General features: G+C 36.5%; 1 protein-coding gene across 3 annotated transcripts; it reads right to left on the bottom strand.

The window, feature by feature from the left end:
• Positions 1-29,854: 29,854 nt before the first annotated feature.
• On the bottom strand, positions 29,855-108,398 carry SPOPL (speckle type BTB/POZ protein like). 3 transcript variants are annotated; one of them, XM_030323958.1, is made up of 11 exons: positions 108,169-108,398; positions 56,733-56,869; positions 56,420-56,541; positions 55,780-55,931; positions 53,394-53,521; positions 47,876-47,966; positions 47,653-47,708; positions 46,158-46,280; positions 36,025-36,167; positions 35,882-35,935; positions 29,855-32,046 (listed from the first exon to the last, which is right to left on the bottom strand). In XM_030323958.1, exons 2-11 carry the CDS (start codon positions 56,808-56,810, stop codon positions 31,902-31,904), a joined length of 1,092 nt encoding a protein of 363 aa, XP_030179818.1. In that variant the 5' UTR covers positions 56,811-56,869; positions 108,169-108,398; the 3' UTR covers positions 29,855-31,901. The 3 variants fall into 3 exon arrangements, with proteins under 3 accessions (XP_030179818.1, XP_030179815.1, XP_030179816.1); XM_030323955.1 differs by having other exon boundaries at positions 47,789-47,966; positions 108,169-108,392; XM_030323956.1 differs by lacking the exon at positions 35,882-35,935 and having other exon boundaries at positions 47,789-47,966.
• Between the last annotated feature and the right edge of the window lie 35,781 nt (positions 108,399-144,179).

Genomic DNA, 144,179 nt, shown 5'->3' with positions numbered 1-144,179 from the left:
ATCCCTTGGATAAATAACTTGTAGTGCAATTGCTGGGTTGTAGGGTAGTTCTCTTTTTAACTTTTTGAGGACCCTCCATGCTGTTTTCCAGAGTGGCTGCACCAGTTTACATTCCCACCAACAATGCAAAAGAGATCCTCTTTCTCCGCTTCCTCGCCAATATCTGTTGTTGCCTGAGTTGTTAATCTTAGCCATTCTGACGGGTGTGAGGTAGTATCTCATTGTGGTTTTGATTTGTATTTCCCTGTTGATGAGTGATGTTGAGCATTTTTTCATGTGTCTGTTAGCTATCTGGATGTCTTCTTCGGAGAAGTGTCTATTCATGTCTTTTGCTCATTTCTTCACTGGATTATTTTTCTTTTGGGTGTTGAGTTTGATAAGTTCTTTATATATTTTGAATACTAACCTTTCATCTGATATGTTGTTTGCAAATATCTTCTCCCATTCCGTCTGTTGCCTTTTTTAGTTTTGCTGATTGTTTCCTTCACTGTGCAGAAGGTTTTTATTTTGATGAGGTCCCAGTAGTTCATTTTTGCTTTTGTTTCCCTTGCCTCCAGAGAGGTGTTGAGTAAGAAGTTGCCGTGGCCAAGGTCAAAGAGATTTTTGCCTGCTTCCTCCTCAAGGGTTTTTGTGGCCTCTTGTCTTACATTTAGGTCTTTCATCCATGTTGAGTTTATTTTTTTGTATGGTGTAAGAAAGTGGTCCAGGTTCATTTTTCTGCATGTCGCTGTCAAGTTTTCCCAGCCCCATTTGCTGGAGACTGCCTTCATTCCAGTGGATATTCTTTCCTGCTTTGTCAGAGATTAGTTGGCCATGCATTTGTGGATCCATTTCTGGGTTATTTATTCTGTTCCATTGATCTGAGTGTCTGTCTTTCTGTCATAAAGAGAATTTTAGAAGGATATTATAGGGGTGTCTGGGTGGCTCAGTTGGTTAAGCGACCAACTCAGTTTCCACACAAGTCATGATCTTATGGCTTTGTGTGTTGGAGCCCCATGTCAGGCTGTGCTCTGGCAGTGCAGAGCCTGCTTGGGATTCTCTTTCCCTATCTCTCTGCCCCTTCCTCACTTGCTCTGTCTCTGTCTCTCTCAAATAAATAAATAAAGACTTAAAAAAAATTCATGTAATTCACTATGTGAAAAGAATAAAAAGAAAATTTGAACTATTACCTAAAAAGCTGCGCCAAAAATGTATTTAGCAAAGTAAATCACCGATAAATAATAATAATAATAATAATAATAATAAACAACCCTGAAAACCAGAAAGAGACATGAGCTTCCTCAATCTGATAAATAGTATTTATGAGAAGTCTACTAATATCAAACTTAATGATGAATATTGAATGCTATCCCTCTCAGATCAGGACTAAGGCAAGGATGCAACTCCCACCATTGCTATTCTACATTGTATTGGAGGTCTCTGCCAGAGCATTAGAGCAAGAGAAGTGTAATAATTGTATTAAGATGGAAAAGGAAGAAGAAAAATTGTAATTTGCAGATGATATGATTATACAGATAGAAAACCCTAAGGAGTTACAGAAACTTATTTGAATTTGTAAGTATATTTTGCAAGGTCACAGGATTTAAGGTGAAATTACAAAAATCATTTGCATTTCTAAATACAACCAACAAAAAATTCTAAATTAAGTATCATTTTTCTTAGCATCAAAAAAAAATCAACTAGGAATAAATATGAGAAAATAGAAAACACTGCTGAGAAAAATTTAAAAGCCTTAAAAAGTGAATAAATATACCATATTCATGGAATTTGAAGGCTCAGTATTGTTACGATGTCAGTGCTCCTCAAATTTATTTATAGATTCAATGAAATTTGACCCAAAATATTACCAGGCTTTATTTCAATGGAAAATGACAACTAATTCTAAAATTCATAGTAAAATAAAGGACTTAGAATAGTGAAGACAATCTCAGAATAAAGCTGGAAAATTTTCACAACGTGATTGCAAGTCTTTCTATAAAGCTAACAATAATATTAAAAAAATGGTGGTATTGGCATACAGATAGGTACATACTTCAACAGAACAGAATCAAGTCCTGGACATATTGGTCAATTTGTTGATGATTTATTTAAAAAAAAAAATATTTAGGGAATGGGGGGGCAACTGCTACATGGGTACAGGTCTCCTTTGGGGAGTGATTAAAAGGTTTTGGGATGAGATGGAAGTGATGGTTCACAACATTGTGAATGTACTAAATGCAACTGAATTATACACTTTAAAATGGTTAATTTTATGTTATGAGAATTTCACTTTAACAACAAAAAAGTACCAAGTGAATTCAGTGGGGTAATGGAAAGTCTTTTCAACACAATAACACTTGAACAACAACAGGATATTCCATTGAAATTAAAAAAAAAAAAAAAAAAAGATCCTTGACATTTACCTCATGCCATTCACAAAAATCAATTCAAAATGAATCATAAAACTGTAGAAGCCAAATTCCAAATGTTTTAGAGGAAAACGGAAAAAAAATGTTTCAGCAAACTTGAGACAGGCAAATTTTGGGGGGGGGGTGGTGGGAGGAGACAGGACACAAAAGCACTATCAATTTAAAAAAATACAAAATGGTATTTCATCTACATGTATAATTTCTTGTGCATCAAGAGTCCCCATTAAGAAAATGAAGAAAGAGGGTCTCCTGGATGGCTCAGTCTATTAAGTGTCCTACTTTGGCTCAGGTCACGATCGCATGGTTCTTGGGTTTGATCTCTGCATTCGGCTCTCTGTTGACAGCTCAGAGCCTGGAGCCTGCTTTGGATTCATTGTCTCCCTCACTCTTTGCCCCTCCCCTGCTTGCTCTCTGTCTCTCTCTGTCTCTCAAAAATAAACGTTAAAAAATATTTAAAATAAGATGTCATGGGGAGCCTGGGTGGCTCAGTCAGTTACGTGTCCGACTTCAGCTCAGGCCATGATCTTATGGTTCCTGAGTTCGAGCCCTGATCAGGGTCTGTGCTGACAGTTGAGAGCCTGGACCCTGCTACAGATTCTGTGTGTCCTTCTCTCTCTGCCCCTCCCCCGTTCATTCTCTGTCTCTCAAAAATAAACATTGAAAAAATATTAAAAAAAAAAAAGAAAATGAAGAAAGACACCATAAACTAGGATGAAAAAATACATATATTTGGAAAAGGATTTGTATCTAGAATACACAAAAAACTAAAAATCAATAACACAATTAGTGATAAATAAAAAATACATTAATTATATTGTATTAAAAATAAAATAAAAAATAAATTAAAAAATCTTAAAGTGAGCAAAACTCTTGAATACTTCACAAAAGAAGATATATGACCAACAACATTTAGTGTTCAATGTCATCCATTTAACAATTAAATCACCAAAGATACTATTTCACACACAATGGAATGGCAATAATTAGAAATGTGGGCAAGAATGTGGAGAAACTGTAACTCTCATACTTTCCTGTGGGAACATAAAAAAGTACAATCACTTTGGAAAACTGTTAGTGTCTTGTAAAGTTAAACATACACATATCCTATATTCCAGTAATTCCACTCATAGGAATTGGTCCAAGAGAAATGAAAATATTCCAAACTTACGAAGCAAAAACTTGTACAGCAATGTTCATAGCAGTGCCATTCACAATAGTTCTCAGATGGAAACAATTCAAACGTGCATCAACAGGAGAATTAATAAACAAATTGTTATATCAACATATAATAGACTACACTTAGAAATTAAAAAAAACTACTGATACATACAAATTAATAAATCTGCAAAGCATTATGTTGAGTGAAGCAGACATAAAACAGTACATACTGTATGAGTTCATTAATATGAAGTCCAAGAACAGACAAAACTAGTGTATGGCAATAGAAATCAGACAGTGGTGTTGTCTCTGGAGCAAGAGGATGGGCTGAAAGGGGCAAGAGGATGGGCTGAAACACTCTGGGGTAATGGAAATGTTAAAAATTATTGCAGTAGGTTGAAAATAAGAAAAGCTCATTAAACTGTACACTTAAGATCCATGCATTTTTTAATGTAAGTTGTACACCAGTTAAAAATATTGGAGGAAAAGAAAAGCCATCTGAAAAAACACTAGAAGAAATTTCTAAAGAAAATTAAAAAAATCAATGAAAGCTATAGAAAAATATGGATAGATTCTCTTTAATATATATATTATACTGTACAATGTATATATATATCCTCTTTAATATATATATATATATTTTTTTCTTTTGAACTGCATATGGCTTAAAGACACCATAAAAGAATGAAAAAACAGATGGCACACCAAAAAATAGAAAGAGCTGCAACATATGAAACAGTCTTAATATTCTTTTTTTTTTTTTTTTCAACGTTTATTTATTTTTGGGACAGAGAGAGACAGAGCATGAACGGGGGAGGGGCAGAGAGAGAGGGAGACACAGAATCGGAAACAGGCTCCAGGCTCCGAGCCATCAGCCCAGAGCCTGACGCGGGGCTCGAACTCACGGACCGCGAGATCGTGACCTGGCTGAAGTCGGACGCTTAACCGACTGCACCACCCAGGCGCCCCAGTCTTAATATTCTTAATACACAGAATTTCTTTCAAATCAGTAAGAAAATAAAAGTAGTTCAAAAGAAAATTTATCCAAAACACTTACTCAAATAAAGTACCAATAATATTTTCAGTCCAGAAGTTCCACTTTGCATTTTCTACATGGAAATATACACAAAGAGGCAATATGTACAAGATATCCATTGTTCATAAATTGAAAAATTCAAGAAATCAAAGGTAGATCTTATTATCATCCTTCTACTGACAAGCCACAGTATAACCATAATATAGGATTGCTCAAGGCAATTTGAAAAGAATGCAGTGGATGTATGTATATTCACACTGAAAGATTTTTAATACATGCATTCAGTAAAACATAAAACCAATTAAAGACTGGTTTTGATTTCAAAATTGATGTTTGGGTTATTTTACGATTAAAAAAAATTTAAAAATCTATCTATACTTCCTATTCCCTACTCCTTCCTGAACAATTTCATTTCTAAAGTCATTACATTACATGGGTACAACAAAATAGGTGACCCCAGAAAAAGAAGCTTCAGTGCACTACAGTGCGATATCACCCTACAGGGTGAAAATGATGCCCATGTGAACTTGGGAGGTGGGGTGGTGGTGGAAATAGGAGATTGATTGCACTCTGGAAACACGATGAAATAACTAAACTTATTAAGGGTAATGTGAGACAATTTTATCACTAGCAAAAAGGGGTCTCTTCACTAAAATTTTGAATTATCAATATGAAACTGTGGTTTTCAATATACAGATGGAAATAGAGTAAGTGCAGAAAAAAGATGCAAATATATAAATGCATATATATATGTACACACACACACACACATATACATAAACATATATTCTCTAGCTTTGTCCATGAAAAAGATCTGGGAACAGAGATGCTCTAGCAGCAGTAAGCATACCAAGTGTCTAGATCCTGGCTTCTGAATACCATTCTCCACTGAAAAGAACTGGGATTGCTTGAAGAAATGGCTGATTCTAGGGCTGAGGCAGAAATATAAGTCTGAAACATCTTACTGTATCAGGAAGCAAGGGAGTGCTTAAAAACTATCAGGAGACATGACAAAAAACACAAAAGTCACCCTGATGAAGCCCTCACTGGCCAGATCAGGGACAGATAGACCATCAAAAGAAATGATGACAGTAATGGGTTATAACCCATTGAAAAAAATAGGAAATCATGCATGTTCATATGGATATAAATAACTACATAAACAAATTAGTAAAAATTTTTATGAAGAGTGGGATACTTACTTGGTTTCAAAATAACTCCTCACAAAATACTAATTACAAAAGTATACCAGTAACATCACCATGGCAAAATCTTGCAGACAGAACCTTAATTAAATGATCAAAGTGAATATAATCAGTAATGGGACAAATGAGAGTCATATACCACCAGATAAGACACAATGAGAAGAACACAGATTTACTTCTGTGATATTTCTGCCACTGTGTTCCTGGGTGTAACCTGAATTTAATTAGGAGAAAAAAAATCAAACCAACCCAAATTGAAGGACATTGTACAAAATATTGGCCAGTAATCTTCATAGGAGTCAAGATCATGAAAGTCAAGGAAAAACTGAAGGAGACTAAAGACATTACAACTAACTATAACAAGTGAGGCTAAACTGGATTCTTTTGCTATAAATAACATTACTGAGACAATTGGTGAAATGCAAATGGAGTCTCAGGTTAGATGATTTTAATGTATTGATGTTGATTACCTGATTTTGATGATTCTCTTGGATAACATCCTTGTATGTAGGAAATTTACACTACTTCCTTTAAAATGATTCAGGAAAGCAAGTCTTTGTTCTGTACCTGCAAACTTCCACATCTGTGATTGTTTGAAAGAATTATTCTTAAAGACTATGATGTAAAATGATAGTATATAAAGTACATTCTAAATATGAATATAGAAAAACAAAACTGCATAATTTCACATATGTACCTATGGAAATATACAGAAAAAACTTCAGATGAACAGTGGGTTACATTTGAGGAAAATGGTTGGTTGGGGAAGTTAAAAAGGATTCTTGTTTGTGATTCACAATATTTCTGCATTTCTTGATTTTTTTATTCAATGACTAATATATTCATATATTGCTTGTATAAAATGGGAAGGACATGAAACTGTCACTATTTGCAAATGATATGGTAATATACTTGGGAAATAAAATTAACTTGAAAATTACTAGAAGGAACAAGAGAATTCAATAAGGTAGTAGAGTAGAAAATTAGTATTCACAAATCAATAGATTTCATACATAACAGAAACAAGTTACAAAATGTAATAGGAGGAAAAAAATACTGTTTCTAATTGCAACAAAGAAAAGGTATAGTTTCTAGGGGATAAAAGATGTTGGTTCTCCCTAAATTAACTTAAAAATGTACTGCAATCTCAAAAGTATCAACAGGACACTTTTAAAAACTGGAAAATTTATTCTAAAACATATGGGAAAATAAACAAGAAAAAATAACATGGAAAATTTTGAAAAGGAGGAGCATTGAAAAGGGACTAAAACTATTAGATGCTAAACAGATAATAAATTTTATATAATGAAACCAGTGTGATATAGGCGCAAGAATAGACAATGGAACAAAATAAACATGGAACTATCTCTCCAAAGATAAACCTATATAAAGGTGCATCTGAAATGACAGGGGGCAAGATGGACTTTTCAATAAACGATGTTGGAAGAGCTAGATAGGCATCTAAAAAATAATGTTGGTTCAAATCTTACATTTTATAATATGATAAATTCCGTAAGAATCAAATAATTGTTTAAAAAAACATAAAAGTATTAGAAGAAAACTTGAAATCCTTTACAAACCTGGAGCCCTTCTATGATTTAAAATCTAGAAGCTATTAAAGAAAAGATAAATAAATGGATACACTCACTTCTATAAAAATAAAAACTTCTATTCAGTTAAAAAACTAAACTATAGGCAAAGTCAAACTATAAGTGACTACCTGGGAAAAATAGTTAAGGTTTGAAGAACTTCTAGAAAATGATAAGTATAAGAACCATAACTTAACAGTAAGAGGAGAAAAGAGATGAGTAGCCTCCTTCTGAGCAGAGGGCAGGGAGAGTTCCTTAAATGAAAAATACACTAAGCTTTATTCATAGTAATAGAAATACTATTTAAAACCATACAAAAATACTATTTTACTTCTGTCATATAGCAGAAATTCTAACCATTTAATGACATATTATGCTGACAAAACTTCAAGGATATGGCTTTTTTATTCATTGCATGGCAATGGTAAATATCCAAAGTGCAAATATGTTCACCATTGGACCCAGCAACCCCATTCCTGAGAATGTATCTTAATCCTACATCTGCACACATAGGATTGTAATGTCACTGCTATTTACTACTACATTGTTTATAATAGCAGATGATTTACCTGACGATGTCAATAGTCATCTTAAAAATACCACCAACCAGAAAATCCATCAGTTGGGGCTGATAAAATAAATCAGATTCTTACAATGGAATATTTATATACTGTACTTGTTTTTTAAAAAAGGAGAGGTGCGGAGGACAAGAAGCTACTGATACATAAATTGTGGTGTTAAGTTTCTTTTTAAAAAGCAAAGCATATAACAGTGAGTATGGTCTACATTTTTTTTATTAAAAAAAAGGAAAAATAAAGAGTATGTATTTTTTGGCTTATACTGAAGTAAAGATATTCTGAATGAAGACACAATTACCATTAAAAGGAGCAATGGGTTTGGATGGAGATAAAGATGGGAACAATTTTTCCCTATATTACTAAACTTAAACTAATGAGATATGATTTTATGCCATATGAAATTGGGCATATTTAACTATTTTGACCTACAAAAATGGAGAATTCTAATAGCTACTATTACTATGCCATTTTACAGATATTGCATATAACTGAGAGTCTTGAAGAACATGGGAGATGCTGATATTATTGGAATGTTGTAATCTGATCAATTACATTAGAAGTTGACATTTAAAAGACATCATCTGAGGAACTGGTACATTTCCTTTTATGGGATAATGTTTTTTTTTTGTTTTTTTTTTTTTTGTTTTTTTTTTTATTTTTTTTTTCAACGTTTTTTTATTTTTGGGAGAGAGAGAGACAGAGCATGAACGGGGGAGGGGCAGAGAGAGAGGGAGACACAGCATCGGAAACAGGCTCCAGGCTCTGAGCCATCAGCCCAGAGCCCGACGCGGGGCTCGAACTCACGGACCGCGAGATCGTGACCTGGCTGAAGTCGGACGCTCAACCGACTGCGCCACCCAGGCGCCCCATTTATGGGATAATGTTAATTCATCAGATTTCTCTTTTTGCCTTGGCTAACTAGTGTCTCAAAAATATATTGACATTTAGTGATTGTCATGTTTTCTCTTGCTCTTTTCTTCTTAATTTTTATGCATGCTTTAAAATATTTTTGACTACAGTATTAAATTTATAAAAGATGTAGTACAAAAACAATTGTAGTTTAAACAGCTAGTGATCTTCGCTATCTAGAGGAAATAGAAGATGTAAATAGTAGTGATATATGCCCAAATAAATTAAGCCTTGAGTTTCGATGGTCACATACGAGGTACTGATGAAGGTCAGTGAGTATACTGTAATCAGAGTTAAGATATCCACAAAATTGGGGCACTTGGGTGGCTCGGTTAAGTGTTTGACACTTGGTTTTGGCTCAGGTCATGATCTCATAGTTTGTGAGTTTGAGCTCCCTATTGGGCTCTGTGCTGACAGCCCAGAGCCTGCTTGGGATTCTCTCTCTCTGTCTCTCTCTCTGCCTCTCCTCTGCTCATGCATGCGGTTTCTCTGTCTCTCTCTCTCTCTAGATAAATAAACTTTTAAAAAATTTTTAAAAAGATATACACAAAATTTTTGTTGCCACTTGGATCTCTAGAGATGTTTCACTTGCAGTTGGAATAATGACAGAAAGATGTAAGAGATAAATTATTAAGGAGAACACTGTGGACTAAGTGAGAACTGTGGATTAAATATAAATAAAAAATGGAGGTTGGACCTTGAGTTCAGGTGGCTGGTGAGACATCTATTCTAATCCAAAGTTTTTTAAGTTTTTTATACCAAGTAAATATGTTCTCAAAATATCTTACAGAGGATTGGAGTGGTAGCTCTCCCAGAAGCAGAGAGATAAAACTTAATTTCACAACTCTAAGAAACATTTCTCTAAGTTCACAATCATTTACTTCTACTGGTGGCTCACAAAGTGTCTGTTCCTTATGTGATGTTCTGATTTCACCAATGGTTGCAATCCAGGCTGAGATCCAAATGGTTTCTAGGCAGAAACTGTTCTCTTGAGTGACGCCATCAGTAGTCATCTTGTCAAGGTGCACCGAGTCCCCTTCAGCTCCCAGTAGAGAGTATGAGAACCAGCAAGTAACTTCTTGCTCTCCCCAGTCTTCCCTGAATGCTAATGAAATCAAGGGGAAGGGACCAGGGAGAGGAAGAAAGAATAGAGAAATGGAGGGAAAAGGAGTAGGAGAGTATCAGCAAAAACTATGTCTGAAGACTCTAAGTAGAAGGTCACTTAAATAACTGAGACAACTTTGGAAAGAGGTTCTCAGCATCTTTTTCACAAAACAAACTCAAAATCCTAAGAGATATAAACATTGACCAAGAAAACAGGAAGTTGCTAAACTTAAATGTAGATGAGATACAGAGAGAGATTTCATTCCACTAGGAGGTACAAAAGGAATAAATATAGCATTATGTAAAGCCCCTTCTATAAATATGAAAATAAAGAAATGTTTTGGAGGGGAAGGGGAGGAATGAAACACTGCCTGATTGGAAACCGCAAACAAGCAGATGTCTGATCCAGGCAGAAGGAAGACAGACCATGTGAGGATCATTTAATTTACAGATTAGCAAAATGCAGCAGCTTCATGTCTGCTCTGCTGTCTTTTCATTCCCATGGCTTCTAGCTCAGGAAGTTGGTTCTACATGCTTGTTTTGAGAGTTGAGAAACCAGGGCATAGATCTTATTAAAAAGACTGACGATTTCATCCTCGATAAAGATGAAAGTCAAATTTAATATCCACAATCTTAATATTTCATTTGTAATCACTGTAACAATGAGCACCTGGTTTTATCTCAGAAACAATTCAAGCCCAATTTGTAAGACATAAAGAGATTTCCTAGGGTTTATCCTTCCTTTAAAAAAAAAAAAAGGAAAGAAATTAAGATAAACTCTTTACTTAGAGCAATAACAGAAAGAACATCATAAACTTTTCTTTTGGTATCTCTAGATCCTGTGTCCTGGCTGCCCCATTTTGCTGGGAGGAAACAAGGCTTGAGAGGTCTCATGCTAATTTGAAAGAGAAAGTCATTAAGTGCAAGGATGCCCCAAGGCTTTAGCCAGCATCTGCTCTAGGATGCGGCTGATCCATTTCGGAGAATTAAGAGACCGTAGCTAGGTACTAAAAGAAAAGAAGTCAATTTCTGAAAGTAGCCCCGTCTGTGGTATGATTCATTCCAGTTTAGTGATTAACTGGAAGCTCTCACCAGCGTTAGGAGTGAACTAATGTTCCTTTCTAGAAAACTATTCTATCCTGCATTATCTCACTGTCCAGGCAGGGTCAACTTTTATAAGGTTTGAGGTTCATACAATTTGGTTGGGGGGTTAAGAGAAAAAAAGAACTAAATCGTTACTACAATTTTTTTTTTTTTTAGAAACGCGAATATTTATTTTGAGTGAGAAAAGAAATTACAATAAATTAAAAACTTTTCAAAGCTGATATAAACATCACAAAATCAATATAAGCACAATATTTTTACTAATTGCCTGACATACACTATACTTCTTTTTCTTTACAGTTTGCATAACCTTTGCATACTTCTTCATATTGACAATTTTGTAATATAGTCTTTCTAATGAGGTAACAGAAACATAATTCAGCCTGAAACATGGCTGATGAAATTTGTTACAGTACTGATACTTTTTAAAAAAATGTCAGCTTCACAACTTCATTGGTAATGAGATGCGGTATATTGGGATGCATAAAACGTGACTTCACACCCAGTTGTACCGCATCTTCAATACTACCACAGGTTTTGTGCCTTACATACAGACATTCTGATAAATTTCACACAATTCCATCAAGAAAAAAATGATCATGCACTGATAATTATATATGGTGCATTATTGAGTATATTCTTAACACAACTTTTTTCGAGGTATTAATGAGAACTAAATTCGCCTCTTGAAAATGGACATATCTGAAGGCTAGACTCTTGCACAAGCCATTTGACTCCATACTTTTTAAACATTGTTTCTCCTCCATTACACATTACTTCAATGCCAGGTGCAGTAGGACATGTTTATACCATGAGACAACACATGGCCCTGTGCCTTTTTTTTTTTTTTACAGGTTTTTAGGGATATTGCATAGTGGACAGTAGGATTATTCCTGGAAACCATTCCTAACAGAACAGCTAACAATAACTTAACTGAACATGAGCATTTGCGACCCACAAATACTCATCCCACAAAATAAGCTAAATGTATTTCCAACTCATCTTTCCTTGGTAGGAGCCTCAAAATGCCTGTGGCCACTCCATCCCCATTTCCACCCCCCTCCCCTGGCCAATATGATGGGAAAAATGACAGAGAAAGCTGAAATGAAAGGCAACTGTCTTAACCAATTGCAGTCCAATCTTTTGCAGATTTTATGAAAACACATGAATATGCAATCACATTACCAGCATTTCTCCCAGAGCCCTGGAAGGAGCTCACTTGTGCAAGTGAGGGAACTTTGAAGCTGAAGCTTTATTAGTTCATAATGAACCCGCATTTACACACTGGTCACGTGAGCACAGTTTGGAAATATTGGGTCTGCCCCTACATCTATGCTCATGACCATAAACCCAAGTTAAGACTTCAGCATCTTTGTTCTATAATTGCTCTCCTACTCTTCTGTCTCTTACTCTATCTCCTCTCTCCCTTCCCCTAACCTTCCACATTAACCTCATCTTTCTCCATTTTGTTTTCATGCTTCCTACATCAGAATCTTAAAACTGATCGCTAATTTCCTCATTGAAAGGATGAAACCTTGACTCTCTAAAGACCAAGTTTCCTTAAATTTAGATGAGCTGGTGTTTGGTTTAACTGCTGATTGATTAATTGATGGTGACAGTGAGCGATAATAGCTACTTCCTCCTGTAGCCAAGTATATGCTTGTATGTATGTCAGGTGTGATAGGTGCATTCACATCCACTGTGTCATTCAATCCTCACAACATTCCTGTAAGGTAATAAAGTTATCAACATTTTAAGGAATGAGGCAATAAACTCAGAGTTTACGTAATTTGCCCAACACACAGCTGGTAAGCAATGGGGCATTCAACTGCAGTGACACCAGCTCCCAGTTGCTCAATAAAATCTACGAGGTCTGAGAACAGGAAACACTGGTGGTTAGTGGACCCAAGTTCTAATCATCAGGCTTAGTATCCTTCAATGTCTATGCATCTTTCTCCAGTCACTATCAGGCATACCAAATCCTTCCTCTAGGCTCAAAGCACATCTACCAGGCTCTTTGATACAGAAAGTTATGGACAGGAGACTTTGTTTTGCATCCCCATTTGATTTCAAGCTTCTTTAACATTTTGACAATATATTATCCAAAGCACAGAAGGAATTCAGAAATTATGGGGATAACATAGACATTTATAATTTTTCTTCAGATTTAACACTTATAATTTTCCTCAGATATTCATAAACAAAGCTGATTTTGGTTATTCAGAGAATAGACAAAGAACACATCTTCACAAGACTACAGAAGTCTTATGAGGGGAGTAAACCTGAGACTAAGTGGAAGAAAAAGAGAAATTATGTAAGGAAACACATACAGAATAAACTAAACAGTAAAGTATCAGGATATAAGGATGAACACAACAACAAATATAACCCAGAGGAAACTAATGGAAACTTTTTAAATGATTAAAAAAAAAAAGTCCTCTCATCGTCATCACTACTGGGCCTCAGGAAAAAGCAGTGACACTTTGCTTCCATTTTATTCTCATGCTGACTTCTTCATAGAGAAGATAGAACCAGGATGTCCTTTAGTTTCCTATCACCAAACACAGAAACCTACCATCATCTACTCTGATCCTATCATCCTTTCCTCTTGTTCAATTGAGCAGAACAACTATCTACCTTTTCTTCTATTTAGGCCACTTACTTTGTTGATTATCATCCCAATGTGTGTAGTTGAAAATCTTACCTTGTCCATTAGCCTGTTTCTTCTATACTCATGTTTTTCCTCTCCACCGGGATATTCCCACTAGCTTTACAATTGTTTTAGTTATCAGATTAGTACATGTACATAATATAAAAAGGCAAATAGTAAAATTAAGCCTGTTAGGAGAAAGAGCAGTCCCCTACTTTACTGCCACTCCAACTTCCCAGAGTCAAACTCCGACAACTGTGAAATCTTCCATTTGGAACTATCTTCCCCTTTCCAAACTCCAAACTTGCTATTATGGCTATTTATTATTTTTTTACTTAATTTTTAACTTTTTAGTTTCAGACATTTTTAATTTCCCACTAAGAAATATTAAGAGCATAAAATCACAATTCATGGTTATGGCAATGTTCACTGTTTACATCATCGTGTTGGTATAAAAATATCATTCTCAGGTGAGCCACACAGTATGCTCAGGTTCATTCCCTATATAGAACTGTTTTGGTTCTCAGGCATTAACAAATATTTTTTTTGTACATTTGCTTACTTTTCAGATAATCAATCATTAACTTATCCAAAACTCTCTCCAGAGCTCTCTGAATAAATGCAACTAATAGATGGGAAAGAGAGATCTATGGGTTATTCCACCAGAATAGTAAAGACCATTGAAATAGTAGAAAATGTTTTTTCATTTTTCTTTTCTTAATTTCTTTAAAAGCACTACTGACTTTTAGAATAACTGTAACATGATATTGTAGGGTTTGTAGTATATACAGAAGTAAAGCATATGACAAAAGTGGTGCAAAGGAGAAGGCGGTGATAAATGAGACAGTAGTATATGTTTTATAGTTTACATGAAGTGATGAAATATTAATTGCAAGTAGACTGTAATAAGGACACATATTGTAATTAATGTCTGAGCAACTAACAAAAATGCAAAAAAAGGATAGATTAAAAAGTAAACAGAAGAAATAAAATAGAATATTAAAAACATTTTAAAAAACACAAAAAGAGCAGGAAAGAAGCAACAGAGGAACAGAAAACAAGGCAAAGTTCAAACATATCAGTAATTAGATAATTCGTGTAACATATTTATAAAAGGCAGAACTTATTGGACTAGATAAAAAAGTAAGACACAACTATATGTTGTCTACAAGAGACTCACTTTAGATATAAAAACACAAATAGGTTGAAATTGAAAGAGTGGCAATATATATACCATGCTAATGTAAGCTTTAAAAAGCTGATGTAGCTATATTAATATGACTAAAGTAGACTTCAAGACAGCATTCTGAGAGATAAAGAGGACTATTTTATTATGATTAAAAGATCAAGTCATTAGAAAAACATAAACATCCTAAGTATGTGTATGTCTAATAAGAAGAGCTTCAAATACAAGAAGTAAACGTTGACAGGACTCAAAGGAGAAATGAAGAAATCCACAATTACAGTTGGTGAGAACATTTACTAGGCTACTGCTACCTCTAGGATGCTGCATTAATCTTACACATATGATTTCATTTACTTTTTGCAATTTCCTAAGGTTACCTGGTTTATAGTAGCTTAAAAGAAAATAGTTTTCAGTAGTTACTTTAATTCACGTATCATGGGAATGATCAGTTCCTAGGAAGTTTGAAATCATTTCCATATAAAGTCAACCTAATTCCAAACCTTTTGTGGAGGTAATATTTCCATTTTTAACTTGATCTAGTCAATTTGAGTTAGTCTTATTAGAATTCTCTCACTTGGATTTCTATCGCCAAGAAAAGACACACAGAGACACTACACATAAACAAGAAGCACTACCCTTCAGCTCTACTGAATTTCAGTAAAATCATCATCCCCTCTTATCCCTGAGCCTTCACACTTGTTCCTTTATAAAAATGCTCTTCCTCCTCTATGCTGGGCTAACAAATGTGGACTGTGAGATGTGCTACACAACACCTTTATTTCCCATTGCACAAGGCTTATTTTTTATTTTAAACTACTTAAAAAATTTTTTTTAATTTACTTTGAGAGACAGAGTGAGTGGGGGAGGAGCAGAGAGAGAGGGAGAGAGAATCCCAAGCGCAGAGCCTGATGCGGGGTTCAATCCCAAGAACCATGAGATCATGCCTGAGCCGAGATCAAGAGTTGGACGCTTAACAGACTGAGCCACCCAGATGCCCGAAGGTTTTTATTTTATGATTGATTTCATCAAACTCAATCAGAAAAGAGCATTTCTCTCTCATTACATTCCCAGCTAGCACAATCTGATGAATGAGATCATTGCTGAATAAGTTTTTCTTACAGTAGGTGTGTTTAACCTATTCCATTTGTCATACTAGTTCTACTACATCTTTGTAATGTTATCTTTGCCTTCTAATTTGTTTGGTGTCCTAATTGACTTTGCCACACACACAATGTCTTGTTTGTGCTTTGGAGGATGGATACATATATATATATATATATATATATATATATATAGAGAGAGAGAGAGAGAGAGAGAGAGAGAGAGAGAGAGAGTCTATTTTAAATTCTACCAGTGGATATAAAGCTTCTTTATTAAAAAAAAAAAATCCTTGAATGTTTAGAACTCAATATTTAAAAATCAGTAAGAAAACATTTTTACTTCCCATTTATGCAAGAGGAAGAATTTTAGACTTTTATTTCCCAATCCCAGTTCTCCATTTTCTTCCTGTCTGGTTTCCTTTTTATTTATAATAGATGACCACTTTTACATATGTATTTATAACATTTATATTTTTACACTTTATATAGTTTATACTTCTAAACCAGCCAGGGTTCATCAGCAAAGCAAGATGATCCCTCTGCAGGGAGGCTAAGAGCTATCACCCTGAAGGACAGGAAGTGGGGGGGGGGGCAGGCGGGATCGGGAGTGCAGCAGGTTGGGGTGAGGGGGTTGTGGTCAACTTTTAGATGTGCAAATGTTACAATAAGTTAGACTTCCTTATAATAGTTTAATACTCACTGCCAGTCCTTTTAAGCCTCAACTTCCTAAGCTTGAATTAATTTTTATCAATATTCAGCATTGCCTATGCTTTGGGTACTATGTTAATATACTACTTCTATATAATTTAAATGTTAACTTCAGAAATGAATCACTATAAAGCTAAGAGTTACTGAGTAAAACATTTTTTCATGTAAACTATTGTCAGAGAAATAGGACTTTAAAGTATTTACTTCTTGGAGGCTCATACTACCCATCTTTCCAATTTACAAGTCACCCAGTGTGCCTAGGTTTGGATAATTGTTCATGAATTCTGCCTGGAACCCATATATTTTCTCATTTCCAAAATGTTTTTTTCTTTTTTAAGATTTTATTTTTAAGTAATCTCTACACTCAGTGTAGGGCTTGAATTTAAAACCCAGAAGTCGAGTTGCATGCTCTACTCGCTAAGCCAGCCAGGAACTCCAAAATTCATCTTTTTTAAAGAAAAAGGATTAATATCTTTAGTCACTGTTTGTCTTCCAATTATTTCCTTGGTAATATCAATTGTGCAGCAAATATTTGTTCTCCTCATCCTCTGTAAAGTCATGGTCTCCAATCGCAATTGGGCCATCCATATTTTTTAACCTTATCAGTTATTCCAAAACTCCTCTAGTCTCCTCAAACCTTTGAATTCAGCAAACGATAGCACAGAAGTCAAATCCAGCCCACTGCCTACTTTTGTAAATAGTTCTAATGGAACACAACCACATTCATTTGTTACATATTGTCTAAAGCAAGGGCTTTCACACTATGGCATAGCTGAATAGGTAAAGTATTTATTACCTAAGTCCTTTAAAAAGAAAGTTTGCTGACCCCTGCTCTAAACCTATCACCTGCCCCTTTTACTGTGAATTCCTGACTTCACAAGGAATAAAATACATAAAATAAGTATATCAACTTTCAGATCAAACCAAAGTCTAAATCTGACTCTGTATCCATACATGTGTCCCTTGCACATGTTAGGGGCAATCTTCCTGTCAGGCATCTGATTTCCATTTCTCTTCTCTTCTGATTAGAACCTCAGTAATCCCATCTGTTTTCTACTTTCTAACTCCTTATCATCATTGTAATATACTGATACTTCTTTTACCATAAAAGAGAACAAAATAAGGAACTGATTCTAAACTCCATCCCATAACGTCCCATGTTCTATACTTGGAACATCCATTTTCTCACTCCAATCCTACTTCTTTCCCCATTTCTGACTCTGGTCGTGTCCGCTTTCAAATACATATGGAATTCATATTTTAGCTTCCTATTTGCTCAGCATGACACTGTCTTGAAACATTCTTTTTTCCAACTTCTGGGATGGACCACTCTTTGTTTATCTCTGTGACTATTCATCCTCTTTTGTAAGCTGCTCTTTCTCTATCCTTGTTTCTGCCCTGTCCTGTCTTCTCATTACTAGCCTGCACACACCTATTGTCTTCTGTATTGAGGATTCCTGACTTTATACCCAGATCACTCTCCCGTTTAAGATTCACATACCCAACCAGAATGTCCCATAGGAACCTTAGGCTCAACAGGCTCCAAATTGAAATAATTGCTTTTTCTCTCAAAGCTTCTGCTACTCTTGTGATTACTAGGAGTCACCTGTCTCTTCCTTTTACCATACGCAATTTATTTCCAACCCCTTGCAGTATTTCATCATAAATCTCTCCCTTTTGCTCCATCTCCGCGCTCCTAGCCTAGCACAGAGCACTAGCATTCCTCACCTCTTCAGGGTCCCCTTACCTTCTCCTTTAGCCCCATGCAATTCATCTGAAGATTGATGGTGTTGATCGTGACATAACCTCACTTAAAACCCCTCAACACTCAGGAATCTACTCCTGAGATCATTGTTGCACTATATGCTAACTAATTTGGATGTAAATTTTAAAAAATAAAAAAAATCATTAACTTCACCTTCTGGTTTACTCTTCTTTTCCCTTCACTTACACATTAGCACACAGCCATGTTCATCTTCATTCCCATACACGTTCTGTATGAACCTTGGTCAACCTCTGGGACTTCACACAAGTCCCAGTTGGAGGACACTCCCACGAAGCTGCCTAACCTCCACTCAATTTCAATTTAGACATCACTTCCTCAGAAGCTTTCTGGGATCTCCATCCCCGCCTCGTATTAGGTGCCCCTCTTGTACTCCTATCACAATTCACATACTGTGTTATATAATTATGCTTTCCTCAAGAATATAGACTTAGGAGGATATGGACCATTTATACTTTGTTTACGTTATCAAATTCAGTACAGTGCCTGGCACTCCATTTGTTGTTGATAGAATTCTTGTCTTTGTGATCTGGGAGCATTTAGGAGCCTTGTCTTCTACTTATTCAAATTTCTGCTTACATTTCTGGTATTTATCAAGTTTAATGCATCTAATTTTACTAATTTTTTTCAACTGCATGTCATTTTCACTTTTCCTCATTTCTGCCCATTCCATTTTCGTAAACTGCATTATCTTTTTAGCTAAAATTAAGTATACATCTAATAACCTATGACAATAAATCTATTTTAGAGCCAAGTAAATATCACAATTGCCAGGTCACTATTTTTCTGGGGGGGTGGGGGGGGTGTGCTGTATTGTTATTCCTAAATAAGGAAACAATCCTACAATTGTTTGGCTATACCTGAGTCCTTTAAAAAAAATTAAGGATGGAAGGCAAGAGAAGAAGAAATGAAAAGGAACCATTCTTATCAGGAAGGACAAACTTTTTTGCCAATATTCACTGCAGATGCATACAAACCTCTCTGGTACCCCAACAAGTAGCAACAACACATGAAAGATTTTTGCCAATGTGCCTTCTATTTAAAAATAGTGATCTAGGTGGGGAGGAACCAAGATGGCGGAACAGCATGGAAGATTTTTGTGTCTCGCATCCATGAAATACAGCCAGACCAACACTAAACCATCCTACACACCTAGAAAACTGATTGGAGGATTAACACAACACTCTGCACAACGTGAACCACAGAATTCAGCAGGTTCGCGGTGCGGAGAGCTGAACTTGGGGAGCAAGAAACCGCAGAAGGTAGGGAACCGCTTTTGTGGGCGGAGAGAGGACGGAGACTGGGGAGAGGGGGAGAATACGGGAAAAGCACCCCTCCCCAAAAGCAGCTGGAGAGAAAGTGGAAAACTGTAAATAGCCACAGGGACTAAACTAAAAAAGGAGAAAGGAGAAAGGAGAGGGTTTAAATTCCAGTAAGACTGTAAACAAGGGGAACGCAAAGACTGCAACTCGGCAGCTCCATACCTGGTCGTGCTCTGGTGGGAAGGGCGAATCCCCAGGAACAGAGTGGGGGCCGGGAGGTTCTCGGGCCACAAGGGGAAAAGCGGCTCCACTGCTGGAAGGACATTTGGTAGAGACTGTTGAAGCCATCTGGTCCCAGCATACCCTGGAAAGCGGCCATATACACTGGTGCTGGGGGAAGGTCATCAAGGGTGAAGCCCGGTGCCAGATGTGTGTTGTGATTTTCCGTAATCCCTGCAATGCTGCTGCTACACTGTCTCGCGAACTTTATCTGGGGCGGGCTGGCACCTGCCCGCAGTCCCGGGGAACTGGCAACAGCAGGGTCCAGCAAGCATTCCTGGATGCAGCTGACATTTGGCCATTGCTCATTCGGCCATTGCTCGGGGAGACCCTCCTGCAGAGGGGCAGAACAGGTCAAAGCCGCAGTCCTTCGGAAGTAAGGGGCCAGGGAAAACAGCCACATGAGACAAAACTTGAGAGACAGGTACTGCCTGGGGCCTGGTCACGGAGAGTGAAAAAGTGGGGAGTGGACGAGAGCTGAAGACAGAGGTCAGGTGCGCGACTGCTGATCCAGAACAGACTGAGTAGCTGGGTGGAGTCATTTCACCGCTCCCGCACATGCGCATATGCACCTAACTAGCACGGCAACAATCCACCCGAGTAGGCTAGCAGCGCCATCTACTGGACAGCAGAGCTGTTACACTGAGCCCGCCCAACTGGGCCAACTTCGCTTTTTAAGAACACAAGTCTCACCGCCTGCTTAGTTTATGGACAATAAAGCACTACATAGACTTACTTCTAGGGGAAAACGAAGCAATTTTAGTTCTACTTCAATCTGTTAGCAGATTCATCTATTCAACTTTCTTTTTCTTTTACACTTTTTATTGAATACAGAAAGAAAAAATTCATTTTTATTTTCGATTTTTATTAAAAATATTTTTAATTTTTATTACTCTATTTTTACTTGTGTAAATTTTTTCAAATTCTATTTTACTTCCATCATTTTATTTTAGTCTACTACAGTGTATTCACTTTTTCAAATTTTCAAACAATTTCCTTTTTTTCGTTTTCATTTTTCTTTTTCTTGAATGCAGAAAGAGAAAAAACTTCATTTTTAGTTTCAATTCCTATTTCAAGTATTTTCATTTAATTTTTATTACTATATTTTTTGCTTTTATGTAAATTTTTTCAAATTCTATTTTACTTCCATCATTTTATTTTAGGCTACTACAGTTTATTCACTTTTTCAAATTTTCAAATGATTTTTTTCTTTTTTTAATCTTTTTTCCTTTTCCTTTTTTCCTAAATACAGAAAAAGAAAAATTCACTTTTTTTATTACAAATATTTTTCTTTAATTTTTTCTACTAAATTCTTTACTTTTGTGTATATTTTTTCAAATTCTATTTTACCCACATAACCTCATTTCAGTCTACTTCAGTGTATTCATTTTTTCAAATTCTCAAACGATTTTTTTTATCCCCCCCCCTCTTTTTCTCTAATCTGTCAAGCCACTTTCAATACCCAGACCAAAACACACCTAGGATCTAGCATCACTTATTCGACTTTTGTGTGTGGGTGTGTTTTTAATTTTTAATTTTAATATTTTTTAATTTTAGTTTTTTTAATTTCAATTTTTCTACCTCATTAATTCCTTTTCTCCCTTCAAAATGACAAAACGAAGGAATTCACCCCAAAAGAAAGAGCACGAAGAAACGACAGCCAGGGATTTAACCAACACAGATACAAGCAAGATGTCTGAACAAGAATTTAGAATCACGATAATAAGAATACTAGCTAGAGTCAAAAACAGATTAGGATCCCTTTCTGCAGAGATAAAAGAAGTAAAAGCTAGTCAGGATGAAATAAAAAATGCCGTAACTGAGCTGCAATCTCTAACGGATGCCACAGCTGCAAGAATGGCTGAGGCAGAACAGAGAATCAGTGATATAGAGGACAAACGTATAGAGAATAATGAAGCAGAAAAAAAGAGGGAGATTAAGGCAAAAGAGCACGATTTAAGAATTAGAGAAATCAGTGACTCATTAAAAAGGAACAACATCAGAATCATAGGGGTCCCAGAAGAGGAAGAGAGAAAAATAGGGGTAGAAGGGCTTTACGAGCAAATCATAGCAGAAAACCTTCCTAACCTGGGGACAGACACAGACATCAAAATCCAGGAAGCACAGAGGACCCCCATTAAATTCAACAAAAACCGACCATCAACAAGGCATATCATAGTTAAATTCACAAATTACTCAGCCAAGGAAAAAATCATGAAAGCAGCAAGGGAGAAAAAGTCCCTAACCTACAGGGGAAGACAGATCAGGCGGATCAGACAGATCAGCAGACCTATCCACAAAAACTTGGCAGGCCAGAAAGGAGTGGCAGGATATATTCGTGTGCTGAATCAGAAAAATATGCAGCCAAGAATTATTTATCCAGCAAGGCTGTCATTCAAAATAGGAGAGACAGGGGCACCTGGGTGGCTCAGTTGGTTAAACGTCTGACTTCAGCTCAGGTCATGATCTCACACTGTGCATTCGAGCCCCACGTCAGGCTCTGTGCTGACAGCTCAGAGCCTGGAGCCTGCTTCAGATTCTGTGTCTCCCCCTCTCTCTGCCCCTCCCCTGCTCATGCTGTCTCAAAAATAAAAAAAATAATAATAAAATAAAAAAACAAAACATTATGAAGGAGAGATAAAAAGTTTCCCAGACAAACAAAAATTAAGGAGTTTGTGACCACTAAACCAGCCCTGCAAGACATTTTAAGGGGGACACTTTGAGGGGAGAAAAGATGAAAACAAATATATATAAATAAATAAATACCAAAAGCAACAAAGGTTAGAAAAGACCAGAGAACACCACCAGAAACGCCAACTCTACAAGCATCATAATGGCAATAAATTAATATCTTTCAGTACTCACTCTAAGCATCAATGGACTCAATGCTCCAATCAAAAGACATAGGGTAACAGAATGGATAAGAAAACAAGATCCATCTATAATGCTGTTTACAAGAGACCCACTTTAGACCTAAAGACACCTTGAGATTGAAAGTAAGGGGATGGAGAACCATCTATCATGCTAATGGTCAACAAAAGAAAGCCAGAGTAGCCATATTTATATCAGACAATCTAGACTTTAAAATAAAGACTGTATCAAGAAATGAAGAAGGGCATTATATCATAATCAAGGGGTCTATCCACCAAGAAGACCTAACAATTGTAAACATTTATGCGCCAAATGTGAGAGCACCCACATATATACATCAATTAATCACAAACATAAAGAAACTCATGATAGTAATACCATAATAGTAGGAGACTTCAACATCCTACTCACAGCAATGGATAGATCATCTAATCAAAAAATCAACAAGAAAACAAAGGCTTTGGATGACACACTGGACCAGATGGACTTAATAGATATATTCAGAACATTTCGTACTAAAGCAGCAGAATATACAATCTTCTCCAGTGCACATGGAACGTTCTCCAGAATAGAACATATACTGGGCCACAAATCAGCCCTCAGCAAGTACAAAAAGATCAAGATCATACCATGCATATTTTCAGACCACAACGCTATGCAAGTCGAAACCAACCACAAGAAAAAATTTGGAAAGGTAACAAATACTTGGGAGACTGAAGAACAACCTACTAAAGAATGAATGGGCTAACCAAGCAGTTAAAGAGGAAATTAAAAAGTTCATGGAAGCCAATGAAAATGATTAACACCACAACCCAAAACCTCTGGGACACAGCAAAGGCAATCATAAGAGGAAAGTATATAGCAAGCCAGGCCTTCCTAAAGAAGGAAGAAAGATTTCAGATACACAACCTAACCTTACACCTTAAAGAGCTGGAAAAAGAAGAGCAAATAAAACCCCAAACCAGCAGAAGACAGGAAATAATAAAGATTAGAGCAGAAATTAATGCTATCAAAACCAAAAAAAAAAAAAGAACCCAGTAGAACAGATCAATGAAACCAGAAGCTGGTTCTTTGATAGAATTAACAAAATTGATAAACCACTAGCCAGTTTGATCAGAAAGGAAAAGGAAAGGACCCAAATAAAATCAAGAATGAAACAGGAGAGATCACAACCAACACAGCAGATATAAAAATAGTAAGAGAATATCATGAGCAATTATAAGCCAATAAAATGGGTAATCTGGAAGAAATGGACAAATTCCTAGAAACATATACTACCAAAACTGAAACAGGAAGAAATAGAAAATTTGAACAGACCCATAACCAGTAAGGAAATCGAATTAGCAATCAAAAATCTCCCCAACAACAAGAGTCCAGGGCCAGATGGCTTTCCAGGGGAATTCTACCAAACTTTGTTAACAAGAAAGAGTTAACACCTATTCTCTTGAAACTGTTCCAAAAAATAGAAATGGAAGAAAAACTTCCAAACTCTTCCTATGAAGTCAGTATTACCTTCATTCCAAAACCAGACAGAAACCACACTAAAAAGAACTACAGACCAATTTCCCTGATGAACATGGATGCAAAAGTCCTCAACAAGATATTAGCCAACCGGATCCAACAATACATTAAAAAAATTATTCACCACGACCAAGTGGGATTTATACCTGGGATGCAGGACTGGTTCAATATCCGCAAAACAATTAACGTGATTCATCACACCAATAAAAGAACAAGAACCATATGATCCTCTCAATAGATGCAGAGAAAGCATTTGACAAAACATAGCATCCTTTCTTGATAAAAACCCTCAAGAAAGTAGGGAGAGAAGGAGCATACCTCGAGATCATAAAAGTCATATATGAACAGCCCAATGCTAATATCATCCTCAATGGGGAAAAACTGAGAGCTTTCCACGTAAGGTCAGGAACAAGACAGGGATGTCCACTCTCACCACTGTTTTTCAACATAGTATTGGAAGTCTTAGCCTCTGCAATCAGACAACACAAAGAAATAAAAGGCATCCAAACTGGCCAGGAGGAGGTCAAACTTTCACTCTTAGCAGATGACATGAAACTCTATATGGAAAACCCAAAAGATTCCACCAAAAAACTGCTAGAACTAATCCATGAATTCAGCAAAGGTGCAGGATATAAAATCAATGCACAGAAATCGGTTGCATTCCTATACACCAACAATGAAGCGACAGAAAGAGAAATCAAGGAATTGATCCCATTTACAGTTGTACCAAAACCCATAAAATACCTAGGAATAAATCTAACCAAAGAGGTGAAAAATCTATACACTGAAAACTATAGAAAGCTTATGAAAGAAACTGAAGACACAAAAAAGTGGAAAAAGATTCCATGCTCCTGGATAGGAAGAACAAATATTGTTAAAATGTCAATACCACCCAAAGCAATCTACATATTCAATGCAATCCCTATCAAAGTAACACCAGCATTCTTCACAGAGCTAGAACAAATAATCCTAAAATTTATATGGAACCAGAAAAGACCTTGAATAGCCAAAGCAATCTTGAAAAAGAAAACCAAAGCAGGAGGCATCACAATCCCAGACTTCAAGCTATACTACAAAGCTGTAATCATCAAGACAGTATGGTACTGGCACAAGAACAGTCACTCAGATCAATGGAACAGAACAGAGAACCCAGAAATGAACCCACAAACGTATGGCCAACTAGTCTTTGATAAGCGGTGCTGGGAAAACTGGACAACATGCAGAATGAACCTGGACCACTTTCTGACACCATACACAAAAATAAACTCAACATGGATGAAAGACCTAAATGTAAGACAGGAAGCCATCAAAATCCTTGAGACGAAAGCAGGCAAAAACCTCTTTGATCTTGGCTGCAGCAACTTCTTATTCAACACGTCTCCGGAGGCAAGGGAAACAAAAGCAAAAATGAACTACTGGGACCTCATCAAAATAAAAAGCTTCTGCACAGTGATGGAAACAATCAGCAAAACTAAAAGGCAACCAATGGGATGGGAGAAGATATTTGCAACTGACATATCAGATAAAGGGTTAGTATCCAAAATCTATAAAGAACTTATCAAACTCAACACCAAAAGACAAATAATCCAGTGAAGAAATGGGCAAAAGACATGAATAGACACTTCTCCAAAGAAGACATCCAGATGGCCAACTGACACATGAAAAAATGCTCAACATCACTCATCATCCAGGAAATACATATCAAAACCACAGTGAGGTACCACCTAACACCTGTCAGAATGGCTAACCTTAACAATTTAGGCAACAACAGATGTTGGTGAGGATGCAGAGAAAGAGGATCTCTGTTGCATCACAGATGGCAATGCAAGCTGGTGTAGCCACTCTGTGAAACAGTATGGAAGTTCCTCAAAAAATTAAAAATAGAACTACCCTACGACCCAGCAATTGCACTAGTAGGCATTTATCCATAGGATACAGGTGTGTTGTTTCGAAGGGACACATGCACCCCCATGTTGAGAGCAGCACTATCAACAATAGCCCAAGTATGGAAAGAGCCCAAGTGTCCATCGATGGATGAATGGATAAAGAAGATGTGACATATATATATATATATATATATACACACACACACACACACACACACACATACATACACACACAATGGAGTATTACTCAGCAATCAAAAAAAAAATGAAATCTTGCCATTTGCAACTACATGGATGGAATTGGAGGGTATTATGCTAAGTGAAATTAGAGAAAGACAAAAATCATATGACTTCACTCACATGAAGACTTTTAAGAGACAAAACAGATGAACATAAGGGAAGGGAAACAAAAATAATATAAAAACAGGGAGGGGGACAAAACAGAAGAGACTCATAAATATGGAGAACTGAGGGTTACTCGAGGGGTGTGGGAAGGGGGATGGGCTAAATGGGTAAGGGGCACTAAGGAATCTACTCCTGAAATTGTTGCACTATATGCTAATTTGGATGTAAATTTTAAAAAATAAAAAATAAAATTAAAAAAAAGTAGTGATCGAAAACCAATGCCACTCTTGGCATTCTCTTGGAAAGAAATGATTCTTGAGTGGTAGAACTGAGGAATACTATATCCCAATGTTCTAAAAAAATCTGTTTTTTCAGGGTGCTGGCTACTGTAAAGTAGAAGGGGAATGGTTATAACACAATCCACTTAAAGTTTAGAATATGACCACAATTTGTCCTATTTTACTTTAATTGCATAGACAATATTCTTAAGTGTTTCAATCCTTCCTTTATTCTTCTAAGGAAAATTCAGTGTGTGTGTACATGAGTATGTATGTGTATGAGAGATTTTTCACTGCATTCGTACTGTCACTTTGGCCATAATTTTTAAGCACTAATTGTGTTACTCAGTTAGGCCAGGAATGCATTGCCCCAATTCTGGTCTTTTTGATGGAAGCAAATAATTAAGTTGTCAGTTAAAAGTAAGAAGGGATAGAAGGACCAGGGAAAGGGGATCTTTACTTACTACATTAAAGTTATATGACATAAAGTCTTTCAATATTGATGGCAATACATACGTCAAAGCAGATATAGGCATAGTATCTCACAGTTAAAGAATAAGTCTTTAGTAGGTTCCAAAAAATACTAGCTTTCCTATGGAGGAAAGACAATTAGTGTGCATAATTTAAAGTTACCATATCAAACACATGGCCCTTTTGCAAAGCATCATAGCAATCTGAAAAAGAAAAGTTCATATATTGAAATAAACACAAAATAAACCAATTAATTCTGAATAAGTAGTAACAACTTTATTTTAACTCAACGTGCTGAAATGCAAAAAATATTTTCAGCAACAAGATACAAAAAGTATGTATCTTATCATTAACATCAGCTGATTAAAAATGAGGCTGAAAAGTTCAATATAAGTCTTTACACATTTGAATCTTGAAAATCAATTTTCCCCAGAATTAATTTTTAAATAATTTTAGCATAATTTTATTTTCAAAAATGGGACTCACTTAAGTTATATCTTCATTCTAAAAAACTGGATGTGAAATTAGCTGGGTTACAGTATACAACAATAAACTCTAACAGAAAAATATTTAAATATAAGAATTCCTTTTCAAACATAAAGTCCACATACTGCAAACAGAAGACACGGTGTGGTGATTTCATTCCTAGTGAAGAGGAAGTCTTGCATATGTTAGGCACTCAATATTTGTTCACCTGGACCTAAAATTGACATCATTCCATGAACACTTAAATAAAGTAGAGCTCATAATCTGTATAAAAGAGGTTTGCACAATACTCTTCTATATGCTGAAAGTGCTGTCTTTATAATCTGAAGACACTCACCCACCCACGTTATTTTGCAAGAATACACTGAATTTTATCCATCAAAGAGCATGAAGGTCCAAGTCAGAATAATTCACCTTTTCATATATACATGGTTATGAAGAAAGCTTTGTTGAGGTGGATTTTAACAAAACAACTTACTGAAGTCTCTAGTAACATTGGGTAGCATATATGACCCATATTTTAATAAAAATTTTACTTGGGTTTTAAATTTATGCACAAGATTTAAATGGATAAATAAATTAGTATAACATTTTTGGCAATTTAAATTCTAACTTAGGTCTAGTTTAAAAATAAGCTAATAATGCTCATGGTTACTTTTTAAGAGTTCTTTGCGAATATTTTAAAACTGAACTTTAAAACTGATGTCCTAAAAAGGCACTGTTTTCATATTTCATCATGCAGTAAAGGTCACATTTTTGAAAATTATAATTTCTTGTCCATCAACTGTCCCCCCAAATAAAGCACATTTAATGAAATATTTCAACTAACCTGAATTTGCAACATTTAACTGAGTCCTATTTTCAGAAATTCACTCTTCTGAACATACCACACACAAGTCTAAGCAAATACAAGTATATGTACACACACACACACAAACACACGCACACACACGCCCAAATGACATAATACATGCATGGTTCTCCAATTACTATTTCAAGACAATGACACATGAGTATTCAAGGAGGTAACAATGGCAAGCCATAACATTATGGCACCTTCATATTTGTGCTCTAAATACCAATATACGTTAAAATTTAAAAACAAAAAAGGCACAAATATAGTGTTTCTGTATCTCAAGCTGAAGAACAGTTTTCTAATGGTTACTGTGATAACATAACATTTAAAACCAGTCACTTCTTTTTTAAGGAAAAGTTCTGTTTAGGTGACAAAAGGAAAACAAGAGCAGGCTGATAAAAGGCAAAGCTGCTCAGGACAGTCTGTGCCTACTGAACACAGTAGTGTGTAGTTTCAAAACGAGAAAATAAAAAGGCTATTAGAGCACTTTTGTCAGAATACATTAAGTTTTTTTTTCATTGCCTCAAGAACCCACAATACCAAAGAAAACCCAACAAAAAACAAACAAAAACCAAAAACAAAAAACCAAAAAAAAAAAAAACAAAAAAACAAAAAACCCCAAAAAACCCCAACCCATAATAAATAAAAAAATAAATCAACTATGATAGGATTCTGTTAGTATAATGGTAGGCATTATATTATCTGAAACGTGGACATTTCTAGAGACATGGATATTCTCACAGCACAGTGTTTGACGTTTTTGGTACAAAATGTACTACCAAACTACAAACAAAAAACAAAAAAAACCCTTTATAATAAAACCCTTAGGATTTGCAATAAACACTAAATTAAGTAGGTAAAAGCAAGCCGAAATGTTCATTATATGGGTGTTATTACTGAAGTCACTATGGTTAGAAACGTAGATGCAAGCAGTGAATTAATTCACAATGTGCCTACGTGCATTTGATATAAATGGATACACCAATATATATATATTTTTTGACACATGACAACAAAATTCTATAGCCTGAGGAATTTTGTTTTGTTGTAAGACCCTGGCAAAATATATTAAAAATCTTAACGTGTATATGTATGTGCGTATGTACTTTTTAAATTGTACATTGTAAATTTAATGGACTCAACTTGGTTAAGGAAGTGAGTTTCTGTTTCCTATAGTATTCTTACACAGGATGAAGTTCAATCACATGTAAGAATCCTTCTATCTCAAGGGATTCTTCCAATTTCAAATTTAACAAGATTCCAATTAAACTACATAGAAAGAAATGAAGATACCTGAAAATATGATCTTTTCAAACTAGTTTGCTGTGGTTAACAAATGCTTATCTGATAGTGATTGTTCAATGTAAATATGAATCACTCTTGATATATTCTGACTGCTTCAGTGAATATGTAACAAAGAGATAACAAAAATAAAATCTATTTTAAAACCTCAGGCTCCTTTTTTTTCCTTTTGTTCTAAATTCAAAAACTAAATAAACAAATTATACAAATTTTAATCTGGAGAATAAAGTATGTATGTGAATATATAGGTATATGCATTTTTTTCCAGTGACACACTTTTCCCCTTGTGGTCAAGTATAAATCTTGCCTAAGAAGCATATTGTCACTATTCCATGAAATCAGATGCAGTGACTTGCCACTGCTCCTACTTCTCCGGGACAATGCACCAGGACAGACCTTCACTGTGAACAGAGCTACCAAACACTGAACATGTGTATGTGTTTAAAGCTAAATTCATTTATAATAAAGAACTGGCCCATGAAAAGCAGTTTATAAATAGTTTATCCTGTTCACATTATGCAGAATTTCAGTATCATCCACAATGTTAGTACAGTAACTGAAACAGAAAGGAGAAAGCTAGGGGGGAAAAGGTTCAGAGTGTGGCCTAACACATTTCTAAGGGTTCTCTCCTTTAGTCTGCAAATATCAGTTCACTATTTTTAGAAGGAGAGTAGAGTGTCCAGAATTTTATTGTTGAATTGCCTTCTCCAAAGTGGGATAAGACAGAGTAAATTCAATAATAAATATCTGAAATTCAAACCAATTTAACTATAATCAAGAATACCTTTCTTATCTATTATCACAAACATCCCAGTTGCCTCCCTCAGTCTTAAAAAATTCTTGCAAAAGTTAAGACACAATTAATTAAACCTTATTAATACCCTCAAAAACAAACAAAAAATATATGTACCATTTAGCATACAAAAGTTACACATGAAAAGTGCATATATATCTTTCTTAATTGGCCCACTCATTAAATTTACATTTGGTCATCCTTTCTTTCAACATGGACAGAATTCTTCATATAAATGTAGGTCACTACAAATTAAAAAAAATTAATTCAGCACAAAACATGCTTTCTTTTTATTGAAATCTTAACCTCAATCAGTTCTCAGTCATTGTAAACTTGAACAAACCCACAAAGAAACACAAGCAAAGGTTTGTTATGCTTCTCTTAGTCTGCTGGACAGTCAACACACAGAAAAACATCCAAATTTTACTAAAAATTTGGGCCAACTCATTGCATATTTGCCCCCTGAAATGAAAAATAAATTAGAATTGAAGCAGTGTATTGCCGTAACTTACTTTGAAGGTAAGCAGGTTCTCCTATATGTATAGGACTTAGACTGGAGACATTACCAGTAATTTCCAATACGAGTGCTTTTAAGAAGAACCTAGTTTTAAACTTTGAGATAGCATAGGACAAACCCTATAAAATTCATTTTGCTTTTCTCAAACTAATGGAAGATCCTTTTGAAACTTAATATCTTCAGTTATCAATATTACTGCATTATGGAGCTAGTGCAATCCTGCATAGCCTTAGTCAAAATGACAAGGCACAATAAAAAAATTAAAGTATTATATGAACAAGAGAAGTCATTGAAGATAATTTAAGGCCTTGAAGTGAATTAGAGTATAATCAGTCTAATTTAAAGCTGAAGAATAAACCATAAATTATCCACCTGAAATGCAAGCAATATGCTTTTTCAGCTTCTGTTCGTGGACAAGACAACAGAAACAACTCTTGCTTATGGTTTGTTATTAGAATCCTTCTGGACCTGGAGGAGTAAAAGTCAATTCCATTTTTCTACAGTTCATGGAAGATTTCAGGACTGTTTTAGCCGTTTGCGTGGAATGCCAAACTGTGGACATTGTGCAGATGCTAGTGCTCGGAAGGCTTCTGCTACTAAATGAGGGTGAGACTGAATCATGGACTTCCACCCTGATGTTTCCATTATGTCTGCTGCTTGGCTGAAAAATAAAATTAAGTGATGTTTATTAAAGAGTACTTTTCAAAATGCATTGTTGCATTGTTAGTTTTAGAAAAAATCACACATTTCAAAATGTTTCAAGCACTTTTGCCTCTCTATATCGTCAAGCCATGTGAATTCATTAAAATACCATCTTTATGTTACTGGTATTTTCTGTTGCAATTGAAACTTAAATTCTTCTGGAAGTTCTATACTCTGGAAGTATGTGACACTTTTCTCCATAGTCCCAACTCCCATTGTTACCATTTCTGTACCAGCTTTTTAAGAGCTCTTTTCCCTGGCTCTTACATATAGGTTTTCTCTAGAGTTCCAACTTTTGCCCTCACTCTTCTCTCTCAACTTCATCATTCATCCTATTGTATCCACTCTTTACAATTTTAACTATCATACTCAATGATGGTAAACTACTGATTTGCTAAATCTAGCCCTCCCCACAAGGTACAGTCCCAACCACTGGTTCTCTTTATTTGGACAGCCTCAAGCCCTAAAAATTCAGGATCGCCAGGAAAGAACTCAACACGTCTCTATCCAAGCTGCAAATTCTTCTTCCCTCATTTCTAATCAGCTAATGCTTCCACCATCACCCAGAGGTAACATCAAAAACCTGGGAATCATCTTAGACTCCATCCTTTCCAATCAATCATCAAAGCCCTATTTTAATTTCCAAAGATATTTTGAATTCCCAGTCAAGGTTCACATCATTTCACATTTGGATTATCACAACAGTCTCCTAAGTTGTCTTCTAGTTTCCTATCTTGCTCCTCTCAAACTGGCTTCCATGAACTGCCTTAGTAACACAAATATGACTATGTTACACCCTATTGTTCCCTAATGCCTGTATCCAAGTTCTTTAGAAAAAGAAACAATTTTTCCTACTTCCTCTCTCTACCTTTGTATCTCTCCTTACATGCTCAGGTAACTGCTCATTGTATACTGAATGTACAACATGGTCTACTGAGCATGCAGAGTAAATACCTAATCTAGTTATCCTGGTCTCTTTTCTCCCTTATATCCATCCACCATCCAAATAATATCCAAATATTATAGACTGTCCTTTCAAAATGTTTTATCCTTTCATTTCTCTCTAGCCCCAACTGTCACCAATCAACTCTAATTTCAACTCTCATCTCTTGCTCATCTCTTGCCTGCACTACTCCAGCAACTTTCCAATGTGTCTCCTATATTTAACCTTGCTCAACTGTCACCACAACCACCACCTCAAGCTCCCCACAATATATTCTCTACCTTGTATGCAGAGAGATTGCCAAAAATGAAACTCTGATCATGCCCTATACTAGGTTAAAACCTTTTATTGGATACCCATTTCTCTTTGAATGTCTAAAAGTCCCAATGTGGGGCGCCTGGGTGGAGCAGTCGGTTAAGCGTCCGACTTCAGCCAGGTCATGATCTCACGCTCCGTGAGTTCGAGCCCTGCGTCAGGCTCTGGGCTGATGGCTCAGAGCCTGGAGCCTGCTTCCGATTCTGTGTCTCCCTCTCTCTCTGCCCCTCCCCCCGTTCATGCTCTGTCTCTCTCTGTCCCAAAAAAATAAATAAACATTGAAAAAAAAAAATTTAAAAGTCCCAATGTTATTTACATGGCCTTCCAGGATCTGACCTTTGTCTGCTTTCTCCAGCTTCTTCTCATAACCTCTCTCTGACTCTATACTGTTCTTTCTTTATCACCAAAACTTTGCACACCTGATTCCCTTTTTTTGGGATAAACTTTCATGCTTCTTCCCTCTTCTTTACCATGGTAACTCCTACTAATACTCCAGGTGTTTATTTATATAATAATTCCTCAAAAAGGCTTTCTTTCACTCCTAGTTTAGGTAAGGTTCTTTTGCTGTATGCTTGGGATATACATTATCTATTGTTACGCTTTATTTCAATTACTTGTTTAATTCCTATTTGTTTCTTGTTAAACTAAACACTCCATAAAGGTAGGGGAAACATTTGTCATGTTCATCACTATATTTTTTTGTACTAAGCACACTGCCTGAGGTATTTACTTGATAATAAATATAAACGTATGTCAAATGAATGGATCATCTACTGCTTCATGCTTCTATACTTTGGATCAAGTGATCCCTTCTGTTTATAATGCTTGTTATTTCCTTCTTAGTTTCACTAACTCCTATTTGTGTTTAAAGACTCAGATGTCATCTGCAGGAAGCCATTCCTAAACCATCCAGCCTTTGTCAAGTGCCCTGCACATGTCTTCCTTTATCATGTTACTTACCACATTATGAAATAATATATACATGTATTTCTTTCATTAGACAAATTTCTCAAGAAAAGGATTTTTCCCTATTTTTATATGCAGCACCCTAGCACAGTACTTGAGACACAGATGCTAGGTAAATGTTTGTGGAACTAAACAGTAGCTGAATAAAACAACTTTTTAAAAATTTGCCTGACATCATATTATCTGTATGTAATTATGTTTATCATTTTAACTAACTGTTTGGAGTCACATAAATACCTCTTAATATACCTGGCATTTTCATTTATTTAATTCAAAAAGATCTATTGGAAGTCTGTACATACAACAGCTACTCCAGGGGATATAAAATAAGGGGATAAAAAAATTATCATTGAATGCTAATATATTTTAAATTTAAATAGATTGTTCTGTGATCATATACCATGACAATAACGTATCATCAAATACTAACCAATATACCACCAGTGACTTAAACGTAGTTACTAATTTTTACTTTGTGAAAACAGAATTCACAAACTGATAGGAATTCAGAGTTAACAACATAATACAGTTTAAAAGAATGGGAAGTAATCAGGTCAACATTCATTTTATTGTCTCTAACACTGTCTTTTTTCACTTAAATCTACTTTTGATAAAGTGTGAAAATGGAATTTAAGGGTTTATTGGTAAAAACTAATCAAAAGCAGGTGAAAATTCTTCAAACTATCAACTCTTCACCTTTTCTGATTTTGAAAAATTACAAAAAGTAGAAAATCACTCTAAAAATAGGAGAAGAAAACAAAAAAGGAAATAATAAGTTCTAACAGTTCATATTCAGAAGGTTGTCTTAGAAAAATGTAACAACTACCACACAGTTTCAACAGGGAAAGGAAAGAACAAACTGCTACCAGTAGGGAATATGAAGTAGCTAGCCTAAAATACTGTATGATGCAAGGTACTTGGCTAACCTAAGAAGCAGTGGGTGAGCAGTCAAATATAAAGACTGTCTAGGCAAATGGGGTACATTCCTCATAGGAAAAAATAAGTATTTCCCAACATCTTTAGAAATGTTTTCTGAAGGGACAGGGAAAAAATCTAGTAGCCACTGAAATACATGGGCTCAGCTATATACTGTGAGCGTATGTGCTTAAAAAATTAAACTGTCTATCCCAGTTCACATTAGAAGCTGATCTACAAGGGAGCATAGCCTCAAGAATCCACCAAATCGGGGCGCCTGGGTGGCTCAGTCGGTTAAGTGGCCGACTTCGGCTCAGGTCACGATCTCGCGGTCCGTGAGTTCGAGCCCCGCATCGGGCTCTGTGCTGATGGCTCAGAGCCTGGAGCCTGTTTCAGATTCTGTGTCTCCCTCTCTGCCCCTCCCCCGTTCATGCTCTGTCTCTCTCTGTCTCAAAAATAAATAAACGTTAAAAAAAAAAAAATTTAAAAAAAAAGAATCCACCAAATCATATTATTATGTTTTAAAATAACTGGCAGTTTGCTTCATACAACTAATATCTGGATTCATACTTATTGTAGATGAGCAAAAGGCTATGCAAACACTTAATTTCATGTATGCAGATCAACTTTAAGTCAGAAACTGATGTCATCTTACTTGCTGTTCCAGTTTTTCCCATCTTTACACCCAAGTTGTCGAAGTACACTGCACCTGCATTAAAGATTTAAACACACTTAAAAAAAAGTCCAGTGAAAAAATGTTGAAGGTGTCATGCCCACTGAAATACAGGCATAGCTTACCTATTAATAAAGTCTATGGCTTGTGCTTTCAACTGTTCTGCACTGTGCAAATCTGCAAGGACAAGGGTATCAGCAACATTTTCTACCGAGAGGTTACTACACAAAGCTTCTTCACACATGACCTTCAGCCGTTCCAGTGCATACTATCCAAAAGGAAAACACAGCAATTAAACATTTACTCAAACTACCACGTTTTAAATACTTGGTATTTATAGCTTAGAAAATAAATTTAAAGCACATTATACTTTGAACTGAGGGTAAAAAAAAGTCCTGAAGTTATTTTAACCTAATATTAAGAAGATACAAATCAATGAATTCAAGAGAAAGACCAATTTTCTTTAGGAAATTTCAATTTGTGCAAAATATGTACTGTCAATTTTAAAAACAGGGTTTTATTCTTTAAAAACAAAACAAAACAAAAACCCTTCTTGCTCAAACTCTTAATGAGTGAATTTCTCTTCTCTATTTTAAACACCAGAGTGTACCAGCCAGTACACTGTCTGTTGCCACTGCTCAATCTTGAAGAATGAATTATAAAAAGCCAACAAATCATTTTGATAACCACTTCTTTAGTTATTACTTTAGCAGCTTTACTGAAAATTTATAATTGATATACAATAAACTGCAAATAAAGTTTATACAGTCATATGACCATCATTAATTCATGACACTGAACATAATCATCATCCCCAAAAGTTTCCTCCTACCCCTTTATAATCCTTCCTTTTCACCCCACCTCAGGCCACACCTCTGATATGCTTTCTACTGCTGTAGTTTAAATTTTCTGGTATCTTCTATAAATGGAATCATATAATTTGTGACTGGCTTCTCAGCATAATTATTTTGAGATTCATACATGTCACTACCATTTTATCAGCAGTTCAATGCTTTTTATTGCTGAATAATAATATTCCATTGTGTACAGACATACCACAATTTGTTTCCGCAATCCTCTCTTGATAAACAATTGGTGTTTCCAGTTTTTAGCTATTATAAATAAAGCGACTATAAACATTCATATAAGTTACTGTATGGGAATATGCTTTCTTTTCTCTTAGATAAAGTAGACTCACTGAATCAGATGGCAAGTGTAAAACATTTTTTCTTTTTTAATATTTGAGAGGGAAGGGAAGGACAGAGGATCAGAAGCAGGCTCTGTGCTGACAGCAGATAGTCTGATGAGGGGCTTGAACTCATGAACCATGAGATCATGACCTGAGCCGAAGTCGGATGCTTAACTGACTGAGTTACCCAGGAGCCCCAAGTGTAAAACTTTTTAAGAAGCTGCCAATCTCCCAAAATGGTTGTTACCATTTTATATTTCCATCAGCAGTGTATGAGAGTCCTTATTCTTCCACATCCTTGACTATACTTAGTATGGTCTTTGTAATTTTATCTATTACAATACATTTGTAGAAATATGTCATGGTTTTAATTTACATTCCCCTAGTAACTAATGGTGATGAGCATCTTTTGATGTCGTTAACTGACATTAGTTCAGAAAGTGTTTGTTCAAATATTTTCTCTATTTTTAGAAATAACATTGTTTTCTTATAGTTGAGTTTTGAGAGTTCTTTATAGAGTTTATATACAAAAGTCTGTTAGCAGATATATTCTGAATATAAGGTGCTCATCAGATATATGCTTTGCAAAGAATTTTCTCCTAGTTTGCGGCTAGTCTTTTTTATTCTGTGTTTTCTGAGGAAGTTTTAAAATTTTATTTAAGTCTAATTTGTCTATTTTTCTTTTATGTATTGTTTTTTGGTTTTATAGCTAAGAATTCTTTGCCTAACACAAGATTACAAAGACTTTCTCCTATGTTTTCTCTTAGAAGTTTTAGATTTTAGGTTTAAAATCAATTTTGCATGACTTTTTGTACTTGGTGTGAAGTTCACATAAAAAGTTCATTTTTTTCAGGAATATAGGTATCCAACTGTTCCAGCACCACTTGCTGAAAAGACTATCCCTTCTTCACTGAATCGTCTTTGCACTTTCATCAAAAATTAGATATCCAGGGGCGCCTGGGTGGCTCAGTCGGTTGGGCGTCCGACTTCGGTTCAGGTCACGATCTCACGGTCCGTGAGTTCGAGCCCCGTGTCGGGTTCTGGGCTGATGGCTCAGAGCCTGGAGCCTGCTTCCGATTCTGTGTCTCCCTCTCTCTCTGCCCCTCCCCCATTCATGCTCCCTCTCTCTGTCTCAAAAATAAATAAAACGTTAAAAAAAAAAAATTAGATATCCAGATATGCGAGAGCCTATTTCTATACTCTCCATTCTGTTCAAATGAGTTGTCTATCTTGTCACCAATACAACATGGTCTTAAATTCTGAAGCTTTATAATAAGTCTTGTCATCACGCAGTGTTAGTCCTCTATTTTGACCTTCTTTTCTCAAAGTTATCAGATTTCTCTAGGTCCTCCCACTTGCACATAAATTTAAAATTCATTTGTCAAAAAACCCCACACAAAACCTACAAGAGACATGTTGGTTCTACTAATGAATTTTAAGAACTGAAATTTTAACAATATTGAGAGTTCTAATCCATGAACAAAATTTCCCTTTCCATTTATTTAAGTAGTACCTGAATTTCACTTATCAATATATTGTAATTTTTGGTATAGTCTTGAAGATCTTCTCAGATTTATGCCTATATGTTTAATATTTTTGATACTACTACAAATGTCATTTTTTTAATTTAAATTTTTATTAAGACAGTTATAGATTCATGTGCAGTTGTAAGAAATAATAGATTCCAGAGCTGCCTGGGTGGCTCAGCTGGGTTAAGCGTCTAACTATTGATTTCGGCTCAGGTCATGATCTCACAGTTCATGATCAAGCCCCACATTGGGCTCTGCGCTAACACATGGAACCTGCTTAGGATTTTCTCTCTCCTTCTCCCCCAGTCACACTCTCTCTAAATAAATAAATATTAAAAAAAGAAAGAGAGAAATAATAGATTCCAGCTCAAGAAAAAAGTGGCAGAGTAAGTAGACCCTAGGCTCCTCTTGTCCCATGAATGCAACTAGATAACTACCAAATCATCCAAAATACGCCAGAAATAAACCAGAAGATGGACAAAACTAACAACTAAAGGGAGAGAAGAGGCGATGTTGAAGAAGGTAGGAAGTGTGGAGACGTGGTTTAGGGGAGAAATGTATCATGGGTGCTGTGGAGGGGAGGAGCCATGGTCATGGAGAAGGGCCAGAGAGAAAGGAGCATACAGGGGGATATAAAGGAGAATGTTTCCCCAAAAATATTGGCTTGCAAAATGAGAGAAGCTGAATTTCATGAGTTCTTGCAACACGTGGAGATTAAAGCCTAGAGATTTAAAGGTCAGTAAGTGGGCTTGCTCTGCTCCTGGAAGGAAAGCAGACAAACAAGCCAGGAACAGACAGAATGAAACAGCAATCTGAAGAAAATCTGGGACAAACAGGGGGAGATTATTTGCTCCTCTAGGAGGACATTCTTGAGAGGCAGCATTCATGGAGACACTTCTCCCAGAACAAAGGAGCTGGCCAGCACCAGTTACTTCCCCAACCCCTCAGCATAAACACAGAGCCACATGCAGGAAACAGCACAGGATAGCACTGGCTACTGAACTTGCTTACAACAAGCTCCACTCCCCTGCGTTCAGGCAGAACTGCCCTTCTCAGTCAAGCTTCCCTCAGTCCCAGCACAGAGAGACCTGAACAACGCCCTGCCCATACTATATCTAACCATGAGTTCTGCAGGGCCTCAGTTCTGGATAAAGTTGTATCAGGTCTCATTTCACAAGCAGATCAGAGCACATCTAGGTAAAACTTTCCACAATGAGGCCAGGTACCAAACACTGCCTACAGCAGGCAAGGAGAGCATCTGTAGACAATCAGCCTGAAGGATAGAGCAAACAAAACACAATAGGAGAGCTCACACAGCACATATCTGAAGAACTCTCTGAAGCATCAGGCCCTGGGAACATGACTTAGGCCATTACTTTCAGAAACAGGAGACATTAATGGCCTTTCTAACACACAGAAGCAGGCAGACATAGACAAAATGAGAAGACAAGGAAATTATTCAAGAACAAGATGAAGTCACAGCCAGGGGTCTAAGTGAAACAGATATAAGTAACATGCCTGATGGAGAATTAAAGTAATGAACATAAGATACCCACTGGGCTTGAGAAAAGAATGGAAAAAGTTAGTGAGACTCTTACCACAGAGATAAAAGAGTTAAAAAAGAATCAATCAGAGATGAAGAATACAATAAATGAGATTAGAAACAGGCTTGATACAATGAACAGCAAACTGGAAGAAGCAGAGAAATGAATCAGTGACCTAGAAGACAAAATAGAAAATAATGAAAACTGAACAAAAGAAAAAGAATTATGCAACCTGAGAATCGAGTTAGAGAACTCAGTGACTCCATGAAATGTAATATTTGTATCATAGGAATCCTAGAAGATGACAGAGTAAAAGGTGTCAGAAAATTTGAGGAAGTAATAGCCGAAAACTTCCCTAATCTGGGGGAAGGAAAGAGACATACAGATCTAGAAGGCAGAGAGCTCCCATCAAAATCAGCAAAAGCAGGCCCACACCAAGACATACTGTAATTAAGTTGCACAGTATAGTGATAAAGAAAAAAATCTTAGAAACAGCAAGACAGAAGACATCTTTCCTTACAAGGTAAGACCCATAATGGTAGTTAGAGATTTCTCAACAGAAACATGGCAGGCCAGAAGACAGTGGCACGACATATTCAAAGTGCTGAGTGGGAAAAATCTGCATCCAAGAATACTCCATCCAGCAGGATACAATTCAGAATAGAAGGAAAGAGAAAGAGTTTCACGGACAAGCAAAAACTAAAGGAGTTTGTGACTACTAAACCAGTTCTTGCAAGAAATATTAAAGGATATACTTTGAGTGCAAAGGAGAGGCCAAAAGTGACAAAGACAAGAAAGGATCATAGAAAATCTCCAGAAACAATAGCAAAACAAGTAATAATATGGCTGTAAATATATATTCATCAGTAATTACTCTGAATGTAAATGGACTAAAAGCTCCAATCAAAAGACATAGGAGGTCAGAATAGATAAAAAATAAGACCTATCTACATGCTGCCTACAACAGACTCATTTTAGAACTAAAGACATCTGCAGATTGAAAGTGAGGGGATGGTGGGGGACTTGAATGGTTCAATCAGCTAAGCATCCGACTCTTGATTTCAGATCAGGTCATGAACTGGTCATGGGATTGAGCCTCACGTCAGGCTCCATACAGAGCATACAGCCTGCTTGGGATTCTCTCTCTCCCTCTCTCTGCTCTTCCCTCTCTCTCTCTCTCAAAAATAAATAAATAAACTTAAAAAAAAAAGTAAGTGAGGGTATGGAAAAACATTACCATGCAAACAGATGTCAAAAAAAAGCTGGAGTAGCAATACTTATATCGGACAAACTACACTTTAAAACAAAGACTGTAACAAGAGACAAAGAAGGGTATTATATCATAATAAAGGGGACAATCCAACAAGAAGATATAACAATTGTAAATATTTATGCACCAAACATAAAAGCACCCAAATACATAAATGTCAATAGCAAACATACAAGAACTAATTGATAAGAATACAATAATAGTAGGGAACTTTAATACCCCACACACCAATGGACAGATCATCTAAACAGAAAATCAACAAGGAGACAATGGCTTTGAATGACACACTGGACCTGATGGACTTAACAAATATATTCAGAACATTCCATCCCAAAACAGCAGAATACACATTCTTTTCAAATGCACTTGGGAAATTCTCCAGTATAGATTACAGATTAGGCCACAAATTAGGTCCTAACAAATACAAAAAGACTGGAATCATACCATCCATCTTTTCTGATCACAATGGTATGAAACTAGAAGTGAACCACAAGAAAAAATTTGGAAAGACCACAAATAACATGGAGGTTAAACATGCTACTAAACAATGAATGAGTCAAACAGGAAATCAAAGAAGAACTACAAAAAGTTCATGGAAACAAATGAAAATGAAAACACCAGGGTCTAAAACATTTGGGATGCAGAAAAAGTGGTCCTATGAGGGACATATATAGCAATACAGGCTTACCTTAACAGGCAAGCAAAATCTGAAATATACAACCTAACATTACACCTAAAGGAGTCATTAACAGAACAACAAATGAAGCCTAAATCCAGCAGAAGGAGGGAAATAATAAAGATTACAGCAGAAATAAATAATACAGAAACTAAAACAAAACAAAACAAACAAAAAATAATAGAACAGGTCAATGAAACCAGGAGCTGGTTCTTTGGAAACATTAACAGAATCTATAAACCTCTAGCCAGACTTACCAAGAAGAAAAGAGAAAGGACTTCAAAATAAAATCATATATGAGAGAAGAGAAATAATAACACCACAGAAACACAAGTATAAAAGAATATTATCAAAAACCATATGTCAACAAATTGGACAACCTGGAAGAAATGGATAAATTCCTAGAAACACATAAACTGCCAAAGCTGAAACAGGAAGAAACAGAAAACCTGAACAGACTGATTACCAGCAAAGAAATTAAATCAGTAATCAAAAAACTCCCAATAAACAGAAGTCCAGGACCAGATGGCTTCACATATGAATTTTACCAATCATTTAAAGAAGAGTTAGTGCCTATTCTTCTCAAACTATTCCAAAAAATAGAAAAGGGAAACTTCCAAATTCATTCTGATGAATGAATTACCCTGATATCAAAACCAGATAAATTCTTCATTAAAAAAGAGAACTGAAGGCCAATATGCCCGATGAACATGGATGCAAAAAATCTCAATAAAATACTAACAAACAGAATCCAACAATACATTAAAAAAATCATTTGCCACAATAAAGTAAGATTTATTCCTGGGTTTCAAGAGTGGTTCAATATTCACAAATCAATCAAGGTGATACACCACATTATTAAAAGAAAGGATAAGAACCATACAATCATTTCAATAGATACAGAAAAAGCATTTGACAAAGTACAACACCCACTGATGATAAAAACCCTCAACAAGGTAGGTTTAGAGGGAACATACCTGAACATAATAAAGGCCATAATATGAAAACCCACAGCTAGAATCATCCTCAATGTGGAAAAACTGAGAGCCTTTCCCTTAAGGTCAGGAACAAGACAAGGATGTCCACTCTCACCGCTTTTATTCAACATAGTACTGCAAGTTCTGGCCACAGCAATCAGACAACAAAAAGAAACAAAAGGCATCCAAATCAGCAAGGAAAAAGTAAAACTTTCACTATATGCAGATGACATGATACTCTATATAGAAATCTGAAGGCTCCACAAAGAAACCACTAGAACTGATACATGAATTCAGTAAAGTTGCAGGATATAAAATCAGTGTATAGTCATGTGTTGCATTTCTATACACCAATAATGAAGCAGCAGAAAAAGAAATCAAGGAATCAATGCCACTTACAACTCTACCAAAAATGAAAAGATACTCAGGAATAAACCTAACCAGAAGTGAAAGTACTCTGCAAACCATAAAACACTGATGACACAAAGAAATGAGAAGACATTCCATGCTCATGGATTGGAAGCATAAATATTGCTAAAATGTCAATACTACTCAAAGCAATCTACACATTTAATGCAATCCCCATCAAAACACCAACAGTACTTTTCCCAGCAATAGAAGAATCCTAAAATTTATATGGAACCACAAGAAACCACAAATAGCCAAAGCCACCTTGAAATAGAAAAGCAAAACTAGGGGCACCTGAGTGGCTCAGTTGGTTAAGTGTCCGACTCTTCATTTTAACTCAGGTTATGTTCTCACAGTCATGGGATTAACTCCGCATCAGGCTCTGTGCAGAGCATGTAGCCTGCTTGGGATTCATTCTCTCTCTCTTTCTCTCTCCCCACCTCCTGCATATCGCCTGCTCACACGCTCACATGCTCATTCTCTCTTTACAAAAAAAAGAAAGAAAAAGCTGGACATATCCCAATTCCAGATTTCAAATTACATTACGAAGCTATAATAAAACAGTATGGTAGTGGCATAAAAAGAGACACACAGATTAATGAAACAGAGTAGAAAACCCAGAAATGAGCACAAAAGTATATGGTCAATTAATCTTCAACACAGCAGTAAAGAATATCCAATAGAAAAAAGATAGTCTCTTCAACAAATGATGCTGAGCAACTGTACAGCAGCATGCAAAAGAATGAAACTGGACCACTTTCTTACCCCATGCACAAAAATAAATTCAAAATGGATTAAAGACCTCAATGTGAGACCTGAAACAATAAAAATCCTAGAGGAGAACACAGGGAGTAACCTCTTTGACACTGGCTGCAGCAACTTCTTTCTTGCATGGGCTAGGGAAACAAAAGCAAAGATAAACTTTTGGGACTTCATCAGAACAAAAAGCTTCTGAACAACAAATGAAACAATCAACAAAACTAAAGGCAACCCATGGAATGGGAGAAGATATCTGCAAATGATATATCCAGTAAGGGGTTAATATTTCAAATATATAAAGAACCTACAAAATACCCCCCAAAAAGAATAATCCAATTAAAACATGGGCATAAGACATGAGTAGACATTTTTCCAAAGACATCAGATGGCCAACAGACACATGAAAAGATGTTCAACATCACTCATCACCAGGGAAATACAAATCAAAACTACAATGAGATATCACCTCACAGCTGTCAGAATGGCTTAAAATCAAAAACATAGGAAACAATAGGTGTTGGTGAGGATGTTCAGAAAGGAGAACCTCTTGCGCTGTTGGTGGGAATGCAAACTGGTGCAGCCATTCTGGAAAACAGTATGAAGGTTCTTGAAAAAATTAAAAATAGAACTATCCTATGATTCAGCAATTGCCCTACTACATATTTACCCAAAGAATACTAAAATACTAATTCAAAGGAAAATATGCACGCCCATGTTTATAGCAGCATTATCTACAATAGCCAAATTATGAAAACAGCCCAAGTGTCCATCAACTGATAAATGGATAAAGAAGTTGTGGTATAGGTATACAATGGAATATTACTGGGCTATAAAAAGGAATGAAATCTTGCCATTTGCAACAACATGGATGACACTAGAGAGTATTATACTAACAGAAATAAATCAGTCACAGGAAGACAAATACCATATGATTTCAGACAAATACCATATGATTTCATTCATATGTGGAATTTAAGAAACAAATGAGTACAGGGGGGAAAAAAGTGAGAGAGAGGTAAACCAAGAACACAGGGTCTAAACTACAGAGAACAAATTGATGGTTACTAGAAGAGAAGTGGGTGGGGAAATGGTTTAAACAGGTGATGGGGATTAAGGAGTGCACTTGTGATGAACACTTGTGTGTGGAATGGTTGAATCACTATATTGTACACCCGAAACTAGTATTACACTGTATGTTAACTAACTGGAATTTAAACAACTTGGGAGTGGGGGAAAGAGAAAGAATAGATTCCATATACTCTTGGCTTGGTAATGGTTCCAATGGCAATATTTTGCAAAACAAGTACAATATCGTACTCTCTTCCCTACCCTCTATGTGGTATATGTGTATGTGTACATAAAGACATGTACATATGTGCATAGACAGGCATACTCATAAACTTATTTATATGGACAGAAGCATAAACATCAAAACGTTCAAGAAAACCTCCCAATGTGCTTTCAGGATTGAAAACTACTGGCTTTGAGATTTTCTGGTATTTTTGCATTGCTTCTGAAACTTTAAGAAATAACCATTACAAAAGAATATTATAAAATTAGCATTATTTTTTCTCTTTCTATGCTATCATGTTAAGAAAATATATATCTCTGAATACAGGCAATTAAGTTAGGAAAAAATCCAATACTTTTTTCCTTTTTTATTTCATTATTTTATTTTATTCATATATTCTAACTGGCTCAAGATATTTATATGCCTTATTGATTTAAAAAAATCTCATTTCCATATCATCTCATTGCATGCTATTTCATAATACACTCAAGAGCCATCTACAAACAGTATAAATTAATTCCTCAGCATTTCAAGTTACTTAGGATTTTCATTTGACGATAACTTTCTAGATACATCAAGCTTGAGTACAGTTTTCAGCGCTTTAGACCTACTTACTTTGTCTGCAGCTGCCAACAAGTTGTCAGCCATTTTATCAAGGTTTGGTGCTTTCCCTGTGTAAATGAATCTCATCATTTCTTTAAAAACCTCAGGGTCTACATCATTTATTTCCACTCGATTCTGATATTGAAAACAACACAAAAGTTATACTCAAACAACACACACACACAAATGAACCTAAGAGAAACTTTGACAATAATTTAACTAAATTTGCACTCAAATACTCTATTTTAAAATGGAGGTAAGTAAATCTTCAGTAACCTAAGCAGGCAAAGTGAAGCAAGCAGGTTTATAGGAGAAGTATACCGAGTCAAGCACTACCATGTGGGTATATAAAACCTCAATATCTCAATTAAAAAGGGTAAAACAACAAACCAACAAAAAGAAAACCAAATTAAGGTCTTTAGGCCAAACAAAATACGTATGTTCAATTTCTAACCTGTATCTTAGAAGAAGATACCTATTAACTTTTTCTTTGTTGAATTCTGAGGTCGTAGTACAATGCCTAAGACTCTGTAACCAGTGGGTTTCAGCAAAAGTAGGGTCAGATATTTGAGATACTTCCAGAGCCCACTACCTCGCAACTCTCCCTTTGGCAAAAATGGCATGTCATACTATCTATACACTGGCATTACCTCTTTGCTTGAAACATACTCCAGTCCAAAGAGTAGTAATTCCTTTTTTATTCCTACATCTTTGTATTTGGTTTCTCTCATGGGATCAATGAAGCTAAATATCTAACACTAAACAATACCAAATTTTTCTGACCCTTTGCTGACAATAACATTTGAAATTATTCACGTCTCCTTATGTGAAAGTGGTCAGAAGGCTAATCATAGTACCTGGTTGACCAACAATCAAAGGAAAGAAAGCAGCTATGTATTTCAGCCTTTAGTTCTACAGAAAGAATGAAGTTGAGCCACATAAATAAACTTTGGAGTGGTCCCGTTAGAGCATGAAGGCTCACATGTAATGCAACCAGCAAAGAATCAATCTCTGATCTTTAATCTGACTACATTTCAAGATGACAGGTGACAGAGAAACATTTGGGAAAACCAAAGAGGTAACATACTGATTAAATATATAATAACACTACTGTGATTTGTCTTTTTTTTTTTAAATCTTTCTTATTTTAGTGGCATTATTTTTGTTCTAGAAAAAAAAAATTCCAAAATCAATGTATAATTTAGAAAAGAGGAATAAACACCTTAAGTAGAGAGATCTCAAATAGCTATGGACCAGAACCACCCTTTTGGATAAAAACTACTCATTAATTTTGCCACTAGATGGACATCAAAATAGTTATTATTTGGAATATTCACCCACATTAGGCTATATCTACTGTTCTACTACAGAACATACTTTTTCCCTTTCTACTTCTATTTCTGAAATTTTAGTGTAACAATAAGACCATGCACAATTACTTTCAAAATATACATTCCACTATTCTACATTTGTACAAATTAAATATTAGCCTTTAAATGATGTTTACCTTTTTGCTTTCTTCCATTTCATGTTCAAACATTGCATTAAAAACTGGGGATCGAGCTGTAACAACATTAAGCATCATTATTTAATGTACAGATTTATGGAAGAAATGTACAATATTACCCAAAAGTTGTAAGTACCTGCAAGTACAGATTTATGAGCCTTAAATTCTTGTCCTCTCACAAAAAAACTGCAATCTGTAAATCTTGTGTTTTCCCAGAGATTACCTAAATCTTCTGCTAGTCGACATTCAGGCACCTTCAAAGTATTTGTATTAGTATGTCCTGATATATTTACTGAATCTTGGACCACACTCACCTAATAAAAAATGGACAGCAAGAAAAACACTTTTATAAATTAGTATCAGTAATTAGTAAGTCTATACTTAAATTTCTTATCATTAGAATTATTGGGATAATTCAAAATACTGATTAAAAACACTAATTCTTGGGAATTAAATTTAAGGATATAATTTAAAGAACATAGAAAAAAAATAGAAACAAATTTGATCATTTTCAAGTAACATTTTATGTAAATAAATGGCTTACCGATTGGTTAGAATGCTTGGTTATTCAAGTAATTAAAAAAACTCCTCAGCAAAATAAAAGTCATAAAATGATATCAAATTGAAACAAGCAGGAGACATTTTTGTGAGGTGAAGCAAGAAATTTCTTTAATTTTTATTTTCTCACTTACACCACAGTCCTATCAACATTTAAAGTCTATTACATATGTAATATACATGGCATCACACTCACAAGGACTTTTTATAGTACTAAAAAAGGTTATAAAACTATAATCTGTGATATTCAATTTGGGAAGTATTTTAAGCATAGTTCCTACATGTTTCGACTCCAGTAAAATTGATTTAAATATTTAGTAATATTAATTTAAATTGTAAAGTACAAGAATTCCCACAAAAGCAATCACACTTATTAAAATTCATTTAAATCTTTTATAATAATAATCAACAGTACAAATACAATTTAGTTCTATTTGCAGACCTTCTATTTATCTATGAAATAATAAAATTAGTATGATGAAAACACTGGTTTTATAAAGATTTCAATATAACATAGATTAAATTTTCTCTCATTAGAAAAGACTATACACTGAATAAAATCCTAAAACACTACTGGTGAAGTCTTGTGCATCACTTTTAAGAAAACGTATGGTACTGGGAGCCTGGCTGGCTCAGTCAGAGGAGCACATGACTCTTGATCTCAGGGTTGTGAGTTCGAGCCCCATGTTGGGTGTTGAGATTACTTAAATAAATAAAACTTTAAAAAAGTATGCTACTAATATTAGAAATTTAATGTTGCATTTAATAAACAAGAAAATACTACTCAACTAGTAATTCAAATATTTCAGAGTAAATGAACCATTACTGTTATATGTTAGTTATCTACTGTTTTAAGCTTCTAAGTTTTGTTGTCATTTGTTATGCAGCAAACTATATTAATTGAAAAACATTTCATAAGGCTTTTATTAAATAATGATAGGCATAAATAAGGACACATACCAATAAAGTAAACTACATAGAAAATGTAAATTGTAAATGGATAAACTAGACCAAACTACTAACATGCTAATAACAAAGCATAATAATAGCCCAATAAACTATTTAGAGAATATTAAATCTCAGAAGTGCTCCTTCACCCTGATGTATCAAATGGTAATGAATGGATACTTCTAAAGAAAAACTTTATTTTTCTGAGGATATTTTTATTAACCACTTTGTTTTTTTCCAACTGGCATTATTAACCAATTGGAATCATACATATAGAAATCATCTAATCCAATCAACTTATTTTATAAAAAGATTTCAAAGGGAGATCACAGAAGGCAACTAATGCGTCAATCAATCACACTTCATTCAATACCAAAGGAAGGCTAGACATGTAATTATCAGATTCCTTTTTTTTTTTTTTTTTTTTTTTAATTCTTGGCAGTACACAAATATTTCTTTGGATACATTTTAAAATCAGTAGTACTACTTTGATGCAGTTATGGCTCAAAAAGGATCTATTACAACAATCTTGTCAGATGATTTTCTAAATATAGGAACCAAGATATTGTGTAAACAAATAAATAAAATCCAGTAATAAAGGTTCTCTATTCTATTAAATTTTTAATTATTGAAACTGTTTCTAAAATGACTACACATAAGAAAAAAAGCTTCACTAATCCTTACCTGATTGCTCTTTTACACCATCCACTATAACTTAATGATACTTTAAAAATGTTGGTGTTGATATTGAAGGTTTAGTTAGAGATCAGTTTTTTATCACATAGACAGTATTTCTTTGTTCCTATCAAGCACTACTCTTAAAAATTTGTAAGACAGAAGGAAGTGGATCAGTTCAATTATGTGCATAAAATATGCAGTGGATTTATAAAAATGTTACAACATATTTAATTTAGGAAAGGATTTCTTAAATTCTATTTATTGCCTATTATCCTAACTCAAAAGAATATATTTAATGTAAAAATCTTACAAAAATAAAGTGACAGAAGAAATAAAATGATTAATAATTACAGCCATTTTTATCAGGCATAGACACTGATGTTTTATTTTTATTTTTCATATGTAATCATAATTCAGAAGTTATATTATTGACATACACATCTACATAGCATTATTATGCGTACCACAAATTTAAACTAAGAATTAACATTTCATACTGTAAGGGGTATTCAAGGGACTATTTATATGGCAAATTTAATGACCTAATTAAAAACTGATACAGAACAAATTCTAATGATTATTTTCTTGATGCCTATAATTAAGAAATTGGTAAAATTTTAGCTTTTTTTCTAGCACATATTCAAAAACAGGTAATGAACATTCTTACTGCATGGAACCTAGAGTAAAAAATTCAGAAAAAAGTCTGAGATTCTTTCCTACAGTTAAGTGCTGTTCTTTCAAAATAAAAATGCAAAGGTATAATATTCAAAATTGACAAATACTGCAAAGGAAACACTTATTTGAAAGCTCTTTTTAAAATCTGGTTTCAGGTAAACTGTGAGAATATAATTCAGACTAAAGATAAACATGTGTAAACTCTAATCAAACATGACTGCCCTGAAAATCTGGGTCTCCAATAGTGTGGAATAGAGGTGACTATTATTTCTAGTTTGAAAAAATCTCAATTCTCCAAACTAGTTTTAAAACTAGGAATTTACAATAGTTCACAAGTGTATAAATTTTGCCACTCTAATCAACTACCTAACCATTCCTCACACTGGCTTCACAGTGAGAAACTTTTCAATAGTCCAATTTCATATCATCTACTAAAATAGTGGGTCTTAGACTTTTTGACTGTCATAGATAGGCATCCTTTTTAAAAATCTGGGTGACAGAAATAGGGTTGTCAACTTTTCATTTTGCCTTAAAAGGGCTTTTTTAAAGAATGAAACCTAACTTCCATCCATTATCACAAGTATTTTAAAACACAAATGATATCTTGGCAACAAAAAACAGGATGAGAAAAAAGGTGTGTCCTTCTAAATGAATTAACTTTATGAAAAACTCAATTTATACGCACATTCTAACTGTACATGTATAATTTTCTGCAATCAAGAGATGGTATGGGTCTATATGAGATTATTTAAAATCTGTTGGACTTAAAAAAAATGAACTAATCTAAAGTTTTCTATTTCTCATACTTATTCCTCAATTCCTGTCTTCTCCATCACTTTGGGACAGTATGGGCCGAGCTGTTTACACTACTAGAAATATCTACTCTGGCTACTTGATTCACAATATGGAACTTGCAAGATGAGGTTATTTCTTGCAGAAAAAGGGTAGCACCAAACTGCCTTACCTGTCTACAGCACCACTTGCAGGGGAGGGGGAGGAGGCAGTTCTTTAGGTAGGGCAGTGCAATGCTTCCTCCTCTTCTGCAAGCAGTGCTGGAGGTGCTGTAGAAGGAAGGGCATCAATGAGAGGTATGGAAGAAACGGTGGAGCACATGAGGAATGTTCGTGCAAAGTACTTTTTGCCCACCGATGCTAAATACAGTGCCCAGGGTATAAGTCTCCACATCAGTAAAAAAAATATCTATTACAGTCTCCAAAACTGAATACGATCAATGCCAACTTAAAATGTAAGGCATGGAAGGTTATGTTTTTTGAAGTTACTAGCATGTGGATAAAAAATATACTTCAAAAGTTATGTATTGAAAAAAGATCTTAATTTCAGCCTTCATTCTGAATTTCTTGTTGACTAGGTTCCAATATAATATACTTAAAATACCTATAAACATAATTTCAATTCTAAAAAAAAGGAATATTTTCTTAAAGAGTTTATTTACATAAGATTTAACTGCAGTAAATTTTTGAAATTGGATTGCATAGCTTTTTTTAAGGTCCTTTAAATTAAAAGATTGTACAATTTAAAAAATTAACATGTTGGAATTTAAGATAACTCCTAAAATTCTGAAGAGTCTATATTAAGGATGCTAAAATTTTTAAATAATATAATCTGTATTTGTTTAAGATACTACTCTGAATATATGTCTATTGGCAACAAATGCTTTATAGTATTTGTTTTTCAAATTATTTAATGATAAATTCTGCTGAAGACACTTGTGGTATGTGCTTTACCAACCAAATAATTATATTCATAACAAATTTATCCTACAGTTCGTTTAACTTGTCTAAGTGAAAATAAGATGCATTATATTTGCATTATGTAGTCTCTAGAGCCACATTTCAATTATTTTTCTGACATAGCATAATAACATAAAATTAGTTTATAATGCTGCCATGAAATTTTATACATTTTCTACAAAGAAATTAAAGCTAACTCAATAGCAGTTAAGTAACTTATCATGCCTCTAATACATTCATTGATCTAAAATAACTTATTAACATATATCTAACATTGAGTTTACTTGATCATAACCTTTCAATTAAGTTTTCCTATGAAAATTATCAACTACCTTAAACATTTTGATAAACTACTAAGTTACTGATGTATATTCTCTATAAACTGTATTGGTAGATAATATAATCCTTGAAGTCACTCCAAAGAATAATCTCAACAATTTGTACAGACAAGAGCAAATTCCAGCCTCAAATTAAAACAAATCATTACTGTAAATTATTGGCAGGGCTATGTTCATAACTGTTAAAATATGACACTTTATGAAAATAAATAAATCTCACAAGTTTGTCAACAGACATGGGTATATCTTAAAAATTTGGGATGCTATTGCTTATAATGCCAACATCTATTTAATTAAATGAACCCAACTGTATAAATATCAAGCTTCTCAATCTTTTCAGGCACTATCATTATGTATGGATGTACATATTTCAGTCTGTATTCAAACTGATAAGCTACTAATCATGTTTAATATGGTCAACCTGAATATGACAAAAAATAGTGATTACCTATTTCAGAATGAAGAAGATACTTAGAAATTTTCATATAAAGATATACACATCCATAGTCTTTCTAGAAGGAAGAAGTACTTACTATGTGGTAGTATAACTACCATATATAATTTATAGCTGTAGACATGACAGATTCTTTTCAGAATGGGCTACTTACTATATTGAAGACAATCTAGTCTTACTGGTAAAACATCTACAAATGAAACCTTATCAATTATACTGATTACTGAATTTTAAAAGTATTCGCAATAAAAAAAAGTATGCCAATATTGTTCTAGCTTATATTTTTGCTTTATCATTAAATATAACTTTGGAGTTCCTTGAAATAAAAAACGTACCCACCTCACAAAATAATGTAAGCTTGTCATCTGGTAAAAGACCATTAGCTTCATCAAGCAAAAAATCCCTTCGAATGAATTTTTTAAAACCCCAGTCTTTCCCTTGTACAAATCGATATGCTCTTTGGCTTTCTGGTGGAAAACAGAACAGAAGTTTAAACAAAAGAATCATCTAAGAATGTTAATGACAACACAGTTAAATGAATGTACAAAAATAAAACTTGGCCAATACATTCATTATAAAAATTATAGATATGTGTGTTCATAAAATGTCACAAGATTTACATCAGGTAGGACCAGATTGGTTCACAGCACTACTCAGATTTTGGCCATTATCAGTGAGCTCACTTTCAGATTCCTCGATCTCTAAGCAGAAGAAGAGCAGATCAAATCTCTTGGAGAAGGAAGAGATCTCTCTAACAATGCAGGCTCTTTAATGATGAAAAAGGATCAAAATACATTGGCATAGTCATACTCCTCCTCCTCAGAACCTGATAAGAAAACATAGCTCTCTCTCTTGGGGCGCCTGGGTGGCACAGTCGGTTAAGCGTCCGACTTCAGCCAGGTCACGATCTCGCGGTCCGTCAGTTCGAGCCCCGTGTCAGGCTCTGGGCTGATGGCTCAGAGCCTGGAGCCTCTTTCCGATTCTGTGTCTCCCTCTCTCTCTGCCCCTCCCCCGTTCATGCTCTGTCTCTCTCTGTCCCAAAAATAAATAAACGTTGAAAAAATAAAAAATAAAAAAAAAAATAAAAATGGATGCTCTAAATCACAACGGCATCCTTTAACTTTCCTGGGGCATCTATCCCACCAGAGAAAAATCCATTAACTGGTAAAAAGAAGCTAAATAAAGTCTCTTATCACCCTAGATCTTTGGACATAATCTCTTCATCCCTAAAAACAACTTTCATAAAAGTCTAAAAGATGGTTTTAGTATAATCTGTAAATGCCTTAATAATGTCGGAGGTAAATTTTTCAAATGTCTAACATACTGGAGAACTGTATATTAAAAAATAAACAAGATCCTCTACAGAAAGTGTTCACAATCTGTTATACAAAGAATTAACTGGAGGTGAAAAACCAAAAATAAATTTAATTGAAAGACTCCATGTTACGGGCTGAATGTTTGTTTGTATCTCCTCAAAATTCTTACACTGAAATCCTATCCCCCCAATGTGATGGTATTAAGAGGCCAGTGAGGGGCGCCTGGGTGGCTCAGTTTGTTGAGCATTCGACTTCAGCTCAGGTCATGATCTCACTGTCTGTGAGCTGGAGCCTGCTTCAGATTCTGTGTCTCCCTCTCTCGCTACCCCTCCCCTGCTCACGCTCTCTCTCTCTTCCTCAAAAATAAACATTTAAAACAATTAAAAAAAAAAAAAAAAGAGACTGGAATTAGAGGAGTTCATAAAGGTGGAGCCCTTATGAATGTGATTAGTGCTTTATAAAAGACACTCCACAAAGCTCCCTAGCTCAATCCGCCATGTGAAGATGCAGCGAGAGAAATCAGTAGTCTACAATTCAGAAGAGGGCCTTCACCAGAACCTGGCCATGCTGGTACCTTGATCTTGTACACTCAGCCTTCATAAGCCAGCCAATCTATAGCACTTTGTTACAGCAACCTAAACTAAGACACTCCACTACTGTAAATGTCAGACACCATGAAAATATATGTGAAACTATGTTATTAATTCAGCAAAAGATAATTTTTAAAAGTGTATTTTAAAAGTTTTTTTTTTTTTGTAATGACATTACTTGATTCTGTGATTCATTTCTAGAAATCACTTAAAATTTAACGTGGCAGTTCATGATATATTTTCTTACTATGCACATTGTGTATTTCCTACAATGCTCTTCTTTATGAAGCTCCAGACCACCTGGTTTCAGTTGGCTATATATGTGAAGCTTGAGATGAATTAAATAGATCTGGAGACTAAGAAAAACTGATTTCCTTTCGGTCAGTGTTTAGTCCACCGCTTAAAAAAATTCTAGTGACAAAGTATCAGAACATTCAATCTCCTTTCACACTGTTCCTCAGATTTTATTATCTGGTAAAAACAGCAAGGGAGAAATATTTCCTGAGCACCGATTATATTTGCCAGAAATTGAACCAGGCACCTTGCCCTAAAAGCAACAATTTTTCTAAGTGACAAGTAAATATTGTTTTAGGACAAGAAAAAGTAAAATTTTAATATTATTTTTAACAAACTGTACATGTCTTATGAAGTCTAAGATTTAGTAAAACAACCATAACTACACTGGCATTTAAAATTAAATGGCCACATTACATGTTTTAGGTTAAGCAGATTTCAGTGGGGAAAAAATATCCTTTCCAGGGAAAAGTATGTAAGTTAACATGTAGTTACTCAGAGACTTCTTTATCCCAAATCACTTACCCATTGCTTTTGTTTCTTCCCTTTTAGCGTTTAGAAGGGAAAATTTGAATTTTGCTCGAACTTCACTTTTTGGGCAGCTGACTAAAAGCAAATATAAGGACAAGTAGTCTTTACTTTCATCATCTAATCCCTTTGGGTTTACCCTCAGGCACCTAAAACAAAACAATAGGCTCATATGGAGGAATATAAAACGTAAAACTCAAAAGAGAGAGACAATACTGAAATTCGTTGTCAGATAATATCACAAACAACACTCCCATCAATATCCCCAGTTCTTTGTAATTCTCTATACTTTTAGGAACTTACAAATCTAGTATAAAATTAGACTAATGTCCATGAAGAAACAATAACAGAGGCGCCTGGGTGGACCAGTCGGTTAAGCATCTGACTTCAGCTCAGGTCATGATCTCACAGTTCGTGGGTTTGAGATGCACGTTGGGCTCTGTGCTGACAGCTCAGAGCCTGGAGCCTGCTTCTGATTCTGTGTCTCCCTCTCTCTCTCTGCTCCTCCCCTGCTTACACTCTGTCTCTTTCTCTCTCAAAAACAAACATTAAAAAAAAAACAACAAAAACCAGTAACAACCAAACTATAAAGTAGATAAAAATAGTATCAAAACAAAATTCAAAACAAAAATCTTACCATTTCATTTTGTCACTGGGGCTAGATGAGAATGTTGAACTTTTTAACACTTCACCCATTTCCTCTCGACAAAAGCTGAAGTTATTAATGGTCCACATGTAGGAAAATTTTACTACTTTAACCTAAGAGATTCAGAAAACTACTTTTACAATGATGACTTATATGCTTTTAGCTTATCACATGTTAAACATCCCATGACTCACTTTTCTTAATACTTGGAATAACTATGACAAAGTGCTTTACAATATTCTCAAAACGCTATAACATTTTTAAGTGACATAACATAAAGTAAGGCATTTTTAACAGCATGTACCTGTGTATAACACCAGCTTTCTGCTATAGGACCAGTAGACATATCTCCAGGGAGAGGTGGGGTAGGTTCCCGGGACATTGCCACTTTATTGCAGTCTTCCAAGATTTATGCAATATCCCACACAGATGAATACTTTACTACAAAGAAAAGAAGTTTCATTGCTGATGAAAAAGTTTGGATCAAGATAGTACTTCAACAATCATAAAACAATTACTTTCTCAAATTTGATTATGAGGGAACATGCAAGGATTTCATTATTTCAATAATTAAAAAAAATCATAACCCTTTGGGACATATAACACTTAAAATCTAAACAAACAGAATGCTTATAGATAAGACATTATTTTATAAAGGTATATTTATCAAAATACCACAAATCAATAAATAACCTACATATACACATAAAATCACAAAATAACATGGAAGCTTACCGGCAACAATTACAATTTAGCCTTGAACGAGGCAGGGGTTAGACCTCCAAGCAGTCTAAAATCCACCTATATGACTCCCCAAAACTTACTCATGGCCTAATGTTTACCAGAACACTTACCAATAACATGTTGATTAACACATATTTTGTATATGTGTTATATGCTGTATTCTTCTAATAAATTAAGCCAGAGAAAATGTTATTAAGAAAATCATAAGAGAAAATACATTTACTGTACTATATTTATCGAAGAAGAATCTGCAAATAAGTGGACCTGTCCAGTAAGTGGACAGTTTAAACCCATGTTTTTCATGGGTCAACTTTAATATCTGATTCACCTTTCTTCATCTTTTTATTGATATATTCACAAAAATCTAAAGGGTTGCAAAGTTAGAACAGTCCTGAAAACTACAAATATTAGTCACTCATCTGTCAAAGTTTTGGCCAACTAGAACAAAGAATGAGAACTCAGAAGCAATGCTGTATTAAGAAGAATTACACAGATTTCCACAGAAGTCCACCTATATCTCAGACTAACAGGTGTCTGTTAATATTTTGTTCCTATCAGAGTGCCCCCTACTACATAATATGTACCTTATCAGAAAATTTCTTTCTCGTTAGCTGTTCTCATACTACATTCACTTGGGCATATAATTAATTCAGCATAACTTGGCCAGGACATTAGTAACTGGAGAGTGATACTTTGCAACTTGGAAGGTCTATAAAAGAAAGAGGAGAAACCCAAGAGCTACATAGGTAGTATAGTTTGCAGGGGTGTGGGTGAGGATGTTTGAAGCTTATACTCAAACATAGGAACATCATCCAGAATTCAAAAGGAAATATTTGTTTTGTGTCTACAATCAATGTAACAATAGTATGAAACAAGAAAACAAAGACTGAAGAAAACTATGGGAAAGATGCACAGAAACAAAAAGACCTACAAAAGGTATGAAAAAATGTAGACGTACAAATGAAGAAGTATATTATAAATTTGCACCAGAAATAAACAATGAAAATACAAAACTACCACTGAGATATACTGCTGTGAAATTCAAAGTGAGAAAAAAATGTTATAAGTATACATGTGTTCCTTTAAAGGAACAAAAATCAAGATGGCCCTATTTTTCTCCACATTGTTAAATGTCTGAAAGTAATAGGATAATTACTAAAGAGTTCTAAGTGAAAAAGAGCTGTAGCACAAGGACTGTACATTCTATCATGTTTTTATTCACGTTTAAAGCAGCAAAAATTCATTTCCAGATGTGTGAAATATGTAAACCACCTCCATAGCTATTTGGTGAAGGAATGAATTCACTCAAGTTATTTTTCTGCCAAAGACAGATGAATCAAAAGTAAAAAGAGACAAAAAAAACCTCCACTACGATGCTAAGTTCTGATTTTTAAACCTCTGAACATGTACAACAAATCTATAATGTTTTAAAACTGCAGAGACATGCAAAACAAGCTTTTAGAACACAGTAACAAAATAAGTGAATAAAATATTAAGTAAAATTATGAAATAATTGGAAATCTATATATGAAAGGGTGACATTCATCTGACCCTCAGATTAAGAAACAGCTGATTCAAATGAAAAGTCAGGTTTGTGGGGGAAAAAAACTACCAACTTAAATGACTCAAAGTTTAGTTTAAAAGGAAGAAAACCTGACAAATTAATTGTAATTCATTCATCCACTGGTAACTACTATTTATAATATGTTCTTCAAGCACAGGAAACATGTTGGGGCAAAAACATAAACTAGTAAATAAATAAGACAATAAATTATAGTAAATGAAACTAAAAGGAAACAAAGAAACAGCTGAAAATTCTTCAATTAGGTACTGAGAAAATCAGTTAAGTCGGCTCTGAAGGGTAGATATTTGAGTTGAGAACTAAAAGATAAAAAACAGCTGAGACACATCAAGGAAAGGTGTCTATCAGAGAGTAGAAAGAACAGCCAACGCCAAGGCCCTAGTTCGGAAAGAATTTGATCAAATTTCAGGAAAAGGAAGGAGTCCAATGTGGCTGATGTCACTGATGGATTTTTCAGTATAATTTAGACAGTAAGATCAGAATTAGAGTGAAAATACTTCAAATGGAACAGTTTTAAAATTAATCCTTTATGATTAGACTGTTTAATTTCCCTTTAAAAATTTTTTTTGAATGTTTATTTTTGTGAGAGAGACACACCATGAGTGGGGGAGGAGGAGGCAGAGGGGGTGGGGGAGAGAAGGAGAGAAGGAGAGAGAGAGAGAGAGAGAGAGTGAGTGAGTCTGAAGCAGGCTTCAGGCTCTGAACTGCCAGCACAGAGCCGGACTCAGAACTTGAACTCAAGTACAGTGAGATCATGCCCCCCTGAGCCGAAGTAGGCATGACCTGAGCCGAAGTCATATGCTTAACCGACTGAGCCACCCAGGCACCCCTGTAATTTCCTTTTTAAATTATGGCATTTATACTAACACACTCACCCAAATGTATTTATATTTATGTAAGTTCCTCACGTACAAGAAGTTCTTATCATGTGATGTACCTGCAGGACAGCACAATGGGAGAATCAGCAAGGTAGGCAGGCAAGTAAGTGAGAATAATAACACTAGGAATACTGTACCAGGAGTACTTAAAAGTTATCAGTATTAAAGGAGAGGGGTGAAAACCAAGTGGATGTTCCTTAACTAAACAAAAATAGAATAGAGATGAATGATGGCAGAAGAATGCCTCAAAGAAAAGGGAATATATAATTTAAGAGCATTGCCCATTGTCACTTCAACAAGAATTACTCATTTCTGATAAAAATCAGATACTCTCCTTAGGTACCTCCAAGTTGTTACCTTCAATTGCTTTTATAAACCACAAATGGTTATTTTTATTTGAAAACAGAACAGCAAACAGGCAATCATAACAAGATCATTAACAGAACACTATCATTTTAAAGATAGTTCTGAGAGACTGAAGAAGATGGCGGCTTAGGAGGACGATGGGCTCACCGCGCGTCCTGCTAATCACTTAGATTCCACCTACACCTGCCTAACTAACCCAGAAAACCACCAGAGGATTAGCAGAACGGAGTCTCCGGAGCCAAGCGCAGACCAGAGGCCCACGGAAGAGGGTAGGAAGGGCGGCTAGGCGGTGGGCGCTCCACGGACTGGCGGGAGGGAGCCGGGGCGGAGGGGCGGCTCGCCGGCCAAGCAGAGCCACCAAGTCTGGCTTGCAAAAGCGGAGGGGCCCAACGGACGGAGTGTGTTCTGACAGCAAGCGCAACTTAGCGTCTGGGAGGTCATAAGTTAACAGCTCTGCTCAGAAAGCGGGAAGGCTGGAGGACAAAGGGAGGGTGAGCTGCTGAGCCCCCTGACTACAGAGCTCAGTTTGGTGGGGAACAAAGGCGCTCGCCAGCGCCATCTCCCCCGCCCATCCCCCAGCCAAAATCCCAAAGGGAACCAGTTTCTGCCAGGGAACTTGCTCGCTCCGCACAAACACCCAACTCTGTGCTTCTGCGGAGCCAAACCTCCGGCAGCGGATCTGACTCCCTCCCGCTGCCACAGGGCCCCTCCTGAAGTGGATCACCTAAGGAGAAGCGAGCTAAGCCTGCCCCTCCTGCCCCCGTGCACCTTGCCTACCCACCCCAGCTAATACGCCAGATCCCCAGCACCACAAGCCTGGCAGTGTGCAAGTAGCCCAGACAGGCCACGCCACCCCACAGTGAATCCCGCCCCTAGGAGAGGGGAAGAGAAGGCACACACCAGTCAGACTGTGGCCCCAGCGGTGGCCTGGGGGCAGACATCAGGACTGACTGCGGCCCCGCCCACCAACTCCAGTTATACACCACAGCACAGGGGAAGAGCCCTGCAGGTCCTCACTACTCCAGGGACTATCCAAAATGACCAATGGGGGGCGCCTGGGTGGCGCAGTCGGTTAAGCGTCCGACTTCAGCCAGGTCACGATCTCGCGGTCCGTGAGTTCGAGCCCCGCGTCGGGCTCTGGGCTGATGGCTCAGAGCCTGGAGCCTGTTTCCGATTCTGTGTCTCCCTCTCTCTCTGCCCCTCCCCTGTTCATGCTCTGTCTCTCTCTGTCCCGAAAATAAATAAACGTTGAAAAAAAAAAATTTTCAAAATGACCAAGAGGAAGAATTCCCCTCAGAAGAATCTCCAGGAAATAACAACAGCTAATGAACTGATCAAAAAGGATTTAAATAATATAACAGAAAGTGAATTTAGAATAATAGTCATAAAATTAATCGCTGGGCTTGAAAACAGTATAGAGGACAGCAGAGAATCTCTTGCTACAGAGATCAAGGGACTAAGGAACAGTCACGAGGAGCTGAAAAACGCTTTAAATGAAATGCAAAACAAAATGGAAACGACGACAGCTCGGATTGAAGAGGCAGAGGAGAGAATAGGTGAACTAGAAGATAAAGTTATGGAAAAAGAGGAAGCTGAGAGAAAGAGAGATAAAAAAATCCAGGAGTATGAGGGGAAAATTAGAGAACTAAGTGATACACTAAAAAGAAATAATATACGCATAATTGGTATCCCAGAGGAGGAAGAGAGAGGGAAAGGTGCTGAAGGGGTACTTGAAGAAATTATAGCTGAGAACTTCCCTGAACTGGGGAAGGAAAAAGGCATTGAAATCCAAGAGGCACAGAGAACTCCCTTCAGACATAACTTGAATCGATCTTCTGCAAGCCATATCACAGTCAAACTGGCAAAATACAAGGATAAAGAGAAAATTCTGAAAGCAGCAAGGGATAAACGTGCCCTCACATATAAAGGGAGACCTATAAGACTCGTGACTGATCTCTCTTTTGAAACTTGGCAGGCCAGAAAGAATTGGCACAAGATTTTCAGGGTGCTAGACAGCAAAAATATGCAGCCGAGAATCCTTTATCCAGCAAGTCTGTCATTTAGAATAGAAGGAGAGATAAAGGTCTTCCCAAACAAACAAAAACTGAAGGAATTTGTCACCACTAAACCAGCCCTACAAGAGATCCTAAGGGGGATCCTGTGAGACAAAGTAACAGAGACATCGCTACAAGCATAAAACATACAGACATCACAATGACTCTAAACCTGTATCTTTCTATAATAACACTGAAAGTAAATGGATTAAATGCGCCAACCAAAAGACATAGGGTATCAGAATGGATAAAAAAACAAGACCCATCTATTTGCTGTCTACAAGAGACTCATTTTAGACCTATGGACACCTTTACCTTTAGATTGAGAGTGAGGGGATGGAGAACTATTTATCATGCTACTGGAAGCCAAAAGAAAGCTGGAGTAGCCATACTTACATCAGACAAACTAGACTTTAAATTAAAGGCTGTAACAAGAGATGAAGAAGGGCATTATATAATAGTTACAGGGTCTATCCATCAGGAAGAGCTAACAATTATAAATGTCTATGCGCCGAATATCGGAGCCCCCAAATATATAAAACAATTACTCACAAACATAAGCAACCTTATTGATAAGAATGTGGTAATTGCAGGGGATACATTGGATCAGATGGACTTGACAGATATATTTAGAACTCTGCATCCCAAAGCAACAGAATATACTTTCTTCTCGAGTGCACATGGAACATTCTCCAAGATAGATCACATACTGTGTCACAAAACAGCCCTTCATAAGTATACAAGAATTGAAATCATACCATGCATACTTTCAGACCACAATGCTGTGAAGCTTGAAATCAACCACATGAAAAAGTCTGGAAAACCTCCAAAAGCATGGAGGTTAAAGAACACCCTACTAAAGAATGAGTGGGTCAACCAGGCAATTAGAGAAGACATTAAAAAATGTATGGAAACAAACGAAAATGAAAATACAACAATCCAAACGCTTTGAGACGCAGCGAAGGCAGTCCTGAGAGGAAAATACATTGCAATCCAGGCCTATCTCAAGAAACAAGAAAAATCCCAAATACAAAATCTAACAGCACACCTAAAGGAAATTGAAGCAGAACAGCAAAGGCAGCCTAAACCCAGCAGAAGAAGAGAAATAATAAAGATCAGAGCAGAAATAAACAATATAGAATCTAAAAAAACTGTAGAGCAGTTCAATGAAACCAAGAGTTGGTTTTTTGAAAAAATAAACAAAATTGACAAACCTCTAGCCAGGCTTCTCAAAAAGAAAAGGGAGATGACCCAAATAGATAAAATCATGAATGAAAATGGAATTATTACAACCAATCCCTCAGAGATACAAACAATTATCAGGGAATACTATGAAAAATTATATGCCAACAAATTGGACAACCTGGAAGAAATGGACAAATTCCTAAACACCCACACTCTTCCAAAACTCAATCAGGAGGAAATAGAAAGCTTGAACAGACCCATAACCAGCGAAGAAATTGAATCGGTTATCAAAAATCTCCCAACAAATAAGAGTCCAGGACCAGATTGCTTCCCAGGGGAGTTCTACCAGACGTTTAAAGCAGAGATAATACCTATCCTTCTCAAGCTATTCCAAGAAATACAAAGGGAAGGAAAACTTCCAGACTCATTCTATGAAGCCAGTATTACTTTGATTCCTAAACCAGACAGAGACCCAGTAAAAAAAGAGAACTACAGGTCAATATCCCTGATGAATATGGATGCAAAAATTTTCAATAAGATACTAGCAAATCGAATTCAACAGCATATAAAAAGAATTATTCACCATGATCAAGTGGGATTCATTCCTGGGATGCAGGGCTGGTTCAACATTCGCAAATCAATCAACGTGATACATCACATTAACAAAAAAAAAGAGAAGAACCATATGATCCTGTCAATCGATGCAGAAAAGGCCTTTGACAAAATCCAGCACCCTTTCTTAATAAAAACCCTTGAGAAAGTCGGGATAGAAGGAACATACTTAAAGATCATAAAAGCCATTTATGAAAAGCCCACAGCTAACATCATCCTCAATGGGGAAAAACTGAGAGCTTTTTCCCTGAGATCAGGAACACGACAGGGATGCCCACTCTCACCGCTGTTGTTTAACATAGTGCTGGAAGTTCTAGCATCAGCAATCAGACAACAAAAGGAAATCAAAGGCATCAAAATTGGCAAAGATGAAGTCAAGCTTTCGCTTTTTGCAGATGACATGATATTATACATGGAAAATTCGATAGACTCCACCAAGTCTGCTAGAACTGATACATGAGTTCAGCAAAGTTGCAGAATACAAAATCAATGTACAGAAATCAGTTGCATTCTTATACACTAACAATGAAGCAACAGAAAGACAAATAAAGAAACTGATCCCTTTCACAATTGCACCAAGAAGCATAAAATACCTAGGAATAAATCTAACCAAAGATGTAAAAGATCTGTATGCTGAAAACTATAGAAAGCTTATGAAGGTAACTGAAGAAGATATAAAGAAATGGAAAGACATTCCCTGCTCATGGATTGGAAGAATAAATATTGTCAAAATGTCAATACTACCCAAAGCTATCTACACATTCAATGCAATCCCAATCAAAATTGCACCAGCATTCTTCTCGAAACTAGAACAAGCAATCCTAAAATTCATATAGAACCACAAAAGGCCCCGAATAGCCAAAGTAACTTTGAAGAAGAAGACCAAAGCAGGAGGCATCACAATCCCAGACTTTAGCCTCTACTACAAAGCTGTAATCATCAAGACAGCATGGTATTGGCACAAAAACAGACACATAGACCAATGGAATAGAATAGAAACCCCAGAACTAGACCCACAAACGTATGGCCAACTCATCTTTGACAAAGGAGGAAAGAACATCCAATGGAAAAAAGACAGTCTCTTTAACAAATGGTGCTGGGAGAACTGGACAGCAACATGCAGAAGGTTGAAACTAGACCACTTTCTCACACCATTCACAAAAATAAACTCAAAATGGATAAAGGACCTGAATGTGAGACAGGAAACCATCAAAACCTTAGAGGAGAAAGCAGGAAAAGACCTCTCTGACCTCAGCCGTAGCAATCTCTTATTCGACACATCCCCAAAGGCAAGGGAATTAAAAGCAAAAGTGAATTACTGGGACCTTATGAAGATAAAAAGCTTCTGCACAGCAAAGGAAACAACCAACAAAACTAAAAGGCAACCAACGGAATGGGAAAAGATATTTGCAAATGACATATCGGACAAAGGGCTAGTATCCAAAATCTATAAAGAGCTCACCAAACTCCACACCTGAAAAACAAATAACCCAGTGAAGAAATGGGCAGAAAACATGCATAGACACTTCTCTAAAGAAGACATCCGGATGGCCAACAGGCACATGAAAAGATGCTCAACGTCGCTCCTTATCAGGGAAATACAAATCAAATCCACACTCAGGTATCACCTCACGCCAGTCAGAGTGGCCAAAATGAACAAATCAGGAGACTATAGATGCTGGAGAGGATGTGGAGAAACGGGAACCCTCTTGCACTGTTGGTGGGAATGCAAATTGGTGCAGCCGCTCTGGAAAGCAGTGTGGAGGTTCCTCAGAAAATTAAAAATAGACCTACCCTATGACCCAGCAATAGCACTGCTAGGAATTTATCCAAGGGATACAGGAGTACTGATGCATAGGGGCACTTGTACCCCAATGTTTATAGCAGCACTCTCAACAATAGCCAAATTATGGAAAGAGCCTAAATGTCCATCAACTGATGAATGGATAAAGAAATTGTGGTTTATATACACAATGGAATACTACGTGGCAATGAGAAAGAATGAAATATGGCCTTTTGTAACAACATGGATGGAACTGGAGAGTGTGATTCTAAGTGAAATAAGCCATACAGAGAAAGACAGATACCATATGGTTTCACTCTTATGTGGATCCTAAGAAACTTAACAGAAACCCATGGGGGAAGGGAAAGAAAAAAAAAAAAAAAGAGGTTAGAGTGGGAGAGAGCCAAAACATAAGAGACTGTTAAAAACTGAGAACAAACTGAGGGTTGATGGTGGGTGGGAGGGAGGGGAGGGTGGGTGATGGGTATTGAGGAGGGCACCTTTTGGGATGAGTACTGCGTGTTGTATGGAAACCAATTTGACAATAAATTTCATATATTAAAAAAATAAATAAAGATATTAGTTCTCCTTACATACTTAAGAGCATTTATTAAGGTATAATTTACATATCACAAAATTCATCCATTACAGATGAATGATTTTTATGAATTTATACAGCTGTGCACTCATCAATATAAAACAGTTTTAGAATTCACCCATCATCCCAAGAGATCCTTCCTACCCCCAAATTTAGGCAATCTGTTTTCTACAGTTAGACCTTACCTAGATACCTAAATACAATTGTACAATATGTAGTTCTAGTTGACTTCTGCTTTTTTTTCCTGAATATGTGTTACAGTTTCCTGCTTCATGTCTCATAATTTTTGGCTGAAAGCTGGACATTTTGATTAATACACTATAGCAACTCTGGATTCTGAATTGAGTTACTGTGGGTTGTTGTTGTTGTTTTTAGTAACTTGCCTGGACTCAACTGCAGTGTCTATTGCCACCATACCGTCTGGATGCTGATGTCCCTGCTTGGCTTTTTCTTCTTCTTCTTCTTCTCTTTGCCTGGTTAAGCAAACCTTGCAGATTGCCCCCTTCCTTCACACTGAGTTTGCTAGTTTTCACTGACAAAACCACAGGTTCCCTGCTCCCTGCCCAAAATCAAATCACCTGATCTGGCAGCCAAGCTGCTGTTTTCCTGGCTGGCCCCAGACTGATAAAACTATCACTTTTGCCTACTGGGCTAGGAGTGGAAATAGAAGCAGAAAGTGGAGCTGGATGTTTCTCTTAAACAAATTAATAGTAAATGTACTAAAAATGTACTGAAAAAATTATCAGACTTACCTATTAGAAATATGGGAAAGGGCCCTGTCCTAGTTAATAGCTTTTGCCAATTAGTTCTGAAGCGAGCTGATAAACCTTTACGAACAATTTCAAAAACATAAACCAAGAAAAGTATTTGCACTCCATGATAGCACATGAGGGGTTAATTTCCCTATGACATAAGAAATTCCTGAAAATTAGAAAAAGTCAAGAATACCTATAATTCACAGAAAAAGAACTTTACTCATGACTGAAGAAATACAAATTAAAAGAAAATTAAGAAGTCATTTTGTAACCTATCAGACTGGCAAAAACAATCCAAAAAATTGTGACAATATAAGGACAGGCACTCTCATACGTTTCTAGTGGGAATATAAATTACAAAGTTGTTTTAATAATCTCCCTTCTCATTTTTTATGGTGAAATTCCTGGAAAAGAAGAGAAGGAAATAATGCTAATAAGCCAGTAGTTCTGTAAGTTTGAAAATACCTATAGCATTACTTGATGGCCATGAAAACAATATACCATTTCTGGTGGCTAAGAAAAAATTTAACCTCATTTGTAATCAATAAAATACAAAAAGAACACATATAATTTTTTACTTCTAGTATGGTCAAAGATTATTTAAATCATTAATCTCTACAACCAGCAAAACTGCAGAGATGCAGACATTACTGATATGCCTGTTTGTGAAACAATTTTACCATTAATATCAAAAGAAATTCTTTATCAGATTCAGCCTAGAAATTTTATCACAATATTACAACTGTGGAGAAAGAGAATTAAGTATTAACACAGTATGTTTCTATGATCTACATGGAGAAGTATGAAACTATTAAGAGTATAAATTTTCTTAATGACAGGAAAAGTATTCAAGATCTGTAGGATATGTATGTACACAAAATTTTTAATAATACATTTAATAATATATAATTTTATATACCTATGAAAATATGCCTAAAAGGATCTCACTTTTATAAATATAAGTAGCATATAGAGTTAATACACATGCACGAAGAAAAACAGATTGGCACATAGATGCGGTTAATTGTACCTTATCAGTGTAATGTCAACACTGATAAGGTGTACACCTAAATATTAATAGAGTCTATGTCTGGGTGGTGAGATTTTTATATTAAAAAAATTTAAGTCATATTTTTAAAAATAGAAAATACAATTGTTTGCATACCATACAAACCCACAGAAAACATGTGTGTGAGTATATGTATCACTTTCCAAGTAGTAGAGATTGAGAAATGTTCCAAGAAGATGGTAGGTCAAAGAAAATTTTAATGTAACCTTTAATGTTTAACTCTTCATAAGAAGACCAACTAATTTAATATTAATAAAATACATAAATAGGGGTGCCTGGGTGGCTCGGTCGGTTGAGCATCCAACTTTGGCTCAGGTCATGATCTCAATGGCTCATGAGTTCATCATGCCTGGCGTGTGACTCTGTGCTGACAGCTCAGAGCCTGGAGCCTGCTTCAGATTCTGTGTCTCCCTCTCTCTCTGCCTCTCCTCTGCATGCATTTGGTCTCTCTTTCTCTCAAAAATAAAAAAAAAAAAACAAAATTTTTTTTAAAAAGCAACATAAATACATTTAAAAAACCAGAAGAGTAAAAGAAAGTTCTTTAATGCCTTTTCAAGAGTTATTACTCTCTTCAAGTGTACTCACAGCATAATTCATATATAAACGCCAACTAGAGGTACCTGAGTGGCTCAGTTGGTTAAGCGACCAACTCTCTGATTTCAGCTCAGGTCATGATCTTGCAGTTAGTGAGACTGAGCTCTGTGACAGGCTCTGTGCTGACAGAATGAAGCCTGGTTGGGATTCTGTCTCTCCCCTACTCTCTCTGCCCCTCCCCCACTCACACACACATATGCACTCTCTCTCAAAATAAACATTTAAAGAAAGCCAACTAAATAAAAGGCTACAAAGATTTTTGCTTTTTTTTCCCCAACTACTCCTATAAATGATGCAGTCATGGAATGGGGGTATGAGAATGCTGGTGAGCAGGCTGTATTTGTGAGTCCTTACAAGACATCATGTACCTTGCGAAAATGACCAGATAGGTTAGAAAGATTACTTTAAAGATTGCAGATAATCAGAAAATGGTTGAAACCTGGAGCCAGTCTATACTCTTTCCATGGAATCAGCTACCCCTTCTGAGTTTAGAGAGCTGAAACAGCTCATACCTATCTGGTCCAGCTCTCCAGGAGTAAGACCAAGAAAAATGGAGGAGCAAGGCACGAAAAATGGACTAGAGAAATAAACTAAGTTTATACTGTTAGATGAATAGTAGAAGATAGAAAAAGATCTCCCAATATCCATTTCAGTGCTCTTTCCAGTATTCTATTTTTAGTTCTCAAACAAACAAACAAACAAAAAACCAAAAAAAAAAACAAACAAAAAAACCCCCACAGTAGACTATCAACTACATCCGGGACATTCAGGACATCCTAATCTTGTTATTGCAGAAATGCTTACAGGAAGAGAGAGCAAAACTAAAATAAGTACTAAAGAATAGTCCAAGATAATCAACACACATTAGTAAATACATAAAAGTTTCTTCCACATTACATACATACTTTTCAAAATTTTTAGTGTAAAACTTATAGCATAAGTTTTACTTATTAAAGGAAATTAAGTATAGGAGTTAAGATGGCAGAGTAGCAAGAGAACCCTATGCTTGCTTTGTCTCCTGAACACAGCTAGATAAGTATCAAGTCATTCTGAACACTCAGAAAATTGATCTAAGTGCTAAGAGGAAAAAAAACTGCACAACTAGAGGGAGAAAAGAAGCCAAATTGTGGAAGGTAGCGGGGGAGGAGACATGATTTTTGGGGGTGGGAAAGAATTACCAGTGCTGCGAGGAAAGTGAGCCCTGATCAGGAAGAAAGGAGAGAAAAAGAGAGAGAGAGAGAGAGAGAGCAGGGAGCAGGGCACTGTACAAGAAAAACTTCCCCAAAACCACGGACAGGGAAAACAAGAGGAGCTAATTATCACAATACAAGCAGTGGAGCTTAAAGTCTGAAGTTTTAGAAGTTATGCCATCAATGGGTAGAATGTGGTGTTTGTACAGGTGCTCCTGTGGAGGAGGGCAGAGGCCCAGGAGCAGATAGCATGGTCTGAGAATTCCCTGGGTCATACTAGGTGAGACAGTTCCCTTTCTTGGAGTGCGTTTAGGAGAGGTGGCACTGCCTCTCCGGGGACAAAAGCCAGCAGGCACCATTGAGCTACCCCATTCATTAGATAGGTACAGAGGCACCTGCTGATCGCAGCTAACCTGGACACCGGCTTTTTGCTGAGCTTTTACTGTAAGCTCCAAGCCCCTGCACGTTCATGTGACTGCCCTTCTGGGACAACCCAGCACCAGCCACAGTGTGGCAACATCCTCCCCTAGATGATCAACACCAGTCTGTAAGGTTTGGAGTTTTGAAACCCAGCCAACGTCCCTGGGATAAAACACAGGAGGACTGCACTGTATGCAGAGGGCTCAGACACAGTGTGAAGAGAGGGATCTGAGGGATGCCTAGGACAAGCAAGGAAAGGAGAGATTGTTTGTTCATCTCTGAGGGCTTCCTTAACAGTGGCAGGCATGAAATCCCCTCTCTGGGGATGAGAGATCTGGCTAACGCCATTTTTATCCCCTGCCATCAGCAGGGATGGACTTCAGTGAGCAGCACAGTGCCACAGGGGATGTTTTGGTGTCATACACCAAGCCCCGCCCCACTGCGCTCTGCAGGTGTTTCTGAACTAGGGCAAGTGTACCTGAGGGTCAGAGCAGCAACAGGCCCCTCCCCCCAGAAGACCAGCACAAACCTCCAATGCACCAAGTCTACTGACCATACTGTGCTGCAAAGCTTCAGCTCTAGGGAATATAGGATCTAGCCTATTTTAACAAGCAGACCATAACACACCAAGTTAAAACTCACCAAATACTAGACAAGGTCCAAATACTTCCCACTGCAGGCAAGGAGAAACTCTGTAGAAGACTGACCTGAGGGAAAGAAAGAGCAGCCAAAACACAGCAGCAGAGTGTACACAGCATATACCAGAAACACTTCCTAAAGTGCCAGGCCCTGAACAGCATATGACTTAATATAGCCATTACTCTCAGAAGCAGGAAACATAACAGCCTTTTCTAACACACAGAAGACAAAGGCCTATGATGAATGCCAAGACAGAGGAACTCATCCCAAAAGAAAGAAAAACAGATCGTGGCCAGAAATCTAATCAAAACAGATATAAGTAATATGCCTGAACCAGAATATAAAACAATTGTTAAGGATACTAGCTGAGCTTGAGAAAAGCATAGAAAACACCATGGAGTCACTTACCACAGAGATAAGACCTAAAAACTAGTCTGAAATAAAAACTAGACTGAAATAAAAACATTCTCTGAGATGTAAAACTGACTGGATGTAATGACCACAAAGATGGAGGAAGCAGCAGAACGAATAAGTGATACAGAAGATAAAATTATGGAAAATAATGAAGCTGGAAAGAAGAGGGAAAGAAAAATACTGGATCACAAATATAGACTTAGGGAACTCAGCGACTCCATAAAGTGTACTAACATTCAAATCATAGGAGTCCCAGGAGAATAGAGAGAAAAAGGGGCAGGCAGAAGGCTTATTTGAGCTACTTAGAGCTGAAAACTTCCCTTAATCTGGGGAAGGAAAGAGACACCAAATCCAAGAGGCACTGAGAATTCCCATTAAAAGCAACAAAAGCAGACCAAAACCAAGACATATGGTAGTAAAATCTGCAAGATACAGAGATAAGGAAAGAATCCTGAAAGCAGCAAGGGAAAAGAAATCCCCATCTACAAGGGAAGACAAATAAGGTTAGCAGCAGATCTCTCCAGAAACATAGCAGGGCCAGAAGGGAGTGGCATAATATATTCAACGTGCTGAATGGGAAACATATACAGCTAAGAATCCTTTTTCACCAAGTAGGAGAGATAAAGAGTTTCCCCAAAAAACAAAAACTAAAGGAGCTCATAACTACTAAATTAGCCTTGCAAGAAATATTAAAGGGGATTTTTTTTCCGGGAGGGAGGGGGGAAGCAAAAAAAGATAGCAAGGAACAGAGAAAATCTCCAGAACCACTGATTTTACAGGTAATACAATGGCACTAAATTCAATGGAACTAAATTCACTAAATATCAATGGACTAAATGCTCCAGTCAAAAGACAAAGGGTATCAAAATGGCTAAAAAAACGAACCCATCTATATGGCACCTACAAGAGCATTTTAAACCTAAAGACACCTGCAGGTTGGAAGAGACAGGATGGAGAAACATCTATCATGCAAATGGATGTCAAAAGAAAGCCAGAGTAGCCATACTTCTTTCAAACCAGATTTTAATCCAAGAATGTAACAAGAGAAGAAGGGTACTATATCAAAATAAACAGGTCTATCCAACAAAGAAGATCTAGCAATTGTAAATATTTACACCCCAACTTGGAAGTATTTAAATATATAAATCACTTAATAACAAACATAAAAAAGCTCACTGACAATAATAATAGTAGGAGCCTCTAACACCCCACTTACAACAATAGACAGATCATCTAAGCAAAAAATCAACAGGTAAACAATGGCTTGACAGACATTGGACCAAATGGACTTAACAGACATATTCAGAACTGTCATCCTAAAGGAGAATACACATTCTTTCCAAGTATACACATGGAACATTCTCCAGAACTGATCACAGACTGGATCAGAAATCAGGCTTCAACAAGTACAAAGATTGAAATCATACCACACATATTTTGAGATCAAAACACTATGAAACTTGAAGTCAACCACAAGAAAAAAATTGGAAAGACCACCAATACATGGAGATTAAACAACACCCTACTAAAGAATGAATGTATTAATCAGGAAGTTAAAGAAGAAATAAAGAAATACATGGAAGCAAATGAAAATAAAAACGTGACAGTCCAAAACCTTTGGGATGTGACCAAAGTGGTCAAAAAAAGGAAGCACATAGCAATACAGGCCTACCTCAAGAAGCAAGAAAGTCTCAAATATACAACCTAACCTTATACCTAAAGCAGGTAGAAAAGGAACATCAAATAAAGCCTAAAGCCAGCAGAAGAAGGGATATAATAAAGATCAGAGCAGAAATAAATGATATAGAAACAACAACAAAAAAGACCAGTAAAACAGATCAACAAAACTAAGAGCTGGTGGTTCTTTGAAAGAACAAAATTGATAAACCCCGAGCCAGACCTATCAAAAAGAAAAGAGAAAGGACCCTAATAAATACGGAAAAAAATAAATAAAAATGAAAGTGGAGAGATCACAACCAACACACAGAAACACAATTATAAAAGAATATTATGAAAAATTGGATGCCAACAAACTGCAATTTGGAAGAAATGGCCAAATTCCTAGAAACTCACAAACTACCCAAAGTGAAAGAGAAAGAAACAGAAATCTGAACAGATAAATAAACAGCACAGAAAACGAATAAAAAACTGTCACAACAAACAAAACGCCAGGGCCAGATGTCTTCCCAGGGGAATTCTACCAGACATTTAAAGAATTAATACTCATCCTTCTCAAACTGTTCCAAAAAATAAAAATGGAAGGAAAACTTCCAAACTCATTCTATGTGGTCAGCATTACCTTGAACCAAAGAACTGCTAGAACAAAGTAGGATATAAAATCAACGTACAGAAAACCACTGCATTTCTATAAATCAATAATGAAGCAGCAGAAAGAGAACTCAAGGAACTGATCCCTTTTACAGTTGTACGAAAAACCATAAGGTATGTAGGAATAAACCTAACCAAAGAGGTGAAAGATCTGTACTCTGAAAACTACAAAACATTTATGAAAGAAACTGAAGATGACACAAAAAATGGAAAAACATTCCATGCTCATGGATTGGAAGAACAAATATTGCTAATGTCTATACTCCCAAGCAATCTACACATTTAATGCACTCTTTATCAAAATATCAACAGCATTTTTTGCAGAGCTAGAACAATCATAAAGTTTGTATGGAACCACAAAAGACCCCAAATAGCCAAAGCAATCTTGAAATGGAAAAGCAATGCTGGAGGCATCACCATTCGGGACTTTAAGCTTTATTACAAAGCTGTAGTCATCAAGACAATATGGTACTGAACACAAAATTATTCATTTCGTGTTCATAAAAAGTGAGGAAGTACTGATATACACTACAACATGAATGAACCACAAATACCATGCTAAGTGCAAAAAACCAGACACAAAAGGCCACACACACTGTACGATTTCATTTATGTAAAATATCCAAAATAGGCAAATATATACAGACAGAAAGCAGAGTAGTGGTTGCCAGGGCTGGAAGGAGGGGGGACTGGGGAGTTAAGTACTCAGTGGGTATTACTTTCCTTCTGAAGTAATATAAGTTCTGGAACCAGTCAGTGGTGATAGTTGCAAACCGTCACGAATGTACTAAACACCAATGAACTATATACTTCAAAACTTAAAACACTGAGTTTTATATTATCTGAATTTTACCTCATTAAAAAAAAATATGCAACACATGTCCATATCCACATATACATTTCTTTTTGATTAAAAAGTAAATAATTATAAAACTTCTTCTATAACTGCTGAGTCTAAACTAGCCATTATTAGATAATAAAATACTAAACAGATTGTTTTTAATGATTCTTAAAAGAAAAAGTAAGGTTTTTATTTTTTTTAAGAATTGTCTTCAATTAGGCAGTATTCCTAGTGTGTTAGCTATCAAGTTTCCACCAATGAAATAAATAAATTAAACAGCAAAGTAGAGTTGTTCTTTTTTAAAAAAATCACTGAAGAATATTATCAAAATTCTATTCAGTTATAAAATGTGACTACCATGTTAATGAGATGCCACTTTGTGATATTAATCATCTAGCATTTTAATTAATTCTTCAACAAAATGTAAATCATTCAACTGTCAAATACTACCTATCTATGCTAAAAGTTATCTGAGCTGCTTCATGAAGTTATAACTGAAAATACTGTCTGAAATGGCCAAAGCTATTTTATTATTTTTTAAAAATTTTTTAGAGGGGCAAGGAGCAGAGAAAGAGGAAGAGAATCTTAAGCAGGCCCCACGCTCAGCTCAATCTCAGGGTCCTGAGACCATGACCTGAGCCCAAATCAAGAGCTGGATGCCTAAAATGACTGAGCCACTCAGGTGCCCCCAAAGCAATTTTATATATATGATGATTATGATTACAAAATGAAAGGAGATGAGCTAATATATAACAATATACCGTGTTCAACAATTTTGCTAAAACTATCAGGAAGAATAATTACAGTAATAAATATTTATAAAAATGATAAACTAACATGTTTCATAAATTTCTTAAATCTCTTTGAATTAAGCATATGATGACTTCATGGGAATGAAATAAGCATTTATTATACGCTTAGATATATCATGCACTCTAATGGGCTTTGAACTACAAAGATAAATAACATATAGTCTCTACTCTGGAGAAGATAATAATATAGTAGGAGAGAAAGATACATGCTAGCCTACTTCCAATATGGTAATATGACAGAGTAACCTATAAAGTAATAATGAAGCAGGGCAGGAAGAATATCCAGAAGATAGACCCTGAGCTTGATTCCAAAGGAAGTGAATAAATAATAGGAAGACTATATAAACTACAGTACAGATCTTATAGCAAGCATTCTACACTGAGACCAGTGTAAATCAGTGTTTTGTCATGTATTCTTACATGACTTTACAGACATTGGTCCTTTCTCTATTAAAGGATTATAGTACCTCATTTCCCTATGGTTTGTAAGAATAAAATAAAGTGTGTGGGGGGGTGGGGGGATGGGGGTGTAGGCTTACACTTAGTACAAACTGAATACCAGAATAGACATATAATAATGAAAACTTCACAAGTGACATCTGAGAGTAAGTGGGGGTAAGGGCAGTGGTGGTAGAGGAAGTAATAACCAAAACAAATAATTAACATACATAAAAGGTACTTAAAGACTATCATAGGTCTTCTGCTTCTGAGGATAATGGAATACCTGGCAAGTAACTTAAGTTCTGCTGTTAAATAGAAAACTTGAAATAAAAATAAAATATCTATTTAAAGACATCTAGAACTGCTCAAGCAATCAGGACAGGGGATCCCAAGATTCCAGAGAAGAGGGAATAATCTAAAGGCAAACTGACAGATCCTAGCTACATTTTTTTTTTTTTTTTTTTTCCTGAGAGTACTTGCTCAATCTAGCCACAAGGCACAGTGAGAACCCAGGCCAGGGGCTGCTGCCAAGGGAAGGAAGTATCTGCAAAGATTCTGTTCTCCTTGTGGGCAGGAGATAAAAATAGGATACTGGAGGGGCTAAGACCCTGATGAAGAGTGACCTTTAAAATTTCTGCCAAATGGTGACCTTGCATGGAGCAGGAAGCCAAGAAAAAAAGCTTCCAAAAAGCACAGCAAAGTTTTCAGATATTTTATACGGCTGAAGAGATAAGGATTAGAGTTCAGGATCAGCCAGAGAAAGGGACCTGAGTAAGAACATTAAATTCTCATTTGGAAGGCCTGGAAAGCTAGGCTGAAAGATGGAAGAAAGTAGATGAAAATAACAGCTTTATCTCAATTCCCTAAGAAACAGTCAAGCGGAAATTCTAGGACTGGAAAACAACTTAATATGTTAGTTTGACAGCAGACAAAACAGCAAAAGATAGGACTAGAAAACTTTTAAAAGAGCAATAAAAGGTACTTGCACTGAAGCACAAGAAAAAAATTTATGGAAAATACAAAAAGGACCTAGGACAAATGTGAGACACAGTGAAAGTCTAACATATATTTGAGTGAATCTACAACATTTGAAAAGATAACTGAAAATTTTTCAAAACTGGTCAGCAAAACAGTAATTATAATGTCTTTTAGGAATTAAATATATGTACAATTAAAATGTATGACAACAATAATGTAAAAGACATGAGGATAAATGGAATAAAAAGTGTTCTAAGGCTCTAGAATTCTTGGGGAAATGGTAAGCATAAGTACTGGTATTAGTTGTAGTAAGTCAACGGGTAATCATTAGGGTAACCACTAAAAAAAGCAAGTCAGCTCAACTAAACATATGGTAAACAACAAAAAGTGGGAAAAATACAGAAAAGAAATAGTAAGATGGTAGATAATGATATAAATAATTACGTTTATATGTAAATAGGTTACCTATGCCAATTATCAGACTGGATTAAATAAATACTCAAAGACTTAACTAAGTGCAACGCCACATCTTAGAATGGTAAAAAGAAAGTGGTAGGAATACTGGTACAAATATGATTCAAGTCTTCAGTTAGTTAAGAGTATATTCTACCAATATTAATTTCTTATTTTTTAATAACATTGCTATTTTATTCAATATAATAACAAAGCATTTACATTTAATTGCTGTTTAATATGGGGCTTAATATAGTGTTAACATTATGGGAAGCTGTGTGAAGAAAGAAAAAGATGCCATTATTTGCTTTTTGCAGAGACATAAACACAAGGGTACTGAAAGAATGGGAAAATGTATACCTTATAAATCTTATCCAAAACAAAGCAGGTACAACTATACTAGGATCAGACAAAATAGACTTTAAAGCAAGAAGCATTAGGAGAGATAAAAAGGAAAGTAATAAAAAGACAAAAAAGGTCGATCACAGAAACATAATGCTAAGTGTGTCTGTATATAATAGGATTGCTTCCAAAAATCATAGATGTTAATTCTCTCAACAAGTGAAAGAACGACCTTAACGACATATTTACATACATGTACAAAAAGAGAACATGGCACCCAACAGCAAAAGAATGAAAATTCTTCTCAACTGCAGAGAAAACATTCACCAACCCTAACCACGTTATTATTGCAGGATAAAGAAAGCCTCGCAAACAAATTTCAGGCTGCTGAAATCATTCACAGTATGAATCTTAATCATAGTAAAATTAAATTAATATCAATTGGGAGAAGATAACTAGAAAATACCTAAGTCTCCAGAAAGTAAATAGCTTTCCAAATCTATTCGTGAAAACAGAAATCATAATGGGAATTAGAAACTATTTTGAACTTAATATTAAAGATAAGAAATTTCCATACTTGTAATTTATAGCTAACATGGATGCTTAGGAAATTTATAGCCTTTCATGAATATACCAGAAAAGGAAAGCTGAAAATCAGTGGCTTAAGTTTCCATCTTATAGAAGCTAGAAAAAAAGTCAAACCCAAAGAAAGCAGAAAAAATAATAAGGTATGAGCAGAAACCAATGACTGGGGGACACACACACACACACACACACACACACACACACACACACACACACGAGAAAATACAAAGCCAAAAGCTGGCTCTTGAAAAAATAGTAAAATTAATAGCTTTAGTCAAACTAATCAGGGCAAAGAGGACACAAATTTATAACACCAAAATGATGCCCTAAATGATGAGGCTATCATGAAAATGTTACAACAATTTAATTTTTTATGGTTTTAATTAATTTATTTATTTTGAAAGACTGGGGAGGAGCAGAGAGAGGTAGAGAAAAAATCCCAAGCTGACAGCACAGAGCCTGATGTGGGGCTCAAACTCACAAACTGGGAAATCATGACCTGAGCTGAAATCAAGAATCAGATGCACCCCAATGTTACAGCAATTTAATTGATAATTCAAATGAAATAAGACAATTACTTGAAAAACATAACTTACAAAACTGACACACAATATGAGAAAATCATAAATAGTCCTATCTTGATTAAAATTAAATTCATTATTAAAAACACTATCACAAGGAAAACTTACACAGATGGCTTCACTGCATAAGCTCTACCACAGAATAGGAGACAAAAACAAACTTCACAGTTTGTTTGATGAAACCAGTGTTAACTTTTATAGCAAAACCTGTCAAGCACATTAAAAGAAAGGAAGATAAAGAAAATCTCTCAGGAACACAGATGTAAGAATCCTAAGCAAACCAGCAATAAATCAAACCTAGCACTGCATAAAAAGTATACTATTTCATGACCAATAGAGTTTTATTTGAGTAATACAAAGGAGATTAACATTAGAATCTATTAATGTAATCACCCTGTAACAAAGAGGAAAAACCACCTTGATAAATGCAGAAAATGTGTTTGATAAAATTCAATACCCATTCAGGACAAAAACTCTTTACACTAGGAATAAAAAACTTTCTTAATTTTACAAGTGTCTTAAAATGCACACCTACATGCCTACAGTAAGAGTTCCCACTGAGATGATATAAGGGACCACTTTCAGTGCTTTCATTCAACACTGTACTAGAAGCTCTAGCCAGTACCTTCAGGCAAGAAAAAGAAAAGAAAATGATCATCATTCAATGATAACATGATTGTGTACAAAGTAATGGAATTAACAAGCAATTTGCCCAAGTTGTTGCACACAAGGTCAACATATAAAAATCTATATTATTTCTATATGTTAGCAACAATCAGAAAATAAAATGTTAAAAGATGACATTTATAGTATAATTAAAAACTCCACTTCTCCTAGAAATAAACCTAATTAAGGATGCTCACAATCCCTACAGTGAAAGTACAAAATGGTATGAAAGGGTAAAGATAAGATAAATTAATGGAGGAATAAGCTTAGGTTCATGAAATGGAAAATTCAATCTTGTGAAGAATTCTCCCCAGATTGACAAATAAAATCAATGTAATCAAAATGAAAATACTAATAGTGCTCTTTGTGGAAACTGGCAGGTGAATTCTAAAAATTTATATGGAAATGAAAAAGAGTCAAGAACACCCAAAACAATTTTGAAAGAACAACCAAGCTGAATGACTATAAGTAGATCAAATATAGAACACCAAGACCTAACTATAAAACCTAAGTATAAAATATCAAGACTTAGATCTTGGCTGCAGCAACTTCTTACTCAACATGTCTCTGGAGGCAAAGGAAACAAAAGCAAAAATGAACTATTGGGAGCTCAACAAAATAAAAAGCTTCTGCACAGCGAAGGAAACCATCAGCAAAACTAAAAGGCAACCAATGGAATGGGAGAAGAGATTTGCAAACGACATATCAGATAAAGGGTTAGTATCCAAAACCTGTAAAGAACTTAGCAATCTCAACACCCCAAAAAACAATCCAGTGAAGAAATGAGCAAAGACATGAATAGACACTTCTCCAAAGAAAACATCCAGATGGCCAACTGACATATGAAGAAATGCTCAACATCACTCATCATTAGGGAACTACAAATCAAAACCACAATGAGATACCACCTTACATATGTCAGAATGGCTAACATTAACAATTCTGGCAACAACAGATGTTGGCGAGGATGCAGAGAAACAGAATCTCTTTTGCACTGCTGGTGGGAATGCAAAACTGGTGCAGCCAATCTGGAAAACAGTATTGAGGTTCCTCAAAAAATTAAAAATAGAACTACCCTACGACCCAGCAATTGCACTACTAGGTATTTATCCAAGGGATACAGGTTTGCTGTTTCGAAGGGACACATGTGTCCCAATGTTTAGAGCAGCACTATCAATAATAGCCAAAGCATGGAAAGAGCCCAAGTGCCCATCAATGGATGACTGGATAAAGAAGATGTGGTATATATATACAATGGAGTATTACTCGGCAATCAAAAAGAATGAAATCTTGCCATTTGCAACTATGTGGATGGAACTAGAGGGTATAATGCTAAGCGAAATTAGTCAGAGAAAGACAAATATCTTATGACTTCACTCATATGAGGACTTTAACACACTCAACAGATGAACATAAGGGAAGGGAAGCAAAAATAATATAAAAACAGGGAGGGGGACAAAACATAAGAGACTCTTAAATATGGAGAACAAACAGACGGTTACTGGAGGGGTTGTGGGAGGGGGAATGGGTTAAATGGGTAAAGGGCATTAAGGAATCTACTCCTGAAATCATTGTTGCACTATATGGTAATTAATTTGGATGTAAATTAAAAATAAAATAAAATTAAAAAAAAAGGCACAATGATATCCAAATTTTAGGATTCACAATCCAGTATCAGTAAAACAACATTTGGGTTCTGGCCACTAATGTATGTGTAATTATTTAATAAGTGTATATATGAATCATTTTAAAGATGTAAGGCATGTATTACAAGCCATAACACAAAAAGAGAACATAAAATATTTTCAGTAAAATGATATGGATAACAAAAAAAAAAAATATCAAGACTTAAAATATAGCCACTGAAATTAAGACAAAGAACAGTACTTGGGCGAAAACAGAGAAACTTACCAATGGAAGAAAATAAAGAGTCCAGAAACTAACGCACCTGCATTTAGCTAGTTCATTTATGACAAAGGTAATAATGAACTTCAATAAAGAAAGGTCTTTTAATAAATGGTGCTGTGTCAAATGGAGAGTTATACAGAAAAATAAAATCCTGACTCCTACATCATATACAATGACCAAATTCCACATATACTTCAGATATAAATATGAAAGTAAAACAATAAAGCTTTTGAGGGGAAAAATTAAGTCTAATACAGGACTTATATCCAGAATCATAGGGAATTCCTATGAATCAGAAAAAAAATGCAGGCAAATGAACAGAAAGATTGGTCAAATACTTAAATACAGCACAACAAGTAAAGCAGGGGAAGGAAGAGAATATTCAGAAGGTCAATAAACATGAAAAGGTGTTCAACTTCATTAGTTACCAAATACATTAAAACAACAATGTAATACTGCTATTCAAGCAACAGAATGGCTAAAATTTTAAAAGACAATACAATAAATGTTGGTAGATAAGGAGAACTGAGTTTTAACAATTACACTGACAGTGAAAGTATAAATTAGCATAACCACTTTGGAAAAATGTTTACAGTATTAAAGCTAAACAAATGAATAGTTTATAACCCATCAATTCCACTCCTGTGTATATATTCTAATGTTCATCAAAAGATTGTACAAGAATGTTCACAGGTGGACTCTAGATATAAATACAAAAATAAAGCAATAAAGCTCTTGTGACAGACAAAAACTTTTTAAAAGACCCAAATGTCCATCAACAATAGAATGGATAAAATGTGTTACGTTCACATAGTGCAAATCTATACAGCAATGAGACTGCAGCATGGATGAATCTCACAGATATAATGTTAAGACAAAAAAAGCCAGAAATGCTGTATGATTTCATTCAGACCAAGTTTTAAAGCAGGGAAAACTAAGATATAAGAAGTTGGAATAGCAAAACTGTAAGTAGCAAGATTTTGAGAAATTATGAACGCTATCAAGGTTTGTAGTTTTGAAAACAGACTTAATTCAATGATCAAGGGGGTTTATGTCAGTGACAGAATAAGAAGTTGGGTTAAAAAAAATTTTTTTTTTAAGTTTTATTTATTTTGAGAGACAGAGTGCAGAGGAGGGGCAGAGAGAGGGGGAGAGAGAGAATTCCAGGCAGGCTTGTGCTGTGAGCACAGAGCCCGATGCGGGGCTCGAACTCACAAACCATGAGATCATGACCTGAGCTGAAACCAAGAGTCGGACACTTAACTGACTGAGCCACCCAGGTGCCCCACAAGTTGGATTCTTAAACAATTTAAGAGTTTGAGCTACAGGAAGGGGGTGGGGGGGTGGGCAGAGGTAGAATTGCAAACATATTCAAAAAGGCCAAAAAAATACACATCATGTTTATTATAGTTTTACAGATGTGGGCACAGAGAAAAATGAGACAGATGAGTGTTATTTATTGGCTTCCCATGAGCACAATAATGCAGAGCTCTACTATTCCAGTAAGTATTTCCTAAGAAGGAACAAGACTCTCTAGCAGCCAAACCCCTGCAAGTATGCTTCATACGGATACTAGAATACCACTAACAAACTTCACCAAAAGTTTTCAATTAACAAAGGGATTTTTCTCTGCAAACAAATCTTCACTATTACAAAGAGAATCATGTAAAAATGTTTTCTAATAATCCACTTCATTGTCAACATTTTGGAAACTTACCTGTTCTATAAGGAAAGTGCTATTTAAAATGTGTAACTTTTAGGGTGCCTGGGCAGCTCAGTCAGTTAATTGTCTGACTCTAGATTTTGGCTTGGGTCACAGTATCACGGTTAGTGAGTTCGAGCCCTGCATTGGGCTCTGCACAGACAGCGTGGATGAAGCCTGCTTGGGATTCTCTTTCTCCCTCTCTCTGCCCCTCCCCCACTTGTATTTTCTCTCTCTCTCTCTCTCTCTCTCTCTCTCTCTCAAAACAAACAAAAAAATAAAAAAAATAAAATGTATAACTTTTTTCTAACAGAAGCAATTTAATAGTGGCAAGAACACATATTTTGTAAAGACTTTCCACATGTCAAACTATTTATCTAATTTGACCCCCAAAATAACTCAATAAGCCAGTAACTGCCTCTGCCAATGTTACAGATGAGTAAACTAGGGTGCAAAAAGGCTATGAAACCTGCCCAAGATTTTAATGCTAAAATATGGCAATACCAGCCTTGATGTGAGCCTAAGCTTATACTAAATTCCTAAAGATATCCTTTCTTGTGTGTTAGTAACAGAAGGAAAAACAAACAAACAAACAAAAAGACTGGTTTAAAAAACCTAGAACAAAAGGGATATTCCATCTTCGAAACTCATGTGAAAGGTATGTAGCCTTCTATCAATTTTCTAATTTCTAAATACCTGGATCATATATTGCACCCATATATTGCACCTGGATCATATATATCCACCCAAGATGAAACTCTGAAAACAGAATATGGTTCTAGGCAGAGAAGTGAGCACATTTATGTCTCTTTTATTTTCTAATTTATCAATGAGACAAGTTCTTACAAAAGAATAAAGCCTCAACAGGGCTCGAAAATAAGGGTGGTATCAGTAGATCAGACATTTTGAGAAATTCAAAGCACATGAATGAGAATAAATTAGCAAAAAAAAATAAATTAGGTGGGAAGAGATTAGTGGAGAAATTAAGGGAGAAAATCACAGTCCCAGACACTAGAGGTATTCACAGTTCTTTGAAAGGGGCCCGAAGAAGAACTGACCTTTCATCAAATACAAAGGGCAGGAAAAGGCCAAGGGGCAATCATAAGGTTAATTATTTTAGAAACAGTATTTGGGCTAGCTGAGACAGCTGGGACCCTCCCCTTTCCCAAGGCTGGCAACTGTGGCTTTTACCATCATGCCAAAGTCGAAGAATTGCTCTCTAAAGGAAGTTGGCCACCTGTCTGGGTACATTCTTTATAAGAGTATCAAGTGCTTAAGAAACAAATTGGACACAAACTGGACTAACTCTGAATATCCTAAGAGACATTAGGAATGGGACAGGAAGAAGAGGTGATACCTAACAGAAATTAAATACTCGACCACACAAAATAAAGCCCTCCTTACTTTGATGTGGGGGGCGGGGGGTCCCCAACCTACCCATACAACCTACAGATAAGTAGGTAATGTTGAAACGCTTTGCCCACTTACACCGAATGCATCCACAGCCTTTCCATTCAGGGAAGAAGCCTGGTGGGAAAAAGACCTATGCAACTTCAGGGAAAACCATGCCAGCCAGACACTAGTAACTTAGTTCTTACTAGTTAAGAACTAGTACCTTAGTTCTTCATCCCAAAATATTAATGGAAACCAACAGACATTTGGGGAAAGATCCAAAACTGAAAAACAAAGCAAAATAACTCTGGTAGAAATGGGAGAATACAGGGAGCAGCATGGTCACTCAAAAAAGTTTCCCCTAGGGGCACCTGGGTGGTTCAGTCAGTTAAGCGTCTAACTTTGGCTCAAGTAGTGATCTTGCAGCTCACGAGTTCGGGCCCCATGTCAGGCTCTATGCTGACAGCTCGGGGCCTGGAGCCTGCTTTGGATTCTGTGTTTCCCTCTCTCTCTGCCCCTCCCCCACTCATCCTGTCTCTTAAAAATAAATCTACATTACAAAAAAAAAATTATCCTAGAGTATACTTGAGTAAAACAACAATAAGCCGCTTTGAAAAACTGGCTAGAAAAAGAATTCTTCTAAATTCAGTTGGTGGAATGAGAACAACAAGGTCATAAGTGATGCATAAGTCGAAGGATAAAGACTACTTTTGAGGAGACAAAAAAACACAAAGAATGTAGGAAATAAGAGAAACTAGAGACCTGGAGATCAGGTTGAAGAGATCCAATATTCACCTCACAGGTGCTCCTGGAGGAGATATAAACAGGAAAAATAGGGACATATAAAGGGGAGTAGGAAAAAGAGAAGACGATTACCATGATCCGAAGGAAGACACAAGTTCATCTTACCAAGTACCAAGAATGTTTCATGAAACACTGTCTATACCTAGACACATCCTGGTAACACTGTTCAGAGTTTCACCATGTTATCTACAAAGCAACAAGTCACATTGAAATCTGGATGCCATTAAGACATAGAATAAATGCTTTTAAGATTTATAAGGAAAAAAAAAATTAACTTAGAATTCCATACTCAAATTTATTCAAGAATGTGAACCAAATAAAAGTATTTTCAGACAGCAAATATTTGAAAAGTTTGCCAGTCTTTATTGAGAATTACTCAATAAGACATTCTGAACCCAATGAAATCTAAACTTTTTTGTATGAAATTTAATCAGATAAAAATTAACAAATAATTTACAATATATTCGGACACCCCCTAAAATTACTTTGTGCATCCCCTTTAATGTGTATGGATGTCTCATTTTGAAGACCACAGCTCTAAACCAAATGAAAAAGAAATCCAAGGAGAAAAAAAACATGGAACTGAAAAAACAATAAAACCAAACAGGTCTCAGAGGAAGAGAAGTAAACTGAAGAAAACTAAAAGAGAATCTACTAGAAAATGACATTTGGAAATTTTTCAACTGGTAAAGTTTTAATGTACATAGAATTATATTTCATTCTCTGTGAGACCATTCTACTTTGTTTTACAGTGGCATATAATCACATTATAAATATTTCAAGGTTTAAAGTTTTTAGAATTGATGTGTAAATAAAACAAAAAAGAATTTATAGGTACAAAACATAAATACCTCGATGATATAAAATTAACAATGAATAATTAGGAGATGGACGGAGTGAGGAGAGGAACAGGACTATTATTCACAGAGGTAATACTGTCCAGAACTAATAAACAAAAAATAACATTGTTAATAAAAACCACTAACAGAAATAAAAGGAGGCACCATTTACAGCGAAAAGTGGAACTGGGGGTGGGAAGGTGACTTCTTATCTTTTTCACTCTCATGAAACATGAATCTCAACACAATTATGACTAAAAAAAGTATCGTATTAGAAGTATTATAACAGTATATGACGTAGTATGCCCATTTAAAAAACTGAAATTGATTACTCATTGTCATAGTCAGCTCACATTAGATACTTCTAACCACCTCTATCACCCCCTTCATTTACTGCATTTTATTACTTAATCTATGACACCTGTGAAGGTTTTTGTGTTTTTGTCTATTTCTGTACTGCAAAACCTCAGTGTGTGTTTAAAAGAGGGAGGGGACTAATTCTATGGTCTGAGGGAATTAATAGAATAGCTAATTCAGACCTATACATGAAAATAGAAGTCATCTTGTAGTTCTGATCACCTGAAAATCTGAAGTTCACTAAAATGTGCATACCACGAGACAAAGTCTCTTCTTCCAATCAGAAATTGCTTTGACTCTCAGTAGAACAATCTGACTCAGTGACAGTGTATCTGGACACAGGTGCTACTGAGAAGAATCTTAGGGGGCAAGAACAAGGGGTGATAAAAAATACAGCAACAGCAATATTTAAAAATTTGTGTTTCTTTATTTTTTTGAGACAGAGAGGGAGAGAGAGGGAGAGAGAAATCCCAAGCTGGCTCCATGCTGTCAGCACACAGCCCAATGTGGGGCTCAACCTCACTAACTGTGAGATCATGACCTGAGCCAAAACCAAGAGTCAGATGCCCAACCGACTGAGCCACCCAGGTGCCCCAACACCAATATTTTAAACCCTCATGGGAAAAACTGGCTAGGGATAGGAAGATCACTCCTTCTTCCTGGCTACGAGGGAAAACCAAAAGAGCTGGAGGGAGTAGGAGAACATGGGCACCCAGGAGCCATGGCTGCTGCTGCTACTGCTGAAATTATACAGGGCCTTAGTTCTAAAAAAGAAAAACAAATGCATGGAGGTTGAGCCAATACCTTTGTTTACCTTTTAGTCTACTTACCTGGGCTCTTAATTCTTTCCTACTTTGACTACTGAGAGGCCTAAGTAAAATAACTTTTATAGTTTGAACTCTCTGTCCCAAATAAAGGATGCCCTTCCTTCAAAGCTTGACAAATTTGAAGTTTTTATAAGTCAAAAGCAGGAGAATATTGGTAATTTTATATGGTCCAATTTAATAGTCCTAGTCTCTGAGTGATTACAAATGGCAGACTTACAGGTTATATTTCTCTAAAGCAGTGATTCTCAAATATAAGTGTGTATTAGAATCACATGGAAGTGTTAGCCAGAAAGCTAGGCCTCAACCCCAGAATTAATGATTTAGTGGGTCTGATTTGGGCCCTAGAATGTACATTTCTTTTTTTTTTTTTTTTTAATGTTTATTTATTTTTGAGAGAGAGAGAGAGAGAGAGAGAGTGAGAGAGAGGGAGGGAGACAGGGAGAGAGCAAGCAGACACAGGCAGGGGAGGGGCAGAGAGAGAGGGAAACAGAGAATCTAAAGCAGGCTCCAGGCTCTGAGCTGTCAGCACAGAGCCAGATGTGGGGCTCAAACCCAAAACCGCGAGATCACAACCTGATCCTAGAATATGCCAACCTGAAACTGCGAGATCACGACCTGATCCTAGAATGTGCATTTCTAACAAAGATCTTAGGAGGTGCTGGTGCTGCTGATCTAGGGATCTCACCTTGAGAACCACTGTTCTAGTCTGAGGGTTACCAGAAAGCTATTAATACGACGAATACAAAAACCCCATCCTCACTGCCCTAGCTATCCATGTGGCCTCTAACTCTGATTGAATCTTCCATTTTACCATGGTATTATCCTGAGGATAGAGCTAGCTTTCAATTTCTTTGTTCCAGAGTCTTATTCCAGTGTTATGGAATCTATTTTGAAATTCACAACATCCTCTAACACAAAAAGTAAGCAGGTAATTTCAATGGCACACACACATGAAAACTTTATAAGGATGGGCAAAAGACTTAGAGACACTTAATACCAACTCTTTTTCTATTTGATAATTCATAAAGGCCATTAACACAGAGGTGAAGGCTTCTGCACAGAGATTTAAAGCCTCTGCTTACTGTTGCCTTGTCATTCAATAACAAAGTTCTCCCTTAAACAAAAAAACAAGAACAAACTAAAAGGCAACCCTGTGTACACACATTGTAGCTCCACAAAAATCACTGCATTTCTGTTACTTTATCGTATTTTCAAAGAAAGGACTAAAAGTAAAAAGTCATTTAACAATATTTCTAGATACAGACATAATATGTCATCTTTCTTAACAATGGTAAAAATGGAAGGAAAAAAAAAAAGGCTCTGGGGCCCATGTGTTGAGAGATGTGGATTTTATTCCTAGACATTTCAAAATGGTTTCAGGCCCAAGCCATTTTGCACATCACTGAACTTTAGCTATACAAAGAGTTTGAGGCAAGAATCATTAAGTCCCATCTAGTTGTACAAGTTAATGTTTAGTAAGACATATACTCTGTAGACTAAGACTTACTTGATATCACCACATAATTTCCTCACAATGAACTTCTTTAAAAAAAAAATCTACTATAGATCATAGAGCACCTGATTGCTTTTCCTATAGCATAACATATTAAGAACACACTGGATCTTTGGAAGCCACCTTTGAAAATCATCATTCGCAGGGCACCTGGGTGGCTCCATTGGTTAAGTGTCCAACTTCAGCTCAGGTCATGATCTCACGGTTTGTGGGTTTGAGTCCCGCATCAGGCTCTCTGCTGTTTAGAACAGAGCCTGCCTTGGATCCTGTGTCCCCTCCCCCACTCATGCTAGCGTTTTCTCTCTCTCTCTCTCTCAAAAATAAATAAACATTAAAAAAATTTTTAAATGGTTAATTCCTGGGTTTTGGCACCAAAAAAAAAAAAATTTTTTTTAAAAAATCATCATTTGCAAACAACTAAAATTATATGTCCTGCTAGTTCAATTATTTTCTTATCACTTATGTAAAAAATTATATACAGGGCATAAGAAAAATATAAGCCTATCTGCAAATAAATATTTCACTTTTTAGAAGGAGGTTATTTCCAGAAATCTTGTAAAGACAGTACTGGGGTTTTTAAAAATCAGGTTTAGTTATCATAACAGTTTTTAACCATGGTTAATAAACCTCATAAGGTAATCATTTTAAATTGTAGTAATATATAAACTGTAGTGAACTTTTTAAAAAGGGGTGAGACTAGCAGTCAGGAGACTATTCAATACAGCCAAACTGCAAAACATCTCAGTTTTGTTTTTTTTTTTTAATCATTCATTTGTTGTTTATTCACTCTCTTATTCACTGACCCACTGGGGAACCTACACTTAGGCCCTGTGGAAACAAAAAAGGATTACAGACAGCCCAGCCTCATAATTTGAACTAGACTTCATAAGTCCCCCAGGAAAAATCTTCTATAACTTCACATGTGCTTAAGAGAACAATGAAAAAAAACAAAAACCTGACCACGTCTTTTTTGGTACAAATTTCAAAAAGTTGAAACTAAACGTTGTTACCCAAATGTGTGTATGTGTATTTTTAAGCAACACAAGCATGATTCAGAAAACAAGATAATGCTTTACGACCAAAGCATTACCTCTGAATTCACAATAGTCTCTAAAGCAAGTTTACTTAGGCATTAGCCTATTAAGTTTTGAAAATTTCAGCAGTGTCTTAAAGCTCCTAACAAAACAATTAATCGGAAATTACCTATGCATAATTGTGTAAAACGTGTGTCAAACAACATGGAAATATATACATGCTACAAACTTTTGAAGCAATTAAAAAATTTCAAACTTAATTTAATTCAAACTCTAATTTATAAATTACAGTACTATCCCACACTTATTTTACCCAACTCAGAATAGTAATGATCTCAATTAACAAATGATAATTTAATCTTATCCCTTCTTTAAGTACCAATATTTTTTAAAATTTATTTTATTATTTTGAGACAGATAGAGAGCATGCAAGCACAGGAGGGGCAGAGAGAGAATACCAAGTAGGTTCCACACTGTCAGCACAAAGCCTAACACGGGGCTCGAACTCACAAAACTGAGATCATGACCTGAGTGGAAATCAAGAGTCAGACCCTTAACCGACTAAGCTACCCAGGCATCCCAAAGCACCAACACTTTTTTTGGTCTGTCCATCTTAATTGCCACCTCTTCTGCAAAACTTTTACTAATCAATCTATAACCCCACACCATTTTTCTCAGTATAATGAATTACTACTCTCTAGCTACTCAAGAACTTTTATAACCAATGCCTCTTGCACAAAATAAAATTTATTGTAGTTATTAGTACAATAATCCCTAAGGTTTAACTTCACACTTTAGAACTTTACTCTTACACATATTATCTCATTTGATCCTCTAAACAACCCTGTGAAGTAGTTACTTCTATTTTACAGACAAGGAAACTAAAACATGGAAGTAATGTGATCTAAGGTCATACAGTTAAGAAACAACAACAAATTATAGCCAGTTAGTCACAAATTGAATATGAGTTTTAATTGACAATACTACAATTTTTCTAACTGATCAAATATGTTAAACTCCTTGAGATTACTGTATTTTCAAATTTACGTAACCAATGGCCTCATAAAGAAGACAGCAGATAGTAAGCAAAGATACACTGACTGGATTTGAAATTAACTACTGGAAAAGTATTATATATTTCCTAGCAGTGTATAGCTTAATGCCTCCTAAAAACAAAGTACCAAATATAACTTAGTATTACAAAATAATCCAGGGAATACAACCAGTGTTAAGAATTTGGTTTCTGGGGGCGCCTGGGTGGCGCAGTCAGTTAAGCGTCCGACTTCAGCCAGGTCACGATCTCGCGGTCCGTGAGTTCGAGCCCCGCGTCAGGCTCTGGGCTGATGGCTCAGAGCCTGGAGCCTGTTTCCGATTCTGTGTCTCCCTCTCTCTCTGCCCCTCCCCCGTTCATGCTCTGTCTCTCTCTGTCCCAAAAATAAATAAACGTTGAAAAAAAAATTAAAAAAAAAAAAAAAAAAAGAATTTGGTTTCTGATATTAGGTTCAAATCCTGAAACTGTGTGAGTTCTCCGGGCCTCAGTTTTCTTGTTTGTAAGATGATGATGATGATGATGATGATGATGATGATGATAACAATAATAATAATAATAGTAAAATGGTAATATCTCAACAAATGGAATAATATATGATAACCACCTCAAACAACTGGTGTATTTTTTTTTTTTTAATTTTCTGAAATGTTTATTTTTGAGAGAGAGAGAGAGACGGAGTGTGAGGAGGGGAGGGACAGACAGAGAGGGAGACACAGAATCTGAAGCAGGCTCCAGTATCTGAGCTGTCAGCACAGAGCCCGATGTGCTGGAACCCACAAGCAGCAAGATCATGACCTGAGTTGAAGTCAGATGCTTAACTGACTGAGCCACCCAGGTGCCCCAAATAACTGGTATATTGAGTGGGAATGTATAGGAGGCACCTAGCATTGTGTCCGGTACACAGAAATCACTCAATAAATTAGCTTAATGTGTATGAATATCAATATGAAACTCAAAGACACAACTAGTTTATAAAACATGAACTATTCAGAAGAGCAGAGTGAAATTTCCTTAAATATGTATTTCAGGTTTTATTTTTGCTTTTGCAACCCTTGGCTCTCCAACAAGTATTACATCAGCTATTAACACTGTTGCTCTCACACTGCTTATCTCTAACAGCTTCCATCTCCCTTTTAATGCAAGAAATGTGGAGGTATAGTTGGAAAAAGACAGACTGATATCCAAATGTCTCTTAGGAATTATGTAACATTTCAGGGAACTTTCTGGAGGAATGAGAATGATCAGTATCTTGATGGGGCTGTTGTTATATAGGTGAATACATCTGTCAAAACTCATTGAAATATAGCTCGAAGACCTACGTAAAAAACAATACAAATTAAAAAACAAACAAACTAGGACTTATAACCCTTGAATAAGTTACTTTCATTTTCTGGCCCTTAGCTTTCTCATCTTCAGAAAGGGAATAATTTCTTTACTCAGAAAGATTTTAGTGACTATGAAAGGAGATAAGGGCTATAAAGTACTTACAGTAGTTTCTGCACAGTAGTTGCCAATTCTGGATCCACTAAAATTAACCCTAGACCAGACATTTTTCAAATTTATCTAAGTCTTAAAACGTTTATCCAAAATAAAAGCTATAATATCTCCTCTTCCCTTCTCCTACTTTCACCCCAACCTCATTTGATTGAAGTTTTTACCCCCCATTGGGTTTTGTTTTCATTTTTTGCAAAATCATAATGGAATCTTTTGCTTTCATATTTTTCCTCCTGCTCATTTAGAGAGGATCAAAAATGTTTACCTTAAATAACTGAAGACTTCTTTACCCAACTTGCCCAAAGTTAATCAATCTGCTACAATTCCTTCCTCCAAGAGATTAATGCTCCAATGCCAGGAAATGACACAGTAACCCATTGCTAGAGATTAGAATTGCAATAATTGCTTAAAGATCTGAAAGATACACATCAATTGTGCAATGTCCTATCAACCTCTAAAAGAACAGTCCCCCAAATATATTAACTACCCTTAATAACCCATTAAGAAACTACCATCCACTGATTTATGTAAAGTTATATAATTCATTTCCCATATTACCACTTCAAATACAAACATGTCTAATTAAAATGGGGTAATTAACTCCATTCTTTGAAAATATGATTGTGTTAAAGTAACTGTTCCTTTTCACTAGTTTTCAAATCATTTCTTTAAAGTGTCTAAGCAACACTCTTTGTTCTAGGATTCCAGGGCACTGGAACAATTTCACACTCGCCTAGCATTTATTGAACAAACATTTATGAAGTATGTAAACAGGTCGGGCGCTGGAGCAACAAACATAAGGTCAGAGAGGAAAATACTTAACTAAAGCACATAAAATAGAACTGCTAAAATAAGGTCCTTTCTTACACCTGCGAAGAATCTAGAAAAAGGGAGTTGAGAGTAAAGTTCTTCTGATTTCATGCTGTTGCTTCCAGACCACTTTTATAACCTTTTGCCAAAACTGCAGGACAACTGCATGAGTCCAATGCTACATTCTCTTACTCTCTTCTCCCTTCTATCATCTTCTTGCACCTCTTGCAGTTAGGTTCCTTTATGGAGGACTTCAACACTTGTCTCCATGTCTCCTCTGCAGTTCCTGCCATCACCTTAGATAGCTGCACTCCTCTGGACTTCCAATCTACCAGCAGCAGAGTTCCTTAGGATCTTAGCCACTTGAAATTTTAGCAATCTTTTTCAAAGATTCTGACTTGGAACTTACCTAAAATATAAAATAGCTTGAGAAACTATGAAAATAAACTTCAGGATATCATTTTTATAACAGAACTAATTCCCATCTGTCACCAATTTAATCCCCCAATACTTCTTATTAACAACACTTCATTGAGACCTTCCCATTCTTAAGACATTTTGACTTCACTTCCTTCTTTATCAAACTCAAACCCTCAATGCCCCCACTTCAAACACTCTCCAGCAAACATGCTTAACATTTCACTCCTTTGTTCTTTTACTACAACAATTCTGTAAACCCTCCACTCCATGTCAATCTAACTACCCACTGTTCCTTTATTTGGGTTTCTGAGCAATGGTGTAAAAAATCTTTATAGGCAAAAGAGTAGTTTCTTAACTGGATGCTTTCATTAAATACATATTTCTATTTTTAACTCTCTGTTGTCAAAAGGGTTTGTTGTGAAAGAAGTCTTACCAATTAATGATATAATTAAATTAAATTAAGCTGAATTAGAAATTCAGCTCCTCAAGTTGTACTAGACTCATTTTAAGTGCTAAATAGACAAAAGCGGCTAGTGGCTATCATAATGGAAAGTGGAGATTATGGAACATTGCCACCATTGCACAAAGCTTTATTAAACATTGCTGCTCTACACATTCCATGGCAAGACTACTCAGCCACTATTCCAGCTCATATAACCTATAATTTCCCACTATATATTGCATTCCTTTTGACTTTACTCTTGCAAGCTATAGCACCAACCATGGAACAGGCTGGTACCTAAAGTGGTCAATAAGGGCAGTGGCATCATAACTATCTCTTACCATCACCTAAGACCAAATGGAGTTTGTTGCCCCAGTTATTTGTGTCCCAGCCCACTTAAAAAAAAATTTTTTTTATTGTGTTTATTTTGAGAGAGAGAGAGAGAGAGAGACAGAAACTGAGTGTGAGCGGGAGAGGGGCAGGAAGAGAGGGAGACACAGAATCTGAAGCAGACTTCAGACTCTGAGCTGTCCGCACAGAGCCCAACATGAGGCATGAACCCACAAGCCATGAGATCATGACCTGAGCCAAAGTCAGACACTCAACCGACTGAGCCACCCATGTTCCAGCCCACTTCTAATCGTGGAAATCCCCATCCTGATACTGTCGTTAAAGGAAGGTGTTAGTTACACTTTATCTGAGAAGGGTTAGAAAAAAAGAGGCATACTCATTAAACTCCTTTCATATTTTGTTACCTGTTAAAGGCAGAACTCATTATTGCACATGTATTTCACATATTACTAGACTAGAGCATGGCAGCAGCTGGAGTAAAATTTCCGTAAGATAAGAGAAAATACACTTTTGGAACCTTTTAGTTATTAAAATCTAGGTGAAAAATTGGCAAAATAGCATGCCTTAGGATAAAGGGTAATAGAAATCTTTATGTCTACATCATTACACCCTGCATGCCCATCACCATTAAAATGACTTCATTTTCCTTAAAGAAAAACATTCTTGGGGCACCTGGGTGGCTCAGTCAGTTAAGGGTCTAACTTTGGCTCAGGTTATGATCTCATGGTTTGTGAGTCTGAGCCCTGCATGGGGCTCTGCACTGACAGTGCAGGGTCTGCTTGGGATTCTCACCACCCCCCCACCCCCCACTGTCTCTGCCCCTCCCCCACTAGTTCTTTCTCTCTCAAAACAAATTGTCAAAATAAATAAAATTTTAAAAAAATTTAAAGAAAAACATTTTTGTGGGGCCTGGGTGGCTCAGATGGTTAAGCAACCGACTTTGGCTCAGGTCATGATCTCAAGGTTCATAGGTTTGTGCCCCGAGTAAGCTCTGCAGCTAGGAGGCTGGAGCCTGCTTTGGATTGTGTCTCCCTCTCATTCTCTGTCCCTCCCCTGCTCAAGCTCAGTCTCTCTGTCTCAAAAATAAACAAACATTAAAAATTTAAAGAGAAACATTTTTTTGAAGAAAAACATTTCACAATGCTGTTTAGTTTACGAGAAAAAAAAAGAAATAAAAAGAAGTCAAAAAGAAAAAAAGAAATACAGCAAGATGATCTATGAAGAACAACGTGTTAGGAAATCCTGGGTTTTAAGCCAGTCTTTTCTGAAATGATGTAGCACATGGTTGAACTGGACTTAATAAAAGGAGATTATTGCCATCCACTTACCAGCCCTACCTCTCTCACAAGGAAATGCTTTGCAAAATAAACTAAATCACTCTTGTACCTCATGGGAACACTCTAAGGACATGAATGCCATCTCAGCTCTTCTGATGAGCTAATAATTCCAAGGTTCTTATGACTAGCAATAATCAGTAACTACTTAAGAACATGTAGAGCACAAGTATTTACCAAATGGCTGCTCTACCCAGGAACAGTATTTTGCAGCAGTAAGAAATGAAGTCAGATATAAAATATAAGCTATAGGAGTACCTGGCTGGCTTAATCAGTTCAGCCTGAGACTTGATCTCAGGGTCATGAATTCAAGACCCACATTGGGTATGGAGCCTACTTAATAAAAAAAAAAAAAAAAAAAAAAAAAAATATATATATATATATATATATATATAAGCTATAAAAAGGCATATAAAAAAAGGCATATGAAAATGTTAAAAAGGGAAAAGTACCTTATCGGCAGTTACTTGAGTCTATGTATGTCTTAATAGAAGAAATCAACAACAATTAATTAAGAACAAAAGGTGCAGGAATGGCACTTCCCTACATATAATTCTAAAATGATCTATACTCAGTGAGGAATAACCACAATCGTAATACTGAAAAGGATACACAAGAGGAAATAAGTTTTTGAATCCTTGGTTTTCACTATTTTATTCAATAATGAAAAATATATTAGTAACACTGCCTTCTCTTGACACAAGAAAAAATTCCATACATAATAAGAAATTAAATATAAAACAGCATACAGCATGCTGTGGGCATATGGTTAAAATTTTCTCAATTTTCAAGATCTGAAAGCTGAGTAAGCTCTGCTGTGTAGACAATGTTTCCCTTATTTAAGGGGTAGCAAAACCTCACACACACACACAAATGAACTTACACAACCTACAATCTGGGTAGACAGTCAAGTAAGAGCAAGAGCATTCCAGCATTATGTAATGAGAGCTTTGAGCCAATGTTGCAGACTCATTCAATAAACTAGCCTACAAAACTTTTCACCAGCTTGCAAAATCTTAAAACCATTCCCATGTTTAGCAATAGTTAGGGAGAAATGCGCCATCTGTCAGAAAGTCAGTGAACTATATAGTGAAGCTATCATTTTCATGACAGACTCATTTTCCTTAAATTATACTTAAATTTGTTTTATATTCAGCATCTTATCAACTGACAAGGCAGCCAGAATCATCTGATGGGTTTTGTAAAAATAAACATGTCTCTATTCCACTTTTCCTGGGTGTGCATGTGGGAGGGGTATGTGGTACGAGTGGAGAAAGGAATCATGCTTATTTTGAAAAACTAGCTTATCCACAATGCAATACCACTTTACAACCACCAGAATGGCTAAATAAATGAAACAATATCAAGCAAATGTTACAGAGTATGTGGGACAAATGGAACTCTCATTCACTACTGATGAGAATATAAATTGACACAACCACTTTGGAAAACACTGGATAATACATACTAAACCTGAACACAAGCACACACCACGATGTAAACAGTTTCACTACAAGGAACATAACCCACAGAAGTACATATGCAGCAGCAAAAGACACACACAAGAATATTTTATAGGAGCACTATTCACTGTAGCTCAAAACTGGAAACAACCTATATGTTCACTAACAGTAGAACGGATACCTTATGGTGTATACAGTCATACAATGGGACAGAATACTACAGAACAATGAGAATGAGTAAGCTATGCTATGCACTACATGAATGAATCATAGAGAAAGAAATATTTTGGATAAGAAGCAAGGCATAAAGGTGTACATGCTGTATGATGCTGTATGCATGTCTTCAAATGGATATTAAACTTCAGTAAAAATTTACCTAAAATTAAAAAAACAACAACGAATACTTAATAAATAAATAAGCAGCTTGACGCCTGGATGTCTGCAATAAAATCCTGTACTCAGGGCCATGTTACCTCCAGTCTAAAACTGGGACAGAACACTTTTTAAAATCTTCCTTCTTGCTCACTTGAAAACATTTTTATATTAAAACAAAGAATGCTGTATTAAGGTAACAGAATGCAAGAGTCAAATCCTTTTTAGAAGAAAACACTAAAAGTTGGACAAAATGTTAACACCAAAGCTCTCCCCCACTCCACCATTACCTGGACCACTCAGATCTTCACCTCCCTTCCATCAGCCAAGAGTTCACTCTTCTGCCAAACATTTAGAAGAAACATTTGAAAAGTAATGACCTACCCTAGCAGGGTAGTCATGAGGATTAAAATAAAGAGTGCATATACAGTTTGCAGCACAGTGCCTAAACACTCAATGGCTACACAGTTTTAATAAATTCGAAGTAATGAAGCTTACAGGTCAAGGGCTATTTCCAATGCATCACTGTAAATACAGAACCTGACATTCAACAGTTGGTCAATAACTCTTTGTGGAATAAATGAATGATGTGCACTCAAAACAAAAAATAAAGCGAAAGTGAGAATGAGAAAAATCAAGAAGTTCAAAGGAAGGTCTTAACCTATTTTTTTAAATGTTTGTTTATTTTTGAAAGAGAGAGAGAGAGAGAGAGAGACAGAGAGAAAACGAGCAGGAGTGGGGCAGAGAGGGAGACAGGCTCTGTACTGACAGCAGAGAACCTGGTGCAAGGCTCAAACTCATGAACCATGAGATCATGGACTGAGCCAAAGTCAAATGTTTAACCAGCTGAGCCACCCAGGGGTCCCTTAACTTACTTTTATTATTAAAGTATACGATAAGATTTTATATCTCAATGAACCAACAAATCATCAACATATGAAACCATCAAAGTAAACAAAAACTACCTCGGTATTATTTTTACTCCATATACTTCACAATGCGGAAGTAGGATGTTTTAACTAAAATTAAAACATGGTTCTTTAGTTTGAAACCCTTTAAAAATATTTCTGAATGAATTCCTTATGAGGTTGACAGGAATCATAAGTATATCACAGGTTATTTTCAAGACATCCATCATAGCATGTCAGTATTCTGAGTAACTATGTCACAACACAGTTGAAAGGAGATTTCAGCTGAAACTCTACACAGTATTATTTTTATGAAAATAGAAATGTAATTTAGATATCAAAGTTGTCAAGACTGCTATCTTACATTAGTTTTAAAAGACAAATCAACAATACTTTATCTTCATTGTGTGCCCAAAATACCAAAGACCCATTTGATAAGGCCCCTTTTCCCTATCTTTTAAGCAAATCATCTACTTATCCTACATCAAAAATAGCAATATTGTTCCTAATTAACCAACATTTACACATGTAATTATGTAAAAAGCACTATTCTAAACGTAAATGTAACTCATTTACTACTTACTTACAACTCTTTCAAATGATAAGTACTGTTTCATTTCCATTTTATAGACAGGAACATTGAGGCAGAGATGGTAAGTAACTACTTAAATTCACAAAGTTGTTAAATAGCAGTGTGGATTCATGCTCTTAACCACTGTGCTATGCTGCTTAGAGAGCTCTGAAGTAAAGCAGAATTTTAGAATTCAGAAAGCTTTGAGGTAAAGCAGGATAAATTTTCATCTCATTTTGGGAGGTTAGTATTTTGAGGATCTTGGGTGCTAATCATAAAATGAGGCAGTATTAATGCCACATTTCATTAAATCTAAGATGCCCATTTTTCCCCCCGTATTTCAACATTTCTAAAGTTGATGGCATTTTACAATTATAATTGATAGTGTTCTCTCTCTCTCTGGGGTACAAAATAATATTGCCTCTGGTAATTGATGGTAAGTACAATTCAAAGCCTTATAGTATTACCCGTACCTAATGGCATAAAATACCTAACATACTTGACATAATGTCTGATAAAAGTTCGGTAAAAAAGGGAAGTTCTGGGGGCGCCTGGGTGGGTCAGTTGGTTAAGAGTCTGACTTGGCTCAATCATGATCTCACCATCCATGAGTGCGAGCCCTGCTGTCAGGGTCTGTGCTGACAGCTCACAGCCTGGAGCCTGCTTTGGATTCTGTGTTTCCCTCTCTCTCTCTCTGCCCCTCCCCTGCTGGTTCTCTCTCTCTCTCTCTCTCTCTCTCTCTCTCTCTCTCTCTCCCCGTCTCAAAAATAAACATTAAAAAAAAAAGTTTTAAAAAGGGCAGTTCTGGGGAACCTGAGTGGCTCAGTTGGTTAAGCATCCAACTCTTGGTTTAGGCTAAGGTCATAATTTCACAGTTCATGAGTTGGAACCCACATCGGGCTCTGTGCTGACAGTGCAGAGCCTGCTTGGGATTCTCTCTCCCTATATCTCTGCCCCTCTCCCGCTCTCTAATTAAATAAATAAAATTTAAAAAAAAGGGGGGCAGTTCTTCCCTGTAAACCAAAATGATCTATGAAAAAATTCCATGTAAAAATACCTTTACACCATAGTAAGTTGTCAGTTTCTCATATCTGTGTTCAAATAAACTTGGTTATACTTTGCTAGGAAAAAATACTGGCTTCATTAGACAATTTGATGATGAAACTTTTGATAAGGGACTTGCAATAGGGAAGGGCAGACAAAAAATAATGGTGAAAATAAAGACACCTGAGAAAATAAAAATCATCAAGAATAAAGCATAAACCAAGATATTCCCAAACACCATTTGATTCAAGCCAGTTCTCAAATGCCATTGATAAAATGCTCACATAAAAAAAAAAAAAAAAAAAAAAAAAAAAAAAAAAAAAAAAAAAAAAAAAAAAAAAAAAAAAAAAAAAAAAATTCAAGTTTTAAATAATACATTTTGAATGCAATGAGAAATGACCAATCCAGTTGGTGTATGCCCACACTCCACTTGAGATCTAACAAAACTGGGAATACTAAACTTGAAGCTCAACTGCCATTTTAGTTAAAAAAGGTTTAAACTGATCCTAATTGGGGGCGCCTGGGTGGCTCAGTCGGTTAAGCATCCAACTTCAGCTCAGGTCATGATCTCACAGTTCGTGGGTTCGAGCCCCGCGTCAGGCTCTGTGCTGACAGCTCAGAGCCTGGACCCTGCTTTGGATTCTGTGTCTCCCTCTCTCTCTGACCCTCCCCTGCTCATGCTCTGTCTCTCTCTGTCTCAAAAATAAATGAAACATTAAAAAAAATTAAAAATAAACTGATCCTAATTGCTACCAAAATTTTAATTAAATTAAAATAAATTAACTTATTTGGAAGCTTTCTGTGTTCATACGTGCCTTCACAATTTCAGAATGAATTTATATTCAATAATGGTTTTGTGGATTTGTTTTTGTTTTTTACTTACATGATAAAAACTATTTACCTTTCAGGGGAATTTCCCACTAAAACACCAAAAATTATAACCAAATTACAAGTGAAAAAAGTGCCTTGAGTCAATTGCACTCTTTACCTTGAAAAAAAAAAAAAAAGGAAAAGAAAAAGAAAAATCACTTAATTCCCTTGGGAGGGGGAGTAAGAGAAGCACAAACGCATCTACACAATAGAAAACTGTTAAATTTGCTTCAAAAAATATACCCAGAGAGGAAACAATGATTCCTTCTTTGCTAACAAATCTCTAGTATTTTAAAAGCATCATACTACTTTTCAGTCATACTACAACCTTTGAGATCTTACATTACTTAATAGGAGAGTAAACATCTCTTTTTAAATCGTCATTCCTGATTATTTTTATTCCTGTATCGAACAAAGAATGAAAACAAATATGACAACCTCAAAGGAAGATTTTCTAAGCATATTCATATTGTACAGATAAATTACTCCCATTATATGTTAGTTCTAGGTATATAAACAACCTACCCCAACTATGGTCTAAGGTAATGCAATTTTATATTTGTAGACAATTTTTTTTTAATCTATCTTTTACCTATGTAAAGTTTTGTTTCACATACAGTAGTTATAGAAAATAATTCAGAACATAATACTAATAATTATTCTGTCCTCCTTTAGAACATGTAGGCAAGTCTGAAGAAGGCAAGAAAGAGGAGCTCTACACATGTACATAAATAAAAGCCCTGAAAAAGTACACCTGTAAGAACCATCGTAATATATAAAAAATATACAGTTGTTTTACAAGAATTCAGTAAGATTTAAAGAACTAAAAACCAGGGAGAAGGCAAGAGCAAAAGATACTAAAGCCAGTAAGAACAAAAAAAATAAACTTAAAGAGTTACAATTTTCTTTAAAAATTTTTTTTAAAAAGTTACAATTTTCGTAATACAAAATTTAAGCAAGACTGCTCAGCAGATTAGAATAGCAACATTTTGGGTGGCTCAGTTAGTTAAGAGTCTGCTGATTTCAGCTCAGGTCATGATCTCAGCTCATGAGTTCAAGCCCCATATCGGGCTCCATGCTGACAGCGTGGAACCTGCTTGGGGACTCTCTCTCTCTCTCTGACCCTTCCTCGTTCAAGCTGTCTCTCTCAAAATAAATAAATAAACTTAAAAAAAAAAAAGGCAACATTTCTACAATAACTCACTGAATTCAGAAGAAAGTTTCGATAAAGCCCATTCCCCTCTTATTTTAAAGCAGGTGAATTCTGGGGCGCCTGGGTGGCGCAGTCGGTTAAGCGTCCGACTTCTGCCAGGTCACGATCTCGCGGTCCGTGAGTTCGAGCCCCGCGTCAGGCTCTGGGCTGATGGCTCAGAGCCTGGAGCCTGTTTCCGATTCTGTGTCTCCCTCTCTCTCTGCCCTTCCCCCGTTCATGCTTTGTCTCTCTCTGTCCCAAAAATAAATAAACGTTGAAAAAAAAAAAAATTAAAGCAGGTGAATTCTAGGGGTGCCTGTCAGGTTTGGTTGATTAAGCAACCGACTCCTGATTTTGGCTCAGGTCATGATCTCACGGTTCCTGAGTTTGAGTCCTGCGTTGGACTCTGCATTGACAGCACAGAACCTGCTTTGGGTTCTTTCTCTTCCTTCTCTCTGCCCCCTCACCCTGCTCATGCACTCTCTCTCTCCCTCTCTCATGATAAATAAACATAAGCAGATGAACTCTAGAATATTTACTGTGTTTTTAAAATCCATTTAACATCATTTTCCCTTTTAATACACTATTTTCTAAGAGACTGATCTTGTCAATTAGGTTTGGCCTATTGCAGTATTTTTCAGAAAGTAATCCCTGCAATTAAACTGTGTCCTCCTCTGGCGCAAGAGGGTAAATCCAGAGACATTTAGACAACTACCTAAAATAGTATTTATGGCCTCAAGGTACTGTTTCTGAGTCCAAAAGCACCATCATTGACCATATACCTGAAGTTTGGTAGCAAACTCTTAGCAATTCTTACCAAGGCCTTCATTTTCAATTCTCTACATTTGAGAAAAAGTTATACATATAAAATTTCTCCTGTAAAAAAAAAATCACTAAAGCATAACAGATATTTAAGTTACGCTATCAATTACTTAATGATTCTATAACATATAAAATATAAAGCTAACCAGTAAAAATAAAACATCACCTTGGACAATAAATGCTACAACAAAGATCATCTTTAATTTTTGAAGATAATCAGCAGATATCCCCATGTTTGGTGCCTATATGGGTGGTAATAATATTAATCAAAATGGCAAACAGAAAGAGGTATACAAGTTCAAGAAAAGAACTTCTGAATGGCACAGTCAAGCTCTCTAACCTATGATGCACATGCTAGAGCCACAATTCCTTGACTTTGCATGCTTCCAAAATACCTATCATTTCTTTGAACCCCTCACCACTGCATTGCCCTCTCCACCTCTCTACTTGTCTTTCAGAAACACTCTGCTCAAGTGTCATTCTCCTAAGAAAGCCTTCTCTGATGCTACTTCTCTGTGCTTCCAAGGTAACCTGAATAAGCTGCAACGACAGCACTGATCACACTATAACAATATTTAACTGTCCGTTTCCCCTAGTTTCTGAAGTGTAATTGCATTTCTAAAAGTTTAGTATTCAATGCCTAATAGTACTTAAAAAGCATATTCTGTTGGAATATGCTCTGAATAAATGAGCTGTAGAAAGAATGTGAGATACTTATAGAACATCTAGATGGTGATAAATGGAAACACGGGTCTGAAGTGAGGAAGAAAGATGGCTCATGCTATAAATATAATTTTATCCTAAATTTAGGACTGTTGCTTTGGCAGATTAAAACAAATTCATCACCAACTAGTTTATGGATGGACAACTACTGAGAAATATAAAATTTTCTTCATGTTGTTCAATCAAAAGTGTACTTTTTAGTTACCAACTTAATTGATTTCTCAGCTTGATTCAATACAGTTGACAGAGTTGATTACCCACTCCTTTCTTTCTCAAATAGTCTCCTGCCTTGGGGTAAATTTTTTTCCCAACTCTGGTTACATCTTCTCAGTCTCCTTTGTTCCATTATTTTCTCCCTGATGTTTCATGTTGAAGATTCATAGGGGACTACTATATTCCTTTATTACCTCTCTCCCTAGGGAATCTCTTCCCCCACTGCCCACACTAAGATATTAATTGTAAGCCATATATTAACAATTCCCAACTGAACTATCATCAATACTCTCTCTGCTTCCCAGAAACAAATAAACAAGAAACTGCTCATCTCCCCAGTATTCCCTATGTTAGGCACAAGAACCACCAACCCTGGAAATCTGCCTTCTCCTCCCTCCAGATCCCTTAGTCTAATTCACCACCACATCCTATCAATTTTACTTCCCCCCAATCCAGCTACTTTCTATCACTGCCATCTTGGCAAAGGTGTGGTTTATAGACCAACACTGGTCCATGAACCGTTGTTACTGGTCTGAGACAAGATAAAGACAGAAACTGAGAGAAGTATTTAGAAATATTTATACCAATTTGACACTGCCACAACATTCATTTCTGTGTCATTCATATTCTGTGCCACTAAAGTACCAGTACAGATTAGAAACCAAATCAATCCAAAACAGGTTGTTCTCCACAGATGAGTTTGAGAAGCACTGGCCTAACTGGTCTCCCTGCATTTATGCTTGCCCTTCTCCAATCTGTCCTCCGCAGAGCCGCCAAGTGATATTTTATGGAAAAAACGTAAGTAACTTATTCAGCCTTTTAACATTACCAAGTGGCTTCCCACTGCACTTGGGATTTAAGTACAAAATGCTTAGCAATGATTAACCATTGTGGTATATTTTACATCACCCAGCTTCACATACTAAGGTCCAGCCCCTACAGGACTTTTCAGTTCTAAAAAGCTGAAATTGCCAACATTACTTGGGTAACTCCAGTTACTCCTTCAGGTTTAGCCTAATAGTCATTTCTTCAGAGAAGCATTCCCTGATACATTAGTGGGTTTTCATTGCTTACAATAACTTTCTTGTGTGGCAGTTATCATAATTGTGATCATTATTTTTGTAATTATCTGTTTAGTTTCTTTATGCCAATAGCTTTTGCTTCCATGAATACAGGTAGACTCCTTCGATTACCTCACCAGAGCCTAGCATGGTGCCTGGCACAGATCAGTTGTTCAATAACCTTTTCGTAAGTGAATAAAATGCAAGTATCTTCAATATCTAATCATACACAAGACTTGGGATAAGTCTGTGTACCATGCGCTTTATGAAAGTTGCAACTCCTTTACTTCCCTAAACAACCTAAAAAGACAGGAAAACCTCACTGTCAAAACCCAGAAAGGTAAAGAACTTTGTGTAAAGTAACCAACAAGGAACTGGAAGATCTGAGAGACAACAAAAGGTAATAGACCACAACAATACCGTCTGGCTTCATTGCTCAGAAAGCTGTATGATTTTGTGGAAGTTAAGTAATTTCTCACTTTCTCAGGTTCCTTATTTGTGAAGTGGAGATATAATAAAGCCTTCTTCAAGGGATTGTTAGGAGGTTTAAACAAGACATTAATTTATTCAAAACAGTGCCTGGCACAGGGTTTTATAAGTGTGATTATCATTATCTGTAATATTACCAGTGCTCTCTTATAAAATAATTTTATCTGTTTACTGGCTTATTGTCTGTCAGTGCCATTCTAAAATAAATTACAAAAAAGCAGAGTTCATATTATGATTTGCTGACGGAGCTCTTCTCAGCCAGGGTTCTCTAAGAATTAAGCCCTACAGAAACTGAGTTAAGTGATTATTTCTTCAGTTCTCGCTCTCAAGGTAGACAGCTAGTACCATCCCAGGTACACAGGAGAGGAGTCAATTCATGACATACCCTGGATGCCTTAGGGCATTAGGGCTTGATATTCTTTGGAACTCTTGGTTCAGAAGGGCTGCTCTTATGTATCCTCAATGCCTGGCATGAAGTAAGTGCTTATTAAATATTTTTAGAATGAATGAATATATACAAAACCAAAGGAAGAGTGCTTAGCACAGAGTAGATGCTGGTCAATTTTATTCCACACCTTCAAAATTCCTATAAACTTCCAAAGTCTTTCTCTAGAGGAGTCATTTTTCTTGAACCAGGGCTTGTATTATTCAAAGTCAAAAATGCAGAATGTAGACAGGAGGAAAGCCAAGAGACAGAGAAACCAGTGTTGACAAAAACGATGTGGAAGATAGGTAGACTCTGGATATGTGGGGAAAAGAGTAGAGGCTATTGTAGGCCAGAGAACAGCATACGCAAAGGCGCTGTCACTCAAAAGTTTGGAGTACATTTCATTGGTGACACAAAAAATAATTTTAAGCTATATGTGGGCAAACATCTTTATTTTGATAGTTGCATATATCACTATTTATAACAATACTAAACAGTACCTATTTGGATTTTAACTGTGTTGTTACAAAAAAAAGTATCAAGAAAATAATAATGCCCAGGAAGTAAGCAGATAAGACAAAAATTGTCAGGGTTTTAAACAGTGAGTAAAATCTGGGGAACATCAAGGCATGGTCATGTTAACAAACATAACATCTTAAGAGAGAAAAGCCACTAGTCTTTTGAATGAAGCCAACCTCATGAATAGCAATTCAATATAAAGGACAGATGGGTGTGAACAGTTTTCAGTATTTAATTTGTAGGATACTAAAATTCTTATCAGTTAAATCCTCATTTTCCACTATGATAAACCTGCTATGTATTTCAATTTCATTTATTCTCAAAACAAAGATACCTGAAGCTGGGACTGACCTGCTTGTAGCCTGGTAACTTACCTGAAAATAGGGAGCTAAAACTGCACTTTTCACACCAGAAGGAATTAATTTATACAGTAAAAGAATATGAATCATATCTACATCAAAAAAGGTGTTAGATAAAAAAGAGCAAAAGGCAGCTTTCTATTCCCACCTTCCTTCCCCCAAAATAACCTACCATTAGCCAAACCAAGTTAAGGTAAGAGATGGTAAAGAATATTTACCGTCCCAGGTACTGTTGTATTTTACCTGCATTAAGTTATGCAATTATCACTACCATCTTATCAAGTATATCACTATCCCCATTTTATAGTTGTAAGAATACTGAGGCATAAAGAAATTAAGTAACTTGCCCAAGGCCAGAGCTGGTAAATGGCAAGGCTGGGGTTTGGATCCTGGCAGTTTGGCTACATCTGAGCTTTGAAGCATTAGGCACCATTTCTCTCAAGAATAAACAGGATGATAATTTGAAATATTCCACCTTTCCCATTATGGCAGCGGAGATGTAATTTCCCAAGGTATAAACCTTTTATTACTTAAATTTTCTAAGAAACAGTGGATTCTGAAGCTGCAAGGAAAAATCGGGAAGACAAGTACTATAAAGGATATCTAGGCCCAAGATTATTCAAATATAGACAAAGAACCAAAACCCTAAAAAGTATGGCTGAATGACACAATTCACAGAGAAAGAAGCCAAAAGTTAGGCCAAGCAAAAGGTGAATCTTATGTGTACCGAATCTACTGCTCTGAAGGAGAAAACTCGATCATTCCCTTCCCTTTATTCAGCACACATAGGCTCAAGAGGAAGAAGAGTTAACAGAAAGGATAGCACAAGGGAATAAAAGGGGAAAGTGAAGACTTGGACCCTGAATCACAGAGTTAGCTTAATGTAACCTGGTGTACCTGAAAGAGAATCTGTGACACTGCAATGTGTGCTTGGAGGGAGAGGTAGGTTGCATGAACACCGCAGTAAACACTGAATGGTCCGGCTGGAGAGCGGAGAATTTACCCTAAAACGGGCTTAATGGGAATAACTTCACACATACATATGTTTCGGATGAGAGGTGTGGGTGAGGACGCTGGGGGGTGGGGTGGGGTTGGGGCTTCCCTCTCTGGGCTGTACTCCCGGTGGGGAAAATAAAAGGGCGGGAGTGGAGGTATACAGGTATAGAGGAGGCCGACTGGAGAAGGAAAGGGGCGAGGCTTGTGGAGGAAAGTCTAGGGGATCCTGGTAGGCGGAGGCTGGGAAATCGATGGGGGGGTAGGCGGGGGATCGCCAGGGGAAGCAGAGACTAGCGAGGGGGAGGACGGGCCCGGAGGGCGGAGGGTGGGGCTGGGGCAGAAGGCAGCCCTGAGAAAGGGAAGGCACGCCGCCGGAGCAGGGGTCCCGGGCCAAAAGGGATGGGGGCGCAGTGAGTGAGAAGAAAGCCGCCTCGCTCCAGCGCAGGCGAGTGGGAGGGGTGAGGGGTTGGAGGAGCAGGCGACCGAGGTGCGGCGGGGACCTCGGAGGGGGAGGGGCACCTACCCTGACGTGCGGGGCGGCGGCGGGCAGTCCCGGCAGCGGCTCCTCTCCCGCTGAGGCGGCGGCTGCGGCGGCGACGGCAGCGAAGGTGATGGCGGCGAGTCCCTGTGGCGGCCGCCTCCACCGAGCCGCATCCCTCCTCCCCGGCCCGCCCTGCTTCCCTATCTCCCGCTCCTAAACTTCTTCCCCGGGATAAACAAACCCGCCGCCAGGGGCGGCCGCCTCCGCTGCTCCCGCCCCCGCGCAGCCCCCCCCTTCCCGGCCCCGGGCCCGTCCGGGCTCCGGCTTCCGAGTTGCGACTCCAGCCCCAGCTCCAGCCTGCGAGGGCGCGTGCGCGCGGCGGCGGCGTGGGCTCGCAAGGCTCTTCCTCCCTCCCTCCCGCGCCGGGCACTTCCGGGCCGGCCCGGATCCGTCGCCGGGTTTTGGAAGCCACCGCCGCTCCCTGCGCCAGGCGCTGGGCTCTCAGAAGGGCGCGTCCGCCCACCGGCCGCTGTGGAGAGGATGAGTTACCTCGCCTGGCGGGGATCTCCTTCGACCCAGCCTTAAACTTTCCTTACCTAAAAAGCCCACTGATAACGCCTCTTAAATCGAGAGACGTAGGGTGCGAAAGGAGGCCAACTGTTTCTCCGTACGATTTCCTTGAGGTTGTAGCAGACTAGAAAGCCAATATGCAACTTTTACTGAACCCTTGTTGCGAGCCCGTAACTATGTGAAGGGCTAGAACAAAAACAGCAGTGTACGTCTCCAGCTAGAAATACAGACAACTCCGGGTAGGCAAATGAAGTGCCACAGTGGAACGGTTTTCGGTTAGAGAAGATGAGCCTCAAAAGGAAGTCTCAGGCCTAGGAAGGGAGGGGGTCCGCCGAGAGGCAGCCGAGGTTGTTTGCAAAGCACTGAACAGGTGGCATCCCATGACTGACGTGGGTAAATTATGCTGTATCTAAGCAAATGTCTGAAGAGATGAGACTGCCTTATGGAGTTTAAAGAAAGGTGGAAACAGAACGTCATTCAGCATTCGTGAGAGAAAACTTGTAGCTGCCAAGAATATTCTCCTTTAAAGAGGTTTGAGGGACCAAAGCAGCACGAATATCATTGAAGGACCCCCGCCCCCATTCCTTTCACTTTAACTGCGCATCCGTGAACTGTTTACCTCCTTTCCCCCCAAAAAAGAGAGGTGGAAGAAAAACATTATTTTGAGCACTGTAATCAAAGACCTGTACGATCTTTTTAAATCCTCTCAACTTCATTGCAGTTCCATGGTGGAGATTATTCCCACCTTACAGATAAAGCAACTGAGGATCAGAAGTAATAAGTAACTCATTCAACGGTGAGTGGAGTTTGAATACTGGGAAAGCAGATTTCCCTCACTTCAAATTAATACTACTTTAACTACCTTATTCAACGTATTTAACACCCAAAACGTGTGGGATACAACCAGCATCAAAGATTTTCAGAAAAAAAGGTAAGATCAGCATAACCATAAAATTCAAAATTGACTTAGCCAAAAGTTAAAAAGCAGAAGTGGAAGTGACCGTTATTATGCTAGGGACTGGCGGGGAGAGGAAATATTAGTGAAAAAGTTCACGTCCAAACATAAAGAAAAAAGTTAAAACTAGTTGCTGTACTCTTGTAGGTCTCTGTTAACTTTATGATATGTGACAGTGAAAATTATGTATAATTTTTGCCCAGGCCTTATAGCTCTTTCAACCCCTTAAGATTCTGTCACACCCTCTCTTCCACTGATCACTCGTTGTTAGGCACTAATACATGTAATATACACAATCAATCAAATTATAGTAAATCCTTGAGGTAGATTTTCAGTTGGGAATTAAGAAATGAGTGGGTACTTGGCTTACCTTTGACACTTGACTGGGTTCTAGTTAGGGGTGATTTTACTATAAGGATGTCAAATAGCTCCTCACAGTATTCTCATAGAGTCCTTTCCCTAGGCTTGATCTCTGTGTAGTGTTATGACATACCATTCTTTTTCTTGGTGACTTCAGCTTCTGATAAAGAATAAATATGGCTTGTAACTAATGCTAATAATAAAACTGTGATGGTTTGGCAAAGTAAAAAATGGCTCTACGGTCAATAAGCTTGGATTAAAGCTTGTTCTATAGTACCAGTTCCCTAAAGAACTACCTTTCTTGATTTGATTTCGAAGTTATTGGATACCTATTGAAAAACTACACTATTCTAGGCTATAGTTTATTGCCGCCATAAGTGGTTTTTATACAGGTAAGTAACAGTTTTATCACTAGTATAGAGGATAGTATGCTTCCACCGGTCATTTATCAGGTTTGCATTGCTTGAGGCATTAACCATTAGGGTCATCCAATTCCTTAGACAACAGGAAACTTTTGGTACTCATTTTTCTGTTCATTGTCAGTTTTCTATAGAAAACCATCCAGGTTCCTCAGTGGACAACTTAGAAGTTCTACTTATTGTAATTAATAGGTTGGCAGTTAGTAAAGATCAGGAGAATCATTTTCTGAGCTTCATGAGCACAGATCAGAACTTGCCTATGGATCTTCTTGACCCAACTCTATGGGGCTCATCTGAAGAGCCAACCAAGCATCCCACTTTGATAGTTTAGTGACTGCAGCATTTTATTCCTCTTTTGTAAATTCAGAGATGCTCCCATTTCATGACTGGGTAACCATACAATGGACTGACCACTGCCTTCCATACTACCACCTGTTTTGTACTATCATTTTCCAATTCTAGCTGTTAAAAACTAAAGCATGCAGTGGCAAACAGTTTGCAAATTCATTACTATATTGGGTTTAGAGTCCAGACAGTAGTAACATGCGTTTTAGCAAACACAAGATAATTCATGAATCCTAAGTGAGGTACTCTCTGTGCTTCCCTGGACATTTTGCTATTACCCTCACCCTTCCTAAAATGGTCCACCAAACTCTTCTCTCCTAGTGAGCTGGCTTCCCCATATTTTTCTATTATCCCCTCCTATCTTGAATTTTCTTCAAGGGAACCAAACTCATGCCTTACTTTCATAAACTAATACTTGTGATCAAACATTTAACATAACATGTAGCTTTTGGAATTTATTTTGAAAGAAAAGAACTTGGTTGTTCATTATTTATTACTGTTATAAACTTTAGCTTCTTTATTTGAAAGAAAACACTAAAGCTCTTGTTTAATAACTTGTGAGTTATTTTACATGTAATTTCATTTTCTCTCACCATGTCTCCATTTCTTTGTTTTTTTACCTTGCTTGTGAATTCCTAGTTTTGTAGTACTTTTGCATTATATGATACTCATCTATTAAAGATCTGAAAACTTGGGGTACCTTAGTGGCTCAGTTGGTTAAGCGTCCGACTTCAGCTCAGATCATGATCTCACAGCTCACGAGTTCGAGCCCAGCGTCGGGCTCTGTGCTGACAGCTCAGAGCTGGAGCCTGTTTTAGTTTCTGTGTCTTTCTCTCTCTCTCTCTCTCTCTCTCTCTCTGCCCCTCCCCATGCTCGCTCTGTCCCTCTCTCTCTCTCACAAATAAGTAAACATTAAAAAAAATTTTTTTGAGGATCCAAAAACTTTAGAATTCTAAATTAATACTTAAAACCCTTGTGTACTGATGCCTATAGCAAGAAAAGATCAGTAAGTTTGATATACTTACTATTGAAAAATCATTCCCAGAAAACTGAGATAGGACCCACCCAGAATTATGAGAACAGGATCATTTTTGTTTAAGTCCTTCCTTGGCACCTTTTTTTTCATGTCCCCAGCCACATTATGTCAACTATTTCAGGATACTCTCTTGTTTCAAATTAAATATGCATTCATGTATTTAATGCTTTGGTCCTTTGGCTAATCTATGAGGTCTCCTATAAGAGATGATTTTTGCTGATTTTCTTCTATCACCATTTGAAGAATAAGCGTTGAGTTGCAGTTCACTGGTTGGCATTGTTACATTTTATAGCCACTCAATTAAATATTAATTTTAATCAGTTTTGAAACATTGTGAGGCTCTTAAAACATTAGTTATCCCTAGATTCTGGATCACTAATACCCAATGAATGAGAAAGAGCAATACTGTACCTCTACCTAGGCAATAAATGGTCTTGGAAAAACCTTGGTTACCCTATATACAAGTTCTCTATTTACAACTATTAATAAGGAGAAAAACAACAAAAATGATCTCTGTGACAGGATTATCCAAAGCTTCTATAGCATCCCTCCAGGCATTCCCTGAGAACTTGCTCTCTTCAAGGTTACTTACAGCTGCTGGAAATCATTTACTGTGCCAGGATCCAGGCGGCTGCTGCTGCCATGATCTAGTAGTCCCTAGTGACCTCTGTCTTCTTCAGCTTGGCTAGCTAAGCTCTTTCTCCTCTGCTGGTGTCCTGGCCCTGCCCCTGCTCTGCTCTCAGGTAACTTGAGAAGTTGTGGTTGATTCTGGACCTTGGAAATAGTCCCAAGGGAAGCCTAGAGCTCTCCACTGTGCTCTCCAGCTAGAGGTCACCAGCCTCTGCAGCAGCCTCAAATGGCTCTAGAAGTACAGCTACTCAGTCTCCTCCTCTTTTATCTCTGCTCAGTCATCACAATGTCTCCAGGTCAGGGTCTTTGGTCCCCTCCCAGAGAGACACACCCTTCTGCCTATCAGGGCAATTTATGGCTGGGGGAGTTTACTTAAACATCTGCCCCTGCAAATCCCATTGGATGGTTCCCTGTCTAGCTTTGTCCTTGAAAATTGGGATCACTTCAGTTTACTCCCCTCTGACCGTGACTTAAACAACAGCTCCATGGCCATTTTCTCTGGACACATTAAAGGGCCCTGCCTCCAGAATAATCTCCAATGACCTCCTGTTTCACTCAAAGCCACCACTCCTCTCAAGGGGCCCTGCTCCCAGACCCCTGATCTAGTAGTCCCAGAGGTCCCATTGCATGAGCTCCAGGAATGTTCCTAGGATTGCCCAGTAGCCAATCACGCTGGGTGAACCTGGGAGCCTTGGAACCTCTATGCACCCAGTGTTCCTTGACCCACTGATTTTCACTGCTTCGCTGCTTTAGAAGGACTGAGTTCTCGGCTCAGTCCTCTCTTCCCTTCTGCCACCTACCCCCTTTAGAAACTAAGACCTGCTGTCTAGCTGTTACCAATTCTGCATTCATACCCCTCCATAACATCAAGTGGCCACCTACCTCCAGATGGTTCTTTCTGCTAGTCAGAGCCCTCTGCTGCCAGCCTGCCTGCCTGCCAGTTTGGAAACCCTGGTTTGGCCATTTCCAAAATTAGAAACGAGACTGTGCCATCTTCAGGGACACTGCTGCACCTCCCAGCACCCGGTCAAACCAACCTCCGCATCTGTCTCAGACACCCTTCCCCAAACTTCCCTCTTCTCCCCACCCCCACATTTTTGGGCTTCGTGATTTGGGTTTCTGCCTTCCTCTCCTTGCCTGCCCATCCTTACTGAATTTCTAACACATTCTTGACCTTCCCTGCCTGAACTATGCCAGGCTAAAGATGGACCAACTCAAGGGCTACATAATCCCTGGAAATTCTTTTAGAGGCCTTATCCCACATCCTGTCAAACACGAAAATATAACCATACCCCACATGAAAAATACAATGTCTGGTTATGCAAAATGAAAGAGATTCATATAATTTTCCTCTTGAAATATTTATTAATGTCATTTAGCATTTTTCTGCGTATTTTAGAGCCAAGACATTTTCTTTTCCTGCACTCAATCTTATAAAACCTGGAAAAGCTTACAGGCTCTGGGGGCTGTGCCTTTATTTAGTGAGAACCCGAACCTTAAAAGGATTTAAAAAATGGCTCTGGAAGGGAAGGACATAAGCACTTCCACACTTGATTCAGGTTCAAGCCCTCCCCTCTACTTCCTGTCATCACTTAAATCTTTTTCTTTTCCAGTTTTTAATAGCTGGGCTTCTCTGTTTGATCCCCTGTCCCAGTCATTCACGTTTTATTCACTCTGTTCACACAGACACTCCTTTTATTACAAATGCCAGCCGGCCTGCTGGGATTTCACAGCATCACAAGTCCCTGGATTTGCTTTCATAGTGCTCCTTCTACCACTGTGGGCCCACCATTACTATCTTAAAGCCCCCGGCCCCCAGGAGACCACAGCTTTGGATTAGGCATTTGTTTGCTTGACCCTGTAGCTATGATGATGTTGCACATCGGACTCTCGTAAGTCTGCAGCTGCATCCAGCTCTCTGGTGACTCCTCCATTCAAAGTGACAGGTCCAGTACTGCATTTTAGATGCTACAGTCTTACCCTGTGTGCTGGGACTGACCAGTGAGGCCCACTTGTATCTGAGGCAGGATAGCTACCAGAAATCATACTTTACATTTTTATATTTAAGTGCCTTGTTCACATTTATCTACTTTAGGTATCTCCTTCCCTGGAGGCCTTTTATGCCTCAGTTACAAACAGCATTACTGCTATACTTTTCTGGAGGTTTTTGTGATCACCCACTATTGCAGATGGAGAGTATATATAAGAAACCAAATGTCCCCAGTAATTATCCTAGATTATGTCTCTTCTAAATATTAAGCATTACTTAACTGAAATAGCCACTAGAAGTTTGGCTTTACTTTCTATGATACCTTGTTTTTTGGTAGTGATTCTACAATTTCAGTATACTTCTTAAAATCAAATTATGCATATTCAGTGCACATAGTGAACCAGTTAAGGAGAGTCTACAACAATACATTATTGCCTCTTTAGTCTACTTTCTCAGTTTTGTTTTTTCCCAGAAAGAAAATTAGGCTGGCCTTTTAAAAATTGTGTTCTGCTGTAGTCTACGAATTTGAGAGGAAAAGGTGACAAATGTTTTCATTTTCATGTTATCAAGAGCTCAGCAAGAAATTGCTTCTACTTTGAATATAGAGCCTACTGTGTGCAAAAGAGATGTGACAAAATCCAAGTGTCTTTTCTGAACACCTATTAGAGCTGGGTTGTTTGTTTCTTTTTTGTTTGTTTGTTTCTATTTTTTATTTCTCTCAGTTGTAATTACTTAGGTCTAGATATTTACACAAAATGTTTTTGTGCTTCACCTGTCAAATTCCTTTTCTGAGTTTGAATTTTAGTGTACTTATTTGTTTGGTCCAGGGTAAATCTAAGATGTTTTTCTTACCTTGAAGGAAAAGGTGATTTAGTACTGGAATGTTTACTTGATGTCTTGATCTAATTTGTGGTATCCTCACATTGGCAAAATGCCCACAGGCCAATGTGATGGTTCTGAGCTTGTTTCCTTCAGATCCTTCCCTTGCTTTTCTCTGCTCCAAATCTTAGTCAGTTCCAGGTTGTTTCCCAAGCCCCTGTGTCAGCTGACTACCTGCTGGGTTAAGCCAGGAACCTACTATCAGGAACCTCGAGGGTGGGAGGAAGGAAGAAACCAGTGTATTTCTTCCCTTCTCTTTCTGCCATAGGCATTGTTTCCTGCAACAACTAAGTATCCTCCCATGTCCCATTTCCTGCTGGATAAGTCTACCATGGAATTAGCCTTGGGCCCTGGCAATACCTTTTCCTCTCTCTTGTCTGTTTAAAAGTGCTATGACTTCCTTTGGTTGCTAATCCCTGGATTCTCAGTTTTTCCATCACCTATACAATAGGATTCCTTGTATCAGATTCTCTGTTTGAAGTAATGAATGTGGTTTCTTTTTTTCTGGTTGGACTCAGCACATTTATCCATTTTATGTTTTCATAAGAATCTTTTCCCGTTTGTTGGACAAAGAATGATTTTCAGAGAGAAGTAGTAGTCATTTTAAACTTATGGATCTGTCTGTACTTATCCACATGTCTTGAGTAATGTCTTTGTTCTTTCTCCTTATCTCCCATACTTGCATCCCACTTCCCATAATACCCAACCTATTCCCTTTTCTCTGCCACTTTCCATCCTTAGAGCATATGACATCTATCTTCTGGAGTCATATCACCATGGATGCACAATGATTTGGTTTTTTAATGTTTAAATTCCTTTTTATATAATGTTCTTAACAAGAATGCCACAGCTGTAGGATACCAAAAAAGGGCACTGGATTTTTCATCCAGAATCTGAATCTGCGTGACCTTGCTCGAGTTCCTAAGCCTCTTGTACAATAGGGCCCTTGGTCGTAAAACAGGAAAAATATATCTTCATCAGATCTAAGAGCAAATGAGATTAAAACATATGAAAGGATTTTGTAAAGGATAAAATGCTAAGCAACTGCAAGAGGTTATTTAAAAACAGTAAATAAGACTAGTTATTTTTTCTTAAAACAAATGTAATTTTAAAAGTCAGCAGCGAAGGTATTTCCCAATTGGAATTTATACAGAGTTTAGCGGCATCACATCTAACACATCACTTCTTAATCTTAGTTCTGTTGACATTTGAGACTAGATAATTCTTTATTCTAGGGGGCCATTCTGTACAAGGTAAACTGTTTAGTGGAATCCTTCCGTCTATCTTCTAGATGCCAGTTAGCACCCTTGCCTTCAGTTTTGACAGCCAGAACATCTGTAAACATTGCCAAGTGTCCCCTGGGAGACAAGGTTGAGCAAAAGCACTCCAAATTGAGAACCACTGATGTAACCAAACCTACTTGGAAAAATGTCACCTTGTTTTAAATTTAAGTTGTTAAAAAAATTAATAAAGGAGTTTGGCTTTCTAGAGAAGATTATGGGGAAGGACTTTTTAAAAATGTAGCCATGAGGGGCACCTGGGTGGCTGAATCTGTTAAGCGTCCAACTCCAGCTCAGGTCATGATCTCGGGGTTCACAAGTTCAAGTCCGACATCAGGCTCTGTGTTGACAGCTTAGAGCCTGGAGCCTGTTTCGGATTCTGTGTCTCCCTCTCTCTCTTCTCCTTCCCTGCTCATATTCTGTCTCTCTCTCTCTCTCTCTTAAAAATAAATAAAACATTAAAGAAAAAATTTTAAAATGTAGCCACAAAGGATAATCTGTCTTAAGAGATCAATAAACCTTGCAGTGAAAGTCAGTTATTGTCACAGCAGTGATGTGTCTCACTAAGTATTTATGTTCGAGAGATTAATCTTCCTGCTTAGTATTGAGGTTGGGCTACCTAACCAAGATGGGCTTTCTTCATACAATTAATTCCTTTTGTTATTTATATTAGGTATTAAAAAACACACTAATACTTTATATCTGACTATTGTATGTTGGTATCTTTTGATATCCTTTCAGGCATCATTGAATATTAGTAGGAACATATATTTCAGTCATAATATGACTCAGATTTCTGGGTCTGTACTTGTGTAGACTACATTTAGTAGCAGCAAGAGTTAGAATTTTATGAGCATCATGACGAGGCCATAATCAGTAGAATCCTTCATATTATTATAATTCATAATATGATACTCTTAGCTGCCATTGACTTACCATTGGAGACCAAACCATAGCTATTTAAAATCTAGAAATTATTATTTTGAAAATATTGATTCCAGTTTTCCAAACATGTCTTTTTTAGCTTATATTGTCAGCAGGTTTATTTATTTTTTTAATATATGAGATTTATTGTCAAATTGGTTTCCATATAACACGCAGTGCTCATCCCAAAAGATGTCCTCTTCAACACCCATCACCCACCCTCCCCGCCCTCCCACCCCCCCATCAGCCCTCAGTTTGTTCTCAGTTTTTAAGAGTCTCTGTCAGCAGGTTTCTAAGACCAGTTTCTCATTTCCAACTGTGTCAGTTAGCTTTCTTCCTAGCTTAAGAAAATATTGATCAAAGCAGATTGTAGAACAGGAGCAGCAGGTTGTAGTAATAGGGCTACTTTTGCTGAGAAGACAGAAGAGATGTGCTGTCCTTGACATGAGTATATTGCTAAGCTTTGTGGACACATAGCGTCTCCAAGACTGGTAAAAAGGATACTTACTGCTTCAAGACAATTAGATTCATTTCCTCATCTATGATTTACATTCTCCTGGTTAATCTTTCTTTGGGGAACTATGGACTCTTTGAAGGATTTGTCAGCACGAATAATACTGCTATAATTATTAATATTATATATTGTTCTTTTAAGGTTTTTTTTTTTTCATATAGTATTTCAATAAAAATAGTCTTAATGATTGAGGTAAGTAGTAGGGGTTTAGGATGAAGACACTGCAATTAAGTTGGGCCAGAAAGTTAAGGTCCTCTTGTTTGTTGTCCTACTACTGAATTTAAATGACTAGTTCAGGCCTACCTCCACATTCACTGCCATTTCCCCAGCTAATAACATATTGGGTCTTTAAACTTCCCATCTATCAGACCCCTGTGGAGAAATTGGATGTGTAAAGTGTCAGGATAAAGCTTGGGCTAGGATACCACACCATAAATGAGCATTTCCCAGTGGAATTCTCTTGTTTCTGGAGAAGGAATGTGTTTGTGGTACCAGTGTTTGCTTCATCTGTGTTATTTATTTTTTTTTTTTATGATCTTAGAAACAAAAAACTATGTAAACACACAAATATATATATGTAATATTTATGTATATTTATGCATGTATATATATATACGCACACATATATATATATATAATCTGAGCCAAATTTCCCACCCATTCTCATTATATATAAAGAAATAAAGACATTGATGATAGGCTATTTCAGAGTCCTTCCTGCTACTACCTTTGCTTCTTAAGAAAAGCTCACAGATGGAGTTACAGAGTCTAGATTCACCTTTCCACCTATAACAACCAAAACAAACAAAAATAAAACAGACAAAATACATTAAACAATGGTTTTAAAGACACTGTGTATCAGGTGTTAAAGGACAATGATTCTGGAAAGACAAGAAACAAAAGAGGTGAGATCCAGTGTTGCCCCAGCATACTGACTTGATATAGTGTTCAGGCCCTGACATATGGAAGGGAAACTGAGGTGAAGCCCAGTTAGGACCATGAATTGAAGAGACAGACATGAGAGTCCAGGGAGATCAGGGTAGTGAGAGTTAATAGGATGAAAGACAAAGAGCAGAGAACTGCACAGAAAGCAAATGTGTGTCAGGTGTAGGGGTACTGGTGTCAAATATTCAGCAAAATCCTGATCAGCACATGCTGTGAGGAAACTACCTGAGGCTCAGGAAAGTATCCTCTAGATGGAATAAAGAGAACCTATGCCTGGAGCACATATAGGGCCAGAAATAGTGCCTGTTCCCTTCAGCCCAAGTAGAAACACTCATAGTTCATAAGGCACTGGGTAGCTTACTCAAAAATGTCTTGCTTCATCAGTGGAGAATAATTAGCTCTAGATTGAAAACTGCTCTCAATCTGTCAAACAAACCATAAAAGCAAAGCCTGAAAGGATATCTGTTTTCAATAACTTAGCATCATTCCTGAATAAAGCTCAAGAAGATTTGTGAAAATTCTAAAGTATCCAGCACCCAAGAAAATAAAATCACAAAGTATGCATTTAGTCAAAGACTACCAGGCATGCCAAGACATAGGAAAACAACCCACAGTGAGAATAACCAATTAGTCAAAATTGTCCCCGAATTGACACAGATGGTATAATTAATAGCAATGAACATCAAAACAATTTTTGTGATTATATTCTATATATTTAAAGGGCTAAGTAGAAATTAAAAAAAAAAACAATCAAATTTCTAGAGATTAAAGCTACAGTGTTTAGGATGGAAAATACACTCAATGGGATTAACAACAAATTATATATGGCAGAAGATGAGATTAGTGAATTTGAAGGCATAGCAATAAAAACTATCCAGAATGAAACAGAGAAAAAGGACCCTCCCTCCCCAATTAAAGAGTATTGGTGAGTTATGGGACAACTTTAAGTGGCCTAATATGTGGTGTGGGTAATTAGAGTCCCCCACAGGAGAAAGATGGGTACAGACAGAAAAAAATTTTTTTGAAAAAATATGTCAAGAGCCTTTCCAAATTTAATCATTATAAACCCACAAATTCAAGAAGCTCGATGAAACCCAGTTGCAAAAAACATGAAGAAAATTACATCAATGTTTATCATCACCAAATTGTTTAAAAATGGTGATAAAAAAAGGAAAAACCTAAAAGTATCCAAAGATAAAAGACATGTACAAAACAACAGAGAATGAAAAGAGGTTTGTTTGTTTGTTTGTTTGTTTGTTTTAATTGGAAGTAATCCAAGTGAAAACACAGTGGAGTATTATCTTTTAAAGTAATGAAAAAACTTGTCAGCTTAGAATTTTATGTCCTGCTAAAATATTTTTCAACAACAGTGATGTAAAGATATTTTCAGACACATAAAAGCTGGAAGAATTCATCACCAGTGGACACATAGTATAAGAAATGTTGTAAGAAGTTTTTAAAGCAGAAGGAAAATAATACCAGGTGGAAATATAGATATACACAAGGGAATAAATAACTCCAGAATTGGTGACTACGTAGGTAAATACATCAATTGTTTATCTTATTCAAATCCTTTAAAAGATAATTTACTATTTAAACAAACAAAAAATAACACTGTACTGTGGGGTTTATAACATGTATAAGTAAAATGCATGACAACATTAGCATAAAGGTCAGGAGGAGAGAAATTAATGTGTGCTATTATAAAATTATTTTTGAGGAACTTAAGTGTTATACTATCACTTGAACATAGGCTGTAATAAGATAAAGCAATCAATAAAATAACTAAAGTAAAGCATAGTGAAGAGCCCAATAAAGCAGAGAGCAAATTAAAAAAAAAAAAAAATCCAAAAGATGGTAGAAAAAAGGAAAGGGGGAGCAAAGAACACATTTAACAAAGATAAATAGAAAACAAACCAAACCATATTAATTATCACATTACATGTAAATATTGTAAATATTGCCATTAAAACAGTAAAATTATCAGATTGGATTTAAAAGCAAGATCCAACTGTATGCTGCCTACAGGAAATGCACATCAGGGGTACCTGTGTGGCTCAGTCAGTTGGGCATCTGACTTCAGCCCAGGTCATGATCTCACAGTTTGAGTTCAAGCCTGGCATCAGGGTCACTGCTGTCAGTGCAGAGTCCATTGCAGATTCTCTGTCCCCCTGTCTCTGCCCCTCCCCTGCTCAGGCTCTTTCTCTCTGAAAAATGAACATTAAAAAAAAAAAAAAAGGAAATGCACTACATACATAAAGACAGAAATATGTTAGAAGGTTAGAAAAAAATATGCTAACATTAGTCACAAGAACACTGAGATGGCTATTAGACAAGAATTTTCAGAACAAGATTATTACCAGGCATAATCCTTCATAATCCTTAAGAAATTATTTTTATGTCTATTGTAAAATTTTCATTTTGTAATGATTATGATGGTCATTTCATAAGGATTAAGTAGTCAATTCATCAAAATAATGTAATCCTAAAGATTTATGCACTTATTAACTGCTTCAAAATACATGAAGTAAAAATTTATAGAACTGCAAGGAGAAATAGACAAATGAACTTGGAGACTTAAATACTCATGACAAACTTGATCTGATTGACCTTTATATAACACTGTACTCAACAAGAGTAGGATACACATTCTTCTCAAGTGCACATGAATCAATTACCAAGATAGATCATACTCTGTGCTATAAAACAAATCTCATTACAATCATACAGAGTTTGTTGTCTGACCACAGTGGAATTAAACTGAAAATCAATAACATAAGATCCTTGGAAAATTCCTAAATACTTCAAAATTAAATAAAGGAATTTTAAATCATCCATTAATCAAAGAAGTCAAAAGAGAAATTAGAAATTATTTTGAATTGAATGAAAATAGAAACACAAAAGAATCTGTGGGATATTTCCCTTGGAAATTTATACCATCAAACCTGTATTTTAAAAAAATTTTAAAAAGGGAAGGTCTTGAGTCAATGACCTTTCACCATGAGAAACTAACAAAGTAAGGGAAATTAAATCCAAAGTAAACAGTAGGCATAAAATAATACATATCAAAACAGAAATAAAATGTAAAAAATAGAGAAAAATCAATTAAACCAAAAGAGGATTCTTTGAGATCATTAAGACAGATATACCTATAGTTGGACTGATCAGGGAAAAAAGAGAAAAGATGTATAATATCAGCATCAGGAATAAGAGAGGACATCACTACAGAATCTACAGATAGTGAAAGGATAATCATTTTGAAAAATTTTATAACAAAGCCATTTGACAATTTGGATGAAATAGATATATTCGTTAAAAAACGCACTCAGGAAGCTGGAAAAAAAATGATATCTGTTGAAGAAATTGGAGAGCTTTCTGCCCCCCCTCGAAAAAAACTTTCTGTAAAGAAAATTGCAGGCCCACATGGCTTTACAGGTGAATTCTATCAGATTTTTAAGGGAGAAATAATATCAATTGATAGATGAATGGATACACACACATCTCCGCACATACTTACAATGGAATATTACTCAGCAATAAGAAAGTATGAAATCTTGCCATTTGCAATGGCTGGATGCAGCTAGAGAGTATTATGCTAAGGGAAATAAATCAGTCAGAAAAAGACAAATACCATTTAATTTCACTCAAATGTGGAATTTAAGAAACAAAACAAATGAGCAAAAGGAGAGAAAAGAGAGAGAGATGCATACTAGAAAGCAGAATCAAGTGCAGTGAACAAACTGATGGTTACCAGAAGGGAGGTGGGTGGGGGTATGGATTAAATATATGATGAGGATTAAGGAATGCACTTGTGGTGAGTACCAGGATGATAAATTGAAGTGTTGAATTACTATACTATACAACTGAAACAGATATTATATTCTATGTTAAAATTTAAATAAAAACTTAAAAAAAGTTTTGAAAGTATGATTGTTTGGACTAGCATGTTGACAATGGAGGTATAAGTGGTAGTTGAATTCTATATATATTTTTAATGTAGATCCAAATAAATTTCTTACTAAAGTAGATGTGAGCATGATATAAAGAGAAAAATCAAATAATTATACCAGGTGTATGGTGAGCAACTGGAAGGAGGGGAATGCCATTTCCTGAGTAGGGGGAGACAATTGAAGGAGCATGTTTGGGTATGAGATATGAAGTTTGAGCATTTTCAGTTAAAGTCATTTACCAGATATCAAGTAGGATCAAGTAGGAGATATAAGTTATGAATTCTGACGAGAGAGCCCAGCTAGAGAAATAAATTCTGGAGTTGTCACTATATATGTGGTACTTAAAGCCATGAAACTAGATAAAGTCACCAATGAAGGCAGCATGGATATAGAAAAGGCTATGGACTGAGCCCTGAGGCCCTCCAATCATTAGAAGTCAGAGGGATAAGGCAGAGCCAATGAGGAAAGCTGTAATAAAATGACCAGTGAAGTAGGACAAAGACCAAATGAGTTTATTATCCCTTTAAGATTGGTTTAATTGCAGTATATTTGAATCTTGCAAGTAATGGCTTAGTGGAAAGGGGAAAATTGATGATGCAGAAGGAGAAATACAAATTGCTGGAGTGATGTTCTTGAATAGGCAAGAATGTATGGGATTAAAACACTAGACAACATATTGGGGTCTAGGTGTGTTATGGGCAGTGACAGTTCATTCTTGGTAACAAAAAGGAAAGCAACATGGCACAGATGCAGAGGTAGATACTGTGGTGGGAATTTCTCAAGGTTCTCTTTTGAAATACAGATAAGATCACTGGAAAAGGGAAGAGAGGTCAAGGAACTGAGAGGCCATGGTAATATGATCACCAAGAATTAGTTTTAAATGACCACCAAGAGGCCATGGTAATATGATCACCAAGAAGTGCTAGATAGAATGACAATGAACTAGGTGCTAAAATCTTCAAGGAATAAGGAGGAGTCTTCAAGGGGGTACTCCTAGGATGAGAGATACTGTTATTATGGTGGGAAGATGAGATTCAAAGCTGGAGTTTTGGGGGAAGATGGTGGGAAAAATGATCTAGAAGCAATAAAGAGCTGTTAGGAGGACACTTAGCCTACCATCAGGCACAGCGGTTTGAGGCACCTGAAAGAAGTAATTGGCACTACTTGTGAGGGCTATAGCAGAAGCTTTGTTACCAGGGAAGAGATGGGACATATGGAAACATGAATATGCAAAGAATAAGTTTTGGGTTGTCACAATGACTAGCAATTGGAGGGCTATAAAAGTTTATTGTTCAGGGAAGAGGGATGTTAAAAGTCCTAAAAGTAGGGACAGACCTGTGAAACTGTCTGTCCAAATGCCAATAGCATCCCCTATTAGGAATATAAAGGTGGAAAGTACATTCAGGAAAGAGCTTGAAGATTCTTAGTTGGGTTCCTCCAGGAAGCAACATTGATTGTGAGTAGTTTATTTCAAGGTGCTGAGAAAACCAGTAAAGGAAGAGGGAAGTTATCCAGAGAAAAGAAGTCAACCACTAGTACACTATTAAACCAGGTATCAGTCAGTACTGCAACTTAACCATATGGGAAGTTAAAAATGAGGAAAACTGAGGTAGGAACAAAACACGCTTCTTACAATTATTCAATGTCAAGGGTGAGAGAGCTGAAGTAAATATACATCAACATCTGAGAGTCCTTGATTAAGGGCTGCAGATCTCAAGAATATGGGCAAAGCACTGACAAGCCTCTGATACAAGGATGTAGAATAAAGGTTTATCTGTAGGATAAATTACATAAGCAGAATTGCAGAGTCTTAGGACAAGTACATTTGTGATTTTGATAGACATCTCCAAATTGTCCATCACCCAGCATATATCAGAAATGTGTGAATGTCTATGTCTTTGGGCCCTCCCCAATCCTATGTTCTGTTAAACTCTTTGCTTTTTGCAAGTCTTCTGGTTAAACAAGTATTTCAGTGTAATTTTAGTTTTCGTTGATCTTACTAGGAGTGAGTTTGGGGAGCTTAACATATTTAGAAGCTGTTTTTATTTCCTTTCTGCAAACTGCACGTTAGTATTTATTTATTTATTTATTTATTTATTTATTTATTTATTTATTTAGTCTATCAGTCTTTTTCTTACTGATCTGCAGCGCTTTGTGATATGAGGTGCAAGTATTATTCTAGTTTATTATGTGTCTTTATTGTGAATCCTTATGGAATTCTGTTCATTACTTTGTCTACACTGTTGGTCCAAGCCTCTATCAGCTCCCACCTGGGCTAGAACCCTAGCCTCCTACCAAATTTCTACTTCTACTCCTCCTCCTGGATACTGTTATCCATGTACAAGACAGAGTGGCCTTTGTAAAATATGAATCAGATCATACTACATCCCTACTAAAAATACCCCAATGACTTTTTCTCAGCACACTTAAGTCTAAACCCTATGCCATGGCCATCATGACCCTGCATGATTCACACCTTTCCTGCCCCTTTGAACTAATCTTCAGCTCTCTGTGCAGAGAATGACCTTTCAGACCCTGGAACAAGTTGAACTTGTTCATGCTTTATGGCTTTTATGCTTTGTGTTTAATATTTCTTGTGGCTGGAATGTTCTTCCTCCAAACTGCACATGATTCTTTCTTCCCCATTTGGCCATCAGCATGCACATCACCCCCTGGGAAGGGCCTACCCTCCCCATCAGAGTCAAAATAACACACACACCCATACCCACACCCCCAGTTTTCAGGTCTCTCTCTGTCTCTTTGTATTATCTTTGTTTTTGTACTGGGCACAATGTCTAGAATATAATAGACTCTTAATACTTTACCCAAAAATATGCCTCAGGATAAAAGGATATTGTCTTACATTCAGATTCTTGTAAGTTGTTCATAATTTAGGGTATTTTCTAAATTACTTTATTTTGAACACGTATTGTATGGGAAATACAATTAAGCTGAAATGACCAAAATCAGTGCTAGTTTTAAATGTTCATACAGGTCACTTGACTGAACTATTTTAAAGGTGGGGGGAAGGAGACACAATAATGTAAACAGATTTAGTTTTTTGGGCTGGGGGTTATGACCTTAAAATTACAAAGTTAATCATAGAAACAAGCCTTTCAAATATCAAAAGCAATGTAGGGGAGCAGGTAAAATAGGTGAAGGGGACTAAAATATACAAACTCCACTTAAAAATAAATAAGTCATGGGGTTGTAATGTATACCATAGGGAATAGAGTCAATAATATTGTAACAACTTTGTATGACAGATGGTATCTAGGCTTATGGAGATCATTTCATAATGCATAAAAATACTGAATTGCTATGTACACCTGAAACTAATAGGTATATGTCAATTATAGGTAATTTTTTTAGAGAGAAAGAGAGACAGCATGAGTGGGGGCTGACAGAGAGACAGAGAGATGTAGGGCTCACTTTCATGACTCTGGGATCATGACCTGAGCCGAAATCAAGAGTCAGATGATCAATAGACTGAGATATCCAAGCACCCCAATTATACATCAGTGTAAAAAAAGGCAATGTAACAAGTGTAAATATTGTGGAAATAGATGAAAAAAAAACCTACCCTAACATTACATTAATAGATGCTTGTAGTTTAGAATAAAAATTACAGTTGGTAGCATCATACACATATTTTAAAAATGCTCTCATTCGAGTAATTTTAATAATACTTGAAAAATCATATGCTCTGGGGGCGCCTGGGTAGCTCAGTTGGTTGAGCGTCCGACTTCAGCTCAGGTCGTGCTCTCATGGCCTGTGAGTTCCAGCCCTGAGTTGGGCTCTGTGGTGACAGCTCAAAGCCTGGAGCCTGCTTCGGATTCTGTGTCTCCCTCTCTCTGTTCCTCCCCCGTTCATGCTCTGTCTCTGTCTCAAAAATAAATATAAACGTTAAAAAAAATTAAAAAAAAAAAAGAAAAATCATATGCTCTGTAAAACCATTAGAAGATGATAAAAGCAGCTTAAATTTCTTGAGTCTCCTTATGAATTCAGCATATTTGCTTGAAGAGCTACCTTGACTCAACAGATTTATAGCAAACAAGAAATAAAATGTTTTTATTTTTATTAAGCTACTAAGATTTAGGGTTGTGTTTTCGTTGTCTTTTGTTTTGTTTTTTAACCAAAGTATGATGTAGCCTATACTGACAAATACAACTGTCTACAATGTAACCTTGAGTCAACCTAATCATCTAAAAGTAGATTCTCTTGGTTTATATCTCTTCCATCTACCCTACATTCTTTTAGGGACAAAACAATGTATAAAATAATACTTACATAAATAAGTAACTCTGGACATGCTGCCCAGAAATATTCTCACTTATAATTATAAAATTTAAAAACTATTACTTTTTAAAAAATAAAAATAATTCCTTAATTATACCAACCATATAGAGTTTATACTAATTTGTTTTGAAATATCAAAACCATAGTGTTTAAAAAAATCAGTTTGTATATCTTATCTTTTAAATGTCTGCATTTTTGCAAGAAATATAAAGACTGAATATTTTGCAAAAAAATATAAAACTTTTTCTGCTTTCTTCTAAAACATGAAAAGAATATACGTGGTCATCTGTACTTGGAGATAGGAGTATTAATTTACCAGATAGAGGCATTTGTCCGTACTGTTAATACAAAGAGTCAAATCTCCAGTTTCATCAAATATGCTAAAAACATGTCGTTGAAATATCTGTCTTGATTACTTGAGTAACATTTAATAGCAAGATGTATTTTTAATAGTAAAGTATATTTTCCATATCCCCATTTTCCACTGAATATGAGGATTTCTCAAAGTCTGGCTTGAGACTATCTGTGGAAATACCATTTCCCTCTTCTTTGTGCATGCTGTACAGTAATCTGCTCCCTTGGAAAACCAGAGTTTTGACTAAGCTGTGCTCAGGGGAGAGTGATGGCATTCTCTGGAGCAAGAGTAGCATATTTAAAAGCTCTTCATTCCCATTTGGAAATGTCCAGTCCTATATCCTATATCCACTAATTTTAGACTCATTTACCAAGAGACATAGGGACCACAGTAAATTTCTCACCATTTGCACCAGCATGTACTACCATATCTTTCTATGATTGTTTCTCTGATTTACAATTCTTCATCCTAGAATTTTATCTCAGACCAGAAATACTCACTATGATATATAGGAATTCTATAATTATATGCATTGGGATGAGAATCTAAATTGCCAATAATGCTTCCTATTATTACTATTTTATTAAAAAGAAAAAAATGTGTTTTATTGCCTACAGTATTCTACAAATGCTTCATTTGTTAATTATAGAGTTGTTATTGTGAAGACACTCTTTAATCAACATTATCTAGCTTGGAAACTTCACAGAACTCAATTACTAAGTTTATGTCTATGGCCTGGTTTATAATAATATGGCTTAAATCAGCCACGATCCCAAAAGAGAAATAGCATGGTGTGGTGGCAGATCAAGGCCTTCCATAAGAGGCAGATGTATTGAATTCTCATGCCCCCTGAACTGTAGAGACCTCAGCATAACACTGTACTTCACTCCATAAAATGAAGACACAGGCATATGCAGGATAGGGCAAAATGATTTTTTCAGGCCTCTCCTAAGACTAAAACCATTGGCTGACTTAGAATTAGGGTCATATTAAGAACTGAAAGTTGTAAAAATATTTGACATTTTTTGCTGAAGATCTATTTATCCAGGTATAATATGTCTATCTATCCAAAATGCCTAGCTAGCTAGAAAAAATTACCAATCCTTAAAAAAAAAAGTACCCAAGTTAACAAAAGATCCTAAATTTTGTTGGTAAATACTATGATTCTGGGAAAGAAAGAAGAAAAGCCAATGAATGAAAGTTCTGTGAATCAGACAGCTCTTATAAGGAGTGAGTTCATATTTTTCCCTTGCACGTGTCACAGAAGGATGGGTAAGGATTTATTCCAAGTTTCCTGTGGACTAAAAGGAAAGCAGTGGAACTAGACTGCAAAGGAAAGCTTTTTTGGTACTCTAATCTCTTCCCAAAGGAAGTAGAATGACAGCACATTTAGATATAGGAAGGTATTGATTGATAGAACACCTCGCCACCAACACTCTGGGATCAGTTGGGATGGAACAGGGGAAAAAAACAAAACCTTCAGCCTGTTCATTAAAAACATATGTTTGAAATCTCTTTTTGATTTGTGGATTTTCTTGATGACTTTTCCAGACATCTGCTTTTATTTTCCTACAAGTTATTTCAAAGGATAATGAAAGGTGGGTAAAAAAGATTTTTCAGGCTCTATGGGGAAAAAGAAAGTATAGATTATTTTTGTTCTTGCTTTGATCATTCTTTCCATGACTCTCCAGTCAGCTTCATAAACCATTACTGAGATCAAAATATAACAATTTCTGTTATCATTCTGAACAAGTATCTGCCTGAGTAAATGTGCAGAAGTTTATTTTCATTGGCCTACTCAGGAGCATAGTTCTTAGAAATATATAACATAGAACTCCCATAACCCTATTCATTAAAAACTGATTTGTCACTGACAAGGGTTCCATGGACTCTCAGCATATATAACAGCTTTGAAATAAGACTCAAGTGTCATTCCTTTTTATGTAGCTACAGATATGTACCTGTTTTCTTTAATGATCTCATTTTCCCTACTTTTGTTGTCCCCTGTTTTTCCAAGCTCGAGATAGTAGTATCTGTCTCATGCTGGACCAGGCTGACCCCAGTTCCACAGCAGAGTCTGACCAGGTCAGGAGGTTAGAGCAGTTTTGTTATATTGATAGAGCCTACAACTATTCTTCCTGGCTTATAATTGGCGTGGCTTTTGGAAGCTCTTGGATTGGAGTTTATAAACATTTTGTTGCAGATTTTTTCCTCTTTGTTACCACCATCTCAGTCTAGATTATGCATTTGCTCTGCTTTCCCTGTTGGACTTGAGATACTCCCTGAGCTGGAGTTCACTTGGTTCTTGCTCCAATTCCTTATTTGGTTTGCATCAAGCTTCTTTTCTGTGGACCCTGGCTCCGGGCAAGAAGCTTCATGTGAAGAGAATTATAATCAATGTCAGATGGATTCCTGATGTTGCTCTTTGCCTTACTGATGAGAACCCTTACTTACTCAGCCTTGGGGCTGCCATGTCCTTTGGCTTTGGAACATTTGATTTCCTGGCTACCCCCTGAGAAGTAGTGTCTCAAGATTGCTTGGTATTCTCATGTCCTGTTCCTCAGCCTCAGCTTCTCTTTCCTTGGTTATACATGTTGCTAAGTATGCCTCATGCCTCAGTCTGCCCAATTTATGATATTCTGGCATTTGTCTCTACATGAGCATATAAATGCATTTATTTCCAGTACTTTAAGATGAACTCAGCAAAGATTAAGGGCACTGTATCTCTGACTTTTCCTGGAGTCCTCGAATACTAATGTGGAAGAAGGCAGTCCTGAAGCCCTTTGAAGCCCTTGAAACCATTGTTCAATTGACCTTAGAGAATTATAGTTACTGTTTAGAACCTGTCCATCTTCTTCTGGATCTATGATGTGCTTCAGTGACACTTCATATATCTACCTGAGGCTAATAGAAATAACTTCTCATAATTCCATCACTTGATAGTTTTTGGATTCCCCATAACTTCAGAAGGCATTCCTTCTCTTAACAATCCATTCCATATCTAAAGTTGTTTTAAATTTTGTCTTTGACCCAGTTGAGCAAAAAACACGATGCTGATATTTAAATAATGTGTTTTATCTTACAGACTCTGGAAGCTGAGAGATATCAGAGTTGTTACTCTAGCACTGGAGTTTTATTCCCCAAAGCACAAGTTTAGTAGTACAGAGTTTCTTCCCATCTACTAAAAGCATTTTTCCACCCACACTTTTTAATTCTCCTTAGCTTCCTAGAAATCTTTCCCTTCTTGGCATCTTTCCCAGATCATTTCTTCAACCCTATTCAGAAATTTTCATTTTCTCTAATATATCAATTCAGAGAAGCATTCATTTTATTCTTGTCCTTTGTAATAGAGACTGAATTCTTCTTCAGAACACAGAACACAAAAGCAATAATAATCTCAGGCAAAAGCATAATTATGACACATCTAGAGCACTGGAAGAGTCTCATTGGTGTCCCTGCTTCCTGTGGTCACAATGAACCACAAAATTCTGTGGTCCCACCAATAAACAGCCAGACAACTTATTTTTGTCTTGGTCACTAAGAAATCTTCTCATTTTGTTTTAAAACCTGGATTTTGCCTTCCTCTCAAGCTATTAATCACTGCTAATCTGAGACATATTAGTAATTTGCACCTTATGGGTATTCGTTCCTGTTTCCCTAATGGTTATAAGACATCCTATTCAACATGGTCCATAACTATTATTCCGGGGATTTTTAGTCATCATTATCCTGGGATTCTCTTTATCTCTCTAAGTTAAATTCTCTGTTTGCTTGATCCTGGTTTTTCTCTTCTTTGTTGATGAAGTATATTCTCTTTTAGTTGCCTGATAAAGGTTGTATGAGCATATATTACTCAGGGTTCAACCAGGAAAAAACAGAACCAGTAGGAAATATACAATAAGGGATTTATTTCAAGGAACTGACTTACACAATTGTGGGAGCTGATTAGGCAAGTCTGAAATCTGTAGGGTAGGCTGTCAGGAAAGGCAGGCTGGAGGACTCAGAAGTGAGGCTGCAACTGACAGGTGGAATTCTTTTCTTCTTCCAGAAAAACCTCAGTTCTGTTCTAAAAGCCTTTCAGCTGATTAAATGAGGCCCATTAGTGTATCTAGAATAATTTCTTTTAATTAAAGTCAACTGATTATATATGTCTATTTTCTCATGCTTTCTTGAGTTCCTGAAAGTTGTCTAAAGACTATAAGAAAAGCTTGGTGAGCCATCCTTATTCTATGAGAGTTGACCTCTGGTGACTTAGATATAGTAATCTATTAGATAGTGTTAGGTAAATTTTATGAATATTAATTTTTGGTCCCCCCCACTTTTTAGCCTCAGTTTGAATGACGGTGCTTCCATAAGCACATCCCTGTCCTTTCTGCAGTTAATAAATGGATATAATTAAGTTACTGCTTTTCTTATTTACATTTGATTCTTTGTTTGGATTTAGATCTTCTCAAGAAAACAAAATCTTTTGAATATGGATCTATATAGTCTATGTAGATAGAATATATATTCTATAGCTGGCTACTTTTGTCTACTGTGTTTTAGTTCTCATTACTTTCACTTTCATATTTTGAGGTTTTTTTCTGATCTTACCTAAGTTTTGAGAGTTTCTTATTGTAGCCATCCAAATAATATAAACCATATATAAATTTGAACTTCTAGTATGAAAATTCTAAGAATCTGGACATTCTGTTCTTTAATCATTAGAAAGCAAATTGTAAAGTTTAGCATCCAATTTCCTACTACTGTGATAAATTCTACCCAAATCAACCTGGGAAAAATTCATTCCAGCTTCATCCATATTAGCAACAAATTCCAATTCATAACCTTACACAGTTGGCTTTAGAAGTACTAGCATTCCCTTCCCACATCCTTATCTATACCTTCAGCCTCCAACCAAATCCCAGAGACATATGATTCTGTATTTTTTTTGGAAGGTTTGCAACAATTCATTACTATGTTCAAAATCCCGTGAGTCTAGCTACAATGCTGGGTAATTAATGTGGAGAAGGGTCAAACTGCATCGAACATGCTTCTCAAATAATTTCTAATCCAAATCTTCAAAATGCAACACATTCTTGCTTAGCTTTTGCAATTGTAGGATGGGAACTCAGTTAAGTATTGTCTATAATGTTACTTTGGACAGTAAGCAGCAGTAGTACATTGGCTATATTCAACATCATACCCTTGGTAAATATTTAAAAAGATTTCTACACTAAAGAAAGTACTTGTTAGCATTCCTATTACTACTCAATAGTAGCTTTGTCAGGACACAACTAGATCAACCAAATGAAATATTCACAATTAGTAGTGGAGGCAACATTACTTATTGTCAAACTATTTTTATGATGTGGAATCCTAATTTTTAAAACAGCTAAGGAAGGGGGCGCCTAGGTGGCTTAGTTGGTTAAGATTCTGATGACTTTGGCTAGGGTCACGATCTCATGGTTTGTGAGTTTGAGTCCCACATGGGGCTCTGCATTGTCAATGCAGAGCCTGTTTGGGTTCTCTGTCTTGGGAGAGAAAATCTTCTCTTTAAAGTTTTCCTTTCAGGTGGCACTGGGTGGCTCAGTTGGTTAAGCGTCAGATTCTTGCTTTCTGCTCAGGTCATAATCTCACGGTTAATGAGATCAAGTCTGTGCCAGCCTCCATGCTAAAAGCATGGAGCCTGCTTGGTATTCTCTCTTTCCCTCTCTCTCTCTGCCCCTGTCGGTTAAGCAGCTGACTTCAGCTCAAGTCATGATCTTGTGGTCTGTGGGTTTGAGCCTTCGTGGGGCTGTGTGCTGACAGCTCAGAACCTGGAGCCTGCTTCCGATTCTGTGTCTCCCTCTCTCTCTGCCCCTCCCCCGCTCACCCTGTTTCTCTCTCTCTCAAAAATAAATAAACATTAAAAAAATTAAGAAAAGTAAAAAAAGAAATCTGTTGGGAACCTTGTACGGTATGTCAGAAGCATAGTTTTCCAGTAACCAGAATATTTATAGGGCCTGGATATTGTATTAGCTAACTGTATTATATGAGAAATGTTCTGTGTACAGTTGTTAAAGAGCAGCTAAAGTTCCTGAAGGTACTGGAATCAAGGATATGAAACAGGAAGGTTTTGAGGACTTTAAAGGTTGAAAGGGTTGGTAAGAAAAGTAGAAGAGGGCATTAATTATAAGATGAACAAATTCTGGCAATTTCATGTACAACATGGTGACTACAGTTAACAATTCTGTATTGTATACTTGAAATTTCCTAAAAGAATACACCTTAAATGTTCTCATCACACGCATGTGTACACACACACACATACACACAGACTGGTAACTGTGTAATATGAAGGATTTGTTTAACCTTATTGTGGTAAACATTTCACAAAATATATATGTATCAAATCATCATATTGTAAATCTTAAATTTACACAATGTTATTTCTCAATTATATCTCAATAAGGCTGGAAAAAATTAAAAATTAAGAAAAGAATTGCTTTTTTTCACATATGCTTAAATTCACTTTGTTTTTCAATTGGTATATTTATAATGCATTTGTTTTTCAAAAGTATGTGTTTCAATGACAATGGCACTAATGCTTCATTTGTAGGTCCTTTCCGAGTGACCTTGGCCAAATCAGACTGGGCATAGCATAGAGCATACATTTGCTTTTTCCCGGTATTACTTCCTCTTGGTGGCTGTGCCACATGGATGGCATTCAGAAATAACAGTTGTATCTCCATACAGTGATGGGCTAGTCCCTGGTGATTCTAAAGGCTGAATGTTTCGATTCTGCAAACAAATGAATACAATCATAGAGACTTTAGTCTATCCTGACTAGGCTTTCATCCTTTCATTAATTAACATCCGTAGTTAGTTGTTTTTTTTTTTTTTTTTTTCTTAATAGCACTTACTTAGGCATTATATAGCTGCTATAGGGCATATAGTTTAATCCAATATGCCCCCCCCCACAAGGATCTTGTTACGGTTATTCTTATATTTTCCCTTCTGGTCATTTCTGAAAATTTCTCACTTTTCTTCTTGGAACACCATACTAGGATTAGATTTGCTTCCAAGCACTGGCCATGGCTTGGAAAAATGAGTCTTTTTCTTGCCAGGATCCCCATACAGACTCTGCCGAGTCAAATTTAGTGCCAAAGGGAATGTGTGCTGTGTTTGATCAGCACTGATTTCTGAGCTGGGCCCTGGAAAAAGCAAACATGGATTTTGTCAGTATCGATGGAGCCAGAGAAAAGTGTCCTGATCGCAATCTGTCCTGATTACAGCTGTGCTGCTACCAAGTATGGCACTCAGAACATCTACTATAGTCTCATGGCAACCAAACTCAATTTCTGAATGCAGCAAATTTTAGGGCCTGTTAAACAGATGATTTGTACAACTGGTAAACTATTCAATTCTTGAATTGGAAGTGACTTTGTCTTTAGTAACTTTGCCTTCCTCAAGAAAATCTTCTCTTAGTACCCACCCAGAATTTCTATGGATCCTCATGATGATACATAAATACCTCCCCTGAACTCATGATGATGATTGGATTCAACATTTTAATTGCATATGCCTGACTTTTCGATTTTGTCAACAGCCTCTTCCCTGGAATCTCTCCCAGTGAGCATGTCATATCCTATTAGGTAGATTTTGAGCCTATAAGACTGTATCTCATAGTTTTATGAGCAAAGATCACATTTAACTCTGTCATTTTCATCACTTATCATGTTGTTAGTGCTTTAAAAAGATGAAACAGTTCCTTAACACATGTAAGTGCAGGGCATTTATAAACTTTAAAAGTACTTCTGTTACCTTCTGCAATTTCCAGAATTCCCTGTGAGAGATGGCAAATCCCTCTTTGACAAATGAGGAAACTGAGGCATAAAGGTTAAGTGGCTTCACTGAAGTCACACAGACAGTGACAGACTAGATTTAGGATCTAGTTTCGCTGACTCCTACTCTTAGACTTTTTACAATATTGTCTAGTCATCACACCATTACTCCCTGAGAGCTATTCCCACCAGAAATCTCATTTTAATTAGATATTTCATCTCTTGAAACTCTGTCTTGTGGCTAGCATTTACAAAATCATGCTGAATGGAGGCAAGGATAAAACCATCAGACAAATTTTCTTTATGACTCTTTAAGACAGGATAGTGCAACCTTAGATCAACCTTGGCACCTGGTTAGTTTGAAACTCTGTCTTAATCACAGGACCACTGTGTGCCCTTCTCACGGCCACTCTAGCTTGGTTTTACAATGTTCAATAGTGAAACTCTGTCTCAGATCTTCATTGGGTTTCCTGCCATATCTGTGGATCTATGATTGTGACTTTAATTTTAGAGCATGGAATGTATCTTAAGGATCATGAATCACATTTTACAAATGAGGATAGAGGATGTGAACTTAAGTTATCAAGGCCATGGAGTTAATTAGACTTCTTAATTTATTAACTGATTTATTAAAAAACATTTATTTGAAAAACCTATTTTGTTCCAGGAACTCTCTGGGTACTGGAAATACGGTAGTGGGGGAAAAAGAAAGAGACACAAAAATCATTGCTTCAGTGGAGTTTGTACACACACACACACACACACACACGTGTATACATATATGTATATATGTAGTCTATTTGGGCTGCTATAACAAAATACCACAGACTGGGTAGCTTGAAAATAACAGAAACTTACTTCTCACAGTTCTAGAGGGTGAAAGTCCAAGATCAAAACACCAGCATGGTCACATTCTGGTAAAGGCGCTCTTCCTGGCTCATAGTTGGCACCTTCTCACTGTGTCCTCACATGCTAGAAGGGGCTAGGGAGCTCTGTAGGACCTTTTTTTTTTTTTTTTTTTTTTTTTTTAATAAAAGCACTATACTAATCCCATTCATAAAGTTTACACCCTCATGATCTAAGCACCTTCCAAAGGCTCTACCTTCTAATACCATCATATCGGGCATTAAGATTTTAACATATGCAGTTGGGTAAGGTGCGGGAGGGACATTCAGAGCATAGTAGCAGGAAAAGAGGGTAATGAGTTCTGGGAGCCCTGGATAAATTTTAAATAGAGTAGTCAGGGAAGTTTTCATTGACAGGGTGACATTTTTGAGCAATAACATGAGGGGGGTGAAGGAGTAAGAATGAGAGTATCTGGGGAAAGCCTGTGCAAAGCTACTAGACAGGAGTGATAACATCTTTGGGAGGCCAGGGCTAGGTGGCTAAGGCAGAATGAGTGAGCAGAGAGCACAGTAGTGGGATACAAGGTCTTAGAGGTCATGGGGAACTAGATGTACATAGGGCATTGTAGGCAATGGCCAAGGACTTTGGTTTTTACTCTGAGTGAGTGAGATGAGGAAATATTGGAGAATGAGGGAATGATATATTGGGGCTTAGTTTTAAATGGATACCTTGGGCTCTCAAAAATAAATAAATGTAAAAAAAAATTTTTTTTAAAAAAGGGGGCACCTGGGTGGCTCTGTTGGTTAAGTGTCCCACTTCAGCTCAGGTCATGATCTCACGGTTTGTGAGTTCGAGCCCCACATTGGGCTCTGTGCTGACAGCTCAGAGCCTGGAGCCTGCTTCGGATTCTGTGTCTCCCTCTCTCTCTCTCTCCCCCCCCCCCCCAACTTGTTCCCTGTCTCTGTCTCTCAAAAATAAATAAATAAATGCAAAAAATAATTTAAATGGATATCCTGGGTTTTGTGTTGAGAATAGATTAGAGTGAGTGGAGGGTAGAACCAGGAAAGCCAATTGTTAGCAGGCAGTTGCAATAATCCAGGCAAGAGAAGATGGTGGCTCAGACAGGTGGGAGGGATAGGTGTTTGTAGTGTTTGTGGGAAGTTTATGGAGGGATTATGATCTTGAAAGAAGTCCTTAAAGTGGATTGTATTAAATCAAACTAAGTGTATGTCATAGAAAAGAGGATGTGAGTCCATATAACGGAGGTTTTCCTAATAACTAACTTTATGGGAAAGCTGCTTGTGAATAAATGTGTCTGAGGAACAAAAAAAACCAAAACGTTAATTTGAAATGGCACAGATTTTCTCTTTGGTAGTAAGGTTTTGCTAGCTGACTTCTAAAACCACCATAAATTATTTTTGAAAACAAAGCAAGGAGGGGAGCCTGGGTGGCTTAGTCTGTTAAGTGTCTCTGTTGATTTCGGCTCAGGTCATGACCTCATGGTTCATGAGTTTGAGCCCCGCAACAGGCTCTGTGATGATGGTACAGAGCCTGCTTGGGATTCTCTCTCATCCTCTCTCTCTGCCCCTCCCCTGCTTGTGTGCACACACTTTCTCAAAATAAATAAACTTAAAAAAAAAGAAAAGAAAGAAAGAAAAAAGGAAACAAAGCAGGAAATGTATAAAGAAGTAATGTCTTTAGGTCCCTACAAACTTGCAGACATTTTTAGTGTTTTGAATGTACTCAAAAGACAGAAAAAGAGCTCATGTTTTCATCATGATTTTTCTTTTTTTCAAGTTTATTTATTTATGGGGGTGGGGGTGGGCAGAGAGAGAGGGAGAGAGGGAGAATCCCAAGCAGGTTCTGCACTGTCAGTGCAGAGCCCGATGCAGGGCTCAAACTCATGAACCATGAAATCATAACCTGAGCCAAAATCAAGAGTCAGACATTTAACTGACTGAGCCACCCAGGCACCCTGGTTATCATGATTTTTCTCTCTTATCTTCAACCCAGGAACTTTCTGGTGGGATAGAGCAATTTGAAACCCTTTCCAGATATTCTGCTGTAAGTTTCCTTACTACTGTGGTCAATACAAAAGTGAAACCAGCATATAAAACTTGGATTGCTACTAACTTTGAACACTGCATGTAAACCACAAGACAACAAGAGAAACTGTTATATGAAGAGTCTGTGTTGGATGATTTGTAAGTGCTAAGGTCTCTAAAATTCTAAAACTCCATGAGTTCCCAGAGAGTCCTTATCTACCCTTATGGAAAGCTGTGTTCTGTTTGCAGGATAACTCACAGAATCACTTCTCTATAACTCATTCTGTGAGTAAATTCAGGAGCAACACGTCACACACCAATAACCCAGCTCTTTATTCCATCTTTTAAATGATTTATAGATATCAAATACTTAATTCTACCAAATGCCTCATTATAATCAAGGAAAACAGTTATTGCAGTTTACAAAAAAGGTTTTAATTTGCATGTAATACGCCTTTCAAAATTCATTTCAAAATGTACTCATTGTCTTGTTTTGAATTCTTAGTGTCTTTTTTTCTTTGAGTGTTCTGTATGTAATGATTTGTCAGTCAATGGCATTCCTATAGGTACATCTCTGTCAGAATTCCAAAAGCACATTAGCAGTGGTAAAACAAAGCCCTCAGAGGTAGGCATATTTTACTGTAAGATAACATTCCCCTTTTAGGCATTGTTTGCCATGTGTCTTTGAACACCTAGGAATTGTATTATCTCATTGTAGCAGAAGGCTTAGTGTTTTCTAATGTAATTATGTGATGAAAGAAAATGTAGTTTAGAATGAACTATATTGTGCTGCTTATGTTTTTAAGTGACAGGTTTAATAACAATAAAACAGGTAACTGTAAATAGCATACTAAGAGAATAATATAAAACTACATCTAACTCGAGGTACTGAAGACTTACTAGAATAAGTCTCTGAAATGATTAAATGGGACAATCTTAAATCAGCTTCATTTATTTGGTTTACCTGAGGCAAATCTTTCCCTTATAAAATTTAGTAAATCTAAATAAGACATTTTGGTATTTGATTTGATTTGATTTGATTTGATTTGATTTGATTTGATTTTTAGCAGTCCAGCATTCTTCTCTTTTTTGGTTATAGCACTATGGTTTCCTGTTAGGAATGTCTTCTTGCCCACTGTTTGCACTCTTTTTTTAATCTTTATTTATTTTTGAGAGAGAGAGAGAGAGAGAGACAGAGTGCAAGCAGGGGGAGGAACAGAGAGAGAGGGAGACACAGAATCCGAAGCAGGCTCCAGGCTCGGAGCTGTCAGCACAGAGTCCAACCCGGGGCTTGAACTCACGAACGGCGAGATCATGACCTGAGCTGAAGTCAGATGCTCAACTGACTAAGCCACCCAGGCACACCTGCCCACTGTTTGTACTCTTAAGTGTCAGCTAAGATTTGAGTCTTGAAAGGAGTGATAGAAAGGAAGAAAAAAATAGAGCCCATTCATTCTTACAGAGGAGACTTGGATATACTCTGACTGGTTCCTGATACCTGGTTCTTGGTACCAGTGTCACTGGATCTCTTTGCTGAGCACACTTCTGCAGTGGCTTCTTTGGTTCTGAGTCACTACCCCACATCCTTCTAATAAGTCCTTTATTTATTTATTTTTTAAGTTTCCCAAAGCTGGACTTGGTTGTTGCACTGAAGATCCCTGACTGATGCACTCAGAACCTGCACTCCTCCTCAGTGTGTGTTATTTTTCTAAAGGACAATACAGAATTTAACACTTTATATCAGTATATAGATATGAAATATTTTTTACTTCTTTCTATGGATGTTTGTGTATATGTGTACATGCTTGTGCACATGTATGTTGGTATTTAAGACACATATACAAATACCAGGATTACACCAGCATCTTAATGAGGCCTTCATCTTTCTTAATTAGGGAAAATTACTAGACTCAAAGCAGAAAACTGGTGCATTCTGAGGAGACTCCCTTGAGCATTCTGTCATGTTCATTGTTGAGTTTGTAGTCTCTAATTTACAATAGGGCCAAATGAGAAGACAAAAGCTCTTTTAAAATCAGTAAATAATGCTAAACACTTACAAATTTCCTAACAGGTTTGTGCTTGATACCTAGAGAAAGAACTTATAGCTGGTTAAGTTCTATTAACTACCATCAATTTCCTTCAAGGGAATATTAAAAATACTGTGGAAGCATAACCATAACAACATTTGTGGAATGTCAGCATAGATTCCTTAAGAGAATCTCAAAAAAGTTATTATGGTCTAGAGATCTAAGGCTTAGGAGGCTAAGATTTTGGACTTAGTCTTGCCTCTGTCATTGGATGACCTTTGATATTCATTTCACCATTCATGGCCCTAATTTTCCCATCAGTGGAGTGAAGATGATAATTTCTTTATCAACCTCACACAAAGTTGTATGTAGTTTAATTGAGATTTCCCCTCATTATGCTAAGTGAAGTAAGTCAGACAGAGAAAGAAAAATACCATGTGACTTCACTTATATATGGAATCTAAAAACATTGAACTCACAGAAAAAATAAAATAAAAACATTGAATTCACAGAAAGAGTAGAATGGTGATTTCCAGTCATTTAGGGGTGAGGGAAATTGGGAGATATTTTGGTTAAAAGGCACAAACTTTCAGTTATAAGATGAATAAATTCTGGGTATCTATTGTGACTATAGTTATCAATATTGTATATTTGAAATTTTCTAGGAGAACAGATTTTAAGTGTTCTCACCATAACAACAAACAACAACAACAACAACAACAACAACACAGTAATTATATGGGGTGGAGGATGTGCTAACTAACCTTATTGTCATAAACATTTATATATATGGGTGATGTACTTTCAAATTAGAAACCCAAAAAAGTAAAAGATCATATGACAAACAAAAGAAATAGAAAATAATGCAATCACCACATGGAAGGAATTACATAATTTGCATGGGGGACCTAAAATGAAAAACTGAGAAGCATATTTAAAGCAGTGCTAATCACAACTGTACAAAAATGCAACACTTCTTCAAAGGGCAATTTTATGAGATGAGCAACCAGTTTACTTTTTAGCAAGAAGTACATTTTTACAAGTGTGTAATAAGTGGGAATTACTATCTACAAATTACTTACCTATTTCTTAGCACCTCTGTTAGCTCTATTTTCACTGTCTTATTTAACCCCCCAAATGATGTGAACTAGGTATTCATTTTATAGAGGAAACTGAGAGTTTTGAACTTTCATGAATTTAAGAAATTTCAGTAATTTAAGAAATTAAATTACTTACCAAGATAAAAAATGATCGAGTTGAGATTCAAATTCTTTGGGGACAGGCATGCTCATTTTATTGCACTTTGTTTTATTGCACTTTACAGATAATGTGTTTACAAATTGAAGTTTTGTGGAAACTGCTTCCAGCAAGTCTATTGGCACCATTTTTCCAACAGCATTTTTTCACTTTATGTCTCTGTGTCACATTTTGGTAACTCAGAATGCTTCACACTTCTTTATTATTATGTTTGTTATGGTAACCTGTGATCAGTGATTACAGTTCACTGAAAGCTCAATGATGGTTAGCATTTTTTTAGCAATAAAGTATTTTTTAATTAAGGTCTGTACATTTTTTAGACATAATGCTATTGCACACTTAATAGCCTACAGTCAAGTGGAAATATAATTTGAATATGCAGTGGTGGAAAACCATAAAAAAATTATTTGACTTGCTTTATTGCTGTCTTCCGGAACCAAACCTACAATATCTCCAAGGTATGCCTGTATGTCTTTCCACATTGAGTATGAGCCTGACCATGTGATTTTCTTTAGCCAATGGGATATTAGCAAGCATGACATAGCAGAGGCTCAATAAGCACTTGCACTTTGGGCGTTTGTCTTCTTTGCAGTGCTTCTTGGAACCCGGAGACTACCCTAGAGAGGCCATGTGGAGGAGAAATGAGGTGCCCAGTTGAGAGTTAGAACCAAATTCCAGGCATGTAGCCTCAGTTGAGTCATTCCAGCCATCCTTCAGGTGTTTAAGCCACCAGAAACAAGTCAATCTCACTGTGCATTGCCTAAATCCCTGACCTACAGAGTCATAAGTATACAAAATAATGGTCACTTTATACCACCTAACTTTGCATTGACTTTATCATGCAACAGTAGGTAATTGATTTTTAATTTAGGATCAGTCTAAAGCTGGAGTACTCTTTATCCTACAATATTCTGTCTCAAATTATTGAACCTTTCTATATCTCCTCAACTGAAATCTAGTATGTTGTTTTGCAAAGACATTAAATAGGAAACTTTTATTAAAAGCAAAAGAACATCAAAATGATTCATTTCTCTCCACACCAGATTTACTAATGTTAACATTTTGGCTTGTTTTCAGGCTTATTTTTAATAAAATAAATTATTCTATCTTTTCTTATAAATATTAAGTTTATTTATTATAAATATCCAAATACTGCAGAAAAGCACAAAGATTTAAATATCAGTTAAGTAGCACCACATAGAAAGAAATATTAAATGAACTTCATCCAGTCACATTTGTTTTAAAAATAGAAAGATACACAGCAAGAAAAAATACTTAAAAAAACATTTTTTTTTTGAGAAATTGAGGCGGGGTGGAGAAGGGGAGAGGAAAAGAGAGAGAAAATCCTCATGCAGGGCTCCATACCACGACCCTGGGATCATGACCTGAGCCTAAATCAAGAGTCGTGCACTCAACTGACTGAACCACTCAGGCACCCTGAAAAAATACTTTTAAATATGATTATATTATATATCTCTTTCTAATGTAAAAAAAAAGGCAAACTTTTATTTGACCAAAAAAGAAAAAATGAAAACAAATAATACCTGTCCCCCTTCTCCCAAATCCTGATGGAAGTGTTAACTTCAAATACTTATTTCTTCCTTCTATATAAAAGATAACTCCTAAAAGTCTCATCTATGGTTATGAAAGAAATTTTGGAAAAAACAAACTTTAAGAAATTGGAACCATTTTTTTTAAGGTCTCAATTTTAATAGAATGGAGTGATTTCCTGCTATTATATAATGAGGATATTAGCAGTCACATATTTTCTCTCATCTCCCTCTATCCACTTTCCAGATTTACTTAAACATTATCTTACATTATCTTTTTTTTTTTTTTACCATATAGAAATATTATGTACTATAATGATGATTTTCTTTCCCTTAGAACTCTATAGACCCAAGCTCTGCTGTCAAAGAGTCAGAGGCCAGTGTGATTTCTTCTCTCATGATAGTGACTGACTTTTTCTGTTTTATGCTTGGATATTTTTTCTTTATTCTTGATACTATTATAACTAGCATATAGGGAATAGCGTAACTAGGGATTTTCTGCATCAAGTTTACTTTGAAAACAGTGTGCTTCTCCAGTATGCACCATTTATTTTCTTCATTTTAGGGAAATTTTTCTGTTTCATATTTTCAAATATGTTCTTTCTGCTTTATTTTTTAAATTCTTTATGATCTAATATATTTGTTAGACCCTTTTTACCTATCATATCTATCATATCATATCATTTTACCTATCACATTAGCTTTTCTTTAATCTCTTAGATTTTTCTTTCTTCCTTTTTTTTGCATCATTATTATTTCTAACCTTTTCTTTGAGAGCAATTCCATATGCAGTAGAACCTTTTTAATTTTTTTGCTTTTTCAAATGTATTTATTTTTCTCAGTTTCACCAAGATCAGTTTTGTTGTTACAACTCAAGATCCTGGCAGAAAACAGAGTTCACCCTAGATGCTTACAATTTAGAGACATTAGAGACAAAATTAGTGTGGAGGCAAGGCTAAGATAAAATTTAAAAACAAAACAAAACAAACAGAAACAAAGAAAGAGTAAGATCCCAGAGACTTATAAGCACTTGAAGCAATTACCACCTCTAGGACTGCAGGGACAAGAGGAG

This window comes from Lynx canadensis, chromosome C1 (assembly GCF_007474595.2).
Source record: "Lynx canadensis isolate LIC74 chromosome C1, mLynCan4.pri.v2, whole genome shotgun sequence".
Lineage (NCBI taxonomy): Eukaryota > Metazoa > Chordata > Mammalia > Carnivora > Felidae > Lynx > Lynx canadensis.
This window is presented reverse-complemented; position numbering and strand designations above follow the sequence as displayed.

Coding starts and splice junctions, on each gene's coding strand:
- SPOPL (XM_030323955.1), bottom strand. CDS start 56,810: ATGTCCCGGGAACCTACCCCACCTCTCCCTGGAGATATGTCTACTGGT. Junction 47,967..53,393: donor AGCTTACATTATTTTGTGAG/GTGGGTACGTTT, acceptor ATTTTTTATTAG/GTGAGTGTGGTCCAAGATTC. Junction 47,709..47,788: donor TCATAAATCTGTACTTGCAG/GTACTTACAACT, acceptor ATGTTGTTACAG/CTCGATCCCCAGTTTTTAAT.